The sequence below is a fragment of the Leguminivora glycinivorella genome, chromosome Z, assembly GCF_023078275.1.
Source record: "Leguminivora glycinivorella isolate SPB_JAAS2020 chromosome Z, LegGlyc_1.1, whole genome shotgun sequence".
NCBI lineage: Eukaryota > Metazoa > Arthropoda > Insecta > Lepidoptera > Tortricidae > Leguminivora > Leguminivora glycinivorella.
The window spans coordinates 1,873,473-2,017,651 of NC_062998.1; the positions used below are offsets into that span (position 1 = coordinate 1,873,473).

General features: G+C 38.1%; 4 protein-coding genes across 6 annotated transcripts in view; 1 reads left to right on the top strand and 3 right to left on the bottom strand.

Annotated features, from left to right (window-relative positions):
• Window positions 1-4,070: 4,070 nt before the first annotated feature.
• On the top strand, window positions 4,071-96,162 carry LOC125241116 (O-acyltransferase like protein-like). The gene is made up of 15 exons (XM_048149445.1): window positions 4,071-4,658; window positions 74,708-74,827; window positions 76,740-76,870; window positions 77,278-77,450; window positions 83,523-83,686; window positions 85,392-85,499; window positions 87,483-87,643; window positions 88,755-88,855; window positions 89,544-89,675; window positions 90,642-90,807; window positions 91,139-91,218; window positions 91,488-91,713; window positions 92,522-92,696; window positions 93,303-93,445; window positions 94,219-96,162. Exons 1-15 carry the CDS (start codon window positions 4,094-4,096, stop codon window positions 94,345-94,347), a joined length of 2,574 nt encoding a protein of 857 aa, XP_048005402.1. The 5' UTR covers window positions 4,071-4,093; the 3' UTR covers window positions 94,348-96,162.
• LOC125241117 lies at window positions 7,303-12,531 on the bottom strand. Its single transcript, XM_048149446.1, has 2 exons — window positions 11,269-12,531; window positions 7,303-7,616 (listed from the first exon to the last, which is right to left on the bottom strand). The coding sequence occupies exons 1-2, from the start codon at window positions 12,251-12,253 to the stop codon at window positions 7,609-7,611; spliced, it is 993 nt and encodes a 330-aa protein (XP_048005403.1). The 5' UTR covers window positions 12,254-12,531; the 3' UTR covers window positions 7,303-7,608.
• Window positions 96,163-98,543: 2,381 nt separating the features above from the next.
• On the bottom strand, window positions 98,544-113,944 carry LOC125241429 (O-acyltransferase like protein-like). Its single transcript, XM_048149920.1, has 12 exons — window positions 113,846-113,944; window positions 113,236-113,332; window positions 111,232-111,359; window positions 109,262-110,009; window positions 108,929-109,016; window positions 108,388-108,516; window positions 107,961-108,123; window positions 107,055-107,224; window positions 102,417-102,546; window positions 101,540-101,696; window positions 100,264-100,406; window positions 98,544-99,623 (listed from the first exon to the last, which is right to left on the bottom strand). The coding sequence occupies exons 1-12, from the start codon at window positions 113,942-113,944 to the stop codon at window positions 99,504-99,506; spliced, it is 2,172 nt and encodes a 723-aa protein (XP_048005877.1). The 3' UTR covers window positions 98,544-99,503.
• Window positions 113,945-131,334: 17,390 nt separating this feature from the next.
• LOC125241501 (heterogeneous nuclear ribonucleoprotein A1-like) overlaps window positions 131,335-144,179 on the bottom strand; it is a 21,906-nt gene continuing 9,061 nt past the window's right edge. The window contains exons 7-11 of one of the 3 annotated variants that reach the window (XM_048150022.1): window positions 143,627-143,769; window positions 134,859-135,000; window positions 134,064-134,158; window positions 132,297-132,328; window positions 131,335-131,538 (exon numbers count right to left, since the gene is read on the bottom strand). In XM_048150022.1, coding sequence (XP_048005979.1) covers window positions 132,314-132,328; window positions 134,064-134,158; window positions 134,859-135,000; window positions 143,627-143,769 — 395 coding nt within the window. In that variant the 3' untranslated portion in view covers window positions 131,335-131,538; window positions 132,297-132,313. The remainder of the gene's footprint in view (window positions 131,539-132,296; window positions 132,329-134,063; window positions 134,159-134,858; window positions 135,001-143,626; window positions 143,770-144,179) is intronic. The other 2 variants (XM_048150021.1, XM_048150020.1) reach the window with 2 other exon arrangements.

Sequence of the window (144,179 nt, forward strand, 5' to 3'; positions counted from 1 at the left end):
TATAGTAAGCCAAAACACATATGGAAAGATAGTATCTCGAAACCATTAAGAGAAATATACGGTCGCCTAGATGGCGCTTGGTTTACCATGTTACAGATGTAGTGCGAAAATATATTCCTTCGTATTTTTTTTTTATACTACGTCGGTGGCAAACAAGTATACGGCCCGCCTGATGTAAAGCGGTCACCGTAACCTATGGACGCCTGCAACTCAAACAGTGTCACATGCGCGTTGCCACCCCATTAGAAACTTGTACATTCCCTTTTGCTGTGTTAAGTACACAGCAAAAAGGAGTGTACAAGTTCCAAGGAGGGTTCGGGTTGCCGACGACTCAAAGGACAATAAACGGAACAAGTTAGTTCCGTAAGTCCTCCCGTCATCAGCACACCGCACCCTCGTTGAGCTCTGGCAGCCTTACTCACCGACAGGAACACAACACTATGAGTAGGGTATTGCTACGGAAACGTACGAACGTGTCATGCTATTTCAGTCAGTCTTAGTACAATATATACTAACACTGTCTAAATTTCGTAGCATACGAACAAATACGAACGTTTGCGTAATAACACGAAGGAATAGCTTTTTGAACTACATCTGTAAAGGTGCCTTTCCATCAGAGATGTGTTACGCTACGTTGCTAAGGAAGATTCAAATAATAGTTATTTGTTATACAAGGGGGCAAAGTTGTATTTTAACGCCGAGTGTGGAATTGAAAAACGAGCAAGTGAAAGGATTCTATAGTTGAACCACGAGCGAAGCGAGTGGTTCGAGAATAGAATCCTGAACTTGCGAGTTTTTTAACACACGAGAAGTAAAATATATTTGCACCCGAGTGTAACACAAAACTTTTCCCCTCACTATAGCGAGGAAACTACAACGCAAAAAATGCGTTTATCACTGCTTTCAGTAGTTCCACGGGTGGTAAATCATCTTTATTACTAGATTCACCTACTTTTATCAATTTTAAAGCAGTTAATTTGACTTTATTCAAGGTCAAATTACTTTACCCACTAGTGGATAAAATGCGTTTTTACCCGCTGGTATTAAAGGACAAAACTCACAAAACACGTGTTTCCGAGCTAGTGAGGGGAAAATTCGTTAACTATACAAGTGCCAAAAAGTAAGAAATTTACATTCTTAAAAGCATACAAACGATCATTTCCTTTTCCGTTCATTGTTCATTTAAGGAAACGAAGGCATTGAGATATTTATTCGATATTAAATATACATTGTCAAGTGATAAATTGATAACACACATTATTTTTAATACAATGGTTAAGATCCGATGTATGGTGATATTTATTTATTATTTTATTATTTATCGTGTGTTATAGAAAAGGCAAAACAATCGTCAACCCATTCAAAGGATATCTACTTGACCTTCGAGTCCTCAATACACCTGTGACGGTGACGAAACGTCAAGGGAGTTGATTGAAAGTTATGAAAGTTGTTGCGTAATATTACGACCGTTGTATGCTAATGCGGTGCGTTCATTAAGTAAGTGAGCCAAATAGGATGTCTGTATAGTGGGGGGGCATTTAGGCCTCGGCCTTTAAGTATAAGCAAGAATATTTTAATACTGGACAGACAAAAGCGTCCTGAAATGACGGACCTTTTAAAGGCTTGAAACTAGATGGCGCTGTTTCGACAGCCTGAAAGTGGCCAGAATCATATTTTCCCCAAATATTTTTGTTTTTTATAAGAACAAATATCATGCTTCTTTATTTTAATATCATGATATCGCGTCACATTTAAAAAAAAAATTGTAGGCATCATGTGTAGTTATGATAGTATTTAATAGATGGCGCTAAAAAATCGAGGTACGATTCTTAGTAAGTATGTAAATCCTAAATTATCCTTGGTATAAGTATCAAATTAGTACGAGAATAGTGTTGTGACACGAAGTTTTCGGTTACTTAAGACGCAACAGGAGCGAAAACGCTAAAATGGAAAGGAGCCCTCCTTTCAATTTGGTAATTTAAGTTACATATATTCGTGTTATTAACTAGATTTATCAAAAAAAAATTTCCATTAAGAACAACTCAGCGAAAAAATCTTTGAAATCGAGGTTCCACTCTCGACTGTCTCCTCCTCCAAAACTTAATCAATCGGAACGAAATTTGAGAATCTGAATAACAATGAAATAGTCTGTGTCGGACCGTTTAGTTTTTAGATACTTGTTACCAATTTTTAATATCACACCTTTTTTGCGAAATAGTGAAATAGCCATTTTTGGAAATTTTTGATGGGCGTCTTTAAAAATCAAGATACTTATTTAAAAAATCAAAACCGATAATAATAACAATAATCTGTGTTGAAAAAATCATTGCTCTAGCTTCAAAAACCAGGGAGAAAATAGTCGAGAGCGTTTGTGTGGAGAAATGACCCCTGGAACTTGAGACATTTCGTGGCACTTCATTCCTTTCTGGTTTTGGTTATAATGTGCAATTTGTCTTGCCTTTGTTCACCTATAATATATTATCCAGCGGTAAGAGCGTACTACTTTCAATCCGGAGGTCGCGGGTTCGAACTCCGGCTCGTACCAAATTACCAATGAGTTTTTCGGAAATTAAGTATGTGCTAAATGTCATTTGATATTTGCCAGTCGCTTTTTGGTGAAGGAAAACATCGTGTGGAAACCGGACTAATTCCAATAGGCCTAGTTACCCTTCGGGTTGGAAGGTCAGATGGCACTGATGGCAGTCGCTTTCGTAAAACTAGTGCCTACACTGCCTACGCCAAATCTTGGTATTAGTTGTCAAAGCGGACCCCAGGTTCCGATGAGCCGCTGCGTATGCCGGGATAACGAAAGGGGGATAATGAATATATTCTGAACATTTCTTTTCTTTGCCATTTTTTTTATTTTGATTGTTTTAGGGAATCACGAGGATCACGAGAACACGAGAGAGTCAATCTCACTGGGAGACAAAAAGTGTCCCAGAATTTCCATACATTTTTGTTACTTTCCTCTTTTGTTACCCCATACAACATGTACGGAAAATGGTAACAAAATAAGAAAAATCGTATGGGACAATTTTTTTAACTACTAGGATTGAAAAAGCTAGTAATTCTTAGTAGAAATAGCATTTTTTTTTTCAAAAATATCACATTTCATAAAAGTGGCAAGAAAAAAGAAATGCTCTTCTATTCTAGTCTATTCAATTTTCTTAATTTTAATTAAATTACATTGCATAAAATAAGGCACCTTGGTAAGGCGTAAGATTACGTATCAGCGAATAGTGCTGAGACACAAGGACCTCGGCCTAGGGATTATTTTGTTCGGTCTTCGGTTGAATTGATGATGAAAATACCCAATTCAAAGCTTAAACTAGGGAATAAGTAGGTGTCTTTATACCAAAATGATAAAATCTCATAATAACCTAACCATAAAATTTAAATTTTGAAAAAACCTACATAGTAGAACGATTTTCATTAAACATTTTTACGAACACTTCCGACTAACTAAACTTTCAAACAAAAACTAAATCTAAGACACACACACACAGATAGACAAACAGACAGACAGACACATCAAACTTATAACACCCCGTCGCTTTGCGTCGGAGGTTAAAACGAAAAATAAAAATCATAGGAATTGAATTAATTCGATTTTCAGCATTTTATAAATAAAATAGTTGACTAACGCTACCTACAGTCGATTAAAAAATACAAGTATAAGTAGACAAACATAGTAACAATAAAACAAAACTCTACATTGTGGTGACTTACTTAAAATAAATAAATAGTAAGCTTATGTTAAAAAGTTCTAAGCTTATTTTCTGAAATATCCTTTAGCTAAAAATTAAATGGATTCAAATATTTATATCTTACATAAAATTATAAAGCACGGAAACCCAAGGAAGACATCAGTGTTATGAACATATCTCATTTTTTAAGACCTAGTTATTTATATTTAGAAGAATTTACGCAAAGGTCGTTCATTTCCTAATATTAATAATAATCCTCAAGATGGAACACATACCTAAAGGCTCCGGACTACGGATCCCCATCACTACCAGTGAAAGTGGCTGTTATGTCACCGGCGCCCGCGCACCAGTCGCGCGCAGACTGCCATGCCGCGCGCACGCTAACCATGTCCCCAAACATGCTCGCGATCCTAGTGCTCGTGTGTGCGGCCCTCGCGGCCGAGCTGAAAGAGAACCCGAGGGAAGAACGACTCAGAAGTGCTTTGATAGACGCCTTCCAGAACATTAAAGGAGCTAAACTCCCTGAGGGGAACTCAGATCTCATAGGATCAGTGCTGACCAAATCTTCGACAACCGAAGACTCTTTCGACTTATTCGCTGATGATGATGGCTTGACGTTCGCGGAAGCTTTCGAGCAACCTAAAACATCAAGCACTGAGAAATCTCACTACGTCCAACACATAATTAAGAGCGTGAAAGAGAAAACTACATCGAAACCGAAGGATGTTTTGACGAAGCTGAGCGATTCTATTAGAAGCACTGTGAACGAGAGCAGAGCATTGAGAAGCAACTCTTCGATGGTTGGTATCGAGGAGATGCTGAAGGTGTTCGACGCTGATATCCTGGTGAGCCAATGGGGCGAGCTGCAGAAGGCGGTGAACGGCAGCTGCCTGGAGGACATGCAGGAATACATCGAAGGGCTGCGGGAGAAGAACCTTTGGGCTCTGAAAAGTAAGTCGTAGATAATAGCAGAGCGAATTTTTCATACTTATTAATTTTAGTCTTGGATACGGTTATTTCTGGTTCTCCAAAAGTTTCGGAAAGTATGGTTAAAGTTCGGGATTTTTAAATTTTATTTAAAATTACAAAACGGTGAGAATACTTCAGTTTTAAGCGATTCGTAATTTTAAAAGTAATGTAAGTTTTACTGCACAACTTCTTTCTCTTAACTTTTAATTTGAGATTTTAAATTTAGATTGCCTGAATGCATATTAGTATGTAAGATGCTATAGCGAATTATATTTAAGTAATTATTTAATTATTGATAAATTTGTGAATTTTCAGTGAAGTTCGCCTTTCAAATTAGGTGTGGACAATTTTTGTCCCCATTTAAATTTAATCTTTATTAATATCCAACTGACCAAAAAGAATTATTTACTTCCAATAACGTAAAAGTACCTACTTATGATCTTTAACATAATGTAATCTTTATAAAATTAAAGATTTCAAACTTTTCATCAAATCAATTGTATGCCTAAATAAGCATACTACACAATTTTTACAACAAGCTGCTAATATAATAAATAAACTGTCAAATCGTGAAAACTCTAATTACCTTCAAGTTCATGTATTGTGGAAATATGGAAAAATATGAATAGTTTTAGGATAATTCCATCATCTTCCTCATGCAACTGTTTTATCTTAGACACAACAAAAAAATCAGGTTCACAACTAAGGCCTTTGCGTAATTTTTTAATACCTATTTCAGAATTGTTTTCGATGTTACACTGATTTGTATTAAATTCAAATTTATAACGATTGTAAAATCACTCAATTGAGTTGTGAAACACTCTTACGCTCTTACTTTTTATCTTATAGCGACAACAGTAAGGCGTGACCCAAGGGTGTCCAATGTCTCCTATAAAACTTAATTTTAGTGCATTAAGTTTGGCCTATCTGTTTGACTGGTAGAGAATTCTTTGTAGAACAAAGTCAGCCTATTGTAACTACTTTAATGTGTGTATCTAAAATTATAAACTTTCCGGTAAGAAATTGTAATCCTCAAGAAAATCCTCAGTTATATCCGTATAGTCCATAATATCTAACGGTGCTGTTACACGGGCAATGCAATTGCCAGCAAATCGCATACTTACGTTGCCGCGATTGTTCAAACAGAGGCATGTTCCGATATTTGTGAGCGATTTGATCGAATTAGTTATATTTAAGTACTTATTTAATTATTGATAATTTTGTGAAGTTGGCCTTTCAAATTAGGTGTGGACAATTGTTGTTCCCATTTTGATTTAATCTTTATTAATATCCAACTGACCAAAAACAATTATCTATGTACTTCCAATAACGTAATTGTACTTATAAATTTTAACATTGTATATTTATATTTCAAACTTTTCGTGCGTATTATACGCACCAACTAACTATGGAGCAAACGCGGCAATGGTATGTGAATTGCTGGCAATTGTGTTGCCCATGTAACGGCACCTTGAGCGACCAAATCGCTCACAAATATCGAAACATGCCTCTATTTTCAAAGACGACTTTGAAAAATTCGACAGCTCCGATAAATCTGATGGCGACTGTACTTCCTTTAAAAAAGGGGGAATACGTATTTACCACACGACGATATTACCACTTTTTAATCCCCGACGCAAAAACGACGGGGTGTTATAATTTGACGGGCCTGTCTGTGTGTCGTCTGTCTGTGGCATCGTAGCTTCCGAACGGATGAACCTATTTATAGATTTAGTTTTTCTTTGTTTGAAAGCTGAATTAGTCGGAAGTGTTCTTAGCTGTGTTTCATGAAAATCGGTCCACTATGTCGGTGTGTTTTAAAGTTTTTAATTTTGTGGTTAGGTTATAATAATACACCGTTTTCACTTCGAGAAGTTTGGAAGTTATATAAAGTTTGATATTTTATTTGTGAAGCTGTGAAACCCATCGGTGTTGAAAATATCCTTCGGGAACGGTAATTGACTATGATTACCATGAGATAATCGATCTCTTACAACAACTATCTACAGATGTACAGATGGAAACGTTCGTATTTGTCCTGCTAGTTCAGTCAATGTCAGTACGTCCTGTACTGAGACTGACTGAAATAACATGACACGTTCGTACGTTTCCGTAACAATACGAAGGCAAATCTTTTCGCACTACATCTGTATGTATATCTCATCAATATCACAAAAGAGCTTATGAATATATCTTTCATAATTATTTTAGTGTTGTGAACTAATTTCTTAACGTCTATTTATAACATTATTGCATTTTTTGCCCTCCAGGACCACCAAGTTGAATTCCTAAAATGTTGGATTTGCAAAAAGTTGAATTTGCAGGATGTTGAATGTTAAAATGTTGAATTTGCATTCTGTTGAGTTCTTTTTAGGTCCAAATTGCATAAAGTTGAATTTGCAACTTGTTGAATCCTAAAATGTTGAATTTGCAGAAAGTTGAAAAAAAATATTTAAAATTGTCCCCCACTTTTTTATTTATTGAAACTTTACAGCTGCAACATATAAATGGCGAACTTAATGCTTTGAGACATTCTCTACCAGTCAACCAATGGGCTATTCCAGATATAAGAATTCTAGGCGGAGTCGAAGGAGGAGTTGCCATAATTATAAGGAAACCAGAAATCTCATTACTTCATAGATCAAATTTTATTCAAGATTTCCACTTAGGTACTAACAACAGTAATTACAATTTCTTAAGCAAAGAACAAGTGCGTCAGGCCGAAGCCACAGGGTATCTGTCCTCTTTTACCTGAGTACGGAACTTTTATAACCTCAGGTAAACAAGTCTGCTGGAGGGGCGGTGGTAGTGGTAATGAGCTGATGAGGCGATGGTGGCGTGATGCTCGGCCTGGCGCACCCGTTTACAACCGTACGCTGACGTTGCGCCGTCACGGCCATGCTGACTGGCGTACGTCTTCGTACGTTCATCGTTACTCATCTGGGAAAGAATAACTTTAGTTAATGTTATGTTCGCTCATCCTGATACAGTTAAAATTGATCATAAAAGACTTTCCATGCAAAGATGTGTCAAATTGGTCCGGCCTTCTCGGCCCTCCAATGCAAGCCTGGACCAGTCACTTGACTCTTCAGGGATGCCACCACTGGTCCGATCATCATTGATCCTACAGTATCCCTTCAGTTTCTTCAAACTGGCCCGGAGAACCCGGACTAAGCAAGTCCCTAAAACATTTTTTTTTTACCCTTTTTTTTTAACTTTTATCTCTCTTTTATTTTCTTTCCTACATTTTTTTTTAAACCACAAACCCCTTTCTACAATTCCCTATGTACCACAGCATCTGTGATTATCCGAGAAGGCTGATCCTGTACAGACTCCTCTGAGGACGAACGGGAATAAGTTCTACTTTGTAAAGTGTCATCAGTATCAATCGCTAATGTGTTGGGATGGGCAGATACTGTATCACTATTACTGTTAACTACAAAATCATTTTGGATTGGAAAAGTTTCATCAATTTCTATATCATTATTCTCATTGGGCGCCGTCACGTCATCATGACCAAGGTTTTCTGCAGCTTCTATTAAACCAGCCAGCCCATGAGGTACTTCACGCAATTTTTCGTGGGAATATTTGAAAACTCTATTAGTTCCATTAACATGCACCAATTCGTATCTATCATTGTCTAAAACAGCAGTTACTTTAAAAGGTCCTTTATATTTGCGATCTAATTTAGTTTGATGCCTTTCTTCACATTTTACAAAAACAAAATCACCTACCGAAAAAGGTCGTAATTTAGCTTTTCCCTTATTAAATCGAATGGCATCAGCCTGTGACAGTTTCTTAATGTTTGTAGATGCATTTAATCTAGCCGAGTCTAAATCAATCCTGGAAGTGTCATTAACGTTTACTGATATTTTTGAAAGTTCTAAGGAATGAGCTTGGATTCCAAACATTAATTCTAAAGGCGTGTAACCTGTGACTCTGCAACGGGTGCTGTTTAAAGCTAATTGGATTTCTCCAAGATGGTCCTGCCATCGGACTTCAGAATCACACTCAACTATAGTAAGCAGACTTTTAAGAGTTCGCATAACTCGTTCAACTTGTCCGTTAGCTCGGCTAGCACCTGTTGCAATGAGATGTAGTTCTATATTGTTATCTTTGCAAAAGTTTTTGAAATGAATGTTATCGTATGATCTACCCCTATCGGCAATTATGCGCTTCGGAGCGCCAAAAAAGTGTACAGATTTTTTTATAGCATTGATAGCGTCCGAAGAGTTCAAAGTTGTAGTGTGTTCGAGAAGAACATATTTTGTAAAAGCGTCTATGATGACAGAGCAATACTCCTTGCGCTCGCTTTTTCCGCTAAGTTTGCCAGTCAAATCAAGATGGATTGTGTGCCAAGGCACAGCTAATTTTGGAATTGGATGTAAACGCATTTGTTGGGCCCCCGAGGAGCCCTTGGAGGCTTTGCAAATGACACAAGACTCAACGAATTTTTTAACGAATTTAGACATGTTTTGGAACCAATAGAGATCATATAACTTGTCAAGAGTTTTTTCATAGCCAAGATGTTTTATTTCGTTATGAACCAGATTTATGACAGACCAAATCAATGAACGTGGCAGAATCGGTAACCATTTTGTAATTTTACCACGCTCAATCTTTCTGAATAGGATACCCTGCCTGATATCATAGGTATGAGTCACATCTGCAGGAAGTTCGTTTGCTCGCAATTTAGACATTATGTCAGATATTTCAGAGTCTCTTAATTGCTCTACAGATAACCAACCGGTTTCTAATTCAGATAAATTTACAATTTTCATACTATTTGATTTTGGAAGACGCGATTTAAATTCACAGTTTTCAACTGGGTTTCGTGAAAGAAAGTCTGCATGGGCCATAGTTTTTCCCTCTTTATAAACAATATCAAAATCATACGATTGCAACACAGCCCACCACCTGTGCACTCTTGGGGTTAAATCTTTTTTTGTATGTGAGGACTTTAGCGCATTGCAATCGGTGAAAACTGTAAACTTACGACCAAACAGGTAATGCCTGAAATGCTCAATTGATTTGACGACCGCTAATGTCTCTAACTCGTAAGAGTGATAACGACTTTCTGCATCAGTAGTTTTTTGACTGTAGTACGCTACCGCATGGGGAACATTATTATGTTTTTGAATAAGAATAGCACCGTATCCGTCACTACTAGCGTCAGTGTGTAGCTCAATAGGCAATTTGGGATCAAAAATCTTTAAAACCGGTTCGTTTATCAAATGATTAACAATTTCTTTGTGAATATTATCATATTGTTCGGTCCACGTTATTTTTCCTTTATTTATGGCCGTTAGAGGGTATAAAGGTTTCATGATTTTTGAGAAGTTGGGAATGAAACGTCTAAAGTAAGTAGCTAAGCCAATAAATTGTCTAACTTGCGTAGCAGTTTTCGGAGGCTGCACATTTTTAAGAGCTTCAATTTTACGCGGGTTTGGCCTAACTTCTCCTGCTGATACGACAAAACCTAAATAGTCTATTTTCTTTTTCATAAACGAACATTTTTTAAAATTAAACGAAAACCCAGCTTTGGATAAGGTGTCAAGCAATTTATCAAGGCGATCTAATCCCTCTTGAACGTTGTTTGAAGCAGCAAGGACGTCGTCCATATAAACCAAAATGTTGTCATCATTAAGAGGCTTCAGGGCAGTATTTATAGCTCTTTGAAAGACTTGAGGCGCGTTTTTGAGTCCAAATGGCATAGCTAACCAGGAATACTGCCCAGAGGGAGTCACAAATGAGATTTTGTCTACAGAATCAGGATGAACTTTGATCTGATGAAAACCAGATGCCATATCGATAGTTGAGAAATAATGAGCCCCGTGTAGTTTGTCTATTTGATCACTGATTATTGGTAGGGGGTAGCTATCAGAACGAGTATTACTATTGAGTTCCCTGTAATCAACAACTAAGCGTTCTGAACCGTCCTTTTTCTTTACTAATAAAATTGGACTAGCGAATGGAGAAGAACTCTCGCATATAATACCTGCATCTAACAATTCTTTGACCTTTTTATCTACAATCTCAGATTCAGATGGGGATAATCTGTATGGTCGTCTATGCACTGTTTTGTTGGGGTCGAGTAAATCAATTTTAAGTTCACCTGTTGTAACTCGAGAGGAGGGAAAGTTTTGGATAAAGTTAGGAGAATACTTAGTTAGTATTTTTATTAACTGATCTTTTTCTTCACCAATAAGGTCTGTATCAATCGATGACACGTCAAAAGATTCGGATTTGGAACAAGCATTTAGATTTTTTATTTTGGAAATAGTTAAACTATCCTCCGTCATTTGAACCAAAACTCCCTCCTTCAGAATGTCACGACCTAACAACAAATCTTCACTCAAGTATTCGTCTGGCAGAACATAATATGTAACGTCTAATTTAGTATTTCCAACCACGGTCGGGCATTTAATTTGCAATGAACAAGTAAAACTATTGGGACCTACACTGTTAAAAACATATGGGTCATGGAATGTTTCACCTTTAAGAAGATGGCTAATACTTTTCCTTGCAAGGCTACATTCCGCTCCGGAATCATACAAAAAAGGTAATTGAAAACCACTTATCTGCAACACACCTCGCGCCGCCCTCGAGCACAGGTTCACTTGTTTGCTGCCAACGCCGCTGGTGCTGGCTGCGACATCTTCTTTCTTCTTCCAACGCTTAGGGCAAGCGGTTGCCACGTGTCCAGGGTCGCTGCAGATGTAACACGTTGTTGTAGATGTAGGCTCCGTTTTATTGGATAACGGTTGACTTTTAGACGCAAGGCGCTGTTTATCTCTGCATTCACTTCCTCGGTGACCAATTCTTCCGCAAAAGTGACAATTTCCACGAAAAGGAGTAGTAAGACGTTGTTTTTTTGCGTCATTATCGAAACTGGATGGTTCTTCAAATTTCCGCTTCAGGGTGAATCCCCGCAAGGTGCGAAACAATTGATTTTTATTATTTATCACCACAGAATTGAGTTCCCGACGAATTTTGTCATCGCACTGAGATAAGATTGAGATGGCAAAACCAGTAAGAACTTTCTCAGGTAGGTCAGCATCGGGTATTTTCTCCATAAGTTGCCAAAGACGTGCACCTGCTTCAGCTGGACTCTCTTTGTCTTTAAGTCGAAATTTTATCACTTGGTCGAAGTAGTCTTGCATCATCATTGGTTTTGCAAAGGCTGAAATCAACATTTCCTTGATGGTCGTCCAGGAGAGCTGGTCCGGTTTTATTTTGGTAAGGCACGTTGCAGCTCGGCCCTTCAGAGAGTGCGTAAGGGCCAAAATCAAGTCAACTCCATCTAGTTTCCTTTGTTTGATTATTATCTCACTCAGTGAACACCAGTTTTCTATATCGGCATCTGTTGTGTCAGGGTCGAAAGGTAACAACCTGGTCCGTGTATCCACAGCAGCGGCAGCAGTAGTAGCAGTCATGTTGTCCGATATTTTTTTGAGGATCAATTCAATCCCGGCTGAAAACATGGTAAGTAAACTGCCATCCGTATTATTCACAGGCGTTTGTGGGCCTGGATCCCTCACTTCTGATCTAGGCGGAGTCGAAGGAGGAGTTGCCATAATTATAAGGAAACCAGAAATCTCATTACTTCATAGATCAAATTTTATTCAAGATTTCCACTTAGGTACTAACAACAGTAATTACAATTTCTTAAGCAAAGAACAAGTGCGTCAGGCCGAAGCCACAGGGTATCTGTCCTCTTTTACCTGAGTACGGAACTTTTATAACCTCAGGTAAACAAGTCTGCTGGAGGGGCGGTGGTAGTGGTAATGAGCTGATGAGGCGATGGTGGCGTGATGCTCGGCCTGGCGCACCCGTTTACAACCGTACGCTGACGTTGCGCCGTCATATAGTGTAAGTTGACCTATGCCGGCTCTGAATAAATTATAAATATGACTTATTTGTGGAATGTAATGCCGTCTGTTTATAAATTTGAGCTTCTTGTTACCTTTCCACACCATTTCACACTACAGGTGGACGTCTTTACGGCATCAAAATACCCTTTTCCAATTTTTTAGTGCGAAAAACACGCGCTGCTTTCGGGTCTGTTACTTGGTCGATACTGATCGGGCACGGCGAGCGCCCGCGCTTATATCAGTGCAAATACTAGGAAGGCTGGCGACCGCGAGTCGTCTTGTAATGGATGTCTATAGGGGTTGGTCTGTGGCAAGGGGGCAAAGTTGTTTAACAGCACGTGCCAAAATTGATACCCGAGCAAGCGAAAGGTTCCTATATTGAACCGCGAGCGTAGCGAGTGGTCAGAGGAGTGGAATCTTGAGCGTTTGCGAGGGTTTCAAGGTACGAAGGTTAAACAAATTTTGCCACCGAGTGAAACACAACATTTTTCACCACACCAACACGACCCAATAAATAAATAAACAAGTTTTCCCCTCACTAGCTCGGAAACACGTGTTTTGTCCTTTAATACCAGCGGGTAAAAACGCATTTTATCCACTAGTGGGTAAAGTAATTTGACCTTGAATAAAGTCAAATTAACTGCTTTAAAGTTGATAAAAGTAGGTGAATCTAGTAATAAAGATGATTTACCACCTGTGGAACTACTGGAAGCAGTGATAAACGGATTTTTTGCGTTATAGTTTCCTCGCTATAGTGAGTGGAAAAGTTTTGTGTTACACTCGGGTGCAAATGTATTTTACTTCTCGTGTGTTAAAAAACTCGCAAGTTCAGGATTCTATTCTCGAACCACTATCCTTTCACTTGCTCGTTTTTCAATTCCACACTCGGCGTTAAAATACAACTTTGCCCCCTTGTATAACAAATAACTAAAATATTGGGGACACCTTAGACACACCAACTTAGCCCCAAACTAAGCAAAGCTTGTAAAATGGGTGCTAAGCGACGATATATACATACTTAAATAGATAAATACATACTTATATACAAATATCTGTGCTCATCACATAAATAAATGCCCTTACCGGGATTCGAACCCAGGACCGCGGCTTAGCAGGCAGGGTCACTACCGACTGAGCCAGACCGGCCAATATATCACTAACTGACAAAGGAAACCAAATGTATCAATTTAATAAACATTCATGATTCAAAATCGTCCTTTAAGGGCCATTTCTACCAGAAAGCTTAGGAAATCGAGTTAAAAATTGTATGAAATTACTTTGCACTCTTGTGGATAAAATGCTCTCATCAGTTTACGAAGAATCAACACAGCTGTTAACAGTTGTTGTGGCGAAAAGTAAAATGTGTAGTCAGTAGTCACAGTGCAAAGTGAGACTGCCATCTCTCGACACAGGGTTGAAACTTTGAAGCTCAGTTTTGACAATAGGGAACTTGACTGTAGTTAAAATAATAGTTATTTGTTTTACAAGGGGGCAAAGTTGTTGTTTAACCGCACGTGCCAATATTTATTTATTTATTTAAACTTTATTGCACAAATTATCAATAAAAAGTACAAATGGCGGACTTAACGCCTTAAGGCATTCTCTACCAGTCAACCATTGGGCAAAACAGAGATAGTTAGTTTGGTGCACAATATTATAGAGCCAGTATGAGATTGTAATGATTAAAATATTGATACCCGAGCAAGCGAAAGATTCCAATATTGAACCGCGAGCGTAGCGAGTGGTTCAAAAAGTGGAATCTTGAGCGTTGCGAGGGTATCAAGGCTCGAAGGTTAAACAAACTTTGCCACTGAGTGAAACACAAAATTTTTCACCACACCAACACTATGAATATATGAACTGTAAAACATCAAAATAAATAAAATACTTCAATTTATTTAACGTTTATGATTCCAACACCCAGCTCTAGACATCAAGTTAAGATTTGTATGAAATTACTTTGCACTCTTGTGGATAAAATGCAATTTTGCTATCTGTTTTCGAATAGCAAAGAAAGCCTTTATCAGTTGGTGTGGTGAAAAATATTTTATGACAATGCACGAAATAAAGCATCAGATAATTTTAAGAAAAACATGGACAGAAGTTATTTTTAAATCTAATTTCTATTTAATAAGTCAGGTAGAAATATATGAAGTAACTGAGTTGACCGTGACGTCACTCAATTCGATTTCATATTAACTCCATATTAGTAAGTCGTTCAAATTCCTTTTGACAGTTCTTAAAAAGAAGCTGATTTGACTAGGAGGCAAGTAGCCTACTTGGCCCATATTCTTATCTGGATATGCGTTTAAATTGTCAAATCACTCACTCCATCGTAGGCCATGTCTTTTGCCTTTGGCTAGTCTGTGGCCAAGAGTAAGCCCATTGATAATAATAAAAAATAAAAATAAATATTAACGCCATCTAGCCGAGAATGAGCCATAGGTGTATTATCTAGACGACCATATAGATCTATATTTTTCTTGATGGTTCCGAGTTACGATTTTTTCTTAGATTTTATCAGTCTGTACGCAGTTATATATGTCTTTGCGTATATTTAGTTATCAAGCAAAACATTTGCGAGCTCCACAAATATTATAAGCACACATAAAAGACCTTCAATATGACCTAGGTGTTCTAGCTTCATATTTGACATCTTCAAGTCAATGGCATTCGAGCAAACTCCACTTTTTCTAACGTTTACTTTGCAAAACATATCACCGGTCTCTCTTGCACACATAAGCTGGAAAGAGACGTCTATACAATTAACGCATACTCTGCAAATATTGTGTACATATTCGGTTGGACGTTATTTTTTTAAAGTGAGGTTTTCAATCGCCTACACGAAAGTTATTAGTGTTCTTAGATTTAACTATGATCGAAAATCCAAAATGAGCGAGAATACGCATCTCAAATATGTCATATAAGTTCAATAGGCTACCCTCCTTCTACAATTTAGTTAAAATCATAGAGGAATAAGTAAGGGAAGAGTTGTAACTCCATACATCAGTAAATGCGAGTTATTTGTAGTGACATCTATCGTCATTCACTCGTCAATCACGCGCCAACTAGCGTAAATTATCAGTACTGCTACTTGTCAATAGATGTCACGACGTACAAAAAGTCTATTGCTCAACAATTTTTAGCTAATATTACAATAGTAGTATTAATCAGTACTTTGCTTTCAATTACTTCACCTTATAATACAAGGTATAAACTGTTTTAATATTACATTTTTGGCAGACGCAACACTGTCGGCACCTAGTGTCGAGTAGCAGTACTGATAATTTACGCTAGTTGGCGCGTGATTGACGAGTGAATGACGATAGATGTCACTACAAATAACTCGCATTTACTGATGTATGGAGTTACAACTCTTCCCTTACTTATTCCTCTATGGTTAAAATACAGTTCCTTTTTAACTCCCGACGCAAAAACGAAGGGGTGTTATAAGTTTGACGTGTCTGTTTGTCTGTCCGTCTGTCTGTCTGTCTGTCTGTCTGTTTGTCTGTCTGTCTGTGTGTGTGTCTGTCTGTGGCATCGTAGCTCCCGAACGGATGAACCGATTTAGATTTAGTTTTTTTTGTCTGAAAGCTGAGTTAGTCGGGAGTGTTCTTTGCCATGTTTCATGAAAATCGGTCTACTATGTCGCAGTCGGGGTTTTTTTCAAAATTTTATTATTGTGGTTATTAAAATTGTCAAAACGTACAACTTGAATGATTTGGTAATATGGAATTAATAATGAAATCGACTTGACTGACGTGATGCCGCCATACGCGGTCAACTCATTTACTTTATATTCCTATCTGACTTATTTAATAGATAACTACTATCCATGTTTTTCTTATATTATAATTATCTGTGGGCTGTTTCACCAAAGTGACATTGACACTGACAACAAAATTCTGTGCCTATTCCTTGAACAATGAACAAGCAATGGACGGCGAAGTGTAACTGTCGGGAGACAATAGGCTAGTTTCCTACTAGTCAAATCTGCTTCTTTTTAAAAACTGTCAAAACGATTTGCTAATATAAAATTACTATAAAACACTGAGGAGTGACGTCACGGTCAATTCATTTACTTTATATCTTTCTCTTTGACTTATTAAACAGAAATTACGTTTAGACATAACCACTGTCCATATTTTTCTTCTTATTATGTGGTGCTTTATTTAGTGCACTGCATAAAATATTTTGAAATTAGCCTATTAGACTGGTCAAAAAGAGAAATAAAAAAACAATAAATTTCGGAATTTTTTTAGTTTTTGCAGTGTCATTTAACTGCGAATTTCTTGCAGTTTTTTGCAAATTAAAAAAAAGCACACCCTTTTTTTTGCTTGAAACACATAGTTTCACAGTCCTCCAAGGACCCTAAATAATATACCAAATATGCAGCTTTACATCACACTTTGTTTTTTTAGCAGATTTTCGTGTAAGATTTGACCGGTCTATATTGTCACTATTGTCAAATAGGCCACTGATGATTTATTTCGTGCATGATATAATTTTTTACAAGCTTTTATTTACTTTCCTGTCCCGTTGTCTGTCAAATCTTGCAAGTTAAATTTGACCCACTTCCTGGTTTCCGATTGAGCTGAAATTTTACGCATATGTAAATCACGTGACAATGCAATATTATGATATATATCATGGAGAGCTGATCTGATGATGGAGCTGAAAGGCCATAGGAACTCTGTATGAAAATTTCGTATCCCCGATAGGGGTTTTTAGAAACGTCTCGATGATTGTTGAACGAAAAGTAGCGATAAAAGTTTGTATCAAAAATGTTTTTTTTTTTTGTAAAATATTTTTTTTATTTCAAGGACAGACAAGTTCTCTATTATAAAATCGCTCAAAACAGTGTGTGACTAAATGTCCATAGTTTTGCGTAATTATTACTTTATTACACTTCACGACGAATCTGCAGAGAAACTTTACTATTACATAAAACTTTTAAATCGGTACACGGAACTCCTGCGCAGGCGCTCAAAAAAGTCGTAAAAACCTTGGAAATGTCAGTGCAATCTCTTTCTTATCACGTAGTTGTTAAAGTGCATGTTTGGATGGAGGAAACTTGCGATTAATATGTTTTGGAGGTGTGGTGGTAATGTTAGTTTACCTCACTTTCGTCAAATATGAGGTATTGTGATATGCGCTTGGGCAGTTTTAAGATGACATGATGGCCGCTTCTCTATAAAAAATGTTGTTTTCTTCTTTCTGTCCTGCATATTGAATTATATATTTATTATCTTGCATATGCAACCTTAATTTACAATATAATTTATTTATTTAATTAATTATTTTAGGAAGTATAGGTGCAACTTCCATCCAATCTTAAAAGAAGAAACTGACTGACTGACATATCAACGCACAGCTAAAATCGCTGGTCCTAGAGATCCAAAATTGGCACGTAGGTTCTTTAAAAGGTGTAGAGGAGCACTAAAGAAATGATTTTTCAAAATTCTCCCCATCAGGGGGTGAAATGGGGGTCCAATGTTTGTATGGGAAAACAAGGTAAGATTAGTACACGGGCGAAGCTAGGAAAAAAGCTAGTTAAGTATAAAATATTTGACTGCAAATTCCCTCCTACCATTGGTGTTCCCTGGCAGTACGACCTCGGTCTCTTTGAAGACTCGAGGGAATAGACTCTTACTGGCTCCATCTTAGTCTCTGTGTTCTCTTTCCATCAGCTCCTCTAGCCTCCAACTTGCCTTGTCGCGCGCGAGTCCATACTGAAAGTCGCGCTTGATGTATGGACTCGCGCGCGACAAGGCAAGTTGTGCTAAAGGGTCAGGGTATATAGCCGAATGGCACAAACGCTCTCAAAATGCTCACGAAACGAAACGCTCGTAGATATCTATCTCTATCGCTCTCGCGTATTAGCGCAACAGAGCCAGACTACCTTTCGCGGCGTTTCGTTTTCGTTTCGCGTCGCAGAAATGCCATTCTGCTACGGCACCTGATGTGACTAGGGCGATAGTACTCTTTACTATACTGTGACTAGGGTCAATCGCCGGACAGTATACGAGTAATAGTAAGTTTCATCAACTTGTGATGCTTAGCCCAATATCGGAATGCGTATTATAATGCCCATGGCCTTGTATTCGATGAGATGATCAAACATTAGACCCCGGCTGTTTGTACAGACGGACAAACACACATACGTGACACGTAATGCATTGCGACAGGTTTCCTCTTACCTTAGTAACGCCCAGCGTCCTGTTTTTGGGTCAATAATGTTTGTAATAACGACTGGGTGGGATAAGGTTTCTAGAAAAAAAATGATTTTGTATGTACTCTTACAATTGCCAAAGACTACTGTGTAGACAGATAAAGTCTAATAAACGTAAACGTAACTCAAAACCATACAGAAGAAGCTACTGTGACCTAGATAGCGATACACCTTTGGGGGACGCTCGGCTAGATGAAGACGGCGGTAATATCAATACACACTCGATCCTCTTTTTTCATTACTTGTTGAAAGCCTTGCCGTAAAGTCTTTAGAGTCCACACCGCGTGCCAACAGTCCATCGTAGTCGCAGCACTCTCGATCTCAGCGACCCACTTGCCGGTTACGCAAGCGGCCGCGAAAGGCTGATATGCTACTTTTGTTGTCTTACGAGATTCGCTGTCGTGGACAACTTTTATATTGTACAGTGCATAATCCTTTTCATCACCCTCGCCCGTAAACGGTGTCATTACATGCCCGTTACGTAATGGTGGTACTGATACGTAATGAGCTATTTTAGCGCCGTAGAGCGGTAAAGTGAATACCAGGGTGGTGGTCCACGACCTGTCAAAAATTACATGATGGCGGACGAATGTTCGAAATGTCAGCGTAGGTATTTCAATACATTTATTACTTCGCGAGTGTGATGAAAATCATTGTGTATATCACGGGCGGCTGAAGGATTACAAACGAGAGGCTATCTGAAGCCCGACGCCGAAGGCTTTCCGCCCTTAATACACAATGTACTATTTCTCAAACATGCAATGAAATATTGTCTTTTCTCAAACATGCAATGAAATATTGTCTTTACGTTCCTTAAAATGGGCTGGGAAGTATCGCTTTTTGGGCGCAACAACTCGAGAGGACTGTAAAGGGATTTCATATTATTTTTTAGGCCTAGGCCTGCAAAGTAACTTTTTTTTATAAAATATTGTCCTTTAGAGCATTTTTTTTTATTTCATTGTATGTTTGAGAAAAGCACTATACATGCCTCGGCGTGAAAACGGATTCCCGGCCTCGTATCCCTATCCTATATACCCACTTGGCCGGAAATCCTCATTTTCCCGGCCTCTGATGTAATGTACTATTTCACGTCCTTTGGCCTTTTCCTCCTTGCTAGGATATGTCACGTGGAACTCAATGAAGTAAGGCTTTGAGATTAAGGCTTTGATTTATGTATGTATGTAAATATTGTAGGTAAATATATTCTAGTACCCCGTTTAGGCACTTTCTCCTTACGAGTACAATGGATGTCATTTTGACATTTGTGCTACCGAGTAACATATTTTAAAATACTGAGTCAATAACTCGGCGGTAGACAAGTTGATGGGCCATTTCTTTTTAGGGTTCCGTAGTCAACTAGGAACCCTTATAGTTTCGCCATGTCTGTCTGTCCGTCCGTCCGTCCGTCCGTCCGTCCGTCCGTCCGTCCGCGGATAATCTCAGTAACCGTTAGCACTAGAAAGCTGAAATTTGGTACCAATATGTATATCAATCACGCCAACAAAGTGCAAAAATAAAAAATGGGAAAAATGTTTTATTAGGGTACCCCCCCTACATGTAAAGTGGGGGCTGATATTTTTTTTCATTTCAACTCCAGCGTGTGATATATTGTTGGATAGGTATTTAAAAATGAATAAGGGTTTAATAAGATTGTTTTTTGATAATATGAATACTTTCGGAAATAATCGCTCATAAAGGAAAAAAAAGTGCGTCCCCCCCCTCTAACTTTTGAACCATATGTTTAAAAAATATGAAAAAAATCACTAAAGTAGAACTTTATAAAGACTTTCTAGGAAAATTGTTTTGAACTTGATGGGTTCAGTAGTTTTTGAGAAAAATACGGAAAACTACGGAACCCTACACTGAGCGTGGCCCGACACGCTCTTGGCCGGTTTTTTAAAGTTGTCCCCCCACTTTTTCTTTGGGAAATGTTTATGTGGTTTGCTTTTGTACGTCTGGCTGTTCTCTACTATAACCGAATTTTTCGTAGGTCCAGTTTTTGGAAACTTTGTGACATGCGCAAATTGCTATAAAGGACTTAAGTAACAATAACTTATATGACTTTCCTGACTTGTATTATCAAAAGTCGAATAACAATAGAATTGAAGTGCAGAAGTTGCAAAATAGGTTAGTTTCCAACTAGTCAAATCTGCTTCTGTTTAAGAACTGTCAAAACGATTTGCTAATATGGAATTACTATGAAATACTGAGGAGTGACGTCACGATCAATTCATTTACGTCATATTTTTTCTTTAGAAATTATGAAAGTACTGTCCATATTTTTCTTCTAATTATGTGGTGCTTTATTTCGTGCACTGCATACTTAAAATATTTTATTTTAATTATAAAAAACTAGCCTATTAGGCCTCTTTATAGTGCGTTGATAACGTTGATGTTGATGTCTAATGTTTTATAGTAATGTTTTATCTCATTTGGAATTGTAATAACATTCTTGCTATTTCATGAGCTCTGCTTACCGAAGTGTTTACGTATGTTTCTAAAGCTATAAATCCTATTTGTTCTATCTCAATATATTTTGAAATTGTTTAACCAAGAATTTGAGGAAAGACCCTAAACCGATTTACAACTCGACCGTATTACGACTGTGTAAGGTTGTTTATCAACCGTGGAACCCTCCCATTTCTACCATTTCCTCACAGTGGTTTCCTCACGGCGTTATGTAAGGAATTAGTCATAAGAACAGTATCTCGGTCTTAGCTCATGATTTTAAGAGATTAATTAGATTTTGTAAATACATTCAAATGGGTTACCTACCTACTTACTTCAAGTATTCGAGTCGAAGATTGTTCGATATATTTTGTTCTCTAGTAACAAATATAAGCTTTAGTGCGTTTTAACATTATCCGATCCGATATCGGATGTAGGAAGGATTTCAAAGGAAAAAATCAAAGATGGCGGCTTAAATACATACATATATGGGGTCCTACATCCGATATCGGATCGGATAATGTGAAAACGCACACGAGTTACGAATTTCCTTTTTTCACGTGTATCGTACGACGTTGTTCAGTACAGTATGGCTCTCCAAAGTTTCGACCTGGCATATAGTTATTGAACCCCTTCTCGCACTAGTGCGATAAAAAAACACCATCTGTATACTGAAATAGTACATTACGATACAAGTGCGTAAAAAAGGAAGTTCGAAACGAGTGGCGATAAATTAAAACACGAGCGAAGGGAGTGTTTTAAATCGACACGAGTTACTAATTTCCTTTTCGCACGTGTATTGTACGACGTTTTTCAGTACGGAGGGCCATCCAAAGTTTCGAGCTGGCATATAATGAACCACTTCTCGCACTAGTGCATAAAAAAACACCACCTACTGAAAAAGTTATTTGCTTTGTGTAGTGATTTTGCATACGAAGCATGATATTCTAAATCCATATTATAGCTTTTGAATACTGTTTGATCGTCATTTATCATTCCTTTTCTAATTTCGGTGATATCACCAAAAATCTATCATTGTCATTGTAAAATTTGAATAGATGATGTTGATGCTTCTTGCACTGAGAGAAATTTGCATTGTGAATTTAACAAGTTCGACTTGTTGCGGTTTATCCGTTTGAATCAGCCAAACGTATGTTTAAAACAATATGTGTCAGGTTGTTTTTATAAGATCGACTTGTTGATTCAAATATATTGCCGATTCAAATGACAAGTAGCTTGTTGTTTGAACCAAAGAGCACGTAGGCGCTATTTTAACCAAAAAACTTGTTGAACGAACATGAAAACTGGTTGTATTTTTTCTCAGTGTGTAATATGTAGTAAGTATAATAAGTTAGAATGATATCATAACAATGACATACAGAAATGTGTCCACTGTTTTTGTATGCTTAAACTTGTTTCTTCGGATTCAGTAAATTCTTGCGACTCGCCTATGCAAACTTTGACAAATTAGGAATCTAAGTAGTAATCACTCGGTTGCCATATCAAAATTAGTTTATTTAGTGTTTTGTGAACTTTTGTGTGACATCTTCATAAGTATCATTTATAAAAAAATTATTGTCTGTCTGTAACTGTCAAAAATGCTGCAAACTTAGCATTATCTAACTTTGGTTTGGTTCTTGAATCTAAACCTATAGCGAATGTTTATATGTAATTGTTATAGTATGAATTTTTTGAAACGAACGTTTCTAAACAAAGGTATTGTTCCTTTTGTGTTGAGCGGGAGCTTCTGTATTTGCACGCGCTAAGACAACAAGAAGCAACTGTATCCTGATAATTGTAAGGTTCAAATCTGTACAGCAGCAAATTTGAGATAGATTATTTTGGAAATGCGAAGCGATAGACCACACCGCTATAGGTGCGAAAATACAGCGCTTCTAATACTTTGATACTTGATGGTGTAAGTATAGTACATATAGTTATAATAATCATCGGTAATATGTCAGTCTGTATAATAAAAATAACACGTTTAAACAGCGAAACTGCCAGATTAAAAGGTTGATAAGCACCTGGCACCTTAAGGTGTCATCGCAAAGTGACAATAAACACTGATAAGGTTTTTCAATCTGACCGCCATTGTTATGTTTTGTTATAAATACGGTTTACGGTTTGTTTAGTTATTTATGTTATTTTATATATCAAGACTTGTACCTAATATTTATGTAATTACTATTTATATATTGCTATATACAATTGGTGATTGTTAACAAAATCATTAATAAAAAATAACAGTGATAATATACGTGTTTCATTACTTACAGCACCACCACCAAGTATCAAAGTATTAGAAGCGCTGTATTTTCGCACCTATAGCGGTGTGGTCTATCGCTTCACATTTCCAAAATAATCTATCTCAAATTTGCTGCTGTACAGATTTGAACCTTACAATTATGAGGATACAGTCGCTTCTTGTTGTCTTAGCGCGTGCAAATACAGAAGCTTCCGCTCAACACAAAAGGAACAATACCTTTGTTTAGAAACGTTCGTTTCAAAAAATTCATACTATACTAATAAGTTATGGATGTGTTTTTTATCATTCAGAAACGTTTGCGAGCGATATTACATATTTTTAAATTAAAGGAAAAATGGAAAAATTCACACCTCCGGCAGGACTCGAACCTGCGACCTCTGGCCTTGCCCGGGCCTTGTCGCAGTTGGAAGTGCGATGGCCCCGGCAAGGCCAGAGGTCGCAGGTTCGAGTCCTGCCGGAGGTGTGAAGTTTTCAATTTTTCCTTTAATTTAAAAATAAGTTATGGATGTTTTCTATGTATTTATAGATATATTATACACTAGCTTTCGGTCGCGTTAGAAAGAGACAAAAAATAGCCTATGTCACTCTCCATCCCTTCAACTATCTCCACTTAAAAAATCACGTCAATTCGTCGCTCCGTTTTGCCGTGAAAGACGGACAAACAAACAGACACACACACTTTCCCATTGATAATGTTAATATGGATTTAAACGAGCAATTCTTGAATATTCATTTATACATATGAGTATATGGAAATTTTATTAAATAAATTGATTATGATTATACATTAGTACAGATAGTGGACAAAAAAACTTAAACTATAACTTATATAAAAATAAATAAACCTAAAAACTACCCTCCAGGCCCTGGCCCCTCGGCAGGGTGCCCATCACGCAAGCAGCATTCCCGCGCTGTATTGCAATAGCAATTCTTTGCGCGAGAAAGCTGCCGGCGCGAGGGTCACCTGTTGCCTCCCTTAACCGTTTCCCCAAATCCCTTACAAGCCCACGCGCTCCCTTACCCCACGGTCCGAGTGTCTCGACGCCAAACGCTACGAACTCGTAGTTGGCGCCGAGACAGCTGTATTTGTTAACCTTAAACCGCTCCCGGGCGTCAGCTGCCGCCCCACCCTTTTTGCTGGTCACTTGGATGTAGGACGCAGCCAACGTGTCGGCGCAGGTAGCGTCCCACACCAGCGCGCGGCCCTTTCGCCAAGGGATTAACGACATCCCGTCCGGGCGCTTGCCATCGTCCCGTGCGATCTGGGGCTCCAGAGCTGCGGGGACGTTGGCGCTGACGAGAGCCCTTCTGAGGATGTCGTTGAGGGCGGCATGGCGAGAAAGGCGGCCCGCGCCCGAGGAGCAGGAGAGGCCGTGGTGGCCCAGCCGGTCTACTGGGGCCCTACAAGAAGCACACGAGTGGTCAGAGCATATTGCTACTCCAAGCCGGAGACCGACGGCTATGCGCAAGGTACTTGCGTCTATCAGAGTACCGGTGTTGGGTGAGGGATAGGCGTGGAGCCATTGTCCGGATTCCGGTTTGGATACAGCTAAGAGCCTCGAGAGGTCTTTGCCTGATGAAGAGGCCACGAGTGTGTTCAGGGTGGCAACAGATGATAGGGAGTCCCATGCCCTTTGTTGTTTGGGTCTGGATGGTATGTTTGGGCTTGGTCCGGTTAGCCAAGCATTCGTGGCCCCATCCAGGCACGCAATCTCGCAGTTTGTAGCTGTGGGAGCTTTCAAGATTTTACCTGCGAGATCAGACGTGCTGTGAATGGAGGACAGGAATGCTGGCAAAGCGACACTCGCAACGTTTCGAGTGCCCAAACCGCCAAACCTTATGAGTATGTATATACCGGTGATCTCGGAAACCGCTCTAACGATTTCGCGGTGTTTAGTGGTTTTCGGGGATGAAACATTGATCTACTTAAATATAGTTTTCGGTCCAAGCGGGAAAAGCTAATTTTCGAGTTTTCGAACTGCGAGCGTAACTCGGTTGCTCAGGTACTATTTATTTTTTTATTTTGAAAGACTTTCATACTGTTAACACATCTATAGATATAACGACGTGACTTTTAGCACGCCGGACGCACATAGTCGTCACATCTTACGCAAGGTCCACATTGCCAATCCGTTGTATGAGAAAGGTTGTGGATTTAGACGGTTTTCTTTTTTCAAGGCCGCGACGCGTATCATGCAATGTGGTGACTCATAGTTCATATTATCACATCATTTACAGTCTGCAATCAGCCGGCCTGTGTGAGTATAATCAGGGGCGGCTCACTCCGCGATTCTATCGCCGCGCTACAAGTACCTACATGTCGGCGGCCGCGAGTTCGCGGCCCATTCAATGGCGACGACCTTCGCGCGGCGCAATAAAATTCAATGTTGGCTGCTCGCGTGCGGTCCGTTTGTTAATGTAGGTAAGAATTTAGAATGGCGGCATTTTGTGAACATAAAAGGAGTGAGCCTTCTGTACTTGTACTATTATATATTCTGTGGTATAATGCACAGACGCTCACGATAATCTCTTTCGTCGAACGAAATTATCGTAAGAGTTTGTACTTCTGTCTGCGTACTATGTACAAAGCCTCTATGACGATTCTTTTACGTTTTAACGTAGGTGTGTCAACGGAAATAAAGGAATACCGTTATTTTTTGACACTGACATATCTCGAATCAGCAGCAGTGGCCTGTTTCAGAACAGTGACATTTGTCGCCCGACAGTGACACTTTGCGCTTCATTGCCTGTTTAACAAAGAAATATTGACGCTGAGTAATAATGTTTACTTATTAACCCAGAAATAGGCACAGAATTGTCAGTGTCAAGTGTCAATGTCACGAATACCCCACAGGTACAATATATAATAATAATCAAAGACCTATATAACTCCATCTAGACGGATAAAGTCTAAGAAAAAAACGTACCTCAGTACCATATAGATAAAGCAGTGGTGACCTAGATGGCGTTACACCTTTGGGGTAGGCTCAGCTAGATGGCGCTAATATTAAAATTTGACATTTTAAAACATATCAAGCTCAGAATATGGGCCAAATTGTCAAAACTGAGGTTCAAAAGTTTTAAGCCTGTGTGGAGAGATGGCAGTCTATGCACTGTGATTACAAATTTTGCTTTGACAGTAACGCTCTTTAATACTCGATCCTCTTTGATAATAATAAATAAATAAATAGCCTTTATTCCATAGCTTAAAAAAATAAGAAAATAATTAAATCTAAAAATAAAGGTATAAAAATAAGCCGTGGCCCCTTATTGGGTAAAGGCCTTCTCCAGCTTTCTCCAGTCTTCTCTATTTTGGGCCTTGTCTATCCAGTCTCTGCCTGCGGTTTTTTGGATCTCGTTTATCCATCGCTCTTTGGGTTTTCCTGACCGTCTTTTCCCGCTTGGGCCCATCCATCTAGTAACGCGTTTCGTCCATCTGTTATCAGTAGCGCGGGCCAAATGCCCGGCCCACTTCCATTTGAGTCTTTGGGTGTGTTGTACAGCGTCTATTATTTTAGTTTTTTCCCTTATTTTTTCGCTCCTTTGCTTATCCTTGAGCTTTATTCCTAGGACACTTCGCTCTATAGCACGCTGACAGGTGCGAATTTTATTTTTCGTGTTGTTGGTGAAAATCCATGTTTGTGCACCGTAAGAAAGGCATGGCAGCAAGCAGGAGTCTATGACCTTTTTCTTCAGTTTCAGGGAGAGCTTTGATTTTAATATTTCCTTGAAGCTCCAGTATTTCTTCCAAGTCATACTGATTCGGCGATCTAGCTCTTCAGGTACGATATACAAATGCTAATAAATGTTGATGCCATCAAGATCATCAAGTTTCATATTAAATCAACCATGTGGTTTTAAACTACGTGTCCTAAGGTTTACCTTACATTAATCATACAACTTTTTAGGGTTCCGTAGTCAACTAGGAACCCTTATAGTTTCGCCATGTCTGTCTGTCCGTCCGTCCGTCCGTCCGTCTGTCCGTCCGTCCGTCCGTCCGTCCGTCCGTCCGTCCGTCCGTCCGTCCGTCCGTCCGCGGATAATCTCAGTAACCGTTAGCACTAGAAAGCTGAAATTTGGTACCAATATATATATATCAATCACGCCAACAAAGTGCAAAAATAAAAAATGGAAAAAAATGTTTTATTAGGGTACCCCCCCTACATGTCAAGTGGGGGCTGATATTTTTTTTCATTTCAACCCCAACGTGTGATATATTGTTGGATAGGTATTTAAAAATGAATAAGGGTTTACTAAGATCGTTTTTTGATAATATTAATATTTTCGGAAATAATCGCTCCTTAAGGAAAAAAAAGTGCGTCCCCCCCCCCTCTAACTTTTGAACCATATGTTTAAAAAATATGAAAAAAATCACAAAAGTAGAACTTTATAAAGACTTTCTAGGAAAATTGTTTTGAACTTGATAGGTTTAGTAGTTTTTGAGAAAAATACAGAAAACTACGGAACCCTACACTGAGCGTGGCCCGACACGCTCTTGGCCGGTTTTTATTAATTAGTCGTACTTATTCGATATTCGTGCTGTACGGAGTGAAATCTTACTTATCGGCAGGTTTTACATCCGCGAGAGGTTCTTAGCCTTCCGCACCTATGGCCCTTAGAGCGGTTCCACACTGTCAGATCCAGAATTGGATTCTAATATTTCTAATATATAAATAAATATTGGGATCTTACACAGATCAACCTAGCCCCAAACCAAGCAAAGCTTGTACTATGGGTACTAGACAACGATATACTTACTTATATAGATAAATACATACATAGAAAACATCCATGACTCAGGAACAAATATCTGTGTTCATTACACATATAAACGCCCTTACCGGGATTCGAACCCGGAACCGCGGCTTAGCAGGCAAGGTCACTAAGCGCTAGGCCAGACCGGTCGGTAATAGACAAAAAAAATGTTATTTTTGTCTGTAGGTACTTATATATTCTTAGATATGTATAATGTATATTAGATACATTGTTTAGACTCTGCCTGCTAAGTCACGATACTCACGATCCTGGGTTCGAATCCCGGTAAGGGTATTTATTTGTGTGATCAGCACAGACATTTATTTTGTTCCTGTTATGAATATTTTCTATGTATAAAGTATTTGTGTATTACAGGTATATATCGTTGTCTATAAGTAGGTATACACAAATCACGCCTTCTTGATCTTACCGTGGCCAATTACGTATGTGCTAATTATTAAATTTATTCATTGATAATATTATATGTTTCAAGTGTGTATAACTTATTGTCATGGTAGGTACAAATTGTAGAATGACTAGAAATAGCGCTGTTATTTTTATCTCTATCGGAAATCAAATAAACATTAGAATTAACACCAAAAGTATCCAAATGTAGTATCTTAAACATTTTCCTAAAGGCTAAATATCCAAATTACACATTTTAATACGAGAATGCGGTAATGACGGTTATTCACGTCATTATGCATTTCGCAACAGTTCGTAAACATGAGCCGTGTTCCGAACGCTCATAACTATGACTATGGTCTCTTATTTTATAATATCTTAAGACCAAATTTTGCTTGGAGGACATATAAAAATTAAAAACTTTAATAGTTATTGGCATATAATTAACCGGGCAACTAAAATATTAAACGGGAAGTTAAGTCGGGCATACAATAATATAATTTGGCCGTATTTTAATATTGTGGCGACAAAAAAAAATATGAGCCTCAAATATTAAGCATTATTATTATTGAAAAAACGGCAGCAAATTTCAAGCGAAAAAAATATTGCCGAGGAACATTAAACAGTACTTTGGCGACTGAAATAATAATTGGCACCTAGTATTGTAAAGCGTAAGATTTTTAATATTTGTAGTCATATAGATGTTAGCACCTAAATAATTATAATTAGCTCATCGTTTAAAGTAGTATTTAAATTGCGGAGGCAACTAAAATAATTAATGGGATGTAGGTTTTTTTTAAATAAGTACACAGCAAAAAGGAGTATATAAGCTTCTAATGGGTCGGTAACGCGCATATGATATCCCGTGAGTCGCATGCGTCCATTGGTTAGTGACCACTTTCCATCAGGCCGATCGTATGCTTGTTTGCCAACGACGTGGTATTTAAAAAAATACCATGATAATCGTATAGTATAATATTACAAGAGCAGAATTATTTTCTGCTAGCAGAAAAGTGGGTTAGGGTTAGGTTATATTTTTAGTAGAATATAAGTCCTACCAAATTTGCTATGGCATAGTTCTTAAGTACTTTGTATGAACAAAACAACGATAGCATAAAGGGAATGAAATACAGTCCCAGAGGCACCGTTAGGCACGACGACGAGCGAAGCGAGGAGGAGTGTTAGGTATCTTGCATTCCCAACACACATGACTCGCTATCAAAACAGAAATAGGAAGAAGGTGGACAACTTTTTACCGCCTAAATATTATGCAAACAAAAATCTACGGAAGTTCTCTTAATTTAGAAGATTATTTTGCTCATTAACATTACGCCAGCATAAGATTCGATATTATAAAATCTGCGGAACGATTTATGCCAAATCATATTCTGAGTAAGGTTTTCCTGCCAAAAAAATGAATCTTTCAGAGTGATGTTAAGACTGCGTAAGGCCGGCCTTAGATTCGATAGAGTAAACGTCATGAAAAGTTAAACTCATTGTATAGAGACGAAGTTGCCAGTACTCCCAAACACCTAATTTGTTACCCATAAGTATAATATTTTGTCGACCATTATACTTTATAAAAATCCTTTTTTTTATTAAAATGACAGCTCAGGTGATGATTGCCGATGTTTAAATTTTAAATGTACTTTTTATATTAACTTGCTATATAAATATTTTAAAAGAACTGTATATTTTATATTAATAGACAGCCGTTTTCCTATTAAAGTGTATCTCTTAAATTGTTTCCAATATAATAATTCAGTTGCCAAATAAATAGTTGGTACTCGCGCCTGAATAAACCGTAGCCGTAATGACATTAAAATGCTACCTCATATTGAAATAATTTGAGGCCCCATTTTAGTCGCCAAACTATTATTTTTGATACCCATTTCTATGGTTATTTAGTCGCCCGGTTAAACACGTGCCATAGTTATTTGTTATACAAGGGGGCAAAGTTGTATTTTAAAGCCGAGTGTGGAATTGAAAAACGAGCAAGTGAAAAGAAATTCTATAGTTGAACCACGAGCAAAGCGAGTGGTTCGAGAATAGAATTCTGAACTTGCGAGTTTTTTAACACACGAGAAGTAAAATACATTTGCACCCAAGTGTAACACAAAACTTTTCCCCTCACTACAGCGAGGAAACTACAACGCAAAAAGTGCGTTTATCACTGCTTCTAGTAGTTCCACAGGTGGTAAATCATCTTTATTACTAGATTCACCTACTTTTATCAATTTTAAAGTAGTTAATTTGACTTTATTCAAGGTCAAATTACTTTACCCACTAGTGGATAAAATGCGTTTTTACCCGCTGGTATTAAAGGACAAAACACGTGTTTCCGAGCTAGTGAGGGGAAAAAAAATATATTGGTTTTGTAATAAGTACACCAGGGGCCCGTTTCTCGAAAGGTACAAGCCTTGTATTATATACAAGTGTGTTTCCATGACAACCCATACGATTTGACAGTTCACGCACTTGTAATACAAGGCTTGTACCTTTCGAGAAACGGGCCCCAGATAGACGAAACAAGTTCATCTATTATTTGTATGGCGGCCGAGCGTGTCAGATTTTGTACTGAAGTTGTTACTTGCCTGTGATTTTAAATATGTCTCAGACCCTTGAGTGTTCATAATTTTTGTAACGTTGTTGTAACGAGGAGGCACACTCAAAGGTTATGACAGATGGCGCCACCCTATTAGTCCATACGTGAGAGCGAGAAGATTTTTTTTTTCTCTCTGTCACCTATGAATGACAGTGACATGCCTAGACACTTGCACAGGCGCCGCCTGGCGGGATAAAATGTCAGTGTGCCTCCTCATTAAATATCACGTAATGATGCATTTTTTGTTTTCGTTGACTTCAACCTACAACTTACAAACATTGACGAAAGCTGCAAGCTGCGATTAAAGACAGACAACTCAGTGGATCACACAAAACTACCTACATCTTTTCCAACAGCTTTGATTTAAATAGATCACTTCACGATAAATATGTTCAAGTCAGGGGTGATATCTAATTATTTTATTGAATAAATGGGTAGGTCTTGTTCCAACCTCTAATAACCGTCATGTCTCAAGTCAATTGATACATGGAATATCTAAATATATAAAAGAAGATATTTTATTCTTAGTTATTAGCGAAGAGACTCTGATCCCACAGTCAAACTGTGTAAACCGTTTTGTGGGACACGTGTTACTGTTATAAAAGTACCTTTTTCTGATAATAAATAAATAATTAAAAAAAAAAGAAACTGACTGACTGACATATCAACGCACAGCTGAAACCGCTGGTCCTAGAAGTCCCAAATTTGGCAAGTCGAGGTGTAGAGGAGCACTAAGAAAGGGTTTTTTTAAATTCACCTCCTAAGGGGGTGAAATGGGGGTCCAAAGTTTGTATGGGAAAACAAGAATACGTACGCGGGCGAAGCTGCGGGAAAAGCTAGTATAATTATAAACTGGTGCGCAAAAGAGCTGAAGCATGCGCTCGCGCACCCAATCGGAATACACTTGGTCTGGGGTTGGGACCTTTGGCATCCGCGGAAACCGATCTGGGTCGAGGATGCCGTGGGATTGGGTCACAAACAAACTATACACCGTTTTTTTTTTTTCGTTAAATTCGACCGTCGCGCGTCGTTATCATTTCATTCATTATCAGGAACCAACCTGTATATAACTTTTAGTTAAATTCGAAAAAAAATCATCATTTTTATACATAATAAATGAATTTATTAGTGTGAGATACCCATAAGAGTAACATTCAAGTTAGTGTCAAGTGGTTGACGGCACATGTCAAAACAAATAACATTAGGAATTGGTAAAGCCAGTGACACACGTGTTCAGCGATTATCTTTATTTTTTTAATAACTTGATAACCGCAAGAGTTAGGACGCTAGTTTCTTAGAAAAAAAAATTGTATTTGATGTAATGAATCTTCCCTTAAAGTTAACGGAATTCAATAAATACAGGGTGTACATTTCAGTGTACGATTGATTTATTGATTTTTGAGGAGATAAAGGCAAGAAAAGAGATTCAGGCGGCAAGTCAAGGAAAGAAACAATTGATCGGTAGAGTAGCCATAATACCTGCCATACCAACCAACCTAAGTTGACAGCGAGTTCAATTGTGATTTAAATCGTTAAATGTCTATAAAATTATATGAATGAATGAAATGAAATCCTTCCTATCGAATAATGTGGAAACGCACTAAAACTACTTAGTCTCATTTCCGTGTAAAATTTTCAAGGTGTTTTATGTTTATCGATAAAAACGATTTTGCGTTAGTCCCCTCGAAACGTCGGGTCAAATATAAATGTAAGTGTTTACGCGATTAAGTCCCGTTTTGTTCTAAAATTATAAACATTTTTAACCCCCGACGCAAAAACGACGGGGTGTTAAGTTTGACGTGTCTGTCTGTCTGTCTGTCTGTCCGTCTGTCTGTCTGTCTGTCTGTCTGTCTGTTTGTCTGTCTGTGTGTGTGTCTGTCTGTGGCATCGTAGCTCCCGAACGGATGAACCGATTTCGATTTAGTTTTTTTTATTTGAAAGCTGTGTTAGTCGGGAGTGTTCTTAGCCATGTTTAATTTACAAGGGTAGTAAGTACATGATTGCCGCGAGAGTACAGTACCGGTCAAAAGTTTGAGTTCATCCTTTGATTTCGGTACAAATGAGTACTTTTGTACGATAATTATCTTCGGTTTGGTAGTCGAAATATGTTTTCAACTTATATTTATTGTTTTGTGGAGATTTGTTTTACTAGTTAGACACAATTCACGTACCTTTCTTTCACTAAAATCTAATAAACATGACGGCAAAATGCTAGTTATATTTATGGCCTTGCCTTTGCCACTAATTGAGACACATCTTTACACGAATCACAGTTTTAGCCAGATAATATAGGCCAAATAATTATTTAGCCTATAAGATTTGAGGGAAACAGATGTTAAAAAAATATAAATTGTTTACGAAACAAATTTTGACGTCTGAACTACAAAAAACTATCTCTCTAAAGCAGTCAATTGTACTGAAAACAAGGAGTAAACTTAAATTTTTGACCGGTACTGTATGTCGCCGCGAGATAGACTACCCGTCCTTATGTCATTAATACAGAAGACGTGTCATCTATCTCGCGGCGACATACTCTCGCTCGCGGCAATCGTGTGCTAGGCCTACAGGAGCATCCAAAGGATAATCGGAAAGAATCTGGGCCAATGATAGACGAGGGCCGGTCGTCGACACGAACGCATTCTTGCCCTCATTTCCAATTCAGAATCAAAGATTAAATACTTAATTGCTATGCCATGGCTTTTATTAGGATTCCGCACCTCAAAAGGAAAAACGGAACCCATTGTTGGTTCTCTTTTTTTCAACCCACGACGTACCTATAAACGACGGCGTTTTATGAGCAAAGGGACTAACCGATTTACATTTCGTTTTTTTTTTGGTTGTAGCTCAATTAGTCGGGAGTGTGCTTAGCCATGTTTGTTGGAAACTGGTCCACTATGTTGGTTTTTTTTTTATTTAAAAAGTTGTGGTTAATGTACGTCCGCTTTTCTATTAAGATATCGGGAAAACGTTGAGGCATTGTATTATTACCTACAATGCCTCAATGCGTGTTGTGTATAGTGTACTGAATTACATACTAAAATTAAAACCATATAGGTACCTACCCAATCAAGTGTACAATATAAAACATCTAGACGCGAATAAATACGGCAATAAACTTATTGTTTACTCTTAATATACCTAATCATAGTTAAGAAGGTACCTCACGTTAACCTAAAATATTGAAATAAGGCAAATAATTAACATAAACTTCACATACTTAAAGACATAATCTAAAACCTTTTAAGTTAACAATAACGAACCATCCCATATAAATATAGTTATTTGCTATACAAGGGGGCAAAGTTGTATTTTAACGCCGAGTGTGGAATTGAAAAACGAGCAAGTGAAAGGATTCTATAGTTGAACCACGAGCGAAGCGAGTGGTTCGAGAATAGAATCCTGAACTTGCGAGTTTTTTAACACACGAGAAGTAAAATACATTTACACCCGAGTGTAACACAAAACTTTTCCCCTCACTATAGCGAGGAAACTACAACGCAAAAAATGCGTTTATCACTGCTTCCAATAGTTCCACAGGTGGCAAATCATCTTTATTACTAGATTCACCTACTTTTATCAATTTTAAAGCAGTTAATTTGACTTTATTCAAGGTCAAATTACTTTACCCACTAGTGGATAAAATGCGTTTTTACCCGCTGGTATTTTAGTCCTTTAGGACAAAACACGTGTTTCCGAGCTAGTGAGGGGAAAAATAAGTTAATGTACGGATCCCCCGGCAGGGAAGATCGACTTGCTCTTGGCAGGTTTTTTCTTTTTGTATTTGGTGGCAGGTTTTATTAAGAGGTTTTTGATACGGTACATTTTATAAGATGTCCGTCTCAGTTAGTGTCTTAGAAGGATCCAACTTTAGGACCGGTCTGGCAATTCGAAACCTGGTAGGTGTTTTTAACTTTTTATGATAAATAGGATAGCAAGAACAGTTTTACACATAAACTAAAATAAATGTCATATAGGTACGGAATTACGGATGCCGGATGCCCTGTGGGCCAAAGTAGCCACACGTTGGGTAAGTAAAGTACTTACCACAAATTGTAAGGCGTCGTGGTAGACCTCGCCAGAGATGGTGTGACGAGCTCGACGCCTTTGACGAAAACTGGTGGGAGACTATAGGGGATAGGGATACGCGGAGGATTTGAGGGAGGCCTTTGGGGGTTTCCACAACAAAAAATATAAAAAAATAGTTTATTTACGTTCAATTTGCGCACTTTCTAACGATACCCCACTTGACCTAGTAACTTGAAATTTACAGTCTGCCCCCCTTTCATTTTGGCCATTTTCTACAATGAAAATTAATAAATTTAAAAATATATACTTTCTATTTGTAGAGGTTTACAATGTTCACAACTATTCCAAATTTCAAGTTGATAGCATTAGTAGTTCTCGAGATATTTAGGAATGTGACAGACGGACAGACAGATGGACAGAGTCGCACCATAAGGGTTCCTGTTGTACCTTTTTGGTACGGAACCCTAATAGTTAAATTTCTACTCTTTTTTGCCAAGCTAGTCTGTGACCAATAAGTCAATAACGTCAATATGTTTAAGTGTGTCATAAGGAAAAAAGTGTCAGCCCCTCTAGCACAACTTGCCTTGTCACGATATTATAATACTTGAAGTCGCGCTTGATGTATGGACTCGCGTGCGACAAGGCAAGTTGTGCTAGAGGGTCTGGTCTCCACATTTGGCCTGTTTATACAATGATCAGTGTTTGAGCATTTTTTTTTTGCCAATAAAAAAAAATATTGTTTTAGGGAATTTTAGGTCAATTGTACTCAGAAATCACGAGTACTTTCAATCTCACTGGGAGACAAAAAGTGTCCCAGAATTTCCATACATTTTTGTTACTTTCCTCTTTTGTTACCCCATACAACATGTAAGGAAAATGGTAACAAAATAAGAAAAAATCGTATGGGACAATTTTTTTAACTACTAGGATTGAAAAAGCTAGTAATTCTGAGTAGAAATAGCATATTTCTTTTCAAAAATATCACACTTCATGAAAGTGGCAAAAAAAAAAGAAATGCTCGTTTATTGACAGTTCAATACATTTACTACTAATCGTGACTAGCGAGTAGCAAAAGTATGAACTTGCAAAACCACATGTGACAATGAGTGGAACGGCCAAATGTGAAGGCCAGACATACTTTTCTCCTTATGACACCCTTATCCATACTGACCTTAGTTAAAAAATTCCGGTAGTGTCTTAAGAGGATACGGTAGCGAAAATGATAAAATGGAAAGGCCCCCCTTTCAACTTGGGAATTTTAGTTAAATATACAAGTGTTATTAACCCTTAACACGGCAAGACATGAAGTAATGTAACCATGTATCTCTTTGCATGTTTTTAGGTATAGTTATGGGTCAAAACGAACCATTTTTCAGAAAAAATAAATAAAAGTATTTTGAAAGTAGGATTTTCAGGACGTCCGTTAAAACGGACATTGCCAGGAATCTCACTGAGTGATGGCCCCAAAGGTAGTCCTAAAAAACGGACAACGCCGTCATAAGGTGTCCAAGAACAAAAATTAAATTACGTATTATAAAGTGAAAAAACCTTAAATTATTAAAATAACACACTACTAAATAATTAAAAACACTTAAACAATCATCAGAAGATTAAAAAAGACACCTGACAATCCAAAAAAACTATTAAGTATATAAATGTTATTATGGTATACAATCAAAACATATTCATCCCTTAGCCTAAACCCCAATATTCTTATCTAATTTATAATTTCTACGGACCAGAGCATAATTCTTCTCGTTTAGTTTACTTACAAATGAGTTTCAATATTATAACTATTGAAAAAGTAAGGTAGGTACTAGGTAGTCAATACATACCTTCCCTTCCTGAAATACACGTTTTTTATTTGGTGATTCAAAATGACACCTTTTATGAAAATGTTAACTAAAACATAATTATGTGCCGCTGTTATGCCGATAGTAATATAGTAATTCACATTTAAGTCATATTATGTATATCGGTAGGTATACGGAATTAAAAATAATCTCGTTTCGAACTCTGTACATCTGTCTGAACAAGAAATTATGTTTTCACGTCTGTCCCAATTGTAACGTGTAAAACTACCCACATTCAAAAATATTTAATAAATCTGTAAGTTTCTAAGCTACGGCTAGTTATAAATTACAATTATTGTAAGTATTAAGACTAAATACGTAAATATTCAAACCATTCATTGTGGTCTCACAGTCTTGTCTTTCTTGTTTCTTTATTAGATTGACGACTGAATTCTGAGCACAGGAAAAGTTAACTTTCACATTAAAAATTACATATTTCTTGATCATATTGGCATCTGGCAACATAGTGGGATCATATTGATTATCCTTAGCCAAAAATAGAAGCTGATATATAATTTTATTGCGTATTTCCATAACATACTCCATGACTGCAGACTCTTGGTCCTTGGTGTTTGACATTAGGTATGGAAAGTTTTGCCAGAATATAAATGATTTCCTTTGTCTCTACACATGAGCAACTTTACTTTTTAAGTCTGTTCTGAATTTTGTGGTGAGTCATCCAGCATTTTAAAGACCTAAAGGATCATAATATCTTTTTCATCAGCTTGAAGAGGTTTCATGAGTGAAAATTGTTTATACTGCTAATTAAAGGCGGATTTTGCATTTGCTAATGAAAACCCACGTTATGTAAATTTAGTATTAAAGCATAGTTTGTATTTAGGCCCAGTAATTATAAAAACAATTAAGAATTTAATAAAAAACTTATTTAACCCATTTATGGCAATGTCCGTTTTCTGTCCCTATTTTGATTGCCCATAAGTCGGCACTGTCCGTTTTTTAGGACATGCTATATGGTTACTTGGTTACCAGTAATATCGGCAATGTCACAAAATTGTGACACGAAATATTTCACAATTTCTGAATATGAAAAAATAAATTATTGCATCAACTTTATACACGAAACTAAAGTTTAACTCGTCTAGTAACAAAATCAACATAAACAGTACACCTGAATGAATTAGTTCATATTTTATGACGTCACAAATGCACTTCGCCGCATATTCCGAAAATTCGAAATTTCAACTGTCGCTTGCGCATAAACCGAATGTTGCCGAGTTATGCTATAAGCTCAAACACGTAGTGTTTTTCTTCCACTTTCATGAACGTATAGCCTTTTCTAGCTAGCACTTAGTGTTTAAACTCTAGGTCACATTAAGTGACTGTACTAAAAAAGTGACAGGAAAGCTTTAAGGGTTAACTAGATTTATCGAAAAAAAAAATTGTCCACTAAGAACAACTCAGTCAAAAGATATTTCAAAAAATCTTTAAAATCGAGGTTCCGCTCTCGACTCTTTCCTCCTTCAAAACTTAATCAATCGGAACGAAATTTGAGAATCTGAATAACAATGAAATAATCTATGTCAGACCGTTTAGCTTTTTTGGTTAATTGTTACCATCTTGAGTATCATACCTTTTTTTGCGCCACAATGAAAAAGGCCGTTTTTGGAAATTTTTAATTGGCTCTAGAATCTTTAAAAAGCAGAATATCAAAAAAATCAAAACGGTCCGACACAGATAAAAATAATAACAATCTGTGTTGAAAAATCATTGCTCTATCTTCAAAATCCAGGGAGGAAATAGTCGAGAGCGTTTGTATGGAGAATTGACCCCTACCGTATCGTCTTATAAAGAGCTTATCTGTCGCCGGATCCGCCTCAGTGTGACGTCCCTCTAAGCCGGTGTACCCTGCTTTGCGCAAGCGCACGCGAGCGTGTCGTTTTACGTAAAACACATTGTATAACCGACTGACCGTCCACAATTTGGTCAACCGACTTTGTTGAGCTTCTCTGTCATCTTAGTGGTTTAGTAGGTTTAGAGAGCAAACATTTTTATAAGTAGTAGCAATTAAAAACAATTTAATACTGGACTGAGCTTATACAAAAAAGCGTACCCCTGAAATGTACGTACGTACGTTTTAGGCTTAAAACTAGATGGCGCTGTTCGCAGCGTGCAAGTGGCCAAAATCATATTTTTCCTAATTATTTTTGCGTGTTTTTACGTTTTGTAAGAACAAATGACATATTTTTAAATTAAAGGAGAAATGGAAAAATTTACACCTCCGGCAGGACTCGAACCTGCGACCTCTGGCCTTGCCGGGGCCATTCGCTCCCAAATGCGCCACGGAGGCCTGCTGGATGTGTGCGAATGAAGCCTAAATCCTAAGTGCGTTTTCACATTATCCGATATGGGATGTAGGACAGATATCCCATATATTTACTATACACCGCCACGCCATCTTTGTTTTTTTCCTTCGAAATCCTTCCTACATCCGATGTCGGATCGGATAATGTGAAAACGTACTAAGGCGGTTGAGAATTGAGGGAAGGCATGGAGGCAGTCCCAACAGCATCCTGTACCCATTGTTGTACTGGATACGCAGTGCATTGAGGGCCGTTTTAGTATAATTACTCGTGTCATTTCCCTACTTGTTACCCCTCGACCTGCATATTTCCCTGACACAGCCCAATATGCAAAAACGAGAAAGCAAGAAGTCATGTCTCAACCTTGCCCCGAAAGCCTGCTTGCGTGGGAACCATTGTGCGGCCATCTTTGACTTAATCATAATGTATTAGTTGATGTGCCTGTCGACGGTAATGCGCCGTGGCTGGGCAATTTTAAATTATTATACAATGGGAGTTAAAACGATACAGGAGGGGTCAATTCTCCATACAAACGCTCTCTAGTATTTCCTCCCTGGTTTTTGATGATAGAGCAATGATGTTTTCAACACAGATTATTACAATTTTTATCTGTGTCGGACCGTTTTGATTTTTTTGATATATTTTTAAAGACGCTAGAGCCCATCAAAAATTTCCAAAAATGGCCTTATTGATTATGGCGCAAAAAAAGTGCGGTATTCATAATGGGTAACAATTAGCCAAAAAAACTAACCGGTCCGACACAGATTATTTCAATTGTTATTCAGACTCTCAAATTTCGTTCCGATTTAATTAAGTTTTGAAGGAGGAAACAGTCGAGAGCGGAGCTTTTTTCGCAATATCTTTTAACTGAGTTGTTCTGAATGGACAATTTTTGTTCGATAAATCTAGTTAATAACACTTGTATATTTAACTAAAATTCCCAAATTGAAAGGGGGGCTCCTTTCCATTTTAGCATTTTCGCTCCTGTAGCGTCTTCAAAGTTAAGTCTATGTGGCTACCAAAGAGTCTTGTCTTGGTCCCATAGCAAAATTTACTCAGTGTGACCTAAAGATAACTAGTTTTAATATTTGCTCTCTGTTCAGATATACATTACATACTCGTATACTGTGTAAGTAAAATGGTAAGAATTTAGTTTTTTTTTAATTTTTACTGAATGTTTATTTGGTTCATGAATGATTCAAAATTAAATTGAAACAACTATGTACATTGGTCTTACGAGGAAATTATCGGACGAAACTACGCACCAAAAGTATCTGTGATCCTGAATAACTTATCAAAATACAGATAAATCTGTGCAGTTCGTCGCGGTTAGATATATCAAAGTTTTTTTTATTTATATTTAGACACACACCTCCTTCTGCTCTGGTAGCCTAGTGGTAAGAGCGTGCGTCTTTCGATCCGGAGGTCGCGGGTTCGAACCCCGGCTCGTACCAATGAGTTTTTCGGAACATATGTGCGAAATATCATTTGATATTTTCCATTTGGTGGAGGAAAACATCGTGAGGAAACCGGACTATTTAATTCCAATAAGGCCTAGTTACCCTTCGGCAGGTCAGATGGCAGTCGCTTTCGTAAAACTAGTGCCAACGCCAAGTGTTGGGATTAGTTGTCAAAGCGGACCCCAGGCTCCCATGAGCCGTGGCAAATGCCGGGATAACGCAAGGAGGATGATGATGACATTGATGACACATCTTCTTCTGATAAGTGGTTACAGAATGGTAGTTACTTCTGAAGCGTTATTTGATGCGTTACTTTTGATGACCGTACATTGACTACCGTTAAGTTCATTATACAGGGCCCGTAACTTTCATGCCGATGACATAAATTTGACGTCACGCTGCATATAGGATGATTCAAGAGTTTTATTTAATAATTAATCATTATTCATCAATCATTTTAATCATGACTTCAATACTAATCTATTCATACGTAAAATAATTAATACCTTCTTGATACGTGAATAGTAAATGAAATTATTTGTTTATTTTTATACATACCTTTTATTAAATAGTTTTGTTACCATATTTCAACAAATTATAAAAACAAAACAAAATTGTTTCCTTTTCGTTTCACGTATCAAGTAGTATTAATTATTTCACGTATGAGTAGCTCTAGCTCACTTTTGAAGTCATTTGTACATGATTAAATTGATTGATGAATAATGATTAATTATTACAATAAAATTATTTGAATCATCCTTTATGCAGCGTGACGTCAAATTGATGTCATCGGCATGAAAGTTACGGGCCCTGTTCATTAATCCCTAAAATATTTCGAAATAAGTACAAAGAAAGTAACATGTCGCAACATAGCATTGTCACACCTCGGACACTGGCGATCAAATATATGAAAGAGGCGCATTCCTAACACACATTCTAAGCTCGTGAACGCGTACCATGCTTGTATGAGTGAGATATGACAGGTCGACTGGTCGCGTTTTTGACAGGCGGTAACTGTGAGGTAACCGAGAGGGGGTGGGCGGCACTTTCAGCGGTGAGCGGGAGTGGCCATACTGCATTGAGAGAAATTTGCATTGTGAATTTAACAAGTTCGACTTGTTGCGGTTTATCCGTTTGAATCAGCCAAACGTATGTTTAAAACAATATGTGTCAGGTTGTTTTTATAAAATCGACCTGTTGATTCAAATATATTGCCGATTCAAATGACAAGTAGCTTGTTGTTTGAACCAAAGAGCACGTAGGCGCTATTTTAACCAAAAAACTTGTTGAACGAACATGAAAACTGGTTGTATTTTTTCTCAGTGTGTACGATAGTACTCTTTATTATACTGTGGCATTGTCAACCAACCTCTCTCACCATAGCAACCACTTTGAAACTATTTGTCTGAGTATTAGTTACTCAATTCCTACGTAAAAATTTATGGTTAGTAGCAATGATCGTAAAAAGTAGATTGCACAATTCAAAGTTACGCTTAAGAATGTATGAATTAATAGCATGATTAGTTATAAAAAGACTTTTAGAAATTGTATTTTTTTTGCGTTGTCATCTTGCGATGACATGCTTATTGATATCAAATACATAATTATGTAAGTCCGTATTGACAAATAAAATCTAAGAAAAAAACGTACCTCAGAACCATACGACGAGACGAGAACCATGACGACCGGTCTGGCCTAGCGCGTAGTGACCCTGCCTGCTAAGCCGCGGTCCCGGGTTCGAATCCCGGTAAGGGCATTTATTTGTGTGATGAACACAGATATTTGCTCCTGAGTCATGGATGTTTTCTATGTATATAAGTATTTGTATATATATTTATCGTTGTCTGAGTACCTGCAACACAAGCCTTCTTGAGCTTACCGTGGGGCTTAGTCAATCTGTGTAATAATGTCCTGTAATATTTATTTATTTATTTTATACAGAAAAATGTTCGCTCGACTAGATGGCACTAATATTAATACAGCCAAATAGCACTAGACCCTACTCATAGTGTTGTGTTCCTGCCGGTGAGTAAGGCTGCCAGAGCTCAACGAGGGTGCGGTGTGCTGATGACGGGAGGACTTACGGAACTAACTTGTTCCGTCTATTGTCCTTTGAGTTGTCGGCAGCCCGAACCCTCCTTAGAACTTGTACACTCATTTTTGCTGTGTACTTAACGCAGCAAAGGGGAATGTACAAGTTTCTAATAGGGTGGCAACGCGCATGTGACTCTGTTTGAGTTGCAGGCGTCCATCTAGGTTACGGTGACCGCTTTTCATCAGGCGGGCCGTATGCTTGTTTGCCACCGACGTAGTATAAAAAAAATTAAAAAAAAAACATATTTGACATTTTAACACATATCCAGCCAAGAATATGGGCCAAATTGTCAAAACTGAGGTCGAAAAGTTTCAAGCCTGTGTCGAGAGATGGCAGTATGATGCACTGTGTTACATATTTTACTTTGAAAGTAACTCTCTATAATACTCGATCCTCTTTATTGATATGTACGTCACTAAGTCACCCGCCGTGTACACGGGTTTTTTAGGGTTCCGTAGTCAACTAGGAACCCTTATAGTTTCGCCATGTCTGTCTGTCCGTCCGTCCGTCCGTCCGTCCGCGGATAATCTCAGTAACCGTTAGCACTAGAAAGCTGAAATTTGGTACCAATATGTATATCAATCACGCCAACAAAGTGCAAAAATAAAAAATGGAAAAAAATGTTTTATTAGGGTACCCCCCCTACATGCAAAGTGGGGGCTGATATTTTTTTTCATTCCAACCCCAACGTGTGATATATTGTTGGATAGGTATTTAAAAATGAATAAGGGTTTACTAAGATCGTTTTTTGATAATATTAATATTTTCGGAAATAATCGCTCCTAAAGGAAAAAAAGTGCGTCCCCCCCCCCTCTAACTTTTGAACCATATGTTTAAAAAATATGAAAAAAATCACAAAAGTGGAACTTTATAAAGACTTTCTAGGAAAATTGTTTTGAACTTGATAGGTTCAGTAGTTTTTGAGAAAAATACGGAAAACTACGGAACCCTACACTGAGCGTGGCCCGACACGCTCTTGGCCGGTTTTTTGATAATATTAACATTTTCGGAAATAATCGCTCCTAAAGGAAAAAAATGCGTCCCCCCCCCCCCCTCTAACTTTTGAACCATATATTTAAAAATTATGAAAAAAATCACAAAAGTAGAACTTTATAAAGACTTTCTAGGAAAATTGTTTTGAACTTGATAGGTTTAGTAGTTTTTGAGAAAAATAAGGAAAACTACGGAACCCTACACTGAGCGTGGCCCGACACGCTCTTGGCCGGTTTTTTACAAAACATTCTGAAATAATAAGACACTTAAACCTTCCTCAAGAATCACTCTAATTGTAGATGAAAACCGCATGTAAATCTGTCCAGCCGTTTTCGAGTTTATCGCGAACAAATAGAACATACGCACGTTTTAGTACCTTATAAGTCTATAAAATATTATATGTAAAAGAAAGGATATCTTTAGCGCCGATCTTAAAAGCCGTCAATGCACTTGCAACCTATCAGGCAGGTGGCCAAGAGAGGCAGTGATTCTTTAGGCTTTTATACTTTTTGAAGCCTATATTAGACTGCATCCGTTATATACATATAAATTTATGGTATATATTTATTTATTTTATAATATGAATAACATTTAGATATAAGGCAAAATAAATGATGTAGCAAGGCGAATTGAAGTAATTATTACATAACTGTGGCAAAGCGGTCAACATTATCCTACATAGAGCTTAGGCAATATAATTATATTTATTATATTTGATTATGCGAATGTAATTAACATATTTGTGAACTTACTTTTTAACGGCCCAGCCACGACATTAGTCTAAGCGCGACAGCGGTGAGCGGCAACCATACGTGTGAATGAAAAGTCTCATCGCTGTGTCTCGCTCCAATGTATGGCCGCCGCTCACCGCTGTCGCGCTTAGACCAATGTCGTGGCTGAGCCGTAAGTTTTTATATTCTTGGGTAGATAAATGCACACACAGCTGACACGCGGGCGCGTGGCTAAGAGAATAATCGTTCATGCGCCAACGCTTACGCAAAATAACCTAATCACAAAATAATAGTTATTTGTTATACAAGGGGCAAAGTTGTATTTTAACTCCGAGTGTGGAATTGAAAAACGAGCAAGTGAAAGGAGTCTATAGTTGAACCACGAGCGAAGCGAGTGGTTCGAGAATAGAATCCTGAACTTGCGAGTTTTGTAACACACGAGAAGTAAAATACATTTGCACCCGAGTGTAACACAAAACTTTTCCCCTTACTATTAGCGAGGAAACTACAACGGAAAAAATGCGTTTATCACTGCTTCCAGTAGTTCAACAGGTGGTAAATCATCTTTATTACTAGATTCACCTACTTTTATCAATTTTAAAGCAGTTAATTTGACTTTATTCTAGGTCAAATTACTTTACCCACTAGTGGATAAAATGCGTTTTTACCCGCTGGTATTAAAGGACGAAACACGTGTTTCCGAGGTAGTAAGGGGAAAAAAATTTGAAAAAACCCTCGACCGCTACATACTGGACCGATTTTCATGAAACATGGCTAATAACACTCCCGACTTACTCAGCTTTCAGATAAAAAAAAACTAAATCCAAATCCGTTCATCCGTTCGGGAGCTACGATGCCACAGACAGACACACACAGACAGACAGACAAACAGACAGACAGACAGACAGACACGTCAAACTTATAACACCCCGTCGTTTTTGCGTCGGGGGTTAAAAACACTCCCGACTATCTCAGCTTTCAAAAAACTAAATCTAAATCGATTCATCCGTTTGGGAGCTACTATGCTACAGACAGACAGACAGACACGTCAAACTTATAACACCCGGTCGCGTCGTTTTTGCGTCGGGGGTTAAAAACGTATCGTTATCGTATCATAGATAGCTATCTCTATCCCTCTTCCGCGTTGGAGCGACAGAGCCAGACTGCGTTTAGATCGGCGTCTAACGTCAACGACTGTCATTCGGCTACACCGGCAGGGCATGTACAGTAAACGGCCATAAAGAATGGACATCGGGTTTTTGTCTTCGTAAAGCGTTGTCTCATTCTTTCTTAAGTGAATTGTCTCTTTCCAAAGACCGATGTGTATTCTTTATGGCCGTTTACTGTACAGTCGCCATCAGATATATCTTAGCCGCCGGGGTGCGCAAAAATATCTGAACGTACCTTATCGCCGGCGTGTTCGGGCCCCGTAGCCGAATGGCATTCCTGCGACGAGAAACTCCACCGAAACGCAGAAATGTAATCTGGCTCTGCCGCGCCAATACCACACCTCGGACACTGGCGATCTAATATGTATATGAAAGAGGCGCGTTCCTAGTAAAGAGTCTAACGCCGCCGTGGCTTGCGTGGGCGACGGTCGCGCGATGGTCGCGCGACGGCGATGCGACGCATACGAAATCAAGCCTTATCGATGTGGAAGTATGAGACGCGACGGCGACGGTCGCGCGACCGTCGCCCACGCAAGACACGGCGTAAGAAGCTCGTGTAGGTGAACGCGTACTATGCCTGTATGAGTGAAATATGACAGGTCGATTGTTCGCGTTTTTGACAGGCGGTATCTGTGAGGTAACCGAGAGGGTGTAGGCGGCACTTTCAGCGGAGAGCGGGAGTGGCCATACTATACTACTATAATCTTCTTCTTATCGTGTCGAGGTTCCTTTCTTATACAGTAGATGCCCAATAGGCAGCAGCATTAACGGCCTAGCCACGACAATGGTCTATATAAGCGCGACAGCGGTGAGCGGCAGCCATACGTGCGAGTGAAAAGTCCCATCGCTGTGTCTCGCTCCAATATATGGCCGCCGCTCACCGCTGTCGCGCTTAGACCAATGTCGTGGCTGGGCCGTAACAGCCCTGGGTGTAGCGTCTCTCAGATCGAGCTCCGAGCAGTGATGCGGGCACGCGAGGCAAGCCAGTAGGTGCGCCATGGTTTGCGCGGCGCTGTGTCGTAGGTGCATTGGGTCGAATGTTGCTCCCCATTAATCCCATAATTAGTAATACTTTAGCGATATAGATAGATAGCTACGAAAATATATTATCGTGAGCGTTTCGTGAGCGTTTGTGCATTCGGCTACGCACACTAATATTTGTTGACTCCTTGATCGCTCTTGGCTGTATTAAGGCCGGCAACAGGCAGCCTTAAAATTCATAATTATGAAAAAATCATAATCTTACAAACATCAGATCGGGTGTACGGCGTTCCATACAATTTCGCGACTGTCCACACACACTCTACACCGGTCAAATCTTACATGAAAATCGGCTAAAAAAACAAAGTGTGATGTAAAGCTGGATTTTTGGTATGTTATTTGGAGTCCTTGGGGGAATGTAAGACTATATTTTGCAAGCAAAAAAAAAGTGTGCTAACTTCGTAATTTAAAAAAAAAAGTAAAAAAATCGGACTTTTTTTGGTTTTTATTTTTTTATTAAAAAACTATGCGTTTTTGGTCAAAAGTTGCTTTGTAATGTTGAAAGCGCATTAAATTTCAAACAGTTTGACATATTTTTTATCAATTTCGGTTAAATAGTTTTCGAGATATGAAGAGTCAAAAAAGGTTAATTTTTGACGCATTTATAAAATGTAGCGTTTTGCCAATATTTTTAGACAAATATCTGCAAAATACTTCATGATATGATATATATTGCAATATAACATTGTATAAAATTTATTTTGCTTTAGTTTTAGTGCAAATAAAGGTCTACTGACGAATAGTTACTTTGGTAAATAAAAAAAAATCTATAAATAGAGAAGCCAAGAGTCTGGTAGATTGGTTAAGGTAAAAAATAGTTGACGCTAAAAGTTTTAGGTTGAAAGTGCTATCTATTCGATCTTACTTTCTTTGATATCCGTTTATCTGAAAAAATCGTCTAAGCTAACTTTGCATCGATTTGACTATTACTAATGAAGAAATAAAATGCAGTACAATTTTGAAGTTTAGTAAATTAGAAAAATAAAACAGAATTAGTTACATTTTCCTGGTTCTGCATTTTCCTGGTTCTGCATCTTGATGGCACAACTCCTGTAGTGATAGAAAGTCCACTTGAGTTGTATTTGACCACCAATTGCTGTGGAATAAACTACGGGAACGGAAAGCGCCCACGCCAATTACTAAGATATTGTAGAAGTGGTATTCCCAGCAGAAGAACGTAGTAAGATGGAAGTCAACTTTGTCCACAGCCAGCGGGCTAAACTGTGGCGTGAGACAAGGAGGCAGTATGTCTCGGCTCTCTTCAGCGTGTACATTGATGGGCTGTCGCAGGCTTTGACCAGTACCGAGGTTGGCTGCTCCATCAATGGGCAAATGATAAATAACATCGCATATGCAGACGATATGGTCCTACTAGCAACATCTGTGGGAGCTATGCGTAAGTTACTTGCAGAATGCGAGAGATACGCCAGCCAGCATAACATGAGATACAATCCGGACAAGTCTGAATTTATGCTCATGGAGGCAGCACATATGCCCACACATGTACCACCTCATTTGCTTGATGGAGTTCAATTGCGGAGAGTACACGAAGTCAAATATCTTGGCCACATCTTGTTTTCCAGTTTAAAAGACCAGGAGGACATAGAAAGGCAGAGGCGAGCCACCGCAGTAAGGGCAAACATGTTGGCTAGAAGATTCGCCAAATGTAATGACAGCGTAAAAAGACAGCTGTTCCTCAGTTTTTACAAGCGTGTACACTGTCGAGTTATGGTCCGACTACACCTGCACGGCGGTGAGAGACCTGCGCGTGCAATACAACACATACTATGTACTGATATTTCGTTAAACGGAGAATACTATATGATTCGGGCACGTCCACGACAACGCTCGTGAGATTGCATCGATGTTATTGACCCTCAGTGATATGCATTAAAAACCAGTCCGTACAAGAACAATTTCGGAACAATCTGATTCAATTAATGAGGGTTTTCTACTCGTAAATATTTTTTTCCGCCAAGCGGCGAGCCTGAGATCTTTCTGACCGTAAACTTAACTTACTAAATAAATGTTGATTTAATATACGCAAATATGTGTCTGAGTAATACTTGAACAGCCCCCAAATAATAATAATTCGTTCTCCGCTACGTCTCCTGTAAATATATGTAAACTATCCCATTTGGCCATTACCATCCACCGATTATTTCTGATCCAGTTATACTAGACTTATGATATAATCCAATTTTTTTAAATAACTGGCACTCTTTTGGTCTTAAATGAAAGCTAGTGAAATTTTCTACATTTTTATGTAATAGCCTGAGTTGTTTTGCTGATATCTGTCTCAAAATATTAGCAAAACGAATATTTTCATAGAAAGGGGAAAAATGCTCTTTTTTGACGCTTCATATCTCAAAAAATATTTGACGGACATTGATAAAAAAGATGTCAAACTGTTTGTAATTTAATGCGCTTTCAACATTACACAGCAACTTTTGACTAAAAATGCATAGTTTTTTAATAAAACGGCAAAAACCAAAAAAAGTCTGATTTTTTTACTTTTTTTTTTAAATTACGAAGTTAGCACACCATTTTTTTGCTTGCAAAATATAGTCCTACATTCCCCCAAGGACCCCAAATAACATACCAAAAATGCAGCTTTACATCACACTTTGTTTTTTTATTTCTCTTTTTGACCAGTGTACTCTTGTTTTTTAAGATTATGAATTTTAAGACTGTGTGGCGTGCCTAAATGTTGCAGGTTTTTGGCCTACTTCCATTTATTTTCAATAGGGCTGATATTTTGCATACATACAGTATACATGTAATTCGCATGACTAAGCAATATTATGATGACACGGTGACCATGTGAACTCTGTGATAAAACAAAGCAAACGAATTATGTTTGGTTTTTTGGTATTGTCTTGATGAGTATTAGCAACACATCGAGTATACAGCGTGTATATTCATCGGGGATGTTCGCGGAGGCGCGTGTGGCATGTTTTAAAGCTACTATGCGCCTGCGGGCTGCATCTCTGGTGCGGCGTGTGCGCTCCAGCTCCAACAGCGTCATGTCAATGATTGCGAACAGGTTTTGCCCTTATGTCGCATTTTGTTGTGGGCTTCATGCACCTGTGGTTGACACAGTGAGGAATAACTATAGATAAGGGTTATCTTATCAGTGTGTCAATCACAGCTGCTTGACTTTTTAGTATGTGTGTTGTGTCTGTGTATTTTTATATTTTATTGTAAATTATGAGTTGTGTTACTTGAAATAAATAAATTTTAATTAATTTAATTTTATTCCATACGGGAGAATATCTTAATAACGATTAGTATCGGACCTAAAGAGCCTGACTACATGTTTTTTTTTTAAATAGATGAGATTTTTTTTTTCATACATAAATAATTCAGCACGCAATGTATTACGTCCACACCAATTAGCGTACCTACCTAAACGTCATTACAACATGACGTTTATGTCATGGAAAATTAAGTTGCATGGCGTACATTGCCGCTTGGTCAGTTTAAAGAAATTAGTTACTCTTAATTAATAACACTTTTTAACAAAATGATTATCCTATACGATTCGTATGATCAGATACTATAACTGGATACATTATTCGCCCGTATGGAATCCACACGCTGTATAGAGAGTTCAATGACCTCTAACATCAATATAAGGTGTAACCAAATTAGTCACGGATATTTTCGCGGCTGATAGTAGATAGTATTGTTGCGGAAACGTACGAACGTGTCATGCTATTTCAGTCAGTGTCAGTACAAGATGTACTGACACTGACTGAACTAGCATGACAAATACGAACGTTTCCGAAGGAAACCCTTTTCGCACTACATCTGTACTCTGCTTCTGGAGTATATTTATGTATATGTCATCATCCGCTGGCATATTCCGCTTTGTGTGATAGGGCACAGCACAGCGGATATCGTCTCGCTCGAATCTAGAGCAGAGCCCAACTGGGGAAGTACCTCCGCCTTACAGAAGACCGCAGCCAAATAGCACTAGACCCTACTCATAGTGTTGTGTTCCTGCCGGTGAATAAGGCTGCCAGAGCTCAACGAGGGTGCGGTGTGCTGATGACGGGAGGACTTACGGAACTAACTTGTTCCGTCTATTGTCCTTTGAGTCGTTGGCAACCCGAACCCTCCTTGGAACTTGTGCACTCCTTTTTGCTGCGTACTTAACGCAGCAAAGGGAATGTACAAGTTTCTAATAGGGTAGCAACGCGCATGTGACACTATTTGAGTTGCAGGCGTCCATAGGTTACGGTGACTGCTTTACATCAGGCGGGCCGTATGCTTGTTTGCCACCGACGTAGTATACAAAAAAAAATCATCATTCTCTTGCCATTATCCCAGTCACTTGGGGTCGGCGCAGCATGTCTTTCTCTTCCATACATCTCTGTCACTCGTCATCTCATCATTAACTTGTTTTAGTTCCATATCATGTCTCACACAGTCCATCCACCTCTTCTTTGATTTTCCTCTCCCGTTACTTCCACCACCTTCCACATTCATTCGTAATATCTTTCTCGTCACATGCCTTTCATCCCTCCGCATTACATGTCCATACCATGCTAGTCGATTCGCTCTTACTTTTTCTACTATCGGTGCTACTTTCAGGCTTCCTCTGATATACTCATTCTTTATCTTATCCATTCTTGTCACACCACACATCCATCTTAACATTCTCATCTCTGCTACATGCAATCTCTTTTCATCCGTCACCTTTAGGGCCCAACACTCTGATCCGTATTTATGTAGGTATATGTATGGTTTTGTTATGTTTTTTGGAGAAAACTAACAAACAAATGTGCTGTGTTAGTTAAAACAGCCTGTTAGTAAAATAATTAAATAAGATCTCTCCATTGTCACAGTATAATAAAGAATACCTACTATCGTACAGTATGGTCACACCCGCTCTCTTTACTTATAGGTACGTCATAGTATACGAGTTTGTAATGTACTTATATCTGAACCGAGAACAATATTAAAACCAGTTTATCTTTAGGTTACACCACAGTATAATAAAGAGTACTATCGTACATGATAACTCCCGCTCCCCGCTGAAAGTGCCGCCTAACCCCTCTCGGTTACTTCACAGTTACCACCTGTCAAAAACGCGACCAGTCGACCTGATATATCTCCCTCATACAAGCATGGTACGCGTTCACGTACACGAGCTTAGGACTGTGTGCTAGGAACGCGCCTCTTCCATATATTTGATCGCCAGTGTCCGAAGCAAAAATCACGAATGCGTTCAGCTTTCCGACGCGTATTAAGCGTCTTCATAAGTTCATACTAAGTTAACGAGCGATTTCTCATACATAAGATGCGAATCGATTCTAAGGGTGTAACCACATCTATTCATGTGGTTACACCCTTAAGCTCTGAGGCAGTTGTTCTATCCTATTATGCTTCCAATTTCATCACTTATCTACTTGGATAAAGCATCTGTCACGTTCTGGCAAGTATGTCAGTGTGAGAGTGACAGGTGACTTATCCATGTAGATACGAGTAAGTGATAACATTGGAAGCATCATAAGCCTGCTGGAATAGGGATGACGACTACATAAAAAAAATTGCATTCTGTTTAGTCTGTCAGTTAGATCGTCTAAAAATACTGAACATATATTTTTCACTTTTTCTAATTAATGAAAAAATACAAAGATACCTATATAAAGCATCAATGTTCCGGAGTGGGGGCTTAATTTTTACTTAGAAATGCCGTCACACTTGTGACGTCACTTCTAAGTAAAAATTGTACCTAGGCGTGACATCACGCGAAACTTCAACGCACTGTACCATCGTCATTTTTCGTTTACGAGAAAAAAGAAAAAATACGTGTCTACAATTCTTTGATAATCTAACTGACGTGCTGACGGACTAATTAGTTTTTTTAGTCGTCTCGCCTATTCTTTTAAGTTCATACAGTACTCGTAATTAGTGACGCATAACTGACCTGACCTTACCTTAACATATGCGTTATGAATATGAACGGGTCCTGTCCCAGTTGAGACAATACTTTCCCGCGTTGCCGGAGAAAGCGGGTTGCGCAATACGGTGCGCAGGCGCATGGCCCGGACCATAGGCGAGAGCGATTATTAAAATTGGCGCAATATATATGATAAATTGTATCAAAGAGGATCAAGTATTATAGAGAGTTACTGTCAAAGTAAAATGTGTAATCACAGTGTACGTGTATAGACTGCCGTCTCTCGACACAGGCTTAAAACTTTTGAACCCCAGTTTTGACCATTTGGCCCATATTCTTAGCTTGATATGTGTTAAAATGTCAAATATTAATATTAGCGCCATCTAGCCAAGCGTCCCCCAAAGGTGTAACACCATCTAGGCCTCCGTACCTTTTTCTATATGGTCCTGAGGTACGTTTTTTTTCTTAGACTGTAGCTGTCTATACGGAGTTACATATGTCTTTGATTGTATACATTAACTGCATGTATCCATACTAATATTATAAATGGGAAAGTGTGTGTCTGTTTGTTTGTCCGTCTTTCACGGCAAAACGGAGCAACGAATTGACGTTATTCTTTAAGTGGAGATATTTAAAGGGATGGAGAGTGACATAGGCTACTTTTTGTCTTCTAACCCCCCATTTCCCTAAAATGGGGGGTGGAAGCTTGTATGGAGCCTTTCGCAATTTTCGAATTTAACGCGAGCGAAGCCGCGGGGAATAGTTAGTATCTATATATTTTTGCTTTGAATGAGCTCACTCCATCGTAGGCCTCGTCTTGCGCCTTTGGCTAGTCTGTGGCCAAGAGTAAGCCCATTTATAATAACAATTTATAAAATCTAGTATAGTCGCTTCCTATAGCATTCTGGCGTGAGACGGCCATGTTTGTTATTTTCTCTGCATAAATGCCGATTTTCGTGGGTTGTTAAAAATCAAGTCATGTTACAGCCGTTTCATAAATATGTGTACATTTTTTCACCTTATTGCAACAAGCTAAGGTAAAGAAATTTACACATATTTATGACCTCGACTGTACATGACTCCCGTTTGAATAGTCTTAAAGTATTATAGTAACTGCTCAATGACTAACATATAATTTTATGCAAAAATTCGAAATGGCTATACCAAATTACCTAGCTTAATACTTCGTTACAAAATAGATTATTGGGAAAAAACTGCATTAAAATCGATACCACGATAACTCTATTATGATATAGACCCTAGCTGAATACCTTTTTTGCAATGCCAACATAATTATATTACTTATGTAATTTTACCTCAATGGCATCTAAATAAACTATTATGTTTGTTTGTATTGTAACCTGATTCTGCACTGACCTTAGTTAATGCAAACATTTAATATATTCACATAAAGTTATGTAATGAGGTTACGAAGATGCCGAACAGGACGAGAAATGATAAATATCCTTTTTCCTTAACTAAGATTGGTCATGATTCGAATCTTATATTATTTATTTACTGTTTATAATTAGATATTTAATAACCACAAAATTAAAATATTGAAAAAACCCCGATTTTCATGAAACATGGCTAAGAACACTCCCGACTAACTCCGCTTTCAGACAAAACTTCTAAATCTTAATCGGTTCATCCGTTCGGGAGCTATGATGCCACAGACATACACACACAGACAGACAGACAAACAGACGGACAGACAGACACTTCAAACTTATAACACCCCGTCGTTTTTGCGTCGGGAGTTAAAAAACATAATAATATGATTTAGATTTTAATAAGTACCTATGGCTTTTGCGAACGTCAACGCACATAACCAATTAATTATTTTTACATACATAACCATTTAAATATTTCTTTATTCAGGTAGCTGTGTCTATGTCTATGCGGGGCTATCAAAATCGCTGCCAAAATTGCTTGTGTATTTTTTTATGAAACCGGACTATATAAGTATGTGACGTTTTCAAGTAAAATGTACCACATTGAGGCTTTCCATAAGGTTTGTACATAAAACCGGAGTAAGCTCATAAATAAATTATATTACATTCTTACACAGATTGATTGACTATTAGTTCCAGATTTGTAAGTTCACATTTTTGACACATTTGTTTTGAAGTATGTTGCGATGTGGCTAAGACGTATTGTTTGCCAAATCTAACGATTAATTTCGAATTGGTTGAATCGATTAGGCCCTATGTACAAGGAGGTGCATAAACAAATATACGATTTCTATCAACTTAGTGAAATGTCATTTGAATCGAAATGACATACTCTGCCACAGCACTAGTTTAAAAATAAAAATGAATGATAAATGCAGACATAATAAGTAAATCCTGGGTGATAAATTAATATCGTAAAATACTCACTAACGAAGATCCGCAAAAATGTAACATGTGTTAGATTATGTTTAAAGTAAGCGAAATATTGCTTTTAAGTACTTGATGTTTTTAAATATTATTACAGGATTTTATTTAAAATTTCATTAAGTTGCGCGAGTTTATGTATTGTGGACGCTGTCATGTGTCAAAAAGAGGTTCTTACAAATCTGGGACAAAAGTCCCACGGTAAGCTCAAGAAGGCTTGTATTGTGGGTACTCAGACAACGATATACATAATATACAAATACTTATGTACATAGAAAACATTCTTGACTCAGGAACAAATATCTGTGCTCATCACACAAATCAATGCCCTTACCGGTATTCGAACCCAGGACCGCGGCTTAGCAGGCAAGGTACCACCCGCTAGGTTAGACCGGTCGCTCATGACTTGTGCCACCGCAATGTCAACACTGCTCCGCGTCTGTTGAGTAACGCGTTCTGTAATCGCACCCGAAACGCAGGTGGCTACGCGCACGTGACAACGACGCGAGCCTACTCTATGACACACGGTAGAAAGTTCAAAGACTCGTTTTATTCTACTTATTTTTTCGCACAGGAGGTCACATGGTCATCATCATCCTCCTTGCGTTATCCCGGCATTTGCCACGGCTCATGGGAGCCTGCCGGCGTATCATGCTGCCAATTTTATCACTTATCCACGTGGATAAGACATCTGTCACTCTCACACTGACATAGTTGCTAAAGCGTGACGGATGCTTTATCCACGTGGATAAGTGATAAAATTGGCAGCATGATACGCCGGTTGGGATCCGCTTTGACTAATCCCAAGATTTGACGTAGATACTAGTTTTTACGAAAGCGACTGCCATCTGACCTTCCATCCCGAAGGGTAAACTAGACCTTATTGGAATTAGTCCGGTTTCCTCACGATGTTTTCCTTCACCGAAAAGCGACTGGCAAATTTATATCAAATGAGTCAAATGACATTTCGCACATAAATTTCGAAAAACTCATTGGTGCTAGCCGGAGATCGAACCTACGACCTCCGGAACGAAAGTCGCACGTACTTACCGCTAGGCAAAAAGGATCGAGTATTGTAGAGAGTTACTGTCAAAGTAAAATGTATAATCACAGTGCATAGACTGCCATCTCTTGACATAGACAAAACTTTTGAACCTCAGTTTTGACAATTTGACCCATATTCTTAGCTTGATATGTGTTAAAATGTCAAATATGAATTTTAGCGCCATCTAGCCGAGCGTCCCCCAAGGGTATAACGCCATCTAGGCCACCGGACCTTTTTCTGTATGGTTCTGAGGTACGTTTTTAGGAGTTACATATGTCTTTGCCGCTAGGCTACCAGCGCTTGTTTTAAATGTCAAGGTCATTTTTTCAATGATCAAAATTGACAGGCCGCATACGAGGGGTTAATCCACCCTTGTGTTGAGCAACTAACTCCTTCTTTTATCGTGCCGAAGCTTTAGACTAAGCGAACACTACACAAGTACACACCTTTTAGTGCCATAGCAGATCTCGGACACTGGCGGTCAAATATATGAAAGAGGCGCGTTCCTAGCACACATTCTAAGCTCGTGTAGGTAAACGCGTACAATGCTTGTGTGAGTGAGATATGACAGGTCGACTGTTGGCGTTTTAGACAGGCGGTAACTGTGAGGTAACCGAGAGGGGGTGGGTGGCACTTTCAGCGGGGAGTGGGAGTGGCCATACTGTACGATAGTACTCTTTATTATACTGTGGCCATAGTGGACATAGGTAGTGTGAACACTTAGGTTTCCGTAAACAAAGTGGAAAATCTTCTAACGGAATCCTAACCTAACCTTTTAATCTTTCCATGGTGGTTTAAAATGTCAATAATTGAATTAAACCTTTCTTCTGATAGATAAAATAGGCTAAAAGGTCATCGAAACGTATAAGGAAATGCACCGCGAATCCTGAAGACACGCATGCCATCACCGTTTCGTTGCACGTACGTAATGCGACCTTGCGACTGCCTGATCTGAATCCGAGGGGATTGCGTCACTGTTACGAGTGTTAAGTAACAGTGTGTTTAAGTAACATGTAAGAAAATCCTTTCTCACAATTTCTTCTTATATACTACTTCTCAAATCCGCCCAGCGCTGGTAGTCTAGCGGTAAGTACGCGCGACTTTCGTTCCGGAGGTCGCGGGTTCGAACCCCGGCTCGCACCAATGATTTTTTTCGAAATGTATGTGCGAAATGTCATTTGATATTTGCCAGTCGCTTTTCGGTGAAGGAAAACATCGTGAGGAAACCGGACTAATCCCAATAAGGTCTAGTTTACCCTTCGGGTTGGAAGGTCAGATGGCAGTTGCTTTCGTAAAAACTAGTGCCTACGCCAAATCGTGGGATTAGTTGTCAAAGCGGACCCCAGGCTCCCATGAGCCGTGGCAAATGCCGGGATAACGCAAGGAGGATGATGACTACTTCTTAAATCCTTTATTGCTTTATTGGGTATTTTGTTTTGATGAAAAAACAAAACACCTATCAACGCTAACCCATCCATGATGACTCCATTAACTTCCTTTGTGCTAAAGTAATAATGTAAATGGGAGACCTGTCGCTAACTTTATTATTATATTAATGATGGTCATCGGAAGATCAGCGCTGGAAGTCACCAGCAACTCGCTGACATGAGGTCATTTCCTTACTTACTTGGCTGGCGCGATAACCCAAAATGAGTTTTGGCCTCCAACACAAGAGCACGCCACTTTACTCAGTCTTGAGCGGTATCGCGCCAGCTTTCGCCGACGCCGAGATCACGGAGGTCTACCCACTCTATCAGCTCAACGATATTTTGGGTGACCAGCAGGACGGCGTCCATTCGCCATCATTGAGATGTGGTCATTTCGATTCCTGTTTGCTGGGAATAAAAGTTTTACAAAAGTACTAACTTACATAAAATACAGGCAGTATTGCCCAATCTACCTCTAAAACTACAAATACAACAGGAAATGCACATGTAAATCTATTTTTGTGCAAACATTTCATCATTTCGCTAGCGAGTAGCGAGTTAGCGACCTTGCCGTCAGGGTACCTGGTCTGAATGCGAGAGAGTTTGCATCACTGTAACGTAACCTGCCAGGGCTGTGTATAGCGAATTTCGCAAATTTGCTGATAAATTAAATTACAAATTCGTTATACTGTGAACCGCTTATCGTGTTTCATACAGATGTAGTGCGGTAAGGTTTTCGTATTTTTTCGGATACGTTCGTATTTGTCATGCTAGATTAGACTCTGTCAGTAAGTCATATACCGAGATTGATTGAAATAGTATGACATGTTCGTACGTTTCCTGAAAAATACGAAGGAAAATCTATTCGCACTACATGATAGATTGTGAATACTTATATATAATTCTATCTCAATGTTTATAAATTTTAAAATAAAGTAGCACTTAATAGTTTACAATACGAAATTCGAATGTATTTAGTAGCACAATTGTTGTAACATTCTTCAGAAATGGAAGAGCGGTACCTCCTGGCACAGGCTATACTAAAGCTTAAAAAGAGGTTCCAATCACTAGCTTTAGGATGAATATTGTGAGGGTATAATAAACATTTTTCATTTTTCATTTTTTTTTTTCACTACATCTGTAGCTAGCTGTCCCTATCGCTCTAGCCATTATGTATGAAAACGATAAAAAAAATATTTTTGCGAATTTAACTAAAAGTGATATAATTACAGCGTGGTCCCTGATAAGATAACAAACCTAACAACATGTCGAACAAATAAATAAAATAAATATTATAAGACATGTCTAATTTAACGGAAAACAAAAAATCACGGTGTAAAAGCGTTCAAGAATTTTTGACTCCCTTCCCCATTTGTGAGATATTTTAAATAAGAGTTCTCCAGGCCCCCTCCTCCCTCATATTTCTACTTCCTCTTTATTTTTTGCCCTTTGATTAGTTTAGTTTAGTTTAGTTTATTTAGTTGATATATTTGTTCCATTATTTTTACTAAGAACTAAACACGATGGAAACCGGTCTTTAATACAAAAGAATGTTACATTTATAGCAAAGTATACCTAGTACCTGCCATACTTGCCTGCCAGGTAGAAAATTTGTATCAGATCTAGAATTTATCTCATTCTCTCAAATATTCTGCTTGATATTTTGCGAAATTCGACTCGGGTTTTTTTAATCGTAGGGGAAATACGTCCAAAATGACATATATGTACAAAACGACACAGGCGGGTTAAGTATTTTGAATTTGGCGGCCTTCAACACGAAACTGACAGTGACTTTAGGCGGCCATATTGGTCTTCTAAAACCTGCCACAATTTGAACTCAACCCTTTCATTCGTTTGGGTGGCATGGCCGAAGACAGGTATTTACATGTCACCAGTTTTTTTCATACTGATAAAGTTTTTGTTCAAATGGTAAGTTATTTGATATTCTGCCTACTCACGTAGCATTTGTTTCAATCCTTAAACATTTATCTTTGTAATCAATAAGTTATTTTTGGGAAAAGTGCTTTGTGTATATTTATTTTCAAATTTTATTTTTTTAAAACGCTGTACGGACAAAACAACATACAGGTACAACGGACAAAATGGCATATATAAAATGGTATGTCACATTGTCCTTAGCTTTCTCATTATATGCATATATTTTTTTAGATACCAAAATGCCACGTGACTATCAAAGAACGACTGATCGCCAGTTTATTGATGTGCTTTTTCCGGTCCCAAAAGGGCATTTTATCAGTGGCCAAGGGAAACATAAACCGAAAACTCGACTGAGCTCGTTGGTGTTGACTTGTACTCCAAATATGTTGGAAATAAAATCTAAAAATAAACCCAAAGCACCCTCAGCTAAGAGAAAACGTAAAGCTAAAAAAAATTGTTTGATGACAATCAAGAGGAAGAAGATTTTCCGACCGTTTCTCAAGATGACGACGAGGACTGTGCTTGTATTTACTGCAATGAGCTCTATTCAAGTTCTAAGCCCGGAGAAGACTGCTTGCGGTGCTTAAAATGTTCGCTGTGGGCTCATGCTTCTGGCGCCGATGTTCCGAGACGAACAAAGCGTTTTATTTGCGAATTATGCCAATAAATGTGTAGCTTCTACGTGTATGTCATTTTGTCCAGGAGCAATATGTCATTTTGTCCGAAGCATATGGACAAAATGGATTTTGACCGATCTCAGTTAAATATGTTTTATTTTTTTTCCTGTTGATTTTATGCTGAAAATGTTTATTAAATTCGATAGGTTAAGGACCAAATATGATTAATGTTAACTATGGCTGTGCTGTAAACTACCATTAAAAAGTTATGATTAAAAAACAAAACTATATGTCATTTTGGACATACTTCCCCTAAACTAGAACTTTCCTTTGCTAATCCGCGAATAGATAACGTGCAAGTCAATCAATGCTAACCTGTTATAATTACTTGCGTATTTTTTAAATGCAATTAATTTTCCCACCAAAAATACAAAACTCGACACGTGTTTGGCCTCTCTACGAGGCATCCTCAGGAGCTGATGTTGACGGTCCGAAGTTCCGCAATGCGAGAAAAAAATACGCAAGTAATTATAACAGGTTAGCACTGATTGACTTGCACGTTATCTATTCGCGGATTAGCAAAGGAAAGTTCTAGTTTACGATTAACATGGATTTCCGCAAAGTAACGCCTGATTCCATCGATTATTCGGGTTTTTTTGCCAACCCTAATCAGATAGTAATAAAATGTCCATACATTGGGCAAGACTATTGACTATGCATCTAACGCAAGCGGGGAAGTGTGTTGAATGCGCGTGCGCCATTCAGGTGATATAACTCTGTCAAATGTCTTCTTGAACCGATTTTAATATGTCAAGGTCACAAAACAAATGAAATCAATGGTAACTGCGAGCGAAGCTGTGTCCATACATTGGGCAAGACATCTATTGACTATGCATCCAACGCAATTGGGGAAGTGTGTTGCGCGTGCGCCATTCGAGTGATATAACGTGCTGAATGCGCACTGTCTTATTGATCCGATTTTGACAGTTCAAGGTCGAATTGTGACGTTTAGAATCGAACTCATGTTCTATAGCTTATGTATCTATTTATCTGTATAAGTATGTATATCTACATTGTCGTCCTAGCATAGTACAAGCTTTGCTTAGTTTAGGGCTAGGTTGATCTGTGTAAAGTGTCCCCCCAATATTTTTTTGTTTATTTTATACTTCCGACGCAAAAACGACGGGGTGTTATAAGTTTGACGTGTTTGTCTGTCTGTCTGTGGCATCGTAGCTCCCGAACGGATGAACCGATTCAAATTTAGTTTTTTTTTGTTTGAAAGCTGAGTTAGTCGGGAGTGTTCTTAGCTATGTTTCATGAAAATTGTTCCACTATGTCTGGGGTATTTTTAAAATTGTAATTTTGTGGTTAGGTTATTAACGCGGTTCTTAGAGTCTGGCCAAGATATATTAGCAACGATTTTGATAGCCCAGCATCTGCAATAAGGGTTAAAACTGTTAAAAGTCATAATTTAATTAAAGTTTGACGTTTAGAATGACATTTTGCACCGGAGAGGCTGTCAAATTGTTGTATCTTTGACTAACTCTAACCAAAGACATGTATAACTCCATATAGACAGATAAAGTCTAAGAAAAAAACGTACCTCAGTGCCGTACAGAAAAAGGTACGGTGGCCTAGATGACATTACACCTTTGGGGGACGCTCAGCTAGATGGCGCTAATATAAAGCTAAGAATATGGGCCAAATTGTTAAAACTGAGGTTCAAAAGTTTTAAGCCTGTATCTAGAGATGGCAGTCTATGCACTGTGATTACACATTTTACTTCGACAGTAACTCTCTATAATACTCGGACCTCTTTATAACTAAATAAAAGTATCCAAGACTGACAAACAAATAGATACGCGAATGTTTCAGAATTTTTTTTTATGGCATAGGAGGCAAACGAGCAGACAGGTCACCTGATGGTAAGCGATCACCGCCGCCCATGGACACCCGAAACACCAGAGGTGTTGGAGGTACGTTGCCGGCCTTTAAGATGGGTGTACGCAAGAGCTAGCAAAGCCAATATTTAGTTATACCCTCATTTTCTCTGCAGGGTCACATGATTGCCGCGAGAGTATGTCGCCGCGAGATAGACTACCCGTCCTTATGTCATTTTAATACAGTTAGAAGAAGATGTGTCATATATCTCGCGGCGACATACTCTCGCGGCCATCATGTGCTAGGCCTACTGATGGTGTAATAGCTTTTTACATAATTGTCATATTCAAACAGCTCAACGAGGGTGTGAGGTGCTGACGACGGGAGGACTTACGGAACTAATTTGTTCCGTCTATTGTCCTTTGAGTCGTCGGCAACCCAAACCCTCCTTTGAACTTGTACACTCCTTTTTGCTAACACAGCAAAGGGTAGTATTACCGACGTAGTATTAAAAAGAAATTGGATTAGTTTTATGTATAATTTTCTTGTTTTGGTGGTATAAAACTTTAACGTTTTCGAACAGTAGCAAAGTTTTCAAAGCATTATGAACTCTCTCTTTGCTGAACATTTACCCCCTTATTCATAAACGTACTCTAAAGTTATCAAGCAGATAAAGTTCGTTTGTCCCTTTCCGACGTATTGGTGTGATAGAAAAGGACAAAGGAACTTTATCGGCTTATACTGCAGACTACACTAATCTAAGTGGTGATATAGGACCTAACATAATCCATACATAATATGGAAAGTGTGTGTGTCTTTGTTTGTCCGTCTTTCACGGCTAAACGGAGCAACGAATTAACGTGATTTTTTGAGTGGAGATAGTTGAAAGGATGAAGAGTGACATAGGCTACTTTTTGTCTCTTTCCAACCCCCCACTTCCCTAAAATGGGGAGTGGACGTTTGTATGGAGCGGTCTGCAATTTTCGAATTTAACGCGAGCGAAGCCGCGGGCAAAAGCTATTATAACATTTTTCCCCTCACTAGCTCGGAAACACGTGTTTTGTCCTTTAATACCAGCGGGTAAAAACGCATTTTATCCACTAGTGGGTAAAGTAATTTGACCTTGAATAAAGTCAAATTAACTGCTTTAAAACTGATAAAAGTAGGTGAATCTAGTAATAAAGATGATTTACCACCTGTGGAACTACTGGAAGCAGTGATAAACGCATTTTTCGCGTTGTAGTTTCCTCGCTATGCTGAGGGGAAAAGTTTTGTGTTACACTCAGGTGCAAATGTATTTTACTTCTCGTGTGTTAAAAAACTCGCAAGTTCAGGATTCTATTCTCGAACCACTCGCTTCGCTCGTGGTTCAACTATAGAATCCTTTCACTTGCTCGTTTTTCAATTTCACACTCGGCGTTAAAATACAACTTTGCCCCCTTGTATAACAAATAACTATTATTATTTCTTAAATATCGTTTAAACCTGACTGAATGACACCTGACATTTTATTCCGGCTGGTAGCACGACGACCCACTTCCTGGAGGTCAACACAATTCGGTAATTACCGCCCTAGAGCGTAAATGACCGATTTCCATACGCGGACTTATCGTTTTCGTTTTAATTGGTCGAGGTTTGTTTACCCTTATTTTTAGAGGTTGAGGCAGGGGCGGCTCACTCCACGATTCTATCGCCGCGCTACAAGTACATATCGGCGGCCGCGAGTTCGCGGCCCATTCAGTGGTGACGACCTTCGCGCGGCGCAATAAAATTCAATGTCGGCTGCTCGCGTGCGGTCCGTTTGTTACTGTAGGTAAGAATTTAGAATGGCGGCATTTTGTGAACATCAAAGGAGTGAGCCTTCTGTACTTGTACTATTATATATTCTGTGGTTGAGGGTACTTAATGAGAGTTTTTGTACTGTAAATTTAAGTGAGTTTGATATAGTATGAATTTTCTGAGATGGACGTTTCGCTTTTGCCGTAATCTGTTAAACAAAGGCCTTTGTTTCTATTATTACGGCGGCTAGCTCCCGTTTCCACAGCACGTGCTCAAGTCTCAGTGTAGTAAAAAAGCAACTATCATGATAGCAATAAGGTTCAAATTTATTAAACGGTTTGCAGTATGCAGGTAACTTTTTTTAATACGACAAAACGTGTTATCTCCGAAAGGGCTTTTTATGGATTTGAATCTTATTACTATCATGATAGTTGCTTTTTAACTACACTGAGATTATAGCACGTGCCGTTTAAACGGGAGCTAGCCGCCGTGAACAATAGACACAAAGGCCTTTGTTTAACAGATTACGGCTAAAGCGAAAAGTTCATCTCAGAAAATTCATACTATACATAGTTACTTCGATGGCCGATCTGTCCTAGTGACCCTGCTTGCTAAGCCGATAGTCCTTTGTTCGAATCCTGGTAAAAATCCTGAAATAACGCTTCAGGAGTAGCTATTATTCTGTCACCGCTAGCAAACGTAGTGACCCTGCCTGCTAAGCTGCAATCCCGGGTTCGAATCCTAGTAGGGCATTTATTTGTGTGATGAGCACCGATATTTATTCCTGAGTCATGGATGTTTTCTATGTAGGTACGTACCTATATAAGTATTTGTATATTATATACATCGTTGTCTGAGTAGCTACCCAGAACACAAGCCTTCTTGAGCTTACCGTGGGGCTCAGTCAATCTGTGTAGGAATGTCCTTCTTCATATTTATTTATGTATTATCTTGTCAGGTCGAAACTTTAGAGGGCCATCTGTCGAATAACGTCGTACGATACAGGAGCGACAAGGAAATTAGGAACTCATGTGCATTTAAAGCACTCCCTTCTTTTAATTTAATTCATCGCCATCCGTTCCGAAATTCCTCTTTTCTGGGTATTTTCGCGAGAACAATCACCAACAATATTTTAGTCTAAGGTGGGTAAATTTTATGTTTTTCCTACTCAGAATCACGAACCCTAACAATCTAGGACAAAAAACAAGAGACAAAAAAATGGTCCCAAAACTTTCTATTATTTTGCATACCTACTTTCCGCTTGGTAACCGCTATACAAAGTGTTTGAAAAATGGTTACCACAGAACTTAATTTAGATAGAAGAAACAAATTCATATATTTGTATAGGGGCCGAGCGTGTCAAATTTTGTACTGAAGTTGATTCTTGCCTGTAATTTTAAATATGTCTCAGGCTCTTGATTGTTCATAATTTTTGTGTTGTTGCAATTGAATATCACGTAACGAGGCATTTTTTATGTTTTGGTTGACTTCAACTTACAAAAATTGACGCCCGAAAGCTGCAAGCTGCGAGTAAAGACGGACTAACTCAGTGGATTTCACTGAGTTCATTTGACACGCTAAGTAGATACGTTTGCTTGATCTATGGTATATATATGACATCTGTGATGGTTACGGAGTGTAAAAATTCAAACGCTTTTTTTGCGTAGGTAGTAGGATTGAAAGCTCGTGATTCTGACTAGGAAAAACATAAAATATACCTATTTTAGAAATAAAAAAATTGAATCTTTCGCGAAAATGCGCTTCCGCACTTGTATCGTAATGTATTATGATGTTTGACATTTCTATTTGCGGACTATAGGTCCATACAGATTTATCTATATTTAGAAATTCAGGATATCAGATATTTTTTGATGCTGACTGTACCTAAACATTTAGCTTATTATTCTTAACGATATAGTTTGGAAACGATACAAGTACATACTTATATTCAAACACTATTAAGAAACATCGATGCATTCGATGTAGCAATTTGTTTGGCCTTGCACGGCGCTAATATAACATATTATGCTGCTCATATGTTAGTTTGACATGTGCAACGTGCCATCGCCATAATAACTTATTATGTTGAGTAGAATTTATGTGAGAAACTTTCATGTTATTGAACTTGACATACCTAATGTTGTTTTGGCGTATTACGAGTAGGCACCCATCAATAATTTTATATTTATTTATTTATTTAATCGTATGGCACGAAAATAGGCAAATAACAAGTTTTATACAATAAAACCAGGTCAATATTTAGACAATTGAGCCACTGTGACTGCCATTGAGCACCTGCTGCGTCTGTAGGCCTAGCACATGATGAGAGTATGTCACCACGATAGATGACACGTCTTCTTCTAATGACATAAGGACGGGTAGTCTATCTCGCGGCGACATACTCTCGCGGCAATCATGTGCTAACCCTGCTGTTGTAAGTTGCAGTAGGTGTTCTCTAGTCCCGGTGTATGAGTGCAGAGGGCAGCGTTCGATGATGTGGTCCATGGTTTGGATCGCGCCGCATTCGCACAAGGCTTAATCCTTCCATCCCCACTTGTACAAGGTATAATTGCAGCGACCCATCAATAATAAAAACGTCTTTATTTACATGAACATACATCTATACTAATATTATAAATGGGAAAGTGTGAGTCTGTTTGTTTGTCCGTCTTTCACGTCCAAACGGAGCGACGAATTGACGTGATTTTTTAAGTGTGTTGTTTAAAGTTAAAGCTACAGATTATCCTACTGATCACCCTTTATAAAAAAAGCTACCCAGACCACCAGAGTCACAGATAACTTACAATATTTCTTCTCAACCTTCCCTCCACTTAATAACCGATTGTATTTAACCTCTACCGGTAAAGTCACTTAATGATCTGTTAAACGGCAGGCGACCTTCTTTTGTTTCGACTACTTTTACACCGATCTTGAACTCGATAAGGGGTACTAGTACTACAGTCAAAGAGGATCAAGTATTATTTAGAGTTACTGTCAAAGTAAAATGTGTAATCACAGGGCATAGACTGCCACCTCTCGACACAGGCCCCATATTCTTAGCTTGATATGTGTTAGAATGTCAAATATTAATATTAGCGCCAATTAGCCGAGCGTCCCCCAAAGGCGTAACGACATCTAGGCCACCGGACCTTTTTCTGTATGGTTCTGAGGTACGTTTTTTTTTCCTTAGACTTTGTCTTTACGGAATTACATAATAATTATATCTGACTACAGTAGTGCCTAATAGTTTTCCGTGGTATTTTTCGTAGTGATTTGGTCAACTTCTTGTGTGTTTTCACATCATCGTATCCGATATCGGATGTGGAAGGATTTGAAAGGCAAAAATCAAAGATGGCGGCTGAAATGTATGGGATATCATTCCTACATCCGATATCGGATCGGGTAATGTGAAAACGCACTAAGAGACATCGAGACAGAAAGATGAGGTGAAAGAAGCCAGGATCGCCCAACGCGAACAGACTCGCTACAACCGGTGCATATTCTTCAACCTATAAATTACATTTAAGACGATACAGGAGGGGTCAATTCCCCATACAAACGCTCTCAACTATTTCCTCCCTGGTTGTTGAAGATAGAACAATCATTTTTCAACACGGATTATAATTATTTTTATCTGTGTTGGACCGTTTTGATTTTTTTTGATATTTTTATTATTATTTTTAAAGACGCTAGAGCCCATCAAAAATTTCCTATAACGGCGTTATTGATTATGACGTAAAAAAAGGTGTGGTATTCAAAATTGGTGACAATTAGCCAAAAAAACTAAACGGTCCGACACAGATTACTTCATTACAATTCAGATTCTCAAATTTCGTTACGATTGATTAAGTTTTGAAGGAGGAAATAGTCGAGAGCGGAACCTCGATTTTAAAGATTTTTTCGCAATATCTTTTAACTGAGTTGTTCTTAATGGACAATTTTTTTTCTATAAATCTAGTTAAATATTTAACTAAAATTCCCAAACTGAAATGCTCCTTTCCATTTTAGCATTTTCGCTCCTGTAGCGTCTTAATTATCTTTTTAAATTCGTGAGGACCCGGAAGTGCCATCATAAGGACAGGAAGTGCAAGACATTGGTATCGAGATAATAAATATCGCCCATAATAAGTTGTTGATGGAAATGATGGACTCGGCCTTTATTTTAATGGAGGGTTGATGGCCGATTTATTCTTATAAATATAATTAACTGGTTGTCCGAAAATGGTGGTTTATGTTTATCAGTACCATTAATGGGATATTTTAACTGAGGACAATAAGTACTGGCATTTGAGAAAATAAACGATTTGTTTTTTTTTTTTATTTATTTATTTAAAGGTAACATACATTTTACATTTTTAAAGTTTCTCGCCAAACTGCTCATGCAGTTTGTTGGCGAGACAGCGCTCATTGTAAATCAAATCAAATCATAATCAAAATAATTTATTCAGCAAATAGGCCACAGGGGCACTTTTACACGTCACATGTACATATTTAGAAAATATTTAAAATTGAGTTGAAATTACAATTGATACTATTATATACTAATTCTAAATTCTAACTAAATTTAACTCTATACAATTAATTAGAGATGTAGAAGGTCTCTAAATGTCGAATTACAACCAAGAACTACACAAAATATAAAAAGTACAAATACAAAAAAAAGTCTTAAATTACTTTAGAGGTGCAAATGACTCTAAATGTCACAACTAAAGATAAAATGTATATCTACTTAATATAATTCTCCTTAGAGATGTATATGGTCTCCATGAGTAAAATATTGGGAGAGATCTTACACAGGCCGACCTAGCCCCAAACTAAGCGTAACTTTGTCTTGTACCTATACCTACTATTAGGTACTATGCGACGATACACATAGTTATATAGATAAATATGTGAATATATAATTTAACTGGCATTTGCACGCGGCGTCGCTCGCTTTAAATTCTAAAATTGAGGAAGGCTCCATACAAACTTCCACCCCCCATTTTGGGGAATTGGGGGGGTCAGAAAGAGACAAAAAGTAGCCTATGTCACTCTCCATCCCTTTAACTATCTCCGCTTTAAAAATCACGTCAATTCGTAGCTCCCTTTTGCTGTGAAAGACGGACAAACAGACACACACTTTCCCATTTATAATATTAGTATCTACTTATTAATATGGATATTTTCCAGTACTTGACGACCAGTCTGGCCTATAGTCGGTAGTGAGCCTGCCTGCTAAACGGCGGTCCTGGGTTCGAATCCCGGTAAGGGCATTTATTTGTGTGATATTTGTTATAATGTATATTGCTGTAGGAGTACCCACAACACAAGCCTTCAGAATCAGAATCAGAAATGTTTTTATTGCAAGATTATGGTATTTACAATAATAGTAAAGGTGTAAGTGCGTTTTCACATTATCCGATCCGATATCCCATACATTACAGGCGCCATCTTGGATTTTTTCTATAGAAATCCTTCCGACATCCGATATCGGATCGGATAATGTGAAAACGAACTAAGGTACATTTCTTGAGTAACACATAATCTACCCATCAAGAGCATGCAATAATATTTTCATTATTAATTGTCTCACAAGTTTTAGGCTTATTATAAAATGATTACTAACATGAACTTACCATGGGACTAGTCAATCTATGGAAGAATAATAAATAAATATATTATAAATATATATATTGGAGACACCTTACACAGATCAACTTAGCCCCAAACTAAGCAAAACTTGTACTATGGGTGCTAAGCGACGATATACATACTTAAATAGATAAATATATATTTATATACATAGAAAACATCCAATGAATCAGGAACAAATATCTGTGCTCAGACAAATAAATGCCCTTACCGGGATTCGAACCCGGGACCGCGGCTTAGCAGGCAGGGTCACTACCGATTGGGCCAGACCGGTCGTCAGAATATTCTATAATATTTATTTATTTATTTTCATTTCCTGGCCTCTGCAGTAATTTAACTTTCTTTATCTAGATTCAGGAATGCGTGGTTATTATTATTATGTTTATCGCGATACTCCGTTAGAAATTTAAGAATGTAAATAAACAATAAATATGTTGATGTTGGGAGCTTGTAATTCCACAAATTCAAAAGTTATTGTCATGAGTCTCATTTGTGACGTCCAATAAAATCGTACCTCAGTACCATACAGAAAAAGGTACGGTGGCCTAGATGACGTTACACCTTTTGGGGGACGCTCGGCTAGATGGCGCTAATATTATTATTTGACATTTTAACACATATCAAGGTAAGAATATGGGCCTTGTCTAAACTAAGGTTCAAAAGTTTTAAGCATGTGTCAAGAGATGGCAGTCTATGTACTGTGATTAGTGATTACACATTTTACTTCGACAGTAACTCTCTCTCTCTATAATACTCGATCCTCTTTAGTGTGAACATGCATGCACGATGCATGTGTTCACTGACGACGAGTCTTCATAATATCGAGCGTTTTTTGGTCGACTAGAGCCAATTCCAATTTGGGGAAACCACTTATTAGATGTAGGTATACTGTAAATGCAGTAAATACAGAATCAGCGGCAATATTTTTTTTTTATTAAATAGTATATATTTTAATGAATTGCAATACTGTTACGCTTTTTGCTCATACATGTAACAAAGCACAATGTAACACAGAAATTAATCTGTTCCTCCATAAATTGCAGTCGCGCACGGATCCCAAGACAATGTGTCATGTCACAATCACAATCATTGCAGTCGAGATATTACTTTTTATGCATTGTCCCGATATTGTTGTGTTGCAAAAGTTTCACAAACAAGTTGGGTAATAAAAGGGCCCAGAGGTCTGTTTTAGGAGAAAATTGACCTTCGATTGGCTAATATAAGGGCCCAGAAAGGTCTTTTAGGAGAAATTATTGTAGTGACCTTGGACTGCGTCTGGTTAATAAGTGGTCCGTTATAATAAGACATTTTAACCGGTGCCATTTGATTCATTATTATAAGACTAGCTTTTGCAAATGGCAATCGCTTTCGTAAAAACTAGTGCCTACGCCAAGTCTTGGGATTAGTTGTCACAGCGGACCCCAGGCTCCCATGAGCCGTGGCAAATGCCGGGATAACGCAAGGAGGATGATATAACTAGCTTTTGCCCGCGGCTCCGCTCGCGTTCAATTCGAAAATTGCGAGATGCTCCAGAACAAACTTCCACTCCCAATTTTTTACTTTTTATGAGATTAATTTTAACAACTAACCTAAGTATATTAATGAAATAAAACTATGGAAACGGATTAAATCGCGTATAATAAATTAATTAATTTAATCCGTTTCCATAGTTTTATTTCATGAGTAACTATCGCGGTAACCGAAGACAATACTAAGTATGTAGCTATACTATTGCACAAAAAGACGACATGTGGAGGAGCGTCAAAGCGCTGCTGACAGACACTGCCTGCTCAGTTTTCGGCTACCAGGAAACTAGAACACAGGATTGGTTCGCCGAATACTCAGAGCACTTAAAACCTCTCCTTGACTCCAAGCGTGAAGCTGCACTGAAACACCGCATGAATCCCACACTTGAAACACGGGAGGACCTTAAGAATGCCACGTCAACTCTCCAGCGAAATGCACGACACTTTGCGAATGTGTACTGGACGAACGTGTGCACAAATATTCAAAAGTGCGTTGACGTCGGTAATTTTAGCGGTCTTTACTCGGGTATCAAGAAGGTTCTGGGTCCAGTGCCTAAAAAGACAGCCCCTCTTAAAGAAGTGGACGGTACTATCATTACTGATAGCTGCCGTCAACTCGGACGATGGGTGGAACATTACACCAACCTCTATTCACACCCAGTTGCTATTGACTCAGAGGCCTTAGCACACACGCCAAATTTAGCAACTTGGGTTGAACTAGATGCTCCACCTTCTATAGAGGAATTTCACAAAGCTGTTAAGCAGCTTAAACGCGGTAAGAGTCCTGGCAGTGATGGTACGCAAGCCGACATCATAAAACTCGAGTGTGTGGGCCCAATTCTGCATAGTCTGTTGTTGAAATGTTGGGAGGACGGAGTATTCCCACAGGATATGCGCGATGCTAACATCGTCACGTTGTACAAAGGAAAGGGAGATCGCGGTGACTGTAACAATTACCGTGGCATTTCCCTCCTTAGCATCGTGGGCAAGCTATTTGGTCGGGTAGTGCTTTCAAGGCTACAGCACCTTGCCGATCGCGTATATCCCGAAAGCCAGTGTGGGTTCCGTGCCCAGCGTTCCACAACAGATATGATCTTTACACTTCGGCAAATTCAAGAGAAGTGTAGAGAGCAGAAAACACCCCTTGTTGTTGCGTTCGTTGACTTGAATAAGGCCTTCGATACCGTCAGCAGGGAAGGGCTTTACTCCGTATTAGAACACATTGGGTGCCCACCAAAACTTCTGAGTCTTGTGAAGTCGTTTCATGAAGGTATGCAAGGTGCAGTGGTGTTCGATGGTACCGTATCTGACTCGTTCTTTATGCGTCGAGGTGTTCGGCAGGGCTGCGTATTGGCGCCTACCCTGTTTGGTATATTTTTCTCGTTACTGCTAAAAACTGCATTTGGTGACGACCAACAGGGTATCCATCTTCATACGAGGGCTGACGGAAAACTCTACAATGTGGCACTACTAAAGTCTAAGCAAAAACGAGACGATCTGTTCGTTGACAGTTTGCTGTTTGCCGATGACGCAGCCTTCGTCGCCACATCGCAGCCTGAGCTCCAGACCATTATGGACAAGTTTTCTCGTGCATGTGCTCTGTTCTCCATGTCCATAAATCCCCGAAAAACTGTTGTACTGGCTCAAGGGTGTGCGGAAAGTCCCACGATCCTGTTGGATGGAGCCCCACTTGAGTCAGTAGACAAGTTTTGCTATCTCGGGTCGACAGTGACTAACAATCTCTCACCGGATGCAGAAATCGATGTTCGGATTGGTAAAGCCGCGACGATGTTTGGGAAGCTGAGTGCAAGAGTATGGCAAAATAAACACCTTACTAGGAAAACCAAGATGGTTGTTTATCAGACGTGCATCCTGAGCATACTCTTGTACGGGGCTGAGACCTGGACATCGTATTCCAAGCACGAACGTCGTCTTAACGCTTTCCACATGCGCTGCATCCGGAACATTTTGGGCATACACTGGAAGGACAGAGTAACGAACGAGAGGGTGCTTGAGATCGCTCAGCTGCCCAGCCTCTTTGCGATGCTAAAGCAGAGACGCTTACGCTGGCTGGGGCATGTGCATCGCATGCAACCCTCTCGTTTGCCGCGGCGTGTCTTGCTTGGTGCCATAGCTGATGCCAAGAGAAGCGTCGGCCGGCCAATGCTACGACATAAAGATTGCGCCAAGCGAGACATGCACGCCTTCAACATCCCGGTCTACAAATGGGAAGAGCTTGCCGAAGATAGAGACAGGTGGCGCAAATTGGTGTTTGATGGACGTACAATCCACGACAATGCTTGGTTTGCGTCACTCGCAAGTAAGCGAGCCAAGCGTTATCAGCGCGATACCTCTTCGCCACGGGCACACTACACCTGCCAGAGTTGTGGTCGTGTTTGCCGCTCCCGTATTGGCTTACTCAGCCACGAAAAACGTTGTTGCCCTACCTGACACTGCTTGAATAGTCTGTTAGAGACTTGAAGGCCGATGATGATGAGCTATAAAAATTGAGTAAAGTCGTAATTCATTACTTCAGTTACACAGGATGATTCATGAGTCGTGAGCAGGAATGAACAGGGTACTGGGGAGGGTCACGCTGAGCAACTTTCATAATGGGGCAACACTGAATTGTGATTATTTTTCTTAACTATGACTTAATTGATAAGTACTTAATTGATAGCTAATTATCAATTACGTTCTAATTATGACTTAATTGATGATTAACTATCAATTAAGTCATAGTTAAGAAAAAAAAAATCACAATTTAGTGTTGCCCCATTATGAAAGTTGCTTAGTGTGACCCTCCCCAGTACCCTGTTCACTCCTGCTCACGACTCATGAATCAACCTGTATACATATGCATAATAATACTATTTATTAAATTATTACATAACAAATCAACTGAAATATTACAATTAAATGTTTATTTAATCAATAAATTGATTGCGTCTGAGCTCGCAATTGCGAATTAAATGTTATCCAAAATTGTGTTAGTAGTATAGATATATAGTAGTCATATAATAAAGAAAAATAGATATGACAACTTTACTCTTCAACTCTAATCTTTGGATAAGAATCCCAATTTAATATTTGGTGAACGAAAACAGCGTATGGATTCCATGAAGTATTAGCTACGAGGTTAATTAGGTTTTCATTATCTACTAGTAACAAGGGCAGAATGCCGTGGGCCAGTCATGGATGCGATGCTTCAACGGGTTAATAAAGGATTGACGTTTCAGCCAAAATATGGGCAGTGCTAATCCAATAAGTGGCTTGGCCCCCAGAAAGAAGTTGCACTCGATTTTGTCAGTAATAATGTTAAAAAATGTAAATCGTTTAATAGGTAATTATTTTGTTTGTTATTAAGGATTCTTTACAAAGTTGGGGACTTTCAAAAATAGGGTACAGCCATTAAAGGGTAAAAAGAAAAAGTAAGTCGGTGTTAGTTTTGCTACCAACCAGCAACGTTAAGCTGTAAGTACTAAGTACCCTATTTCTGAAATGCAATCTCCAGTTACTTAATCCTATATCGAAAGATATAAAGGCTCTCCCCAAATGTAACAAGCAAAATAGAATAAATGTCAAATGTGTCTAACTAGATTCTCTCATTGTCAACAGTGGAAGACGCGAGTGGCCGCTACACCGCCATGTTTTACTGGGGCAACAACTACTGGACCGGATCCGCTGAGCTTTGCCACGTTCTGAACGAGCGACATGCCGTGTCCAAGCATAGGAACAGTGAGTAGCATGTCCATTATAGGCGCAATAACTTAATGTCCATTACAGGAACCACTATGGGACCGGCTCTGTTGAGCTCTGCAACGTACTGTACAAACGACATGCCGTGTCCAAGCGTAGGAACAGCAAGTATCATGTCCATTATAGGGCAACAAATTATATCGGCTAAACAATCGATATGCCGTGTCCAAACATAAAAACAATGAGTGACATGTCCATTAAAGGAAACAACTTTATGTCAATTAAAGACCAACTGGACAACAAATACTGGACCGATCACGCTGAGCTGTTCTGCAATAAATCAGTCAATAAATAAAATAATCACCATTTAATACGGCCGATTGTTGATTTTCAAGTCTCTCAAGTATTTTTATGTCATAATGGGTTTAATTTTTTTTTTTAGTAAGAAACAATGTTATAACAATACGTATTCAATATTATCGCTGAAGTAGTGATCAATTTCATAAAATTCACAAATCCTAATGATATCAGTATGTTGCAATTGACCTGACAATCATTGGTAACAAACTGTCCACCATAGGCACGTATACTCGGTGGGCGGGCAACCACATTAGTTGTGCAGACCTGACTGACATTAAATATGAATTTAATAATGTGAAAGTCAGTTCGTTTATTACCCAATCGTTACGAGTGAATGAATATGGCATAAGATTATATAGTCGGCTAAGTTAATATTTGTTTACTTCTCATTCAGGTTATAGTCTGGCATGTTTCATTGAGAAATAAGTACGTGAGACTGGCAAGCTCACAAATTACAGAGATATAACCCCATCCAATCTGGCCCCGTAGCCGAATGGCGTTTCTGCGACGCGAAACGAAAACGTAACGCCGCGAAAGGTAGTCTGGCTCTGTCGCGCCAATACGCACGAGCGATAGAGATAGATATCTACGAGCGTTTCGTTTCGTGAGCGTTTGTTCCATTCGGCTACGTACTCTGTTTTACTTAACAATTAAGACTTAATCGAGTGTCAATGTACCTATTTAAATTAATTGGTACAGTCAGAAAGGTATATACGTAATTTTCCTTCTGTCCTACCAACCCAAAGAGTACCCTTGTAATCAACCGGATTAAATGCTTCATTGAAAATATCTTTAGATAGTTACAATTTTAGTTCTAAAATGCTAAGTTTAAAAGATATCTTCAAAATACGCATCCCTCTGAACTCTCTGGAGAGTGCAGACATAGACACAATTTACTCCGCTTGACCTTATTTGACCAAGTGCCTTGCACTAAAGAACAATTGTATACAAGGAGTTTGCATAATATCTTACCTTAACTTCTAACGGGACTTCCAACTGATAGTTTTAATTAAAATTTTAAAAAACCCCGACATAGAGGACCGATTTTCATGAAACATGGCTAAGAACACTCCCGACTAATTCAGCTTTCAAACGAAACAAACTAAATCTAAATCGGCTCATCAGTTTGGGAGCTACGATGCCACAGACAGACACACACACAGACAGACAGACATACACACAGTCGGACACGTGAAACTTATAACACCCCATCGTTTTTGCGTCGGGGGTTAAAAAATGTTTAACGCTCAGTGTTGCCAACTCGAATTTTGAAAAACAACACATTACGAAGGTTCACCTAACTTCCGCGCTGAGGGACTCCACGCATGTTAAGCCGCGGTCCTAGGTTCGAATCCCGGTAAGGGCATTTATTTGTGTGATGAGCACAGATATTTGTTCCTGAGTCATGGATGTTTTCTATGTATATAAGCATGTATTTATCTATTTAAGTATGTATATCGTCGCTTAGCACCCATAGTACAAGCTTTGCTTAGTTTGGGGCTAAGTTGATCTGTGTAAGGTGTCCCCAATATTTATATTTATTTATTTTATTTTTTATTTTTCTATGATACTAACTGTTCTGTTCTTCCAGAGAGCGGATCCCAGATATTCGCCGACTGGCGGGAAGACGTCTCCATGACTGGCTTTGGGCCTCCATTTGAAGCTGCCTTCTATAACGTACGCCTCTTGGCATCTTCTGATGACCCTGATATCATCAAAACAGTGAGTAACATTTACATTATGCCTCTATCTTTACTTACAAAGAAGTCTTCATGAGTGGCTTTGGGCCTCCTTCGTTGCAGCCTTCTACAACGTCCGTCTCTCGACCTCTTCTGATGACCCTTGAATGCATTGATATCATCAAAGCTGTGAGTGACATTTGCTATCTATAAGGTCTTCCCCATGACTGGTTTTGGGCCTCCTTCGAGGCACCGTTCTACAACGGGCGTCTGTCGGCTTCTTCTGATGACCCTGATTTCATCAAAACTGTTAGTGACATTTACATTATCTTCGCTGACTAAAGGAAGTCTTCATGATTTGCTTTGGGCCTCCATTTGAGCGGACCTACTTAACTCACTTATGAGGATTAGCTGTCTGAAAGAAAAATATAATTTTAACTTTAATTTCAGCGCCGCACACTCCACCTGGGCCTCTGTCTGCCGGCCTCATGCACCCGTGAGGCCGTGGGCGCTCTGGTGCAGGCCTCCCGGGCCCCGCTGCTCAAGTTCAAGGTCACAGCCGTCCGCTCGCCCGACCATGGAGGCTACAACTTCTTGGAGGATAAGACCTTCCAGGTGTTATTGTAAGTATTTTATAGTTACATTTCGGCCACTGCCTGCCAGTCTCATGCACAAGTGAGGCCGTAGGAGCGCTGGTGTGGGCCTCTCGGGTCCCGCTGCTCAAGTTCAAGGTCACGGCAGTATGCTCGTCTGACCATGGCGGGTATCACTTTTTGGAGGATAAGGCTCTTCATGATTTATTGTTAGTGCCTATAAAATATTGTTACAAAATCTTACAGGCAGACATAGTTGAATTACTTCTTACAGGGTTCTTTTAAATCTTTTCTAGCTCTTCTATATCAATTCGTTAAATAATACACCGTTTATATGTTTTAAATTAAATAATAATTTATGTTTATCCGCGTCCATATTTTATGTCAATTATAACGGACTGAAATGGACACTCAACTCAACTGCAAATCATTTGTTTAATTTCCGTTACAAATAAAATGGTAGGTATATTAAATAACAGTCGTATACATTTCGCAAAAACATGTAATTACAAAACATAAATGATTGCACATCTCATAATTTTCTTTCGATTAAGATTTAAGTTTGCGTGACAGTCTTACGAAACAAATTAGGTACTTCGAATAAATTATTAGGTTTATTGAATGTTAACTGTTATTCTAGAGTTATTCTAAATAGAGTGAAATAACTATTACACATGACGGTTATTGCCCTAATTTGTTAAGGTATACATTTGCATAACTTTTGGCTAAGTGTAAACTAGTTCTGACGAAGTAGTCTGAATTACGACAATCGGTGGCTAGAACCGGGAAATGGTTAGGATTACTAAAGTGTGTTGCCAATAATGCCAATAGGTACAGTCAACAACATACCTGTGAATACAGACAAAGTGCTAAAATTATGTATACACACCTTAATTTACAGGTAATAAACTTCTGTATACATAATTTTGGCACTTTGGCTGTATTGACAGCTGTGTTGTTGACTGTACAACGCTAAGCAGGGGTCTATAGAGAAAGAGCACAGTATAAACCAGTAATAACTCTTCTAACAAACGTACGCGCGGGGTGCACACAAGCGCGTCGTGTACGTACGCAACACATGCAAGCGGATTTGGATAAACGTGGATAAGAATAATATGCGTAATGATATTTTTTGTGTTTTCTGACTGATATAATGTGGTATTATTATACTATAATACTATAAGTATTAACTTATATTTATAGTACTAAATAATAACATCTTACTTTGGACGATGTTAGGTAACATTGTAATTTTGTTCAAGCACGTGCTTTCGAACGCAGTAGGTACCTTTCGCGTCGCCGCTGCCGGAGAGTAACTACAGAAATCAGTTTAGTAATCCATACGTAAGGCTGCTTTCAAAAAAAACGTCATAATAATGTAAAAATGATAGTTTTAGTCGGTGAAATACTACACTTTCCGTTATTCAATAGATTTGTTTAATTCAAATTTCAGTTAAGGCATCTTATTATCTTGATTTTTATAAGACTGGATTTTTGAAAACCAAGTCACTAAATTAATTACTTACGAATTTTTCTCTAATGCACGTTTAGAAAAACTCACGTATAGACGATCTTATTTGTAAAATTTGGACAATTTTGATTACTAAAACAGGTAAATTTATGATTCGTATACCCTGTACTACAAACTTCTTAGACTACATTTTTATTATAAGGTTTTAAAAAAGAGTAAACGAGGCTAAGACGAATTCAATTTTTTTCAGAAATTACCTAAAATTAAGCGACAATTTCTTTGAAAATCTACATCACATCGAAATAATTTTTGTACTTAAATAATCTGCAACGTTAACTTAAATTGCTGTTATGCCTTAGTGATTATAAATTGCTATTATTTATTTTTGGCAATTTTTTGAAAACGAGCCTTCACCGGTATAATTATTACCACTTTTGGACATTTTCTCATATTTTATTAGACCAAGTAGAAAAAGTCCTATAATGTGATATATATTTGTAAACTACTCGCAAAGCCCTTTAATTTGATACTACACACGGTATGATCAAGTGCTCGGTTGCGATTTCACTGTTTTTCACACGAAAGCCCTCTTAATATTATAAATGGGAAAGTGTGTGTGTCTGTTTGTTTGTCCGTCTTTCACGGCAAAACGGGGCGACAAAATTACGTGATTTTTAAGTGGAGATAGTTGAAGGGATGGAGAGTGACATAGGCTACTTTTTTAACCGTCGCCTCATATCTCAAGAAGGACGGTTATCAAGTCGTCTGTATGTTTTTTTTTTTATTTTTTATGTTTGTTCCTCGATATCTCCGTCGTTCCTGGACCGATTTTGAAAATTTTTTTTTTGATTGAATGTATATACATACAGATTGGTCCCATTTTTCTCAGAACCCAGTTCTGATGATGGGATCCTGGAGAAATCGAGGGAACTCCTCAAATCTGAAAGGCATACATATGGTGATTTTTGTGTTAATAAAGGAACAGCATGCATTTAGGTACGGAACAGTGACATTTGGTGCAGTGGAACTGCTGATGATGGCCAGAACGGAACTCTTCAAATCTGAACGGCACGCTTATAGTGACTTGGGTATTTTTATACGAACAGCATGCACTTTCGTACAGAACAGTGACATTTGGTGCAGTGGAATTTCTGATGATGGTCAGAACCGAACTCCTCAAATCTGAACGGCACGCTTATAGTGACTTTGGTATTTTTATAAGAACAGCATGCACTTTCGTCCAGAACAGTGACATTTGGTGCAGTGGAACTGCTGATGATGGCCAGAACCAAACTCCTCAAATCTGAACGGCACGCTTATAGTGACCTTGCCATTTTTATAAGAACAGCATGCACTTTCGTCCAGAACAGTGACATTTGGTGCAGTGGAATTTCTGATGATGGTCAGAACCGAACTCCTCAAATCTGAACGGCACGCTTATAGTGACTTTGGTATTTTTATAAGAACATCATGCACTTTCGTTCAGAACAGTGACATTTGGTGCAGTGGAACTGCTGATGATGGCCAGAACCAAACTCCTCAAATCTGAACGGCACGCTTATAGTGACTTTGCCATTTTTATAAGAACAGCATGCACTTTCATCCAGAACAGTGACATTTGGTGCAGTGGAATTTCTGATGATGGTCAGAACCGAACTCCTCAAATCTGAACGGCATACTTATAGTGACTTTGGTATTTTTATAAGAACAGCATGCACTTTCGTCCAGAACAGTGACATTTGGTGCAGTGGAACTGCTGATGATGGCCAGAACCAAACTCCTCAAACCTGAACGGCACACTCATAGTGACTTTGGTATTTTTGTAAGAAAAGCATGCATTTAAGTTCAGAACAGTGACATTTATTTAGTTATGTTTGTTAAGCATATGTTTTGAAGTCAAAGTTTGTCAAGCTTCGATTTCTTATAATATAATCGGATTCATGAGGAATTGAGGAAACTCCTCAAACCTTAACGTTATACGTATATTCATTTGTGTTTCCATCTAATAATTAAAGCATTAAAAGCAGTTTTAAAAAATACTTACACATTTCTACATAATCCAACATTCGCAAGTAGCTTTCACCAGAACCCGAAAGGCGACGGTTTTTTTTTTCTTAAAAATTATGTCTCTTCCTAATCCCCTACTTCCCACTACTTGGGGGGGGGGAAGATTTTATGGAGCATTCCGCAATTTAAATTTAACGCAAGCGGTGCCTCGGGCAAAAGCTATTTATGCTCATATTTTACATTCAGCATCAATAGTATGTCATGAAACAACGCCTCAAAAGAATCACTAATAAGACTAATAAACTAAATAACTTTTCTAAATAAGTATGGATAAATCTGTACAGTGTGCCTCTTCTCGTTTAGCGGTTACAGAACTTAGTTACTTCTGAAGCGCTATTTGATCCCCTACCCCTTGGAGCGTCGGCCGGTCGACTCCCGGCCGATTACGTCAATCATATTTGAAATTTGATTAGAATAAAATCCAAATTCCAATGAATCAAAAATCAGTCTGGCACCCGAGGCACACCTGTCACACTTCTGTCACATTTATTGACAATTACCTAAGATGCAAGGTGTCATCTATCGGAACACTGTCGACCACTGGTACACCTTAACATATTAATAAAAAAACTTAATAAAATATCCATACTCTAGCACTATTTTATTTTATAATAATATTAGTAGTATGTGATGTGTCATGTGGTGATGGGTTAAGAATTTCACCACCCCCTTTCTTCCCGTGGGTGTCGTAAAAGTCGACTGAGGGATATGACTTAAATTGTGGCGTAGGCGAGAGGCTGGCAACCTGTCACTGCAATGTCACAATTTCGTTTTCATTCAACCTATATTCAACCCCTTATTTGCCAAGAGTGGCACTGAAACTTGAGTAGTTTCATGTGCTCTGTCTACCCCTTTATGAAATTAAATGGAATTGTTTATTTCGAGTAACTAATGACTCATACAATTTGTTAGTAAGCTTACGTTTAAAATGTTAGTACTTAAACCTGGAAACATGCATTTCACAGCAGTGTCGCATATACGGACAGTCCAATCTATCCGCTAACATACACAGGATAGGGCATTTATGGGATACTGCGTGATGGTATGTGATGTGGTACTAAAGAGTTAAACATTTAGAATACCTACAAGATTTGTTTACATTGCATACTTATATTAAGTAACATAATCGATAGGTTCGAGTGACTCTTCGCGTTTTCACATTATCCGATCCGATATCGGATGTAGGACCGATCGATTAATTGTTGCCTTTGAAATCCTTCCTACATCCGGTATCGAATCGGATAATGTGAAAACGCACTTAAATGTACCGGAAAGATTACCATTCATTATCATGACCATTTTGAAAGAGTTTTTAACTTTTAAAGACGTGATTGTCCTGATTAAAGGACAGTCAGTTTTCGAAGGTTAAAGTTATTATAATTGTAGACAGTTCGGGCCGCGGGTGATGAAAATTATGTACACGTAAGGTTCTATAAGTATACCGTTTATTCAAGTCACACGGTTATGCACATTTCACAATATATATTTACAATATGGAATAATTAATACACGAAAACTAAATAAAAACCAACAAAAAACACTGCGTAGCAGTATATCGCTAGAGAAGAATTTTGACAACTACAAAACAAAAGAAAAACTATAGGTAATCGGCCGCCGCGCACACGGCCAGTGCGCGCGCTGCCGACGAACCTCCCTGGTGCTTGGCAGACCAAGGAGGCCGACGCTGAGCCTGTCGCTTACAATAATTAATACTACATATATATAATTAAATTGTCTGTCATCTTAATTATTTTGCCGATAACCGGACATTATCAGATCAGTTTTAAAGAAGGTCTTTCTTAAAGGTTATATTAAATTAACAGTTAAAAAAACTTCAGAAATCTACCTTCACGAGTCAGTTACCAAAATCATCAATTAAAGTTGGAAAACCTAATGTGCTTGTTAACTGTAGTTGATGCAATAGGCCTGCCTCCTAGTCAAATCAGCTGCTTTTTAAGAACTCTCAAAACGAATTTCAACGTCTTGCTAAATATGGAATTAATATAAATTCGAATTGAGTGACGTCACGGTCAACTCAGTTACTTTATATATTTCTACCTGACTTAATAAATATAAATTGGATTTAAAAATAACTTCTATCCATGTTTTTCCTATATTTATCTGATGCTTTATTTCGTGCATGATATAAAATATTTTATTTTAAGTTACAGTCAAGTTCGCTATTGGCCCTAAAGCTGAAAGCTCCACCCGCTTTCGTTTACCTCACAGGTTATCGCCTGTCAAAAACGCGACCAGTCGACCTGTCATATCTCACTCTACAAACATAGTACGCGTTGACCTACATGAGCTTAGACTGTGTGCGTAGGAACGCGGTTCTTTCATATATTTGATCGGCATTGTCCGAGGTATGATTTGGCGGTATAAGTGCGCGCGCCCGTGTGCTATGCAGCGTCGTCTCAGGTCAGGACTCAGGACACTTGTAACTTGTATGAGTCAATGCACTCCGTACGCCTCGCCCCACTGCACGCACTGCAATGTGCACACAATATAAAGGAACGAATGTTGAATGTTTTTCAATGCAAGCATCTGTGTCGTTTTTTCAGTGGCGTATCCTGCGTACTGGCAATCCTGCTGATCTCCGCGACGGCGTACGACATGAAGTTAGCCAGCGCAGTGCGCCGCCGCCGCCGCCGCGCCGCAAATATGGCCGCTGAAGGCGACGTCAGGCTCGACCTGACCCCGCCACACGATGCTAACCGAACTAAAGGTAACTCTTACTCTGATACGAGACTTACAATACATTTCAAATACTATTGCACAGCTCAACACAGGAAACAACAGTACGTATACACAGCAACAGACTTATTCAATAGAGTGACAGGGGCAGCACTAGTCCTTCGCGCTATAGGTGCCATAGAAGCGCATATATTGGGTTGTAACAGAGACAGCACTGGTAATAATTTTTAAGAAAAAAAAACCGCCTTCCTTTGGGGTTCTGGTGATAAATACTTTCAAATGTTGGATTATGTTATCAATTCGTCTGTATATTTTTTAATGTTTCGATATCTCCGTCATTTCTGAACCAATTTTGAAATCTGGATGATTCTGAAGTACTTACAGATGAGAATGATTATCAGAACGGAACTCTAACCAGGGGCGGCTCACTCTTCATCAGCAGTTCCAGTGCACCAAATGTCACTGTTCTGGACGTAAGTGCATGCTGTTCTTATAAAAATACCAAAGTCACTATAAGTGTGCCGTTCAGATTTGAGGAGTTCCGTTCTGACCATCATCAGCAATTCCACTGCACCAAATATCACTGTTCTGGACGTAAGTGCATGCTGTTCTTATAAAAATACCAAAGTCACTATAAGTGTGCCGTTCAGATTTGAGGAGTTCCATTCTGACCATCATCAGGAGTTCCACTGCACCAAATGTCACTGTTCCATACGTAAATGCACGCTGTTCCTTTAAAAACACAAAAATCACCATATGTATGCCTTTCAGATTTGAGGAGTTCCCTCGATTTCTCCAGGATCCCATCATCAGAACTGGGTTTTGAGAAAAATGGGACCAATCTGTATGCATATACAATCAATCAAAAAAAATTTTTCAAAATCGGTCTAGTAACGACGGAGATATCGAGGACAAACATAAAAAAAAATAAAAAAAAATAAAAAAAAAACATACAGACGACTTGATAACCCCTTCCTTTGAGATTTGGAAGGCGGTTAATCAGTCAGTGGTGGTTATTAGTAGAATGACAGAGGCAAGCACTACTCCATCGCGCTCATAGTTGCCATATGCGCTTCGCGCATATATTGGATCGTGACAGAGACAGTACTAGTAGTCGGAAAGTACTGTAAGTATACGCAGCAGCAACAGACTTATTAGTAGAGTGACAGAGACGGCACTATTCCACCCCGCTCTAGGTACCTCTTCGCGCATATGACAGATAGACTAGCAGTCAGTCAGTGCTGGCAGTCCTGATCTCCGCGACGGCGTACGACGTGAAGTTAGCTAGTGCCGTGCGCCGCCACCGCCGCCGCGCTGTAAATATGGCCGCTGAAGGCGACGTCAGGCTCGACCTGACCCCGCCACACGATGCTAACCGAACTAAAGGTACTTAGTATTTTTATTTATGACCTAAATTTTCGCGTGCCTCAAGGAGGAAAGCGAGCCCGCAAACACCCCGTACATACTTGGAGGCAGAGCGTAGAGCTGAGGGTATATTATGGACTGAGCTGGATCGAGGCCAAGGCGGTGGTTCAAGATAGAAAGGAGCTCAATGGGAGTCAAGTTCAAGGTCTGTGAAACTTACACGGTAAAGAAAATCATGTCACCAAAAGAGTGTGTATTCTGTATATTTATAAAACACACACATGCCCTCATTTTAAAAATACATATAAGTAAGTATTTCCTGTAGGGATTTTGCGTCAATAGTTTTATTAAAAGTTTTAAAATCTTTACAGGCAAATCGATTTACAACGTTAACAACAACATCACGATCAACACGAACAACTCCGAAGAACACCTCACAGCCGAGACTTCTTCTACCCAAGAGGACCAACTCAAACTCAGTAAGTATTCATCTATAACAACATTAACACTGCGCGCACTAACGCCTACCGGAAGGCGCAGCGTGGGTAGGCCCCCCACAAGGTGAACTGATGACCTGGTGAAGGTCGCAGGAGTTCGCTGGATGCAGGCGACGTAGGACAGGTCATTGTGGCAATCTTTGGGGGAGACCGATGTCCAGCAGTGGACGTCTTTCGGCTGATATGATGATGATGATGAACATTAACACTGAAAAGATTCTTAGCCCCATTAAGCCTGGCGTCCGCTAGGCTCGACGAGTCGAGTCTCATTAATTCGCCTTCTACATTTCTTATGAGAGCATTTCTTTTTTTTTTCCAAAAATTTTTTATTATTGTTTTAGGGAATTTTAGGTCAATTGTACTCAGAATCACGAGTACTTTCAATCTCACTGGGAGACAAAAAGTGTCCCAGAATTTCCATACATTTTTGTTACTTTCCTCTTTTGTTACCCCATACAAAATGTACGGAAATTGGTAACAAAATAAGAAAAAATCGTATGGGACAATTTTTTTAACTACTAGGATTGAAAAGGCTAGTAATTCTGAGTAGAAATAGCATTTTTTTTTTTTTCAAAAATATCACACTTCATAAAAGTGGCAAAAAAAAAAGAAATGCTCACGAAACCGCGTCCGTTAGCGACGCGTGGAATCGTATTCAAAAGAGTGAGGACTCGATTCGACGCGGCTCGATCCCGCCTAAGTGGGCGCCAGGCTTGACAGTCCTAATCTGATGAAGCCATAAAGTAGCCCCTCGAGATCTCACAGCCGGGGCGTCCGCGGGCGAAAATTCCTCTTAAATGTAAGGCCTATAAGTGCACGCTCATATTGGGCGTGCGGCGTGTTATGTCAAACAATTGAAGCTCATAAAAGTGTCCTGACTCCTGAGTCCACGCTGCATAGTGTGCACAGGGGTCGCTGCACGCCCAGCCGACCGAGCATCCACGCTGCATAGTGTGCACAGGGGTCGCTGCACGCCCAGCCGACCGAGCATCCACGCTGCATAGTGTGCACAGGGGTCGCTGCACGCCCAGCCGACCGAGCATCCACGCTGCATAGTGTGCACAGGGGTCGCTGCACGCCCAGCCGACCGAGCATCCACTCAGGTCACACTAAATCGCATATTGTTTGACCATTTTAAGTCCCATGATGTGAGGATGAATATCCTGCCGAATACGATTATGTTTACAAAATAGAGGTAGTTTTGGGAAGTCCTAGCCCTAGTCATAACCCGAACATTTTCCATCATTTCTATTAACAAATTACAAATCATTTATTCAGCAAATAGGCCACAGGGGCACTTTTGCACGTCAATATACAAGTTGAACTGCAATTACAATTGATAATACTAATTCTACTTAAGTTCTAACTAAAGTATTACGCTATTACAATGAAGATGTATAAGGTCTCTAAACGTCGATATTCAACTAAAAACTACACATAATAATATAGAAAAATACAAATACAAAAAAAAGAAGTCTAACCGGTGATCTTTACTGTACTGTACTGTGAGTGTCACAGCCGTTCTCAAAAAGTTAAGGAAAAAGTTAAACCATTTGTTTGTATTCCTATTTTGTTACCAAGATTTATTTGATGAATTTATTTTTTTCGTACCTAAGTTTTATTTCGTCATTAAGGTTCTCTGGTATCTATAATTATTTTCTTAATTATAACAATTATCCTGTACATCTTATGAAAGTCGACTTATATTACTAAATGTTGGTAACAAAACAGGATCAATTATAGCTGACGTGGCTACATATCGTCACTACTTTTAAAAATCTCGTATCTCACGCTGTTCCTCAAAGTTAAAACGCAGTAAGTCTATATGCATTCCATACATACTTACTACAATTTTCTTTTCATTGACAGACGAAGATACAAGTTTTTTTAAAAGTAGTGACGATATGTAGGTACCTCTACCTACAAAGTTTTTGGGAACTGCACTTCAACCAATTTTTGTTACAGGCGTCTGGTCAGAACTGCTGCTCTCATTCTCGATGAAGGCCAACATTCTGCAGATCTTCGACCAGTCCGTCGGCTCGGACACCGTGCCTGTCGTCCATGGGCTACGCTCGCTCTCCATGGTGTGGGTCATCTTTGGGCACACCTGCATTGTTGTATTCAAGGTACGGGCTTCGAGTAGAAGACTATACTTCGTTTCTTTTAAGATTAGAATTATCTGTCAAACGGGTAAACAAAGAAGCAGTGGTCGTAGACCTTCCTTCTTCGATTTCGGCCGATACCACTGATTTCTTGGAACTTATGTACATAGTATTATAAGTTATAAGTTCCAAGAAATCAGTGGTATCGGCCGAAATCGAAGAAAGAAGTTCTACGACCACTTCTTAGGTACCCGTTTGACAGATAATTCTAATCTTAAAAGAAACGAAGTATACAAGATCAACAAAAATCTTAAAAATAGTGGGAGGAAATGTAAAAAAAGTTTTCAAAAATCAGAATTTTTATTCATCCAATTCCAATGAGGAGGCACACTCAAAGGTTATGACAGATGGCGCCACCCTATTAGTCCATATGCGAGAGCGAGAAGATGTTATGTTTTTTTTCTCTCTCACATAGGAATGACAGTGACATGCCTAGACACTTGCACAGGTGCCGCCTGGCGGAATAAAATGTCAGTGTGCCTCCTCATTATCATGGCACCATCAAAGTAATCTGGTGATGGAGACTAAGGGCCGGTTGCACCAAACCGTCTGTCTCCGTTAAAGCGTTCGTTCAATTTTATTGTATGGGAAGTTCCATAGACGCCTGCTGCGTGACGATCATTTGTGTCTGTCAAATGTGGTTAATACAACTGGCCCTAAAGTTGATAAAAACTCTGTGATAAATTTAAAGAACAAAAACTAGAGCCAAGCAAAAATTTGAAATAAAAAATTGGCTATAAGTAAGATATAGAGCATTAAAATTCCGGAGTGGGGGCTTGTGACGTCACTTCTAAGTAAAAATTGTACCTAGGCGTGACGTCCCGCGAAACTTCAATGCACTGTACCGTCGTCATTTTTCGCTTACGAGAAAAAAAAACACGTGTCTAAAATTCTTTGATAATCTAACTGACGGACTAATTTGTGTTTTTTTAGACGTTTCAATGAACTCCCTAGAAAGAAAAGAAAAATCAGCTTCTTCGAAAAATGATTTTTTGGTCAAAAACTGCCAATTTTTATGCCTTGAACTAGCATCGTAATAGGTACCTACTTTCAGGCCTGATGTGTTTGTTCACAGTATGCAGACAACACGGCTCTGCGAGCGATCCTTGAGAAGAGCTTCTGGTTCCAGCTCATCATCAGCGCCGTCTACAGCGTCGACACCTTCTTCTGTCTCGGGTGAGGGCATAGCGTAGACAAGGACAGATGTAGTATCTGACCGATACCGTAAGAGCTGGATTGGTGTGTCATAGAAGTCAAGCTAATACGAAGTATTCTGCTAGGTTCGAATTCCAGAAAATAGTTGCTATAAATTGAGTAATTGAGTTTCAGGCATCCATAGGTTACGGTGGCCGTTTTCCATCAGGTGGACCGTATGCCTGTTTGCCATCCATGTAGTGTTAAAATAATTATGCGTTAAATGTAAGAGACGCACTAGAAAAAAAAATGTATAGTAGGTAATTAGTGTAATTTTCCTTGGTTTTGCAATAAAGGATACTTAATTATAGGGTGAAATTAGAAAGGCCGGCCATATTTTTGAGGTCATGTTTGTCATACTGACATTTTGAGGTCATAGTCAATGCAGAAATCGCGACAAAAAATTCGCCTGTTCTATAGAAATGAGCGACATCACGTTACACTGGCGATCAAATATATGAAAGAGACGCGTTCCTAGCACACAGTCTAAGCTCGTGTAGGTGAACGCGTACCATGCTTGTATGAGTGAGATATATGACAGGTCGACTGTTCGCGTTTTTGACAGGCGGTAACTGTGAGGTAACCGAGAGGGGATGGGCGGCACTTTCAGCGGGAGGCGGGAGTGGCCATACTGTACGATAGTACTCTTTATTATACTGTGTCATTACAGTGGCATGCTGGTATCCTTCCTGTACTTCCGCACCAACGCGAAGGGCAAGCTCGACCTGCTCACCAAGGGACGGAGGAAGATCACCTCGGGCCTTCTACAGTTCTTTGGCCTCATGGGGTACAGATTTGCAAGGTAAGCTACCTTTCCCCCTCACTAGCTCGGAAACACGTTTTTTATCCTTTAATGCCAGCGGGTAAAAACGCATTTTATCCACTAGTGGGTAAAGTAATTTGACCTTGAATATAGTAAAATTAATTGCTTTAAAATTTATATCAGTAGGTGAATCTAGTAATGAAGATGATTTACCACTTGTGGAACTACCGGAAGCAGTGATAAACGCATTTTTAGCGTTGTAGTTTTCTCGCTATTTACTACTCGCCAAGTTCAGGATCTTCACTTGCTCACTGCTCGTTTTTTCAATTCCACACTCGGTGTTAAAATACAACTTTGCCCCCTTGTATAACAAATAACTATTGATCTTCTGATAACAAGTCGCTTTTGGAGGTAAGTATTTTTACAAGCTTTTATTCAACTTGCCTTGCCTATCGTAACATAAACTACCATGTGTGCGCGCGCAGCATCCCTGGTGCGCAAGGTGCGCGTCAGCCCCAACAGCATCCTACAAATGATAGCGGACAGGGTTGACTGTCCCTATTTAGCGCACTACGAGGGATTGCATTCCCCAATGAGTGTTGTGTTGTTTTAAATTTAAGATTGTATGCACTAACCCCTTAGTTTGTAAATCCTACTAATAACATATTATGTGTCTATGGTTACACGAAATAAAAATATTCATTCATTCATAAAAGTAAAACCCTTTTTGGATGCTTTTGTGAATATTGGGCAAAAGTTATGATGATAATTAATAAAAAAACATTTGTTAATTTTTTTTAATAGTTTATTTATTTAAGTTCTTCTACTTTAATATTTCTTCTGCGCATTGCACAGTAAAAACTTCTATTACCTACAATCCACATGACATGTATTTGAAAAATTGCACTAAGTAGTCATATCCATATTAATATTTAAATCGCTACTTGGAATCCGCTCTCTACTCATGACGTTCAACAAAACCTTACAAATTTTTTCTCGTTACAGACTAACAGCCCCATACCTCTTCATGCTCGGCGTAGTCGAGGTCACTATGAAGTGGTTCGCCCATAACGCAGTCTTCGAGCCTCCGGCGATGGACCACGAGACTTGCCCCAAGTACTGGTGGAGGAACCTGCTGTACATCAACACCCTGTTCCCTGTTGAGCAGATGGTTAGTCTTTCTGTCTCTCTCTCTGATCTGATCGCCATGTCTGTCTATGCTCCTCACTTTGCCTTTGGTACCCTACCCAGTTGCTTCTTGGGTAGAAGTTTGGTAATCTTCTCTATCAGCTAGTCTTTTGAATCCACGATGTGGCTATTTCCTGGCGATGCATCCATATGTCTCTCTGAGACCTAAACTAAAAACTCTTGAATCATGGAGTGGAAATGAATGGAAGTGACGATGAAGTGGTTTGCGCAAAGCGCAGTCTTCGTACTAAACATTTTTCGTTTATTTTAAAATTAATTAATTTATAGTTAATACTTAATTTGTTATGTTTCAGTGCATGTTATGGAGTTGGTACCTCTCTGACGATACCCAGTTCTACGCTGTCAGCGCTATCCTACTCATCCTAGCCACCAGGTACGTTCCAATAATTATCAAATTTACAATCAGACATATACATACAACATGTAAAAAAACATTACGCTAACTTTTCACGCCATATATGGATAGACCAAATTTACCTATACTTGTCAACAGAAGCCTTCTTCAAATTGTAAAATCTTTTCTATCTGGTGGGTGGGTACCAGATAATCATTACTTTCTCTCCATATATTTTCTTTATCAGTTCCGTTTTCGTCTATTATGATATACTTACCTCTGTCACTAATTTCTCCTCTCTATTCCAGCCACTTCAAACTATCTGCAGCCTTAACCTTCGTCTTCTTCATATCCTCGCTCCTGACGACGGGCTACGTATCCTGGAGCAACGACCACATCCCCTCCAACGAGGACCCCTTCACCCAGTTCGACAAGATCTATGACAAACCCTGGACCAGGCTCGGACCCTACCTGGTTGGCATGGCTGTGGGCTGGATACTGTTCAAGACCAATTTGAAGATCAAGATGAGCAGGGTAAGTGTTACCTTAAGTCTTTTCAGCTCCGTTTTGACTGTAGTTTTCTGTAAAATATGCAGTCCTTTCTAGAGGAATCTTAAGTTCGTCAAGATCTATGACAAGCCCTGGATCAGGCTTGTCACCTGCTTACTCTTGGTTGGCATGGCTGTGGGCTGGATACTGTTCAAGACCAATTTGAAGATCAAGATGAGCAGGGTAAGTCTGCAGCTCTCTTTAAGACTCCTTCTTGACTCTAGTCTTCTGTCGAAAATCCAGACCCTTCTAGAATTCGGCAAGATTTCTGACAAACCCTGGACCAGGCTCGAGCCTTACCTGGTTGGCATGGCTGTGGGCTAGATAGTCTAGATACTGTTCAAGACCAATTTGAAGATCTTGGTCTTGCTCATCTTGATGAGCAGGGTAAAGATTTATATTACCTTTTGTCTTGGCAGGCCTCTTGAATTCATTCATTCATTGACAGAAGATCCAGTCTGTATTAGAGGAATCTCAATCTTAAAAAGAGTTTCAATCTTATAACAAGCTCCGGACTTTTTGAAGTCCTTCTTCTGTTTATAAAAATTATTAAGACTCCGACTCCTGATTCTTCCTTGTTTGTCAAAACTGGAGCTCGAACCTTGTCAAGTAATGCTCTGAATGTCCCGACGAACTTCTATACCTTAAGCTGAGTTTAGACCTGCAAGTTTTGAGTAAGAGTGAGTGGCATTTCTTTCTTGCATATACTTCTGTTTCAAAACTTGCAGCAAGAACTCGTCTAAACCTGGCTTAACTGTATGAGCTACTACAGTACCAATATGTTTTCTTTCAGGTGTGGGCCTGGGTGGGCTGGGTGATCTGCACAGCCACCTTCCTGTTCCTAATCTTCGGCCTCTACAAGACTGAGCTGAGCGTAGCCACCGCTGCAGTATACAGCGCGGTGTCCCACTCTCTGTGGGCAGCCTGTGTGGGATGGGTCATCATCGCCTGTTCCTCAGGCCATGGAGGTATGTCTGGTCTTCAGTCTACAAGACTGAGCTGAGAAGGCCACCGCTGCAGTATACAGCGCGGTGTCCCACTCTCTGTGGGCAGCCTGTGTGGGCTGGGTCATCATCGCCTGCTCCTCAGGCCATGGAGGTATGTCTGGTCTTCAGTCTACAAGACTGAGCTGAGAAGGCCACCGCTGCAGTATACAGCGCGGTGTCCCACTCTCTGTGGGCAGCCTGTGTGGGCTGGGTCATCATCGCCTGCTCCTCAGGCCATGGAGGTTTACGCAAAACAAAATATTTATATGTTTGACTATCTGAAGCTGTCCATAATTTGACTGGACACAACTTTAAAAGAGTACTTACCGCCCGTGTCTGACTAATCTTCGACTCTGAAGTTATTCACAAACATCGCTACAGATATAGTGCGAGAAGACTTTCCTTCGTATTTCTCCGGAAACGTTCGTATTTGTCATGCTAGTTCAGTCAATGTCAGTACATCTTGTACTGAGACTGGCTAAAATAGCATGACACGTTCGTACGTTTCCGTAACAATACGAAGGCAATTATTTTCGCTCTACACCTGTACTATACTTTGACAATTTTCTGATGCTTGATTTTGTCCAGGTTGGGTGGAACCTCTACTGTCGGCGCCGGTTCTGTACCCATTCTCAAGAGTTACATACTGCGCATACCTGGTGCATCCCGTGGTGCTCCGCTACGTGGCTATGCACCTGACGCACCCTATACATTTGGGAGAACTACTCGTGGTAAGATCCTTTACCCCTCTAGCCAATTGATCCCCTATCCCCTCTCTACAGAGCGAAGACTCTCTTCAGAGTGAAGTATTGCAATTAGTCCCTCTACTCGATATTACTCTTGACTTTTTCTCCTCTTTCCTAGCATCCTGGCATTTTTGCAACAGCTCATAAAAGCATGGGGTTCCACTATGGTAACTAATCCCAGGGTTTGGCGTAGACACAGTAGTTTTTACAAAAGTGACTGCCATCTGATCTTCCGAGTATGTGGGTAAACTAGGAACTATCTCTTGGGATTAGTTAACTTTGATCTGACTCCTCAAATGCAGGTCTTAAAATCACCGAAATATTTGTAAAATTCTCTCTCATTCTCTCATCATTAGATAGATATAGCAAGCCTCCTTCGGAAAAACAACACATTGAAAAGAAATTCAAATCAGTTCACTATCAAATAAGTCGATATACATGATTTTACAGGAACTGGACACGCTTGGAATAAGTCAAATATTGAGTAGTTTTTACTTTATGTGCGAAATGTCATTTGATATTTGCCAGTCGCTTTTCGGTGAAGGAAAACATCGTGAGGAAACCGGACCAATTCCAAAAAGGCCTAGTTACCCTTCGGGTTGGAAGGTCAGATGGTTGTCGCTTTCGTAAAACTAGTGTCTACTCCAAATCTTGAGATTAGTTATCAAAGCGAACCCCAGGCTCCCATGAGCCTTAGCAAATGCCGGGATAACGCAAAGAGGAGAATGATGATGATGATTGAGTATTTTTACTTTCAGTTCGTCCTGTTCCTTGGTCTGACAGTGATATCGTACTTCATGGCTTTCGTGATATCCGTAGCCTTCGAAGCGCCCATAGTCACCATGCTGAAGATCCTGTCTCCACAGCGGAAACCGCACCGAGTCTGAAGCTCTCACGGCCCGGCCACGACATCGGTCTAAGCGCGACAGCGGTGAGCGGCAGTCATACGTGCGAATGAAAAGTCCCATCGCTGTGTCTCGCTCCAATGTATGTCCGCCGCGCACCGCTGTCGCGCTTAGACCAATGTCGTGGCTGAGCCGCTAGGCTTCACATTTATGTCTGGAAAGGTTTAGGCCTCGGCTACTAGGCACCTAAAAGATTTAATCCTCAGCAAGGACCGTATAATACGGGACAAACAAAGCTCATACAAAAAAGCGTACCCCTCAAATGTATAGGCCATCTAGGCTTAAAACTAGATGGTGCTGTTTCGCAGCCTGGAAATGGCCCAAATATTTTCCCGAATTATTTTTGCGTGTTTTTATTTTTTATGAGAACAAATGGCATGCTTCTTTATTTTAATATCATGATATCACGGCAATACACGTTTAAAAAAAACTAATTTGTTGGCATCATCAAATATTTAATCTATGCACTTACTGTGTCTGTGTCTTAAGCCTTTGTGACATTGTGTTTATAAGTCTTAGGCTTTATAAAACCATCGACTAACTATATTTATTATAGTTATGTTTGTTTTTACGCAACTACTTTTGTTTTTAAACATTCTTCGGACAGCAATGTACGACTATGACAACTGACAGAAATATGACTAATTGCACGAAAGGTATGTAATGATTGTTGTCTCATTCTAACATATAGCTACGTCTCTATTGACAATAAATCCGTAGATCAAGTTGCCAGTTGGTGCCACTGAGGCCAATTGATTTGTTGTTTGCACTGCGATTGTATATTTTAGTGTTAAGTCATAATTCTCGCTATATTATACGCCTTATGCAATATGATGTAAAGGCGAAATTCGCTCAAATAGTTACCTGGGATTTTAGCACGTCCGTCTAAGTATTTAGCTGATTGTACACTACCACAGATAAAATATAATGTATGATACTCCGGGTAACTGCTATAGTTATTGACCACTACATAGTAATTGGACTTTCCTGGCATTCCAGAAAAGACTCGTTCGAAAATATTTTTGATTGTATGGCCAATAACTATACAATTAACTCTACCTATTGCATTCTTTCTTAAGAAAAATCTTAGGCTTTTTTTATATATTGGTCCCATAGAGCCGGAAAGAGACAATTTTGCACAGCGGGCCGAAAGTTGACCTTTTCCGGTCGAAGGGCAGGATACGACAGTGTTTTGCTTTAATATTAGTATAAATAGAACCGGTTATATTTAAATATCAAAAGTCGGAAATGTGGAAAAAATTGAATTTGGCAATTTAATAATATGAATAGGTACTTAAATATTTAAAAACGATTTTGTTGTATTAGCACGATTAGTGTAAGTTTTTTTTTATAAAAAAAATAATAGTAAAATGCCAAATAATATTGTCAAAGCGTGGGATTTAGTTCGGTTGATCGAATTGAGAAACGAAATTTAAAAAAAGCATCTATACTCCCTGATTTAGTCTAGTTATTTGTTAAAATTATTTAAATTATTACTTAAGAGTTCAAATGAAAATTATTGTTCAAAAATGTGCAATTTTACAATTTTGAGGTTATAGTTTAAAATTACAAATAAAACGTACAAATCAAGGACTGGTTACCGAAGTTTATATTATAGTAATAACAGAAATATTTCCATTATTTTATTACTCCGGCACATCGACCGACCGAAGGCATAAATAATGGGCCATATTTTTCAAAGTTGTCCACTCCACTTTTTTTGCAACATTTTTACGCGATTCATACTCAGAATCGAGAGCTCTTTCGATCCTGATAGGAGAAAAAAAATGTCCCAAGATTTCCATACATTTTTTCGAACTTTCCATTCCGTTACCGCCATACAAAATGTATGAAAAAGTGGTAACGGAATGGGAAAAAAACCTTAGGACACGTTTATTTTCCTATTAGGATTGAAAGATCTCGCAATTCTGAGTGGAAAACACATAAAAAATTCCAAATCTAAAAAAAGTGGGGTGGACAACTTAGAAAAAAAAATGGCCCAAATGCAGGAAAAGATTTGCTTCTAACCAATTTTATTTTTACATAGGTAATTAGTTTCGGTAACAATCCCATTTTATTACCAGTAGATAGATCTCAAAAACATTGCTTTTAAGGTTCCCATTCCGAAAACATTTTTTACAAAAAAGCAAAGTTTCATTATAAAAAATATGTAATAGGTACAATTGTGTACACGATCATGACAGTAAATTTTACGTGTAAATTGTAATGCTTTAAGGTTAACGTCTCAGTTTTTGACAGTCATTCTTTTAAATACTGACCAGAAATATGTACCTATATAACTACACGCCATGTTGCGGAATTTCATCAGAACTATTATCTACAAGTATACTAACCTGTCGCCGCATACAAGACTCTTGAAGACGCATACTCTTGACAAGTCATAATATGGGCATTTTCGCAAAAAAACTCAAAACCTTTTTTTTTTCTAAAATAGGTAAATTTTATGTTTTTCCTACTCAGACTTAAGAGCCCTTTTCATCCTACCAGGCGGAAAAAGCGTCCCAAATTTATTTTTTCCACTTCGTTACCATTTTTCAAACCATTTGTACAGCGGTTACAAAGAGGAAAGTATGAAAAATAATAGAAAATTTTGGGACCAATTATTTATCTCTTGTTTTTTGACCTAGGTCGAAAGGACTCATGATTCTGAGTAGGAAAAACATAAAATTTGACCTACTTTAGAAAAAATATTTTTGGTTCTCGCCAAAATACCCATATTGGTAGTGTCCAGCACTGGGACATTTGCCTTAGATTGTAAATGCATCCTTGCGATTGTAAAAGAACTACCTATGTAAATAAAATGACTGGTAAATTTCTAGCTCGTATCCGGGACCTGAGTTTCGTATTTCAGTACTTACTTATATCCATATTGTAGAATTAAATTAATGTATAACTGTTCAAAGATTTCAATTGTTCATAGTTCAGTTATACATGTATGTCGTGACGTAGATTGCAGGTACATATATCTAAACTAGCATTTGCCCGCGGCTTCGTACGCCTTAAATTCAAAAATTGCGGAATGCTTCATACAAATTTCCACCCCCCCATTTTAGAGAAGTGGGGGGTTATAAAGTGACAAAAAGTACTCTATGTCACTCTCCATCCCTTCAACTATCTCCCCTTCAAAAATCACGTCAATTTGTCGCTCCGTTTTAACGTGAAAGACGGACAAACAAACAGACACACACACACTTTCCCATTTATAATATTAGTATGGATAAATGTTGAATATGAACAATTGAACTATCTTGCACTAATTGAGTTGATGTTTTGGGCATTTTCAGAATTTGGGTCCCCCCAATTATCGTCACAAAACTGACAGTGAGTTAATTTTTGTTAACAACTTACGCTAATTGGGGGTCCTAAATTTTGAAATTGCCCTTTTATATGGCTCTGCAAAAGAAACCGAGGGAGCGAAATCAATTATTTTGCCTACATAGATCATAATAGTATCTCTCATAACAAAAATGCATTTATGTAATAATCTCTGGATACGAGCAGAAGCTTACAAAACTTAAATATAGGATATTAAATAAAACTCGTAATTGTAAATAGGTTGTAAATATTATTCTAGTTTTAAGATTTTTTATTGTATTTTCTAATTAAATGTAAAAAATAAATCATTGTTTTTTTATTAGACCTAAATACTTTATTGCTTAATTAACTAAATTGTAATATAATTAAAGCTTTAATGAAATAACATGTTTGAGCAATAAATTGAGATCATAAGTTCGTTTCGTAGTCGTTAGTCGTACGAGTATAGCCAGGGCCGGAGAGGGTGGGTTATACATACAGGGTGTAAACCTAATACGGGCGAACCTCTTAACGGTGGTGAGTATAGGACGTATAAAATGTAATTAGATAACTTTTACTTAAAATTGAAATATTTTTTTTTATCCATACAAATTAATTCGGCCCGCAACGTAATGCAAACACACTCCCGTTAAACGCTCGTTGACAGTTTTCATTGATTGTCATCGCAACAACGTTTACAGTACATTGCTGCTGAGATTTTTTTCAAAAATTCATTATGGGGTGAAAATTATGAGTAAATCAAAAACACCTCTTAATTAATGATAACAATATTGAATTATACGCATGGTTTCATTTATCGCCCTTATTACGTTTACGCGCTGTATATAATAGTACAAGTACAGAAGGCTCACTCCTTTGATGGTCACAAAATGCCACCATTCTAAATTCTTACCTACATTAACAAACGGACCGCGCGCGAGCACCCGACATTGAATTCTATCGACATTAAAGGTCGGGAAGGTCGTCAACTCGTCACCACTGAATGGGTCGCGAACTCGCGGCCACCGGCATGTACTCAGCAGTCCCTGGTTATACTATGTAATAATTTCGTAGTATTTTACCAGTTAAGCTTGAATTAGACAGCGTGCGAACTCGCATAAGATGTTGAGGTTACATACAATTTTGCACAGCCAATACCGCAATGTAAAAAAACTCGTAATGCGAGTTCTCGTACCGTCTAAATGGGCCCTTAAATTTGTCATACATCTGGTGACCACGCGCTCTTTGTCTAGATTGCTTAGGAGCACAATGTCCACTTTTCTATGGGACACTGACGTGACCTAGAAGAAAGAGTACAAGTATTTACTCATATATGTAACATAATAAAATAAGGCCCATTAGATAGGCCGAAAAGCATTCCTTTTAACTCTAAACGTCCGTTTAAAGCTGCCCCTTTTTCTCGTAATTATTGAGTGATCATTCAAGTTTCCTCTGAGTCATCTCCAAGACTGGACAAATGTTCATAATTACTGGATACAGACCAGTGGTAGGCAAAGTACATATCCGGCCCGTGAAAGGTTTTTATACGGCTACCACCAAACCTTCAAAATAGTATTTTATAAGGCCAGCAATGTAGTAAAATGGAAACCTGGCAAGCAAGTCTTTTCACGCGATAAATGATAAAACATCTGGCCGTTCCTATCGCACTTACAAATAGTGGGATAGGGACGGCCTGATGTTTTATCATTTGCCGCGCGACCATACTTGCCTGCCTGGCCCTCTTAAAATTCCTTAAAATTTTGGCGCGCTATGAAAAAAGTTTGAAAACTACTAATATAAATCATAGGTTTAAAGAGTAATATTTAACTAGTAGCACAGTCAGAGAGCCGGCGTAGGAGGCTGCAGCACGGCATTTCCACCAGAAGGGACAGGAGGAGGGATGCCAGTAGGGTGATCAGCGTTGTGCCCGCGAAGTACGACCACTGGGGACAATTTTTTAATATTAGTTTTTTTTTACGTCTTACCATATCTCGGGGCCATGGGGTCCCGGACTTATGGGAGGCATGTGTGGGGCCTAAGTGCGTTTTCACATTATCCGATCCGATATCGGAAGTCGGAATGATTTCAAAGGAAAAAATCAAAGACGGCGGCGTAAATACAGCGCGTAAACCTAATAAGGGCGATAAATGAAACCATGTGAACTAAAGTCATAGGCTATTTTTGTGCAAGTTGGATGGACTGGATAATGGTCTATGGGAGACTATCGCACACCTGCCATGACAACTAGTCTTAGGATTGTAAAAGACAGGCGGTGATTCGCCAACTCATTGAGTGGGCCCTGCAAAACGGCCGCACGCACGGTGCGACAACAGAGCAACACTTGAAGAGTGGCTGAAAGGTTGTCGAGAGGTGAGACTGCGGTAGCCAGATCCCGGTGATACGTTCAGCAGGCCGCCGGCGTTATTTTATTATTATTAATGGGGCCTACTCTTGGCCACAGACTAGCCAACGGCAAAGACGTGGCCTACGGTCTTTGGCCAAGAGTAAGCCCATTTATAATATAAAAAACATTACTTGAGCTGAAACAAGTGCTGTTTCTTGAGGCAGTAAATGAGTACTTACAATGCACAGAGTCTGTGAGCACAGCGCCCCGTCCACACTGAGGAGAACCGTTCTTGTGATAGGTCCGTGTAAGAGGAGCACGCTGTAGCAGAGTCTGCTGAGCGCTGCTACTGGCCCAGAGTCCAGGAGCTGGCGGCTTAGACCTGCGGACATAAATGGACCAATTTTTTTTTTTCAAAGTTGTCCACCCCACTTTTTGTGGATTTGGAAATTTTTATGTGGTTTCCACTCAGATCACGAGCTCTTTCAATCCTAATAGGAGGAAAAAAGTGTCACAAGGCTTTTTTCCCATTCCGTTACCATTTTTTCATACATCTTGTATGGCGGTAACGGAATGGAAGGTTGAGAAACGTATGGAAGTCTTAGGACATTTTCTTTCTCTTATCAGGATCGAAAGACCTCGCGATTCTGAGTATGAATCGCGTAAACTATACCCATGTTACAAAAAAAGTGGGGTGGACAACTTTGAAAAAATGGCCGAAATACACACACGAACATAGTCCATAAAAAAATATATAGTTTTCAGTACAGATGATGCTTTTTGCCCACACTAGTGCTGAAAGTGGTTCGTCGACAGGTCGAAACTTCAGACGGCGATCTGTACAGAAATATGTCGTATGATACACATACGAAAAGTAAATTCGTAACTTCGTAACGTGTCGCTTAAAAAAAATCCATTCGGTCGTGTTTTAATTTATCGCCACTCGTTTCGAGTTTCCTCTTTCGTACATAGTGTTTGAAGAAAAATATTTTACAACTGAAGGAAGGAATTAGATTTCTAAAAAATCTTGATGTTTTGAGATCATAATTATAAGAGTCAAGGAAGATAGAAGGATACGGAACACAGAACTCAAGAAGAAACGACGTATAATTAGATATTTATCTATAACCAACCATAAATCCCCCGACTGCGACATAGTGGACCGATTTTCATGAAACATGGCTAAGAACACTCCCGACTAACTCAGCTTTCAGACAAAAAAAAACTAACTCAAAATCGGTTCATCCGTTCGAGAGCTACGATGCCACAGACAGACACACACACACAGACAGACAGACAAACAGACAGACAGACAGACAGGCATACACACAGACAGACACGTCAAACTTATAACACCCCGTCGTTTTTGCGTCGGGGGTTAAAAACAGATTACGGTGATTTTACGGTGACAAGACGATATTAACACATCAATAGAACATTTGTAAACTTTAGCCTGGAGAACAGGCCTTCAAGTGCGATATCTGATAGTATAGATATAATACACAAATCTCTTACCAGCATAGTTCGTAGCACACACCAGTGCCGGCCATAGCAGAACCACAGGCCAGAGTAGATGTAGGAAGCAAGACACCCAGGCTGGCCCGGCCCACGGCACCGCCGATGCTACGCTCAGCGCTGACAGAGACGCTAGCCAAAGGAATGCAGACGTCACCTAGAAACAACGGTTCATGTGTAAATGTTTCATAATTATACTAGTACTCCTTGTATTGTGGAGCAGAGCTGCTTAAAAAGTAGGAATCTCAATCAAACATCCAGGTGGAAAGGAAGACATAGGCCTGATTTAGACGGCGTGCGAACTCGCATGCGATTTTAGTTACATTGCGGGCTGTTGAGGTAACCTACAATTTTGCACAGCCATCAAATACCGCAATGTAATCGTACCCTCTAAATGGGCACATAGTCATATTCCAATCCCTTTTTTATACCACGTCGGTGGCAAACAGGTATACGGAAAGCGTTCACCGTAACCTATGGACGCCTGCACTCAGCATGTTGCCGACCCATTAGAAATTTGTACACTTTTTTTGAAGAACTCCATACTGTTCATCGGGAATACCTCGGCAGGGAGCTCATTCCACAGTCGGAGCGCCATAAGATAAATAAAATACATTCTATGTTCATTTTGTTGTCAAACTCGCGACCTCGAGTTACAGAGACAAAGTCACACGCCCAGCAAGAAGACCAAAAGGCATTCTTAACTAAATCTGATCAAGTTTACAATGTCGCTGAATCATGCACCAAGTACCAAGTACTAAAGACGTCCAGTTTAAGTCGAGAAAAAGGGGCACAGCTACAGCAGTTACATAGCTCCTCTACAACCTAAACTGAACTTAAGCACTTCATGGTTACCATGAACATCTAGATGACATACTTTTGACACCTTGAGTTGTCCGTCCATCCTTCTAACTAACCACCCGGCGAAGACGCCGGTGAAGTACGGAGCCACTCGCGCCCAGGGCCGCTCCAGCATCACATAGTATGCCGCAAACATGTCTGCCATACTGAAAATACATAAAGCTTGGTAGTAAGAAATCATATACCTATACTCGTATATCACCTACTGCATAGACCAGGGGCCCGTTTCTCGAAAGGTACAAGCCTTGTATTACAAGTGCGCGAACTGTCAAATCGTATGGGTTGTCATGGAAACACACTTGTAATACAAGGCTTGTACCTTTCGAGAAACGGGCCACTGGGGCCCATTTCTCGAAAGGTACAAGCCTTGTATTACAAGTGCGCGAACTGTCAAATCGTATGGGTTGTCATGGAAACACACTTGTAATACAAGGCTTGTACCTTTCGAGAAACGGGCCACTGGGGCCCATTTCTCGAAAGGTACAAGCCTTGTATTACAAGTGCGCGAACTGTCAAATCGTATGGGTTGTCATGGAAACACACTTGTAATACAAGGCTTGTACCTCGAGAAACGGGCCCCACCCCCAGACCAGGGGTTTTCTATGACCTAACTGACGCCTTATAAGATGAAACGAGGTGTGAGAACAGGCGGTTTAGCACAACTTCTGTTGTCGCGCGCGAGTCCATACATTAAGCGCGACTTCAAGTATGGACTCGAGGGGGGAGATCGCAGGTTGTGCTAGACCTACAGAAGATGAATACCACTATATTATTTATTTTGTATCCCGTCTCTCTTTTTATGTTCCTGTGTGTGACTAAGGATAAGTACTAGACATCAGGCCCTAGCCGAAAGGCATTTCTACGACGCGAAACGAAAACAAAACGCCGCGAAAGGTAGTTTGGCTCTGTCGCGCCAATACGCAAGAGCGCGCTATAGTGCGCTCTCGTGTCTATTACCTATTCTTAGTTATTATCAATATTGTCATAGTAAGTGCCTGCTAGCTAATACAAGTTATAAATTATTTTTCAGTGATTCATTAAAATAATTACGACAAATAAAAATAAATTATTTGTAGGTTTACTTAATCCCGGCTCGCTAGGTACTAGGCACGAAGAGTTCATTGTCGCAATGCAGGCGCATAGGGTCGACATTATGGCGATAAATGAGACGTGGCTGCGCGATTCCGTTGACAGCCGCGCACCCGCAGTGCCCGGCTACAAACTGAGACACACTCCCAGGCCGCCGGAGGTGCGCTCGCGGGGAGGGGGCATTGGTTTTTATGTAAAGCAAGGCATCAACGCACGGATATGCGCGCACCCGGTTACTCTGCCGGTGGAACAAATGTGGCTAAGCCTTAACGTTAGAGGTATGAAGGTTGTAATTGGCACGGCATATAGACCGCCCTGGCTTAGTTTAGATTTGTTTATTGACGCGATAACAAGTTCAGTTAGCTCATTCGCAAAATTTGATTTTATAGTTTTACTTGGCGATTTTAATGTTAATTTGTTGGCAACAAATAATGCTAATACCATTAAGCTGCACAATTTCTTAAATTGTTTTAATCTAACACAACACGTCGATGTACCTACTCATTTCACAGATCACAGCGGTACCTTGATTGACTTGGTATGTACCGATGCGCCGGTGTGTAATGTTAGCGTTAATTACATACCGGAACTTAGTTCACATGCTTTTATTTCATGTAAACTTAATATAAAAATCGAAAAACCAGCGCCTAAATTTGCAACATTTAGACCCATTAAAGATATTGATACGCAAAACTTTGAAAAAATGCTGCTCAGCATTCCCTGGGACAATATTATCAGTTCTACAGATCCGAGCAACATGGTCGATGTTTTTAATGCATATCTTATTTATTTATTTGACACATTCGCCCCGCATAAGACGGTATGTATTAGACAACACACTTGCCCTTGGATTACCTATACAATAAAAGAAATGATGGCGTTGCGGAATAAGGCTCACGATAGGTATAAAGCTAGTAAAATAGACTCCCACAAAGAATATTACAAAGAGCTTAAGCACGCCGTCGCTCAAGCCTTGGTGAACGAGAAACGAGCGTATTTCAATTACCGCATTAATTGTAATATTAGTAATTCTAGAGAGCTATGGAAAAATCTCAAGAGAGACGTGCTTTCAGATAGACGTTCTGAAAAAGAACTTCCGAGCCACTTTAATGACCCTGATCTCTTGAATAGTCATTTCCTCGATCTTCCTGGAAGCCAGGACACCAGCATTAGTAATCTGACTTTTTACGAGTTCAATCGTTTCTGTCAGTCTTCATTTCACCTAAAACAGGTCAGTGAAAACCAGGTCATGAAAGTCATAAAAAAAATAACGTCCAACGCACAGGGCGTCGATGGCATCACTCTGGATATGATTACGCTTACCTTGCCGCGAACATTAGGCACTATTACGGCGATAGTAAACAGGTCGATTACTACACATACATTTCCTGACGCCTGGAAAACCGCCCTCGTACGTCCTCTGCCTAAAGTCACGAACCCTACGTCTATGAAAGATCTGCGACCAATAAGTATTCTGCCATGTCTTTCCAAGATTATTGAAAGCGTGGTATGCGAACAGATGTCAGAATACTTGGAAGTGAATAACATCTTACCCGCTGCACAGTCCGGCTTCCGCAAACACCGTAGTACCACCACTGCCTTGCTAGATGTGACTGACAATATCTTAGCGTCTCAAGATAACGGAAAAGGTACGATATTAACGCTATTAGACTTCTCAAGAGCCTTCGAAACTATTAATATTTCGTTACTCCTTTCGAAGCTCACGTATTACGGTTTCGAAAACGGCACTGTGAAGTGGTTCGCAAGTTATCTTACCAATAGAAGACAATTGGTTGAAATCCGTGGAGCTGATGGTAGGAGCATAGTGTCTAAAATTAGGGGAGTCTCAAGGGGAGTACCTCAAGGCTCCATTTTGGGTCCCTTGTTATTTATTCTATATTGTAGCGACTTGGTTAGGGTAATTGAGCATTCTAAATTTCATATTTATGCAGATGATCTTCAAATTTATATTGATTGCAACAGTAGGAACTGTATCCAACAAGTCAATAAGCTCAATGAGGATTTGGAACGCATATTTAATTGGTCACACTCAAACGCACTTCATTTAAACCCTGCTAAATCAAAATATATTATTTTAGGGTCTAAAAATCAAATTGATAATATATCTCAATGTAACATCTTAGTACACATAAATAATGAACCCTTGGAACGTGTCCTGGAAGCTCGAAACCTGGGAATCGTAATGGATGGCGAACTTCGTTATGAAACACATGTGCAGAACACAATACGCAACTGCTTTTACCGGCTGAAAGTTCTGTACAAAATTCGCGAGTTTCTACACGTCGAGTTAAGAGTTAAACTCTGTGAGGCGCTGGTGCTCTCAACACTCAATTATGGTGACATCGTGTATGGGCCTCGCTTACTGTCGCGCACGCAGCGGCTGATTCAGCGAGTTCAAAATGCCTGCGCGCGTTTTTGTTACCACATTCCACCTCGCTCTCACGTGACGCCATATCTCAATCGAAACCGTATTCTGAAAATGTCTACCCGTCAAAAACTCCATCTGGCTATCTTGGTATTCGGTGTTATCAATAGGCAGATCCCATCATACCTCTACGATAAGCTCTCATGGTCTCGTAACTCCAGGTCCAACGAGGTTAGATCATCAAGATTCCTTCAGCTTGTTTGTCCTCCGCACCAAACAGCAGCGTTTCGTGGTAGTTTCCGGTATGCGGCCACGAAATGCTGGAACCTGATTCCGCCGCCGATCCGTGCTTTGAAGTCAATTCATAGTTTTAAATTTAAATGTCGAGCATATTTTCTAAACGGCCAAATCTTTTAAGATGCGGTAAAAAATTTAAAAACCTGCTGCGCCTCACTGGGGGATTAATAATAATTAAAAAGTCTTACCTTCTGTGCTATGTATGTATGTACTATGTATCCATTTGTCGCGTGTTTGTTTCGTGTTACTGTCTTTTCCATCACTAATTGTATTGTCAGTCATTGTTTCATATCGTGGACACTCTGTCAATTTACTTGTATAGTATCGTACCTAACTGTTCCCTGATGTTTGTGCTGTCACTCGTTCTAGTTTTAGTTTAGTTCTTAGCTTAGTTTATTAAGTCAGGGTCCCACTGAAAATCAGCGCCTCGGCTTGCCGTGGCAACATGCTGAGTGGGATCCCATTTAGCATCTAATTTAAGTTGTATGTACCTTTACCTTGTATTTGTCCAATTTGATGTTAAATAAAGTATATTCTATTCTATTCTATTCTATTCTATAGAGATATCTACGAGCGGTTCGTTTCGTGAGCGTTTGTGCGTTCGGCTACGCACGCAGGGGTTTTCTATGACCTACTGACGCCTTATAAGACGAGCGCGTTCCTTAGTGACTAAGGATAGGTACTAGACATCAGGACAGTCCACTTATATGAAAACAGATGCAACATCCGTCGCAGGAGCTACCATCATCACAATGGAAGTCCAATTCAGCGAGGCACGGCCACACTTTGCAAACTCACACACCGGCGGTGTGGAACTGTTCCTACATCGTTATTACGCAACATATTTGTAGTCACTAATGTATAATCTTCAGTATTACTTACGGTTTATTGTAATCTCCAAAAGCAGACGCGACATCGGTCGCAGTGGCCGTCAGAACGACGATAGAAGCCAAAGTCAGAGCGGCGCGACGGCGCACTGCTAAAGCACAGAGCAACGCGCCGGCTGCGTGGAGTTGCGTCTCCATGGTAAGGTACCAAGACACTTGCAGGCACTGTGAAAAAGGAGATTTGACGAGTTATATGCCAGATACCCAATGCCAATTTAAGGGAAACCTAACACGAGATGTCATTGACATTCGCCAGTCGATTCCCATAATGAAGAAAAATATCCTCAGACTTCGACAGCACTGATGCTACATAGGAATATCACTTAGGTATATAAGAGAGGAGCTCTCTGATGGATCCCAGAACCGTCCGCCAGATTTACGGATGCTAGGAATATTGGTAACAGAGGAACTGTCTGATCGACCCCTGAACCTTCCACCTGATTTTCCTCTTCTAGGTATCCCACTTATAACCACCAGATTTACTGATGCTTAGAATGTTACTTGTTGGTGAAAGAGAATCTCTTTGGTAGTCAACCAAAGAAATTCTTCCCAGAATCTTCCACCAAATTTTCCTCTTCACTAAGAGAGCTTCACACTCATATATGAATTAGCACTGATACTCTAAATATCACTTATTGGTAAGAGAGACGAGCTCTCAAAATCTTTCACCAGATTTTTCTCTTCACTAGGAGAATGCAGTCTTCTTTCCGAGTCAGGATCCAAACATCAAAATTGGTCTAATTACAGTCTTGTAGATTCGAATTTTGGTCGGTCTGATCAGCTAGGGCATTAACATTCGATGGAGTGCCCAAAAGAAACGTTCAACTGAAAATTACTTACCATTTGATCCTGGGTCACATTTTGTATGAAACGTTTTGCCTGTAGGTAAAAGATGACTCACCCGCTGATCCTGAGGGTACAAGTTGGTGATGTACAGTATATTCCTCCACCACGTGACGTCGCAGTCCCGGTCGCGGCCCGGCAGCTCGAGCGCTGCCGTGTCGTGCGTCGCGCGCGATAGCACTGATGCTAGGAAGATCGCGTACAGATAGGACGGGAGGAGCCTGCGATTAATAAAAGACTTTTTGAAAAATCATAGTCTTGCGCACATCATGAAGGGATACCATTAAAAAACGTCATTTTAGAGCTTAGTCCAACCAAAGACATATTATGTAACTATAAATAGATAGATAGATAGCTACAGTCTAAGAAAAAAACGTACCTCAGAACTATATAGAAAAAGGTACGGTGGCCTAGATGGCAACACTGTATTAGGTCTTCAGCTAGCCATACAATGAGAAGACATGATGATAAAGATAAATATTCACCTAACAGCCCGGTTGGTGATGAAGCAGAACAGCTGGAGGATCTGCCCGCAGACTCCACCGAAGCTCACCAACTCCTCAACACTGTATTGGCTCTTCAAGTAGAAGAAGTGGTAGGAACTGAAGAGGCCACTGAGAATAAAGAAATATAAGAATAATTTGATAAAAAAATTTACTACAAAATACCGTGAAATAATTGAATGGAAGATCAGACCGTTATCGAATAAGTCGTCAGTTCCAAGAAGTCATCTTGTCTCATCTATCAGGTGCCGTAGCCGAATGGCATTTCTGCGACGCGAAACGAAAACGAAACGCTGCGAAAGGTAGTCTGGTTCTGTCGCACCAATACGCAAGAGCGATAGAGATAGATATCTACGAGCGTTTCGTTTCGTGAGCGTTTGTGACATTCGGCTACGTACCCAGTTCTTGGGAGCAGTCCCTTATTACTTCTATTTTACAGACCTTTGCTGTCCAGCGGAATAATCATGTGTGGACTCCATAGTAAGTAATGAAAATGATTTATTTTAAGTAAGTAAACAGTTACCTGACGAAAAATAGCGTGTCGAATGCCAAGGAACCTGTGGCTAGAATCATGAACACATTGTTTTGGCTGTTCATCTCTGAACCGTTGTCTGCAACACACATAAAACTTACGCTTAGAATTATTTGAGACTTAAGTATTTACTCAAAAGATTTTACAGGATTTACACAACTGCCCCTCTAGCACAAACTGCCTTGTCGCGCGCGAGTCCATACTTGAAATCACGCTTGATGTATGGACTCGCACGCGTCAGGGCAAGTTGTGCTAAAGGGTCTGGAGCAGGATATTTTGTAGGGTATTTGACTTTTATTACGATCTTTACAGAATACAACTTACCTGACAAATAGCTGACCATCGTCGCCACATGAATGAACACCACCCAGAAAGTCGTCGCGATCCTGAACGCATGCATTATAGACAGGTCCTTATTCGCCATATTCGTGTTGAAAATCCTCTTCCACCCATAGTTCAAGGAGAAACAGAGCAGCAGATATTGCGATACACTCCTTTTAACTCTCAAGCTAGCTATGGAGTTATCATATCTGACCCGGGGGCAAGGTTGGTAGGCTTCACTCTTTATCGGATTAACGCATTGCTTCTTATACTTCCCGCACCGCTTACAACTATTAGTATTCTCTAAAGATACTACGTCGAGCGTATGAGGCATCGCGTTTTGCTTATATTTTTTCAGCGTCATAAGATTGATATTTGAGTGTTCTATATTGTTGATTGTCAGTTCTGGTTTGTGACTGCTTTCTTGCAGATCGTTGTTGTATTTTTGGACGTTGAATGTTTTGGATACTACTTTTTTGCGACATTTTAGTAAGTCGAAGTCTACTAAGGTGGCTATTATAGACAGAATGATTAAGGTTAAAGTGAGCGCTGAAAGGGCAATAGCTGGATAGTCATGTGTGAGGTCGTAAGAGGCTTGTATGCGTCGGGAGGTGATGACGGTGACTGTTCTCGGGGTGGTGCGGTTGGATTTGAGGGTGTCGGTGATCATGATGGAGAAGTTGATGATAGCTGTGATGTCTTCTGGTGAGCAGGAGCGGGGGAGGCACAGGCCTTGGACGACCTCGAGGCTCTGAAACAGAAAAATCAATGTATTTTTGAGAAAGCTTTGGTTCTCTTGTTTTTCTACCTCCGTCTTACCTATCATGAATAGTTGAGTCAATTGCTTTAGGCAATCGTATAAGATGACTTTTGCTACGCCTGGGTATAAACCGAGACATCCGACGCCTTAGTGCGGAGGATTGCCAAAGCCCATACAAAAATGCGTACCCCTGAAATGTAAGTAAGTATGGGCTTTTTAGGCTTAAAACTGGATGGCGCTGCTCGCAGCCTGGAAGTGGCCAAAATCATATTTCCCCACATTCTTTTGCGTGTTTTTATTTTTTATAAGAACAAATAACATATTTCTTTATTGTATAGGCATCATCAGTGTAGTTAGGTGGCGCTAAAAAAATGATGTACGATTCTTAGTATGAAGCAAATGAAGTAATTATGTAAATCCTATACACGGTGTTTCCGGTATCACTCAAAACCTCAGACACCCCAACTGATTTTTATTTTTTTAAACTCATCTAGAGTATTCATCTTTTAATCTGATCGTTACTTTTTTTTTTGATTGAATTTTTAATTTTCTGTACAGCTCTACTTGACTTTTAGCTCTACACTCAATAAAATAATTGCTAACTACCATCATAAACCAAAAGACTATTTATTTGTGTACGATACTGCAACGACATAAGGTTTACCAATAGACAGCTAAGATGTCACTGTAAAACACTTTAAAGCTTTGTCACAGTAAACTTCAAATTGGACAGGTAATCGCAGTAAGCAAATAAACTCAATATTCAAAATGACAAGGTTGTAATTAGGTACGAGTTCAATTTGTTATGACTTATGATAAACATTAAGATTAAACTGACAAACAACGTCAAACTAGTAGCGGAAAAAATAATCGTCCAAGTAACCGGCCAGTATTAATACCCCTAAATACTGAAAAAAGGTAAACAACCTCTAGCAATGCGATATACACAATGTTGTATTACGAGTACAATAGAATGGGCACGTAAAAAATAACTAATAATACTAATTTAAATAAAAATATTACCCCCATCAAGATATAGCTCAATCGATTCTACTCTCGATTCTGAACAAACTGTTTTCAGGTTTTTAGTGTTAAGTGAAACACGGTGTATAAATAATCCGTAATTCTTAGTATTCGTACTTGAGTCGCTCCTTAACTGTAGGCATTCTTTGTAGATTTAATTTTTAGCTCAGAAAAACAAATGGTTACACACCTTAACCATGGCGAGCTTGGTGATGTTAAGATGTAGCCGCACGACGGAGTAGGCCAGGCGGACGGGAGGCTCTCTGCCCTCTTTGGTTCGAAGCTTTTCCAGCTCGGTCAACGGTCGGTCAGACCCTGCTGCAGAAGACATATATATTATTTCTTTCTATCATACATTTTATGTTATTAAGTTAGAGAGTTACTGTCAAAGTAAAATGTGTAATCACAGTGCTTAGACTGCCATCTCTCGACAGAGGCTTAAAACTTTTGAACCTCCGTTTTGACAATTTGGGCCATATTCTTAGCTTGATAATATGTTTTAAAATTTCAAATATTAATATTAGCTCCATCTAGCCGAGCATACCCCAAAGGTGTATCGCCATCTAGCTCACCGTACCTTTTTCTGTATGGTTTTGAGGTACGTTTTTTTCTTAGACTTTATCGGTCTATACGAAGTTATATAGGTCTTTGGTTAAGATTACGTCTTATGCCTGCTGTCAATTTTATTGTACAGTGACGGTATTCCGCATTTGTTTGATATTTGTGCTGTCACTTATTTTAGTTTAGCTCTTAGCTTAGTTTATTTAGTCCGGGACCCACTGAAAATCAGCGCTTCGGCATGCCGTGGCAATATGCTGAGTGGGCTCCCAATTTAACATCTAGATTGTGTTATTTATATTTGTTATATTTGGCCAAACTGATGTTAAATAAAAAATATTCTATTCTATTCTATTATCGAAGTTATACTAGTTACTGCTGCCTACTACTTGCTAAGTTTCTACCACTTCTCAGGATATTTATAGACACTGTTTTAGCACAAAACCATACACCAGGGGGTTTACCATGACGTGCTAAAGCCGTTCAGTTTAGGTTGAGAGAAAGGGACACAGCTATAGCAGTTACATAGCTCCGTGCCTCTCTCTCAACCTAAACTGAACGGCTTTAGCACGTCATGGTAACCCCCCTGGGTGGCTAGCCGAATGGCACAATCGCTCACGAAACGCTCACGAAACGAAGCGCTAGTAGATATCTATCTCTATCGCGCTTGCGTATTGGCGCGACAGAGCCAGCGGCGTATCGCTTTCGTTTGGCGTCGGAGAAATGCCATTCGGCTACGGGGCCTGAACTGGTTACGCAGACAAAGGGGCCACAGCCAAGAGCATGCATGATCGTTCACGCTCTGCGTTTTCACATTATCCAATCCGATATCGGATTTCGGACCGATATCCCATACATTACGGTCGCCATCTTGGATTTTTTCTATTGAAATCCTTCCGACATCCGATATCGGATCGGATAAGGGATCATCCATAAATTACGTCACACGAATTTCATGATTTTTTTGCCCCTCCCCCCCTCCTTGTCACAACGGGTCACATTTGTGAGACTCCCCCCTCCACAGTGTGACGAATATTTTGCAAATTCACATGTAGAAATTATTGATGAAACTAAATCGTTTGATGTTTAGCCAGTTAAGCTTTTCCGCGTGTTAATGTGTGTGACATATTTACTTAACCTACGTGCCTTGAAACCCCCGCAACGCGCAAGGTTTTCATAAAGGAAGTAATACAGTGTAGTTTAAAGTGCGCGTTTAACACTTAGATTTAGATTTTGAAATGTGACGTCACGAAATTTGGGACCCCTCTCACCCCCTTGTCACACAATGTCACACTTCGTCGACCCCCTCCCACCCCCTTAACGTGTGACGTAATTTATGGATAATCCCTAATGTAAAAACGCACTAAATATTGCTCTTGCGTATAGGTATGACACAGCTTGCGGCTCGTTCGCCAGGGAGCGTGAATGACTGTCACCCCCTAGATCTGAATGCCTAGATTAGTGTAAAATAATTTATTTTTTGTTTTGATAAATTAGACCCTTTTTTATTCGATTTAGCCGACATATTATAGGTAAGAATTAAACAATGAGAATTAATATTGTTTCTAAGTGTATGTCGTGTCGAGATTTGCCCCGCTGTACCTTATGTGCTTTATGGACAAACAAATAAGTTCACCTTGACTAAAGTCCTTCCGTAGCACCGCGTTGAGGTACTCATCGTCTCGAAATTTTGCCAGGGCCTCTTTTTCCTCTCTGCCACTTCTGTTCTTATCCTGAAATAACAAATATCCTCGTTTTGTTTTACTATTTCCATCGTCGGCAAAATCTGTTTAATCTACGTGTCACGAAACACTCGCAACAATATTCCACATTCTGAACTAGCAACGCTTGCGGTTCAATATTGGAATCTTCCGCTTGCTCGCGTATCAAATGTATCTAAGTATAAATATTGGCACGTGCGGTATTAAGAATTGCCATACCCTACCAGGGTCCCACGCGAAAAGGTTTTTCTTCGTATTTTTCCGGAAACGTTCGTATTTGTCATGCTTGTTCGAACAGTGTCAGTATGTCTTGTACTGAGACTTAATGACTTAATAAATGGTTTATTCATTAACTTCAGAACTTAACAATATACATGATGGTGTTTCTTTTTAAGTATACAAGAGACTGGCTGAAACAAGGCTGTGAAATACTTAGCATGGCACGTTCGTACGTTTCCGTAAGAATACGAAGGAAAATCTTTTCGCAATACATCGGTAGGCACATAGGTAAATGTATAAAGTCACCAGGTCAAGGCACTGCTGTTTGGAGCCCAGCCAGTGCCGGCGGCCGCTGTAGGCTCCCGAGTTGTAGCGACCGGAGGCGTCCACCGCTGTAAAAGTCATAATAACATAAAGAAATAGATTATCAATATTTACACACAGCATAGGTACCTACACTAAGAAAAAGCGAACGTGTCCACCGGTGGACGAACTGATGTGAATTGAACTTGGGTCTTCAGCATACGTGGCTATTAGGCACTAGACCACCAAACCTAGCCACCAGCTACCTTTTTGGAATTAATTTAATTACCTAAAAGATATTATAACTATAATTATTAGGCAACTTTGTTTAAGCCAGAGATTCCCCAAGTTTCGGCGCGGATCAAGCTTCTATAGGTCTATTTCCAAACAGAAGATCGGTTATTAAAACGATATATTCTTGTAAATAGTCTCGTTTGCCGCCATCATGGCAAAAAACGTCATGCAATCATTACATTACTTATGCCGAACGATTGTGTTGGTATAGTCACAACTCGGACACTGGTAATCCAATATATGAAGGAGGTGCGTTCCTAGCACACAGTCTAAGCTCGTGTAGGTGAACGCGTACTATGCTTGTATGAGTGAAATGTGACAGGTAGACTGTTCGCGTTTTTGGCAGGCGGTAACTGTGAGGTAACCGAGAGGGGGTGGGCGGCGCTTTCAGCGGGGAGCGGGAGTGGCCATACTGTACGATAGTACTCTTTATTATACTGTGGTATAGTAGTATAGTTAGCATGATATCGATATGATACCTACTCGTTACCTAAAGACGTCCAGTAACTATACTCTGGCACACTCAATGCGCTCTTGAGCTCCCATGAGTACTTTCAAAAATTTAATTTTGTGTAGTTTGTTATTTATGTTACAAGATGGCTAAGCTGTTTTTTAACCGTAATTGATACGAAAGGTGACATTGACCCGCGAGCCTATCGACAATCGGAAAAAATCATAATCTGAATTTGTATTTGTTTGTATGACAGGTTGCACACAAATCCAAATTCAGATTATGAATTTTTCAGACTGGGAAACTGGCAAAGTGGGATCCACAGTGTTGATTTTTCTTGCCGGGTTGGTATGTAGTGATTCAATACTCTTTGGGAATTTCATACACGTTGTAACATGAGGAAACCGAAAGATTTGAACTACGCATTTCCGAGGGCAAAATAAAGATAAAATGTTATATGACGTCAAGTAAATTTCGCCAAATATTTTTTTTATGTATTTCCACATAAAAAGTAAATGTTATTCGTAAAACTTGCACTTAAAACAAAAATTGTAATTTTTTTCTAAAAATATACTTTTTTGCGACGAGTCACTTACTTTTTGATATCTATCAAATCAACAAGGATAGTTAGATTATGTCCGATAAAGGCATCATGCAGAGGGCGGAATTGCTCATGGCAAAAATCAAACGTCAATAGAGTTGGAACGTTAAATTTTATCGACATTTTCAGCTATAGATAAAAACAGTCACCTTTTAAATTTCTGCCTTTATTTGACCTCTGATTAGCTATTCGACTATTTGATTTTGACCTCTTTGACTAGATTAAAAGTAAATTGTATAACATTTGAATACCATTTTTGTCACTAGTCCTCTTGCAAAAACGTTTGAAAAAAATGGTTAATCTAAAACGAAAAACAGTCAACAAATGGATAAAGAAGTATCCTCGTCTTACTTACGACGAAAACAACTCAATATACTGATACTTTCAGTTCAATCGATAGTCGATAAAATTTAACGTTCCAACTCGATTGACGTTTGATTTTTGCCATGAGCAATTCCGCCCTCTGCAGTTATAACTCTGAAAGTAGGCGAAATCCGAAAAGTTAATATGACATTTTACTCTTCTAATATGATGAGGAATACGCTGTTAAAATAATTCGGTTTCCTGATGTTACACCGTGTATGTATTTGTAGTTTGGCGCTTTAATCGCTAATCGCTACTGACTGTACTAACAGTGCCACTCAGCCGTGTCCACTTCATCGAATCTTAAAAAATATAAGTAAATGCATCGGTCAATGACATAGCAGGAAAAAACCAATAAAAACACACATGCGATTGCATCTTAAGATTAGACTCATTTATCGTATAGCAATAAGATAGAGTTGATTTTCCCGGTAGAGTTAATTGCACTAGCGAGAGTTGGCGTGCAATATTATTCAAACAGTGAAATTGTTGTAATGAGTTGCGGCACGCTATGGTGTAACGGTTGGGGCAGTGGGTTCAAATCTCGGCTGAGTTGCTTTTGATTAAGGAGCCATTATTTTACTCAAGCTAAAGCTATTAAGTATGTGCATTGAACGTATGTTTTTTTAAATTCATTTCTTAATAAATTACATTGACTTTATTAAGTGTGTTATTTATTTTTATAGCGTGTAAGAATTTGTCATTTTTACAGCTGCAGCTAAAGACTTTTTTTGTTGAGTACCTAATCGTTTCGCATGGTATCGACAAATATTATACAGCGTGTTACGACCACGCGGGCATAACCTACATTAAAACTGACATTTATTTATTTTCTTTATTGGAGAAACAACAGAAGTAAGCACAAACAAAATTACATTAGATACGATATACACAGTTCAAGAGATGTGCACCTACCTCCTAAGACGCTGTCACTGAGAACTATTCAAAATATAGATAAAACACTTATATTACTACAGTAAATTAAGCTTAACGCACTTAACGGCTAAGTAATGATGGAACTAATGACATGATCCACTATTCATGATAATTTTCGTATATCAGCAAATCATAGTTATATAAATTAACTAGTGCCTACGCCAAATCTTGGGATTACTTGTCAAAAGCGGACCCCAGGCTCCCATGAGCCGCGGCGAATGCCGGGATAACGCAAGGAGGATAATAGTTATTTAAATTAACAGCAATGTCAATTTTCTACTGCACTTAGTAACTATCATTACTCACATCGCTAATACTTTATGAGCAGTCATTGGCCATTGCCCCCTTACTTGACTTGACAAGTGGTTGTGCTGTATAGTACATTACTGGCAATATTTTTTTCACCACACCAACTGTTAAAGGCTTATTTTGCTATTCGAAAACAGACAGCAAAATTGCATTTTATCCACAAGAGTGCAAAGTAATTTCATACAAATTTTAACTTGATGTCTTAAGCTGGCTGGTAGAATCTACCTATAAATGATGATTTTGAATCATAAATATTGAATAAATTGATGGATTTGATTTAATTTGAGTTTTTAAAGGTAGTATTTTGTTCGTGTTGGTGTGGTGAAAAATTTTGTGTTTCACTCGGTAGCAAAGTTTGTTTAACCTTCGTGCCTTGAAACCCTCGCAACGCTCAAGATTCCACTTTTTGAACCACTCGCTACGCTCGCGGCTCAATATTGGAATCTTTCGCTTGCTCGGGTATCAATATTAAATTGGCACATGCGGTTAAACAACTACTTTGCCCCCTTGTAAAACAAATAACTATTTTTATTTATTTATTAGGCATGGTTAAGTTAACTGTCAATGTCATTTGATATTTGCCAGTCGCTGTCGCTTTCCGGTGAAGGAAAACATCTTGAGGAAACCGGACTAATTCCAATAAGACCTAATAGTTCTCCTTCGAGTTGGAAGGTCAGACGGCAGTCGCTTCCGTATAACTAGTGCCTAGCGGGCCCCAGGTTCCAATGAGCCGCGGCAAATGCCGGGATAACTAAAGGATGATGATAATGGTTAATCTAACGAACTATGGACGGTCTACTAAATGGCACTTAAAAAGGCGGCAAAGGCAAATTTGAAAAAGGTAGGGCTTAACGGCCAATAGGCGAGACGACTAAAAAAACTAATTAGTCCGTCAGATAGATTATCAAAGAATTTTAGACACGTATTTTTCCTTTTTTCTCGTAAACGAAAAATGACGACGGTACAGTGCGTTGAAGTTTCGCGTGACGTCACGCCTAGGTACAATTTTTACTTAGAAGTGACGTCACAAGCCCCCCGCTCCGGAACTTTGATGCTCTCTATATCTTTGTATTTTTTCATTAATTAGAAAAAGCGAAAAATATGTGTTCAGTATTTTTGGACGATCTAACTGACGGAATAAACAGAATGCCATTTTTTTATGTAGTCGTCATCCCTATTGTCTTCATAGAACTTAAAACTATAAAAAAATTATCTAACAAAACCAAAACTAATGAATTTTAAATTATTATTATCATTGTAATCAGTCATTTATTAAAATAAATTATGAATATTAATTACTTATGTCAGGCAACAGAAGAAAAAACAATTCAAAGTGTGTAGGTAAAATCCTTCATCAGTTTTTAATTTCGTAGCAAGTCTTTACCAATTGTACTGAAAACATTTTCATACTAGGCATTTGAAATATTTGAATTACTTATAATACGTACTTACCAATGTAAGTCCAAGCGCGCCCTCTCCCATAGTCGCTGAAAAACACCTTCAAATCTTCAAAACATTCACTTTTTACCGCCAAATGCACTCCGTTCCTTATAGTAGGCCACACCAGGCCCAGATACGATGGGTCGTACACATTGTATAGGCTATCTACTTCTCCTCTGAAAAAAGTCCGTTTTCTAGTGTTTCTATGAGCTTGGACAGTGATACTGATAGCTAATATAACTAGTAGTACTTTAGACATGACGAGCGTACGCTGCGCTGTTTCGAAGATGTGTGACGAATGAGCGACGTGTAACATGTCAGAAACTTGCTTCCATGTTTCATCATATGCAAGCATAATAATTATATTTTTTGTTTAGTTGATTAAATTCCTGTTTCGGTCTCACGATAATTAAAATTTTGTTTAGTCTCAAGTAAATCATATTTTAGAAATACGAGATGGAGAGCTTGGAGATTTATAGTGAACCAAAATATTTAGATGATTATTTGTAGCCCAATTTGAGCCTTGTTTCAAAGTCATAAAGGTTTTGCAGTAGGGATTTTAAGAAATGCTGCCTGGTCAAATTCAAATCAACAGGAAGATGTGTCAAATTTCAAACTGTACAATTAAATGATACTAGCCAATAAAAACAAATTTAAGCCATATTGAACCATATTACAAAGAGCGTTGATTGAGACAATTTTTAAAGCATGTGCAAATGGAAAAAAGTCTAGTGAGCCAATCCTGTGTCCAAACATGTGGAAAAAAACTTAGTTCGGCCACGCCCTATGAGTAGATCAAATTGGACCTTATTCTGATCAGGAAATAAAACATGTTTTGTTTAAATATTGTATGAAATTATGAATTTCAGCGTTGGTTGAGAAATACCAATCAGGAGTGAGGAAGTGGGAGCTAGTGGGGATTTCGGAGTCTTGGAAGGGATGTTTGAAATGGGATGCAAGGCATTGCATAGGATTCATTCATTGGGTTTCGGGGACGAGAGAGCCTTCTGCTCGACCGTCAGACTGGTTCTATTTAGGTTTATTTGGGTAAATCTAGATTACCTATATTATGTCCTAGCCTTGATTTAGCTAGTATTTCATGATACTGGTATGGTTTGGGTTGGAGGATAATATAGAGTATTTTGTTAATAAGCATATATTTCAATGTTTAATTGGTGTAAATTTAAGTGTCTTAATTGTTATTGTTTTGGAGCTCGATCACTGCTAGTATTATAAAGTGTACTAGTAGAGTTTAGAGTTGTAGAACAATAGTGTTGCTAAAGTTTTAAAGTTTTGTTAGATTTGTGAGTGATTTTTATTAGTTAAAGAGTTAATTGTGTTTTAATGTGTGAAATGTTTTAGCTTGGATTGCTTTAGTGGTATTTTACGCTAGAATAATCTTTGTTGAAGGATTTCATATATTACTTAGTTCTGTTAGTTAATTAATAACTTTTGTAAATAATAATTGGGGTAGATTATTTTAGTAGGATGAACTGGTCTGATATTTTGCAGTTCTTTGGAGGGATAGGGCGGGTAACCTAACGGTGTTCAACTATAGCCCTAGTCAACCAAGGGACATTTCTTGGGTTATTTTAGTAGAGTCCAAGTGAGCTCTTGGCAGTTTCCTGCGTTTATTAAGACAGGATTTTGCTCCTGGAATCTGGACGATTTGAGTTGTTATCTAAACTTCTTAAATTTGCCAGGTTCTTGTCCAACTTTCCTATTTTACTTTACCCGTCTGGCTGACTTCTTGCTGTCCCAATCCCTAGTGTGAGAACCAGCCCACGTGAAGAAATAGGATGTCAGGTCAAAGGGTTATTCTTCGCCCGTCTTAGTTAGCTTTAGCTAGAGATTTTCCATTGCACTTTCGGAAAATCACGCGAGTAAATTAAATGTGCGATACGGATCGCTAGTTTGCTAATATGTCGGTAGAGTAGATGGTTAGTTTAGCTGTTAGGGCTAGGATTTTGTTTGGTATAGGAAATATTAGAATTAAAATTGTTTTCTCCTTTTCAAGTCTTTATTCGTTTTTTAGAAAGTTCAATTATACATTTTTAACACGGGTTTTGGTTACTTAATATGTTAGACTTTAACTGTGTGTGAATTTATAAATTAAAAATAAATAAATAAATAAATATTATAGGACATTCTTACACGGATTATATGAGTCCTACGGTAGGCTCAGGAAGGCTTACATTTAATGATATTCAATTATTGAATTGGGATTAATAGGGTTTATAGGAATTTATATTAACTATGTTTATTTATGACTAATGACAAACTCGACATATACATTTATGACCTTATATATATTTTTGGTCCCTTGTATACCTACTGGTAGTAAATAAATATATTGTGGGAATAATAAAATTAAATAGCTCACAATATAATGTAAAATTGTAAATTCATTTTGTTTTTAAAATAAAAATGTTTATTTTTAATTAGCTTGTCCCACAGCAGTTTGTCTGTCTATTCTGTTATCTATGAACCTGTGATTTTTACATAATGGCTTTCAAATATAAAGTCATATTATTCCAAATACTTATCATAAATGATTTGTCTAGACTGGATCGAGGCAGAAAGTTGCAAGATCGTGGTTTATTTTGGTCCGAAAGGTGATACAAAATGACTACATTAACAGTTTGGATAATATTATTTTGATAAATACCTAAAAAAAACAATGATGTACAAGATTACAGAATTCTGGAGAATTGGAGTGGTCAGATACACTGCTCTACTACCAGTATTTGATATTTTAAATTGTCCCTTTGAAAGTCCTCTCTATAGTGATGAAAGTGTCACAACATAATGGCTCGGGCAAATGAAAGTAGTCCTGTCATTATGAAAAGATGTCCCTTCAGGACCACAAAATAGTTCCTTCAGAACTGGGGCAGGGGTCTGACCCGCAACTGGATGATGGCCATGGACTGTCGCGGAGGCGGAGCGACATCTATAACCCCAAAAATAAAATATTTTAAATTGTATTATATTTACTATTGACTTTTTATATTATAATATGGTGACATTTTTGATTATTTACTGACAAACATTAGTTATTTTAATTTTGACATAATTATGCTCATTTGTTTATGTTCTATTTAACTATAACAATCAGATTATATTTGATTAAACCCCATCTTTTATTACAATTTATTATTTATTCTGATTTTGTCGTGGACTTATTTCATGTATTTTGGTTATTGACGTTTAGGGTTATTTTATTAGACGTAATAGGGCATTACTGTTTCATAATATGCGAAAAGGACTGGTTACTATTTGCGGCTACAACAATGGGTTCTACATAAACACTAAACGATCACTAGGTCAAAATACTGATCCAATATAAGATATTAACTTAATTGATTGATTTCGTTTCATGGTAATTAATTTTATTTAATAAATTTTAGAGTTTAAATTTTTGTATGGTTATGTAGGTTAATTAAATAGGTAATTGATGTTAGTTAGGTATTTATAGGGTAGGAATATTACAATTGGTGCCGTGACCAGGATATATATATATATATTTTATTGACTAGGATGTATATATATATTTTTTATTTACTGCCGTGACTCGGGATGTACATAATAGTACAATTGGCGCTAGCGTCACCAAGATTTTATTTGGTACCATAGGAAATCAGGATGTACATATTATAGTATAATATTTGACACCAGCGTGACTGGGATAAATAGATTTTGATTAAAATGGTTAGTCTTTTATAATTAATTAAATATATAAATCTTAGATTTCATTTACATTGGTATTCATTATTTATAATTTCTTCATTTTGGTTTTTATAGTGTTGAGTTACATATCTTGTATTGGATCAAAGCTGTTGTTATAGTTGATTCGTGTAGTCGATTGATTATAGCAACACAATTGTTGTTGTGAAGACGGATAGCATATTATGAAATAGGTACTTAATTTTATTATTGTAAATTTTATTCATACGTCTATTTAGTAGGTATACCGTCAATTGTAATTCATTCATACTCATATTGTAATTTGTATCAGATATTGTTCAAGTTTAAGTAAAGTTTCCTACATGGGGAGGCGTACATAGAAGTTTTTAAATAGTTTATTACGTTACGTTCGTACATAGAAGTGTTTTTAATAGTTTATTACATTTCGTTCGTACATAAAAGTGTTTTAAATAGTTTATTACGTTATGGACGTAGTTACATAGAAACGGTTTAAATAGGATACTACACGACGTACATTTTAGTATATTTGCGTGTGAAATTATCATTTTGAAGTAGTCTAAAATGAAAGTTACCATTCTGAATTGTTATTTATGGCATCTTTGTTGGCGTCACTTAAATTCTTGAGAACACTTATAGTTCGACTAGACGTGTTACAGTCTTAAGTCCCTTTGTTTTTGTAATCTAACAAAAAGTTGTCGCGCCAACCACTTGACCATTTGTCGACGATAGAACAAGTGTTATTTATGGTTTTTGCATAAAAACGAAGCGTTTGTTAGTTAGCTTGATTATTTTCGAGTAGGGAATATTATTTTTTATATTTTATAGTTGTTCTTACATGTTTAAATTTCGTTATACCTATTGATTACTTTGTAGATACTCAATATATAACTATAGTCAGTATGTTATTTTGGACAGCGGGATACCAATTTTTAATATAGTAATTTTTTTAATATACTACGTCTGTGGCAAGCAAGCATACGGTCCGCCTGTTTTATGTTGAAATCAGAAAATAATTGTAATAATAGTTGCAGTTATAGTAATAATAGTAGTTGCGTTTAGTTTAAACGAATGTTTTATTTCAGTTTCTGAAGTAAAGATAAAGGGAAGGTTATATTTAGTTGATTAGTAACACTTTGTGTTTCATGTAATGAAGTAAATATGCTCGGTTACATAATTTACAGTACCTAAAGATATAAAACAATTGAAAACATTATAGGCCCATGAACTTTTATCGACGGTTTATACTTAGTTGTAGGAAATATAATTATATAATACACTTATATTAATTGAATTATTAACAAAAAAAAAAGAGTTTTGGAATTAGGGTATTATTCAACAGCAGGCATTTTACGAAGTAAAAGTTAAATTTACTAACGTAATACAATTACATAACGCTGACTTTAGTAAAGAATTTTATTTGCAAACCGTAAGCACTACCATAGTTTTAGTAGGGGTTTTATACCAATTAGACGATCAAGGAAGAAATTACATTTATTATTGAAAGGTTTTCATAGCTAAGCATTGTGTGACAGTTTTGATAATTATTTATATTATATTTCAAGCCAGATAATTCACAAGAAAATGTCATCTATTTTTCAGAAGTTTTAAAGAATAGATTTATTGAGCAGATACATAAAGTAATGTCACCAAGTCATGTACAAAGTTTTAAGTACCTATATTAGAGATTGGTTCTATTAGAAAAGCAATACACCATTTTAGTAAAACGAGTTATCCTTGTGTGTCATGACTGTCAGTTAGTAAAAAGCGACGTCGGAAAAAAAAGTAGGACCTTTTGCCAATCTATAAGGTATTCATATATTGAAAATATGGTAATAGTAGATTTATAAGGATCTTTGCTTACTGGTCAATTTGGTACTAGTGGTACAGTATTCGTATAGTAAATTTGTTAAATTTTATGAATTAAGGAAAGCTACTGTTTTGAGTTAGAGGTTCATAATTGCGACCATAAAACATTTACGTTTAAGTATATAGATTTTGTTTTTTTAAATCATATATACCTTTGTAAACGTCCTTTGCTATTTGAGGTAGTTAAAATGCTCTGGTTTTGTATAAGATCCTTTGCTTATGTGGGTTGTACATAATATATTAACGTTTATTTTTATTTGAGAAAGTTATTCAAGAACTCTATATTCATTAGTGTGTATTAACTGTTTTTGGAGGGGTTGTGAGGCGGCTTCATACTATCTTTAAATTCAATTTTATTTTAAGTTATTAAAATATATAAAAATAAATACACATATTAATAACTGACTTTTAATGCTAAATTAGTAGTGAAGCATTATTATGTAGATTATAATATAGCAGCATTTTATTTCTTCTAACACGTAGATTTTTAAAATTTCTATTATATTTAAAATCAGTATTTTTAAAATAATATTATTCAAATTAGACAAAACACATTCCTAATTTAAAAAAAGAACTGTTTTACCATTTTAAAAATAATTTAAACAAAAAATATATATTTCTCTGAATTTTTAAACTATACTTAGCTATTTTTTTTTACAAAGGTTTATTGCTATTGAACTGGGCTCTCCATATTTTTTTTTCTTCCTTCTTCTTCTTGATTTTAAATAGATCATTTTGGGGAACATTTTCCAATAGATATGAAAAAAAAAATAGTTTTTTTTTTTAGTATATCTCTATTATAAATATATTAGGTATATGTTTGTTAATGGTAGATTTTCTTAATAATAAAATAATTGTAATTTTTATTTTAGTTTCAATTCTTTAAAAGGGAAAAGTTTTGGTACATTTTCGGGGATGTGTGAAAGTGAGAATGAAGATGAATAAATATGATGGTTGTCAGAAAACATGTTAAATTGCAAAAAAAAAATGTTTTTATTTATGCAGGGCCCTGAAAAATTAACAAAACTAAACAACGATATATCTTTTGACATTCTGACCGGAACACACACACATACACAAAAGAGGTAATACGGTAGTTTGGAGTTAGGTTAGGCTCGCTAAAAAAAAAAAAAGAGCATATTAGCAGGTTTAAGCTGCCGCCGTGTTATCTCTATACTACACACAACATCAGAACAGGAAACACTACACACCCATCAGTAACGAGATGTTTAGTACTCGCTCATATGGAAAAGCATAATCATGAAGTGAGCTTAGTATTTTCTTATAATATTTAGTAATTTAGCTCGTTTCGAAAGATTTGATTTGCAATCTAGTTGTGCTTTTTTATTGGTTAGTACTATTTGTTTAGTGATTGTATAACAAACAGTATATTTATCAGTTTATTTGTCATTTCATTTGGAAATCAAAAGTTTAAGCATAGCATAACTTAAACTTTTATAATTGACATCCCGTTATTGATGAACATGCTCCAGACTAGGAAAGGCTTTTTGGGGAAATAAGTCATCAGATACGGTGTTGGAATTAAATCTTTTAAAGATAGTAGCCCCTCGAGTGGCATAGAATGCTCCTTGGTAAAAGGTTCAATTTTGTCTTAAAAAGAGATACCGTTTGATTCCTTTCTTGGTCGCTAAAATATAGACTCAAGTCGGAAACTCTCGTATGTATCAGTCGGATCGGTAGAAGGGTAGGCCATTGGCATACACAGCACAACTTCTATTCTTTTGTTGAGGCAAAATTAACTGGCTGCATTTTTAATTGTTTATTTCTAACATGAATGGCCCTGTAAACTTATTCCTTCAGAAATGTTCATTCTTCAGTTTGGTTTAAACACACACTACACACACACACAGCCGCAACAAAAAAAAAAAGGCTTACACGAAGGGAAGAATGTTAAAAGAGATTTTTATTAATAGTTTTACTTGCAGTAATTTATCATTTTTGTTCAGAATTTTGTATACTTTTGTTCGAAAATTTACTTCTGCAAATATATATCCTTAATATATTTAAGCTACAGTAAATTTTGGGAGGCGATTGTAACATGTCAGAAACTTGCTTCCATGTTTCATCATATGCAAGCATAATAATTATATTTTTTGTTTAGTTGATTAAATTCCTGTTTCGGTCTCACGATAATTAAAATTTTGTTTAGTCTCAAGTAAATCATATTTTAGAAATACGAGATGGAGAGCTTGGAGATTTATAGTGAACCAAAATATTTAGATGATTATTTGTAGCCCAATTTGAGCCTTGTTTCAAAGTCATAAAGGTTTTGCAGTAGGGATTTTAAGAAATGCTGCCTGGTCAAATTCAAATCAACAGGAAGATGTGTCAAATTTCAAACTGTACAATTAAATGATACTAGCCAATAAAAACAAATTTAAGCCATATTGAACCATATTACAAAGAGCGTTGATTGAGACAATTTTTAAAGCATGTGCAAATGGAAAAAAGTCTAGTGAGCCAATCCTGTGTCCAAACATGTGGAAAAAAACTTAGTTCGGCCACGCCCTATGAGTAGATCAAATTGGACCTTATTCTGATCAGGAAATAAAACATGTTTTGTTTAAATATTGTATGAAATTATGAATTTCAGCGTTGGTTGAGAAATACCAATCAGGAGTGAGGAAGTGGGAGCTAGTGGGGATTTCGGAGTCTTGGAAGGGATGTTTGAAATGGGATGCAAGGCATTGCATAGGATTCATTCATTGGGTTTCGGGGACGAGAGAGCCTTCTGCTCGACCGTCAGACTGGTTCTATTTAGGTTTATTTGGGTAAATCTAGATTACCTATATTATGTCCTAGCCTTGATTTAGCTAGTATTTCATGATACTGGTATGGTTTGGGTTGGAGGATAATATAGAGTATTTTGTTAATAAGCATATATTTCAATGTTTAATTGGTGTAAATTTAAGTGTCTTAATTGTTATTGTTTTGGAGCTCGATCACTGCTAGTATTATAAAGTGTACTAGTAGAGTTTAGAGTTGTAGAACAATAGTGTTGCTAAAGTTTTAAAGTTTTGTTAGATTTGTGAGTGATTTTTATTAGTTAAAGAGTTAATTGTGTTTTAATGTGTGAAATGTTTTAGCTTGGATTGCTTTAGTGGTATTTTACGCTAGAATAATCTTTGTTGAAGGATTTCATATATTACTTAGTTCTGTTAGTTAATTAATAACTTTTGTAAATAATAATTGGGGTAGATTATTTTAGTAGGATGAACTGGTCTGATATTTTGCAGTTCTTTGGAGGGATAGGGCGGGTAACCTAACGGTGTTCAACTATAGCCCTAGTCAACCAAGGGACATTTCTTGGGTTATTTTAGTAGAGTCCAAGTGAGCTCTTGGCAGTTTCCTGCGTTTATTAAGACAGGATTTTGCTCCTGGAATCTGGACGATTTGAGTTGTTATCTAAACTTCTTAAATTTGCCAGGTTCTTGTCCAACTTTCCTATTTTACTTTACCCGTCTGGCTGACTTCTTGCTGTCCCAATCCCTAGTGTGAGAACCAGCCCACGTGAAGAAATAGGATGTCAGGTCAAAGGGTTATTCTTCGCCCGTCTTAGTTAGCTTTAGCTAGAGATTTTCCATTGCACTTTCGGAAAATCACGCGAGTAAATTAAATGTGCGATACGGATCGCTAGTTTGCTAATATGTCGGTAGAGTAGATGGTTAGTTTAGCTGTTAGGGCTAGGATTTTGTTTGGTATAGGAAATATTAGAATTAAAATTGTTTTCTCCTTTTCAAGTCTTTATTCGTTTTTTAGAAAGTTCAATTATACATTTTTAACACGGGTTTTGGTTACTTAATATGTTAGACTTTAACTGTGTGTGAATTTATAAATTAAAAATAAATAAATAAATAAATATTATAGGACATTCTTACACGGATTATATGAGTCCTACGGTAGGCTCAGGAAGGCTTACATTTAATGATATTCAATTATTGAATTGGGATTAATAGGGTTTATAGGAATTTATATTAACTATGTTTATTTATGACTAATGACAAACTCGACATATACATTTATGACCTTATATATATTTTTGGTCCCTTGTATACCTACTGGTAGTAAATAAATATATTGTGGGAATAATAAAATTAAATAGCTCACAATATAATGTAAAATTGTAAATTCATTTTGTTTTTAAAATAAAAATGTTTATTTTTAATTAGCTTGTCCCACAGCAGTTTGTCTGTCTATTCTGTTATCTATGAACCTGTGATTTTTACATAATGGCTTTCAAATATAAAGTCATATTATTCCAAATACTTATCATAAATGATTTGTCTAGACTGGATCGAGGCAGAAAGTTGCAAGATCGTGGTTTATTTTGGTCCGAAAGGTGATACAAAATGACTACATTAACAGTTTGGATAATATTATTTTGATAAATACCTAAAAAAAACAATGATGTACAAGATTACAGAATTCTGGAGAATTGGAGTGGTCAGATACACTGCTCTACTACCAGTATTTGATATTTTAAATTGTCCCTTTGAAAGTCCTCTCTATAGTGATGAAAGTGTCACAACATAATGGCTCGGGCAAATGAAAGTAGTCCTGTCATTATGAAAAGATGTCCCTTCAGGACCACAAAATAGTTCCTTCAGAACTGGGGCAGGGGTCTGACCCGCAACTGGATGATGGCCATGGACTGTCGCGGAGGCGGAGCGACATCTATAACCCCAAAAATAAAATATTTTAAATTGTATTATATTTACTATTGACTTTTTATATTATAATATGGTGACATTTTTGATTATTTACTGACAAACATTAGTTATTTTAATTTTGACATAATTATGCTCATTTGTTTATGTTCTATTTAACTATAACAATCAGATTATATTTGATTAAACCCCATCTTTTATTACAATTTATTATTTATTCTGATTTTGTCGTGGACTTATTTCATGTATTTTGGTTATTGACGTTTAGGGTTATTTTATTAGACGTAATAGGGCATTACTGTTTCATAATATGCGAAAAGGACTGGTTACTATTTGCGGCTACAACAATGGGTTCTACATAAACACTAAACGATCACTAGGTCAAAATACTGATCCAATATAAGATATTAACTTAATTGATTGATTTCGTTTCATGGTAATTAATTTTATTTAATAAATTTTAGAGTTTAAATTTTTGTATGGTTATGTAGGTTAATTAAATAGGTAATTGATGTTAGTTAGGTATTTATAGGGTAGGAATATTACAGACGGAGGGAATCATTGCTTTCTTGAGCGAACAGCGAAGGGGTGGGACTGATTCGAACTAATGAGTGTACTTAGTAGTCAATTTAGTTTTAACTCTTCTGAATCAGGGGTCTACCTATAATAGGCTGTAAAATATAGTGAAGATCAATCGCATTTTTATTAAATGAATGTTATAGAAATAAAGTGAACGGGCATCTTCTGGACGAGCGAGTTCGTCTTCGTCTCGGCTACTGTGGCTATGAGTAAGCCCATTTATAAGTAATAATATAAGTATATTTTATTTTCACCACACCAACTGGTGTAGATCAATTTTGCTATTCGAAAACGGATAGCAAAATTTCATTTTATCCACGAGAGTGCAAAGTAATTTCATACAAATTGAGCTGGCTGGGCCCCATTTAATAAACAATACAAATTGTAAATTGTACCGACAATTTACAATTCTACAAGTTTCTGTTCAATAAAAATTACAAGTTACAAATTTGTCATAGTGGAAAATTTACATAATTGTAGGAGTTTAGCTACAATTTTACATATTTCTGTTCAATAAACATTTTCACTTGACAGGTGATTTTTAACAATTTTGTAAGGAAATGTGCTTTATTAAACACATAATTGTAATTACAAGTTTACATATTATGTAAATTGTAGTACAATTCTGACAGGAGATTAATGCTGTGTCAAAACTCGATTTGAAGTGTGCTTTACGATCTGCATAATCAAAAAATATGGTTCTAACAACTAGTAGTGACAGTAATGGGACGATTATGAATATCGACGATTTTTTCGTAAAAGGATACATTTTACTTTGGATGTAACGGATTTTACGTTCAATGAAAAATTCCGGGTGAGCATAACTACCGTCGAATATTTACTTTTAAGAATAGGGCAATAGGCCAAATAGGGGTTATCTTCAAAGTGAGACTAATAGAAATGCAGCTCTTTCACACACTGAACAGATTTTGTGTGCGTTGCACTGGATGAGCTGTGGCTCTCAATATCATGTGGTAGCAGATGCATATGGAGTATTCTAGCCTTTTTTTATACATATTCAAGGATTTCAGTTGCTCGGAAATCTCTATCCACTTCTTTATTTTAATCTCGTGCGATTAATTTTTCACTAAACAGACCAAACAAAATATCCTTATTTACGTAAATGAGAGATAAAATTTTTATTTTTTTGTTGATTTCCATACTTAATATTAAACAGTTAAACGGTAAACCAAATGATAGAGAACTTGTTGAAAATTTACATTTTATGTAAATTGTAAGTTACCATTACAAATTTGTGAGTACAATGTTGTCATTGTAAACTACAGGCGTTTTTTACATATTTAAATGTTTATTAAACGGCTTTTACAATGGTTACAATTGTACATTTTCTAATTGTAGGTTTCTTACTTATTTGTAGGTTTTATTAAACAGCACTTGTAGCAAAACTTTACAAATATGTCACTTTTTTACAAAATTGTTGAATTGTAATGTTTATTAAATGGAGCCCTGGTAGAATTTACCTACAAATAATTATTTCGAATCATAAATATTGATTAGATTGCTGGATTTGATTTAGTTTATGTTTTATAGTCAGAATTTTGTTCGTGTTGGTGTTGGTGAAAAATGTTGTGTTTCACTCGGTGGCAACAACTTACTATTTCTTAACAAATAACTATTTCTTTTACATCGGTATATCGTGACATTAACGAAATAAAACAACTCCTTGTTAGTAATATTGTTTATTACTTACAAAAAGACAATCAATTACTTCTATTTCCATACATTTATGCAATGATGTAAATAAAAAGAACTAAATATTATTACACGCCAATAAAATCCGTAGGTACAACTAAATCATTTTGGAACCAGAAATAAAACAACTTAGTATTAGTATAATATTTATTGCCTGTAAAAAGACAATAACATATATCTATTTCCATACACTTACGTAGATAAAATTAACTAATTTTATGATACTGTAAAATACATGTTTTTGAAATTCATAGCAACAACTAAAACTTTTTGGAACACTACAGCTAGCGTAAATTTCATAAGAAAATTTGACGTAACGTCTTTTCTGTAAGCTTTATTTTGTAAGTTGTGTTCTGTTCAAAATGCAGCGCAATGAAACGTTATGTTTTTGGAATTTACACCAGGCGGGCAAACAGCGGTCGCGTGATAAAGCCTATCACGTCAGGCAGTCCTTTTCGCACTTTTTGTAAGTGCGAGAGGCACCGACTCGATAAGATTTATTACACGAGTGTGCTACACTCGCAGAGCTGGGAAATAAAACAATATATTGTTAGTAATAGTATTTATTACCTGCAAAAAGACAATAACTTACGCCTATTTCATGCACTTATGTAAATACAATTCGCTAGATTTATTATATGATACTGCAAGTAACATGTCACTGAAGTCTGTAGGACGCACACACACACGGGTCGGCCGCTTACAGCCGGGGCCGCTTGTTCGGCCGCTGGCCGTCGTTCATGAAACCGCCCTGCGAACGAACCGATGCTTAATCATTTTGTTATACATATTTGGAACGGGTGACGACACTCATCACCGACAGTATTCAAAGTGTCAACAACAGACACAAATTACTATAATGTTTTAAAATCTTTTTAAATCTAAAAACTCGTATTCAAGAATAGGCTAGTTTCCTAAAGTCAAATCAGCTTCTTTTTAAGAACTGTCGAAACAATTTGCTAATATAGAATTACTATGAAATACTGAGGAGTGACGTCACGGTCAATTCACTTACTTTATATCTTTCTTTTTGACTTATTAAATAGAAATTATGTTTAAACATAACCACTGTCCATATTTCGTGCACTGCATAAAATATTTTATTTTAAGTATAGGAAACTAGCCTATTCTACAAGTCTAGATTATATGTTTTTCTTCGAAATAAATAAATCCAACTGTCAGATTTAGGATTTTAGTATAAATAAAAGGTTATTCTTATGAGGGTAGAGAGGATATATCCGAGTTGAGAAACATAATTATGTCAACTCCGTACAATTATCACGATACCTACGAATCATACATTTTTAAAGAAATGTAATTTCCTCTTTATAGCATGACCTTAAAATAGCAGTTTCTACAAAAAAACTTTCGCTTTGACCTGTGTTTCTAGAAGCTTTTTAATAACGACATAATTAAAAAGAGTACCTAAATGATATTTTTTTCCTGTATTTCCTAACATAGTATTTTATTCTATATAATGCGAGACAGTTTGTGTTTGTTAAATGTTACCTGCGGTCATGTGGGATCTAAAACAGGTACCTCTGAAAAGAACGCACAGAATATTATCACGGCAAAGAAAGCAGAACAGTCAACTTAGAAATTATTTGAGTATTAGATACTCATACTGTAAAGTATGGAAACTGAAGAATTTTTGGTTATAACTCAAATAATTTTGCTCTTAATGTGCGTCAGATTTAATAAGTCGGACTAAACAATGATGTATATTTATAGTTGCAATAGAACCTCGATCGATCAGATTACTGTGCCACAAAGTATGGGAATGATTGTGTATGAAATGTTTTCTAAACATCATAAGATTAACAACAAGTTTATAATCTGCCCAATTTTGTCAGCAATGCCGTCCATTTTATTGTATTTTTTTTTATTTCATGCGTTATTTCAAATAAAGTATTCCAAAAAGGTATTAGAAAATTTTACATTTGGAATTTCCTATATTTCTATAGGTACTAGCAGTAAATAACCAGCGGTATATTTTTGTCCAATTCTTGCTTCAATTTTTGTTCAAGTCCGACTACTAAAACTGTCAGATCACAACAAGATCCCACTGCATTTCTTTGCACGTCTTTCTATGCACTCTTTTCTAAGAATACTAAAATAAAATGAAAAATATCTAAAAAAATGAGCATGCAAAATGAAAATAAAGCATTTATTGAAATTGTTGCAAAAAAATACAGCTTAAATGTTATATTTACATGAGAGGTGCGGAAAAAAAAGAAAATATTTGTATAAGCTAAATGTATGAAAGCAGTTTGTGAAAATATTAAAAATGTAAGTAAATCGGTTCACTTCAAATTCTGATAAATCCAATTGTCTGAGTTTGGGATTTTAGTATAGAAAAGACAATTTAATATTATTGACTTATCAGTGTGAAGTTAAGCAATTCAGTTACAAATGTAGGATAGAAGAGAAAATAATAATGATGTTGGCACCCTAAAACCACTTTACCAATTTACCTGTAGTCTTGGTTTTTGGAATTATAGAAACAAGTGGAGTTTAAAAAAAAGGGGGAAAAGTTCTATTGAAAGCCCCTTTCTATCCACAATATACTGGCTTGGAGAGACGGTGGAGTAGCAAAAGTTTAGTATACCATGTTTTTGTTTTTATAGCATTTACAGAATCACCCATATTTTCAAAGCTATTTCAATACAATTTATATAAAATGTTAGTTGAGTAAATTGCTTTTCTTTTTTAATTTTAACGAAGAATGATGCTTATTGAAAAGCATTCAAAATGTATAATTGGTGTTGAGATCGGTTACGGTGAAATTTGGTTTAATACGATTAAATATTGGAATCAGTTTTGTGGGAAAAGATGCCGTTATAAGAGAAGTGAAAGCAGACATGCTAATAAAAGAAAATTGTATGTCAAAGTGACCAAATTAAATGATTTAGGTATAAAAAGGTACCATGGGGGGTAAAAGAGAGAAGGATAAGTGGATAATGGTGTCTGGTCCAGTCAGAAAATTAATGGACGATTGTTTCTTTATATTTACAAAATGATCGAAATGTCGTGGACGTCAATGACTACTAAAAGTGTTATGGCGGACAATGTAAAAGCGATTCTGTTACTATCAGTTGTTTTATATTCCTTCTTCATCAGTAGACATTGCAGCGTCCAGACCATTTTGTGTCATGAAATAGAAATAGAAACCATGGGAGGAAACACTTTCAAAATATTAAAATTTGATCCTGACTGTACGGGAGAGCCCTGAGATAGTGTGTGTATATGTATATGTAGTGTGTAGTGTGTACTCACCATGAATCCAGGCATGGCGTAGCTGTTGACGGGCGCGCCGAAGCCGCCGCGCGCCGGGAACCCGCGCGTGGGGAAACCGCCGCGACCGCGCCCTCCTGCAATTTAATCAATTTGTAAAAAATATAACAGCATATATTAATACTAATAAAGTTGACCCTTTATATTTATATAAAGTATCGAAAGGGCTTCGTAATCGAACTCCGTATTGATTTCAGATGATAATACTGACAGTCGATAAATCGTATTTACGCCCTTATTCATAAACGTTCACTAAAGATACCAAGCCGATAAAGTTCATTTGTCCCTGTCTATCACACCAATCCGTCGGAAAGGGACAAACGAACTTTAGTGAACATTTATGAATAAGGGGGTTAATGTACACTACATTCCACACTAAATGGTGTATCTTTAATTTAGTGTGTCCCTAATGTGTAAACAGTTCAAATTGATAATGTAACCTTCTATTCCCCTGAACCCTCACCGATAGGCTGTTCCTTCTTACATGGTGTAAGCCGTGGAAGTGAGGAGCAAGACCAAGTGCGGGTAATACTGAAAACTCTCGCGCGACTCTCACAAAATGTTGATGTCAATTTTAGCTATTTTTCTCAGAGACCTCCGGGACGGCGTTATGTCCCCGAAAAGTTGACGATTAGTTTCGAAATGTAACTATACGCGATTAAGTTCCTTTTTTTGAGCTGCAAAGTATATCGACATAGGAACACAGTATATAGGTACTTAAACTCAGCAACAAAATTATTAATAAAAGTGAATGGTTTAAGGCCAAGGTATGCTTACCTCTGAAGTTCCCGCGCGCGTTGAAGGCGCCGCCGCGCGGCCGGTAGTTGTTCTGGCGGTTGGCGTTGGGGTTGGCGTTGGGGCTGGCGTTGTTGGCGTTCGCGTTGCGGTTCTGCTGCTGTTGCGGATGCTGCCGCTTGTTCTGCGGAACGGCACACTTTACAACCTTTGCCGCACCCCAGGGCTTTGGGTGCGGGATGTTTCAAACAAAACAATAGGTAAAAAGTAAAAACATGCAATCTAAAGCTTATTGTCTCTTTACAAACCGGAGTTCGGTAACACTAAATAATTCCTGCACCCAAAACCCCGGGGTAAGATCATTGCTAAATTGCTAACAACATGTTTTAAGTGTGTAGACTCAACGCAAGCGGCGGACGTCATATCCAGGCATCCCCTTGATTTGCAGCTTGTATTCAGTATACATTAGTTAGCGCGCAATGCGTTGCGCGGATGTAACCGTTAACGAGTCGTCAAAACGACCACGGTGGTGGGCTACATTTGTACCTGCACTAACATGTAACTCTTCAATGGCCGCATAAATATATATCATACTTTTATGGCTCATAATGATCGTGCCATATATTAAAATATTGGCTTTCAAAGAAAAAATTTTACGTCTAAATTTGATAGCCATTCCCTGGCATCCGCGGTTGGCTTTCGAGTATTGTCCCGGAGCTGTAAGTTCACATTTTTGACACATGACAGCGTCCACAAAACGTAAGCTGGCGCGACCTAATGAAATTTTAAATAAAATCCTGTAATAATATTTAAGGTGGCTCGCCTAGGTTACCCGAAGCTCAGGCTGCGTTAGATGGCGTTAATCTGCAAATTACCAGTCTTTTTTTTTTGTGGAGTCGTACAGGCATTTATATACTTTCAATTATGCTTCGCGAACATTTAATATTAAAATTGACGTATTACAACATACATTCAACTTTTCATTGTAACGTAAATCCCCTTAATGTAAACTAATTTACTATTTTACACTATTTTTAAGTACCACTCACACATACAAATAGTGTTTTTGTATTCCTTCTAGTCGATAATTTCACGCGGCGACAGCTTGTTTAAATAGCCTTGCGGTAAATACGTGTTATCGCATGATTTGCATGGAAGTACTGGGTTCGAATCCAGGACTTTTTCTCTTTTTTTTTAATACTACGTCAGTGGCAAACAAGCATACGGTCCGCCTGATGGAAAGCGGTCACCGTAACCTATGGACGCCTGCAACTCAAAGAGTGTCAAAGGAGGGTTTGGGTTGCCGACGACTCAAAGGACAATAGACGGAACAAATTAGTTCCGTAAGTCCTCCCGTCGTCAGCACCCCGCACCCTCGTTGAGCTCTGGCAGCCTTACTCACCGGCAGGGAACACAACACTATGAGACACTATTTTTTGTTTTATTATTATACATAAATGTATATGTACTCGTACAGTAGTTACTGAGCGTTTTCCACAAAAAAGATTAAAAACCTATTCTCTTACATGGTAATAATTTTTGGGTTCGTCGAACTCAGAATTTCTAACATAATTATCCTAATCTGACATTTTAAAAAAATCCAAAAAGTATAGATAAATTTTAGTTTCTAAACTACGATTCGAATGATTTTTTTTTCTAATTGTTTATTTTCGATGGAGCAAGGGTATTCAAATTGCTTTTGAAATCTTAAATTATACTCCAATTGCTAATTCGAGTCCAAAAAAACTACTACGATGTTGCCACTGCAATAAAATGTTTGTAAAATAGTATAATCCTTTTTTATAAAAACACACGCCAAGATAAATTATTTATTATTTATTTCAATCCTTTGATTTATATATTTAATAGTCTTTTATTATTTACATAAATACTAGGTCGCTCGATTTTTTTTCTTTTTTTCCGTGATTTTTAGTTGTAAAGTTGGTATTGCGCTTGTATCACTTCAGGTATCAATAACATTTGGTGCTATATTTTGCGGTATAGAACAAACTATTGGTGATATAGATATTGTGACCAATTTTTTATACATATATTTTACAATTAGCTAATCAGCGAAATAGTGTATAGTGGGCTTTATGGTTGCCACGGCCGCCATTGTTTTGGAAGCGGCCATGACACCATGGTCTGTCAAACTGTATTTGAATTTGACATTCTTATTCGACGTCTAACTTCTGTTCTGATCGTTTGAATGTTTTTTTGCTCCGTGGTGATTTTTTGCCTTGTTGAGTTTTTGTTTTTTGTTAAGTTTTTGTTTCCTGTTCAGTTACTGTTATTTCAAATCGTTGTTAAGATTGCGTTTTCTACGAGGACTTTGCGTGAGCGCAAGCGCAAAAGTACGAGTATGATGGAACCTGAATTTGTCTGGTTTAACTTTTATTATTATTAGCAACGTGAATGAAGGTGATGTTGATTGTCACAAATACACGTAATATAATGCGAATTACCAACATTTATCATTAGTGGCGACCGGTGGAACTAATTTGACGTATGAGAATTAAAACAAAAAAACTAAAACGAATTTTCTTCACAATTTTATCATCAAGTATTCTTGGATTTCTTACGTGCCAAATAAAGAATGTAGAAGGTTGGCGAAACCTGAAAAGTATTTTGACAGTGACATAAGTGACATTGACAGCTGTGACATTGACGTATCTGTCGTAGTTTTTTTGGACTCGAATTAGCAATTGGAGTATAGTAAATGAAAATGCAATAGTTAACTGAGTAACGTAATGCTTTAAAAACTCAAGTGGACTTTTTTTATCTAAGGAGCAATTTCGAGAAAATATTATATTTAGCGAGGGTATTAAAAGTTGTGTTTTATATCTCAACTTAATAAATAGAAAATCAAAATGACAATAAAAAAATTAATATGTTCTCTAAGATAAAATTGATACCTTCGGCTCTCCATTCTTGCTCGGTCAATAAAAAATACGAAATTTATATCCAAAAAATACAAAAAGTTTATTGAATCCTGGGAATCGAACGCACCTTCACGGCGTGACAGACGACTGTTTCACCAACGACGCCATTACATAACACGCTGTTACCGACGAAATTGGGCTATACATATATAATTATTTAAATATAAATAATAATGTCAAATCCATACTAATATTACAAATGGGAAAGGGTGTTTGTCTGTTTGTTTGTCCGTCTTTCACGGCAAAACCGGAGCGACGAATTGACGTGATTATTTAAGGGGATTTAGTTGAAGGGATGGAGAGTGACATAGACTAATTTTTGTCTCTTTCTTACGCGAGCGAAGCCGCGGTCAAAAGCTAGTTTATTACAAAAGGGAAAAGCTAGTTACTCTATAATCTGAAGTGGAAGAATTCGTTATTTCACCAAAGATAATGTGTGTTTGTTTGTTTGTCCGTCTTTCACGGTCAAACGGAGCGACGGAACGGTTTGACATGTTTTTTAAGTGGAGATAGTTGAAGGGATGGAGAGTGACATATGCTACTTTTGTCTCTTTCTAACGCAAGCGAAGCCGCGGGCAAAAGCTAGTATAGCACGGGTAGCATGGTCGCGCGATAGACGATAAAATATCAGGCCGTCCCTGTCGCACTATTAGTAAGTGCGATTATAGGGACGGCCAGATGTTTTATCATTTATCGCGCGACCATAATTGCCTGCCTGGACCAGATTATGATATGGTGATAATTTGATGATAATTATTATTTGTAACCATTTAGTTAATATTGTCTTCAGTTACTGCGATAGTTACTCATGAAATAAATTTATGAAAATGGATTAAATCGTGTATAATGAATTTACAATTCATCCCGACGTTTCGAACACTACAGCGTTCGTGGTCTCTGAGCACAACGGGTGACTAAGGAAAAATTACAATGTGCAAAAGCTACCCAAAAAATATAAAAAAAAACTTAATAAATCCTAAAAAACTTCAAATGATTAAAAAAGACTCCGGAATAGAACTCGAGATCTCCTGCTTCATAGTCAATGCGTTTGACCGAGACGCCATTTCGATTTACACTAGCAGTGTCGAAATACACGATATGTATCTTTATTGACAAAATGCGTCATTATTTCTGAGTCTGCTTGAGTTAAGGTGGCTCGCTTTCCATACAAAAAACATCTACCATTTATTTAGTCACCGCACACTACAACTAAATAAAAATATGCGCATACATCTACTATACATTATCCGTCGTCGCGGTAGTGAATGAAATACATTGTTTCATACAGAAATCATGGACAAATCCATGTGAATTTTTTATTAATTTTACGTAAATGTGCGTGCCAAATTTTGTGTACAGACACAGAGCCGTCATATTTCGCGCATTTTTAGTTGACATTGTCATCAGTGACATTTGGCTCTTGACAAGTAATTATTTAAAGATATTGGTTTAGTTAACTCAAGCAGACTCAGAAATAATGACGCATTTTGTCAACAAAGATACATATCGTGTATTTCGACACTGCTAATGTAAATCGAAATGGCGTCTCGGTCAAACGACCGACTATGATGCAGAAGATCGTGGGTTCGAGTCCGTTTTTCGTCCGAAGTTTTTTTTAATCATTTGAACTTTTATGGATTTATTAAGTATTTTTTATTTTTTTAATGGAATATTTGACTATTACTATATTGCTTTCCTATTTTTTATTTTCATACAAAAATACAATACAATCCTTTATTATGCCTTTGTTGATAAAATAAAATATTACACGTCTGGTATAATACATTATGTACATAGGTCATAGTGTGGGCATAGTATTAGTAAAGTATTGCATTTACTGAGCTGGTTGACCTATGTTATTGTTGTGTGAATGTTTTTCTTCAACAACTAAATGGTTATATACAAGAATATGGGCATAGCTGGGCATTAACTCGTTAATCCGTTAATCGTTAATTAACGAAGTTAACATTTCGATTAACGGATTAACTTTTAAGTTAACATTAAAAAATGTTAACGGATTCGTTAACTTCCGTTAAATGTTATAGAGTCCGTTAATCGTTAACCCAGCACCCCAAGCGGCTCGCTGCGCCGCGAAAACCACGTTCAGCAGTAAGAACGAGGTTTTCGCTTCGCTTTCGGTACTGTAAAAGCCCGTAGTACGGCAAAACCTAGGTTTTATCGGTAAAAGCAGATCCGTCGGTTATAAACAGTCTAAAGACCAATTGGCGACTTTGGATCACTTATTCGAGATCATCCAAATCTTATTAGGCGTGCTAGATCGATCACTAACCTGGGAATAGAGTGCAATCATCAGGCATGACAGACAAATCGCGCAACCGACGCATCGCGTTAGAGTCCGGCGCGGGCCTTAGATTACTCTACCAAGTTATCGTGGCCCACAGCATCGAGTTGTCATCTCAAATCTCAATCTGAAGAACCGTAATTATTACATTTCGGTTTTTTACCGATTGGCGTCACAGGTTTTAATGGTTTTTGGTGGATACTTAGTAAACAGAAATACATAATACCTAACAGTGGAGTCCTATTTTTATGACGTGTTAACGGATTATCGATTAACTTTAACTTCCGTTAAATCTACCGAAATGTATCGCTTTAACGATTAACGAAGTTAACTTTTTAAGTAACGGATTAACGATTATCGAAGTTAACTATTTGATTAACGGTGCCCAGCTATGAATATGGGTAGCTTTTGCACATTGTAATTTTTCCTCAGTCACCCGTTGACCACGAACGCTGTAAAGTGTTTGAAGCATCGGGATGAATTTTAAACGCGATTTAATCCGTTTTCATAGTTTTTATTTCATGAGTAACTATCGCGGTAACTAAAGACAATATTAACTAAATGGTTACAAATAATAATTATCATCAATATAATCTGGTCCAGGCAGGCAATTATGGTCGCGTGATAAATGATAAAACATCTGGCCGTCCCTATAATCGCACTTACTAATAGTGCGACAGGGACGGCCTGATATTTTATCGTCTATCGCGTGACCATGCTACCCGTGCTGTACTAGCTTTTGCCCGCGGCTTCGCTTGCGTTAGAAAGAGACAAAAGTAGCATATGTCACTCTCCATCCCTTCAACTATCTCCACTTAAAAAACATGTCAATCCGTCGCTCCGTTTGGCCGTGAAAGACGGACAAACAAACAAACACACATTATCTTTGGTGAAACAACGAATTCTTCCACTTCAGATTATAGAGTAACCAGCTTTTCCCATTTATAATAAACTAGCTTTTGACCGCGGCTTCGCTCGCGTAAGAAAGAGACAAAAAGTAGCCTATGTCACTCTCCATCCCTTCAACTAAATCCCCTTAAATAATCACGTCAATTCGTCGCTCCGGTTTTGCCGTGAAAGACGGACAAACAAACAGACACACACCCTGTCCCATTTGTAATTTTAGTATGGATTTGACATTATTATTTATATTTAAATAATTATATATGTATAGCCCAATTTCGTCGGTAACAGCGTGTTATGTAATGGCGTCGTTGGAGAACAGTCGTCTGTCACGCCGTGAAGGTGCGTTCGATTCCCAGGATTCTATAAACTTTTTGTATTTTTTTGGATATAAATTTCGTATTTTTTACTGACCGAGCAAGAATGGAGAGCCGAAGGTATCAATTTTATCTCAGAGAACATATTGATTTTTTTATTGTCATTTTGATTTTCTATTTATTAAGTAAAGATATAAAACACAACTTTTAATACCACAGAACTTAATTTAGATAGAAGAAACAAATTCATATATTTGTATAGGGGCCGAGCGTGTCAAATTTTGTACTGAAGTTGATTCTTGCCTGTAATTTTAAATATGTCTCAGGCTCTTGATTGTTCATAATTTTTGTGTTGTTGCAATTGAATATCACGTAACGAGGCATTTTTTATGTTTTGGTTGACATCAACTTACAAAAATTGACGCCCGAAAGCTGCAAGCTGCGAGTAAAGACGGACAACTCAGTGGATTTCACTGAGTTCATTTGACACGCTAAGTAGATACGTTTGCTTGATCTATGGTATATATGACATCTGTGTTTAATACCCTCGCTAAATATAATATTTTATCGAAATTACTCCTTAGATAAAAAAAGTCCACTTGAGTTTTTAAAGCATTACGTTACTCAGTTAACTATTGCATTTTCATTTACTAATTTAAGATTTCAAAAGCGATTTGAATACCCTTGCTCCATCGAAAATAAACAATTAGAAAAAAAAATCATTCGAATCGTAGTTTAGAAACTAAAATTTATCTATACTTTTTTGGAATTTTTTAAAATATCAGATTAGGATAATTATGTTAGAAATTCTGAGTTCGACGAACCCAAAAATTATTACCATATAAGAGAATAGGTTTTTAATCTTTTTTGTGGAAAACGCTCAGTAACTACTGTACGAGTACATATACATTTATGTATAATAATAAAACAAAAAATAGTGTCTCATAGTGTTGTGTTCCTGCCAGTGAGTAAGGCTGCCAGAGCTCAACGAGGATGTGGGGTGCTGACGACGGGAGGACTTACGGAACTAATTTGTTCCATCTATTGTCCTTTGAGTCGTCGGCAACCCAAACCCTCCTTTGAACTTGTACACTCCTTTTTGCTGTGCACACGCAGCAAAGGGGAGTGTACAAGTTTCTAATGGGGCGGCAACGCGCATGCGACACTCTTTGAGTTGCAGGCGTCCATAGGTTACGGTGACCGCTTTCCATCAGGCGGACCGTATGCTTGTTTGCCACCGACGTAGTATTAAAAAAAAAAGAGAAAAAGTCTTGGACTCGAACCCAGTACTTCCATGCAAATCATGCGATGGCACGTAAGTATTTACCGCAAGGCTATTTAAACAAGCTGTCGCCGCGTGAAATTATCGACTAGAAGGAATACAAAAACACTGTTTGTATGTGTGAGTGGTACTTAAAAATAGTGTAAAATAGTAAATTTATCTACATTAAGGGGATTAACTTTACAATGAGAAGTTGAATGTTTGTTGTAATACGTCAATTTTAATATTAAATGTTCGCGAAGCATAATTGAAAGTATATAAATGCCTGTACGACTCCACAAAAAAAATAAGACTGGTAATTTGCAGATTAACGCCATCTAACGCAGCCTGAGCTTCGGGTAACCTAAGCGAGCCACCTTAAGTAACCCAATATCTTTAAATAATTACTTGTCAAGAGCCAAGTGTCACTGATGACAATGTCAACTAAAAATGCGCGAAATATGACGGCTCTGTGTCTGTACACAAAATTTGGCACGCACATTTTCGTAAAATAAATAAAAAATTCACATGGATTTGTCCATGATTTCTGTATGAAACAATGTATTTCGTTCAATACTGCGACGATGGATAATGTATAGTAGATGTATGCGCATATTTTTATTTAGTTGTAGTGTGCGGTGACTAAATAAATGGTAGATGTTTTTTGTATGGAAAGCGAGCCACCTTAAGAAATCAAGTACTTAAAAACAATATATCGCTTACTTTAAACATAATCTAACACATGTTACATTTTTGCGGATTAACGCAGGATTTACTTATTATGTCATTTATCATTCATTTTTATTTTTAAACTAATGCTGTGGCAGTCTGTCATTTCGATTCAAATGACATTTCAGTAAGTTGATAGAAATCGTATATTTATTTTAGAGCTTTCTTGAACATAGGGCCTAATCGATTCAAACAATTCGTAAATAATCGCTAGATTTGGCAAACGATACGTCTTAGCCACATCGCAACATACTTCAAAACAAATGTGTCAAAAATGTGAATTTTCAGCTCAGGCACAATAGGTATCTGTATGCTGGTGGGTAAATGGGCAGTGAAATGGGCCAGTGCAACTTTACCTTGTTGGCGTTGGCGGAGTGCGCCTTCTGCTCGTCCTCGTCGCGGTACTTGGAGACGGTCACGAGGAACCCGTTCACGCGCAGCTCGCGGTCCAGCTTCAGGGCCTTCTCCACCGACTCCTTGTTGTGGAACGTCACCCGGACTGTATGGAAATAAACACGACAATAAAAAATATTTGTTTGTGTAATTATTATCAAGAAAAAAATGTTATGGTTATTCTTCAATTTTTCTTTATAGATTTTATAGATGGTACTGAACACAGCACGGTTTGAGTTACAGTACTGGTGTCGTATAGACAGGATGGCGTGTCGGACTGTATGGCAGAGTGTGAGGCAGTCAGTTGGTAAAGCTGGCAGAATGTGAGACCTACACTCAGGATGGCAGATCAGTCAGTGAGGCAATGAGGATGGCCGAATAGTTGAATCTTTACTCACGAATCTTGTAGTTGGTCTCGCTGAACAAACATGGTGGTCTCTACCTACTGATGTCAGTCAGGTTGACCTAACCTAACCAGAGGAGCACGGCGGTTTCGACTACATACTGGTGTCACAC

Excerpts from the sequence above, each read along its gene's own strand:
- LOC125241116 (XM_048149445.1), top strand. The coding sequence starts at position 4,094 with ATGTCCCCAAACATGCTCGCGATCCTAGTGCTCGTGTGTGCGGCCCTC. Across the intron at positions 4,659-74,707 it reads GAACCTTTGGGCTCTGAAAA|TGGAAGACGCGAGTGGCCGC; the intron begins GTAAGTCGTAGA and ends CATTGTCAACAG. Across the intron at positions 88,856-89,543 it reads GACACCTTCTTCTGTCTCGG|TGGCATGCTGGTATCCTTCC; the intron begins GTGAGGGCATAG and ends GTGTCATTACAG.
- LOC125241429 (XM_048149920.1), bottom strand. The coding sequence starts at position 113,944 with ATGACTTTTACAGCGGTGGACGCCTCCGGTCGCTACAACTCGGGAGCC. Across the intron at positions 109,017-109,261 it reads GATGGTCAGCTATTTGTCAG|ACAACGGTTCAGAGATGAAC; the intron begins GTAAGTTGTATT and ends TGTGTGTTGCAG. Across the intron at positions 108,517-108,928 it reads GACACGCTATTTTTCGTCAG|TGGCCTCTTCAGTTCCTACC; the intron begins GTAACTGTTTAC and ends CTTTATTCTCAG.
- LOC125241117 (XM_048149446.1), bottom strand. The coding sequence starts at position 12,253 with ATGGCAACTCCTCCTTCGACTCCGCCTAGATCAGAAGTGAGGGATCCA.